The 103,611-nt window shown below is 39.1% G+C and overlaps 8 protein-coding genes across 11 annotated transcripts in view; 4 read left to right on the top strand and 4 right to left on the bottom strand.

Moving 5' to 3' along the window:
- The window catches only part of erg (ETS transcription factor ERG), a 30,992-nt gene extending 23,022 nt beyond the window's left edge, over nucleotides 1-7,970 (bottom strand). For both annotated transcript variants that reach the window (XM_048181411.1, XM_048181414.1), the window contains exon 1: nucleotides 7,798-7,970. The gene's annotated coding sequence lies outside the window, so the exon portion shown is untranslated. The remainder of the gene's footprint in view (nucleotides 1-7,797) is intronic.
- An 8,189-nt stretch (nucleotides 7,971-16,159) lies between these two features.
- ets2 (v-ets avian erythroblastosis virus E26 oncogene homolog 2) lies at nucleotides 16,160-24,110 on the top strand. Its single transcript, XM_048181410.1, has 10 exons — nucleotides 16,160-16,340; nucleotides 16,777-16,823; nucleotides 17,988-18,105; nucleotides 18,186-18,305; nucleotides 18,388-18,588; nucleotides 18,670-18,744; nucleotides 18,893-19,102; nucleotides 20,855-21,118; nucleotides 21,348-21,466; nucleotides 22,409-24,110. Exons 2-10 carry the CDS (start codon nucleotides 16,785-16,787, stop codon nucleotides 22,622-22,624), a joined length of 1,362 nt encoding a protein of 453 aa, XP_048037367.1. The 5' UTR covers nucleotides 16,160-16,340; nucleotides 16,777-16,784; the 3' UTR covers nucleotides 22,625-24,110.
- Nucleotides 24,111-34,196: 10,086 nt separating this feature from the next.
- Nucleotides 34,197-38,156, bottom strand: psmg1 (proteasome (prosome, macropain) assembly chaperone 1). Its single transcript, XM_048181406.1, has 7 exons — nucleotides 37,928-38,156; nucleotides 37,049-37,137; nucleotides 36,830-36,978; nucleotides 34,896-34,958; nucleotides 34,611-34,809; nucleotides 34,385-34,506; nucleotides 34,197-34,313 (listed from the first exon to the last, which is right to left on the bottom strand). Exons 1-7 carry the CDS (start codon nucleotides 38,050-38,052, stop codon nucleotides 34,236-34,238), a joined length of 825 nt encoding a protein of 274 aa, XP_048037363.1. The 5' UTR covers nucleotides 38,053-38,156; the 3' UTR covers nucleotides 34,197-34,235.
- Nucleotides 38,157-38,284: 128 nt separating this feature from the next.
- On the top strand, nucleotides 38,285-45,107 carry LOC125262576 (myelin protein zero-like protein 1). Of its 2 annotated transcripts, none has more exons than XM_048181409.1 (4): nucleotides 38,285-38,692; nucleotides 40,068-40,225; nucleotides 40,483-40,696; nucleotides 44,879-45,107. In XM_048181409.1, exons 1-4 carry the CDS (start codon nucleotides 38,632-38,634, stop codon nucleotides 44,908-44,910), a joined length of 465 nt encoding a protein of 154 aa, XP_048037366.1. In that variant the 5' UTR covers nucleotides 38,285-38,631; the 3' UTR covers nucleotides 44,911-45,107. The 2 variants fall into 2 exon arrangements, with proteins under 2 accessions (XP_048037366.1, XP_048037365.1); XM_048181408.1 differs by lacking the exon at nucleotides 44,879-45,107 and adding an exon at nucleotides 41,468-41,702 and having other exon boundaries at nucleotides 38,299-38,692.
- mpzl1l (myelin protein zero-like 1 like) lies at nucleotides 43,112-50,588 on the top strand. The gene is made up of 6 exons (XM_048181407.1): nucleotides 43,112-43,296; nucleotides 44,428-44,588; nucleotides 44,665-44,878; nucleotides 45,114-45,243; nucleotides 46,784-46,889; nucleotides 48,857-50,588. Exons 1-6 carry the CDS (start codon nucleotides 43,224-43,226, stop codon nucleotides 48,953-48,955), a joined length of 783 nt encoding a protein of 260 aa, XP_048037364.1. The 5' UTR covers nucleotides 43,112-43,223; the 3' UTR covers nucleotides 48,956-50,588.
- Nucleotides 50,589-54,942: 4,354 nt separating this feature from the next.
- Nucleotides 54,943-80,382, bottom strand: klhl35 (kelch-like family member 35). The gene is made up of 9 exons (XM_048181405.1): nucleotides 79,356-80,382; nucleotides 66,790-66,996; nucleotides 63,918-65,366; nucleotides 62,486-63,340; nucleotides 60,335-60,519; nucleotides 59,017-59,135; nucleotides 58,744-58,932; nucleotides 58,360-58,548; nucleotides 54,943-55,443 (listed from the first exon to the last, which is right to left on the bottom strand). The coding sequence occupies exons 4-9, from the start codon at nucleotides 63,328-63,330 to the stop codon at nucleotides 55,261-55,263; spliced, it is 1,710 nt and encodes a 569-aa protein (XP_048037362.1). The 5' UTR covers nucleotides 63,331-63,340; nucleotides 63,918-65,366; nucleotides 66,790-66,996; nucleotides 79,356-80,382; the 3' UTR covers nucleotides 54,943-55,260.
- Nucleotides 68,423-74,108, top strand: lrrc32 (leucine rich repeat containing 32). Its single transcript, XM_048181404.1, has 3 exons — nucleotides 68,423-68,467; nucleotides 69,511-69,601; nucleotides 71,346-74,108. The coding sequence occupies exons 2-3, from the start codon at nucleotides 69,515-69,517 to the stop codon at nucleotides 73,251-73,253; spliced, it is 1,995 nt and encodes a 664-aa protein (XP_048037361.1). The 5' UTR covers nucleotides 68,423-68,467; nucleotides 69,511-69,514; the 3' UTR covers nucleotides 73,254-74,108.
- A 10,884-nt stretch (nucleotides 80,383-91,266) lies between the features above and the next one.
- Nucleotides 91,267-103,611, bottom strand: part of emsy (EMSY transcriptional repressor, BRCA2 interacting) — a 17,643-nt gene continuing 5,298 nt past the window's right edge. The window contains exons 6-21 of one of the 2 annotated variants that reach the window (XM_048181402.1): nucleotides 103,383-103,558; nucleotides 102,920-103,075; nucleotides 102,563-102,825; nucleotides 102,249-102,474; nucleotides 100,535-100,750; nucleotides 100,310-100,459; nucleotides 100,060-100,233; nucleotides 99,840-99,976; nucleotides 99,591-99,767; nucleotides 99,312-99,507; nucleotides 98,233-98,397; nucleotides 97,998-98,153; nucleotides 96,660-96,802; nucleotides 95,774-96,172; nucleotides 94,162-94,512; nucleotides 91,267-91,711 (exon numbers count right to left, since the gene is read on the bottom strand). In XM_048181402.1, the coding sequence (XP_048037359.1) occupies nucleotides 91,523-91,711; nucleotides 94,162-94,512; nucleotides 95,774-96,172; nucleotides 96,660-96,802; nucleotides 97,998-98,153; nucleotides 98,233-98,397; nucleotides 99,312-99,507; nucleotides 99,591-99,767; nucleotides 99,840-99,976; nucleotides 100,060-100,233; nucleotides 100,310-100,459; nucleotides 100,535-100,750; nucleotides 102,249-102,474; nucleotides 102,563-102,825; nucleotides 102,920-103,075; nucleotides 103,383-103,558 (3,274 nt within the window). In that variant the 3' untranslated portion in view covers nucleotides 91,267-91,522. Of the gene's footprint in view, nucleotides 91,712-94,161; nucleotides 94,513-95,773; nucleotides 96,173-96,659; nucleotides 96,803-97,997; nucleotides 98,154-98,232; nucleotides 98,398-99,311; nucleotides 99,508-99,590; nucleotides 99,977-100,059; nucleotides 100,234-100,309; nucleotides 100,460-100,534; nucleotides 100,751-102,248; nucleotides 102,475-102,562; nucleotides 102,826-102,919; nucleotides 103,076-103,382; nucleotides 103,559-103,611 lie in introns of both variants that reach the window. The other variant, XM_048181400.1, reaches the window with a different exon arrangement.

Raw genomic sequence — 103,611 nt, 5'->3', positions numbered from 1 at the left:
AGTTTCAGTTAACTATAATAACTAATGTTTCACAAAATCGAATCACAAATAAAAAAATTAAAAATATTTCCTTTTTTTTGTCAGCAACACAACTCTGCGTGACATTCGTTAGTGGATCACAAGACACATTTGTTGATATTTCTGAAACGTTTCGAGCATCAAGACATGCAGATAAATCCACAAACAGCTGGACTCCTCCCACCGTCCACTCAAGCCAATCAGATTACGGCCACATTATTCTAGCTTCAAAAGATCATGTTTTATTTTATAATCAGTAATAATAACTTTCTACATTAGCTCAAATAGGAACAAGTGTAGGGTCCATAGTAAAAGATGTGTAAAAATTGGATTTTGTTAGATGTTAGACACCATACTTATATTTTTATTAGGGATGCACGACACATCAGCCACAATATCGGTATCGGCCTATATAGGTTGATTTTTAATGTTAATGTTATCGGCCTGATAAGAAAATTTGTCCGATATATTAAAGCCGATAAATAATGGATTATTTCCTTCAGCTGAGACACTTCAGATGCGCACTGATCATAATGATGGTTATGAAATATGATTGAAATCACTTCAAAACGGAAAATACAGTTGCAGCGCAAATCTGTCATTATTTTATAATGAGAACATTATAATCGTGTGTTTGGGACATGACTTATAATAGGGAGACTTTTGTTTTTGTAATCAGGCTCTCAGAAATGATATACAAATTTGGATTTAGATTTATCGGCCAATTTATCGGTTATCGGCTTTCAAAAATAAAGAATTATCGGTATTGGCCAAAATTTTCATATCGGTGCATCCATTATATTTACTTGTGTATTCGTTTAATTTTTTGCGAATCTCTACATTTATTTGTACAGAAATATGCTAATCTAACTCCCTCTGGTGATGTATGCTGCTCTTCTCCAATCATGTAGTAGTTTGCATAAACCCCGCCTCTTTCTTACAATCCGCATTCATTTTTAAGAGCCACACCCACATCTCAACATCCAATCGACAGGAGGTGCACAAAACCAAGCCCCGCCCTACATTATTTCTTTTGAACGCCACAATCAGTGTTGCCAAGTCTGCGGTTTTCCTTACTACTTTAACGCTGTTTCCGCGGGTTGAAGCGACCCCAAATAACATGATATTTAGCCCCTGGAATGTGAATTTTACCAGGGGAACCATGCCAAAAACGCGGATTTTACAACCCGGAACACAATTTATTACCCCCCGACCCCCCTGACCCCCAATTGGGTGGGTTTTGTTGTAAAAACCTGCCAACCCTGGCTATAATAAGGAAGTAAAGATCTGTCGTGGTCAGTGTTGGGGTCGGGGTCAGGGTGGGGGAAATAAAATGGGAATTTGGGGAAAAAATAAAAAAATAACCACTAGATATTGAGTCCCGCTCCACTTTGACCCCGGAGCGACGGATGGTCCCGCCCTGCGGCTCCTGAGCACGTGACGAGGCTCGCGGCCTGTAAAACACACACGCCTCAGCAGAGAGGGACTCTAAAATTAGTTTTCACTGCCTATAACAGCAGATTTACTGGCCGCTTTAATTGGCAGTCTGCAGCACGCGGACACAAAACAACAGCACTGGACGAGGACGGCTCGCGTGAACGCGCGCATTAATGCGCACACATGCTTTCAATCAGGCCGTGCTGCGCGCGCCAGCGCTCGGTTTACCGCTTCATTCCTGTCCTCCGCCGCGCGCGCCTGCAGCTCATTCCTGGCTTTATCCGGTAGCTGTTAGCATTCACATGTGTCAGGGTGTGTTCCACAGAAATGCACAACAACCAACACACAGAACGATCAAGAAATGATCCTGCATCATTCACTCCCAACACCAGACAAGTCACGCTTCATTTCCATAATGCTTTAGACAAAAACACATTTCACTAACATGCTATTTCTCAATGTTCTTTAAATGTTTTTTCTTGGTTATATGAACGTTAAGGGAACATTCCATTGTATCATTCTTCAAACATTATGGGAATGTTACTTTTGAATGTTCTGAAACAATTAGAAACATTTAAAAATGTTAGACAAATGTCCAACTGAAACGATTCAGAAATAAAATTATGTTTTGAGAACATTATTAATGACCAGATGACTTTGAACGAACATTCTTTTAATGTTACTGGAAGAACGTTTGTTCATAACGTTGAGAGAACCTTGCCAGAACGTTCCGTGTTAGCTGTGAAAGCAGCCTCACAGTAATAAACAGGAAATTAATAGAATCAATTATGCAAAATTCATCAGTTATGAAACAAATTCAGTTTCAGATTTTTGATACCAAATATCAAATATAGATTTTTATAAACACTTTTGAGAGCAAGTTAATGTGCCTCAACTTCACCATTTTCAGTGGATATTTGGTACTCAGAGAGTTATGATTTATGCATTTCTTTTTATAGAGGGAAACAATATATTTCTATCTTAAACATTACTCTTTAATAAATAGACATTCCTCTTTAAGTGTCATCTGTGTGCAAAGTGACCCACATTTGGTTTTCGATCACTGAAAATGAGTAAAATTCAACAATTTGAATATGGAGATTCTCATATCTATGGGACTGAACTATATAGTTTACTCAGCCTTATCTCCAATCTCCGGGATAATGAAATCAACAGGATTTCAAAAGATTTACACATTAAAAACACACTTTCTTAAAGAAGCCAAAGTCAGCATGCGCACTATTAAGAAGTGCTGCTTTTGACACTAGATCACAAATCTAAAAAGAGAAGGATATTGCTTTGAGTTCAAATATCTTGAACACTGTAGTAGTTAATGAAGAGATTCTAGATCACAAGTTCAATATGGAGTACAGGCTAGGATGCTTTTCACAACTTTGGAAAAGGAGTATTTATGCTACGCACACAGCTCTATATTTCCTCGCGCCCAGAAACCTACAAATTCACAAAACTAACAGAATGCATAGCTGACATTAAAAACTGGATGACAAGAAATTTCTTATTATTAAATTCAGAAAAAACTGATATCCTAATCTTTGGACCAAAAACTTCCTCACGAAAAAACCTTGAATACTCTCTAACACTTGACGGGTGCTCCATTAAATCTTCGTCCTCAGTTAGGAACTTGGGTGTGCTCTTCGATACCAATCTTTCATTTGAAAGTCATGTTTCTAGTATCTGTAAAACCGCCTTCTTCCATCTAAAAAATATATCTAAATTACGACATATGCTCTCAATGACAAATGCGGAACAGTTGGTTCATGCATTCATGACCTCAAGACTAGATTACTGTAACGCTCTACTGGGTGGTTGTTCTGCTCGGCTTTTAAACAGACTACAGTTGGTCCAAAATGCGGCAGCTAGAGTTCTTACTAGAACCAGAAAGTATGACCATATTAGCCCAGTTCAGTCAACATTACATTGGCTCCCTATTAAACATCGTATAGATTTTAAAAACCTACACTTATAAATTTGGTTTCTGACCACTGATAGTCCTTCACGTTTATTGTGATCTCAGAATTCAGGCCAGTTGATAATACCCAGAATATCAAAATCAACTGAAGGCGGCAGATCCTTTTCCTATTTAGCACCTAAACTCTGGAACAATCTTCCTAGCATTGTTCGGGAAGCAGACACACTCTGTCAGTTTAAATCTAGACTAAAAACACATCTCTTTGCTCTTGCATACACATAACACATTATCAATACATTAACATTTTTCAAATCCGTTAAAGGATTGTTACGCTGCAATAATTAGGTCGGCCGGAACCGAGAACATTTCCTATAACACTAGATATACCTGTACATCAGAATAAGAATGGCATCTACGCTAATATCTGTCTCTCTGCTTATCCTGAGGTTTTCCGGGTGCTGGATCCAGGCCGTATCCAGATCAGATGGAGAACCTGTGTCTGGACCTGACTACAACGTAGCCCAGGAGACAATGGGCCTACAGATCCAGTTCTGGCCGCATCTATAATTCAGATTTTTAAATCTCCGTATCCGCTTACATATATTTATATATAATCTATTTTTAATCTCTATAATAAAAATGTATAATTCAGATTTTGATCTCCATATCCATTTACATATATATATATATCTTCCAAGGGTTTTTTCCCTCCTAGGACTTTTTTCCCACTAGGGGGTTTTTCCACCCCTGGGAGTCAGCCGACATTGGCTTAATGTAGCACCATCATATGTTACATATTACCACGCTTGCTTGTACAGCTTATTTTTAACCACTTCCCTTTTTTCTGTGCTTCTAATATGTAAAGCTGCTTTGAAACAATTACAAATTGTAAAAGCGCTATATAAATAAATTTGACTTGACTTGATACTCCCTAAAGAGACTCAAACTGACCCTACAAGTCATTTTTACACCCCTGTAATTCGGCTCCAAATCGCAGGTGAAAATGGTCATTTTGACCCGTCATCTACAAAACATGGATTACTCAGTAAATATACATCTGTGACATTTAATATTTTGGCTTTCACCACTATTTGTGTTTGTCTTTCTACAGAAAAAACATTAACAAAATCTAAAATTTAACCCGGGGAAGATCCGAAATTTGGTTGATTTGAGACAGAATGAGCCAATAGTGTCATTATTCAGATCAAGTCAGTTCAGCTTTTGTTCTCATCTAATTCAATCAAATCGATAATATCACTGAATATTAAGTGTCTTTCAAAGCTCAACAAATCAAGACAAACGAAGCAGATATTATGAAGAACACTGAAGAATCAGGAGGACAAACTAACAAACCGATATGTGTTTACAGTAAACATTATCAATGGAATAAAAAAATTCACACAGTGAAAGTCAAAGCGCTCTAAAACAACTCTGGACTTTCAAAGAAATCAAATATCATACAGGTTAGGAACGACACGAGGGAGAGTAAATGATGACAGATGATCATTTTTATCCTTCATTATATCAGCAGTGTGTCAATAACCAACAGAACGAGGAATAATGATGTTAAATGTTAGAACTGACTGCAGAATAAAGATGATGTTTGTCATTATTAGCTCTGATGTATTTGATTTATTACTGTCAGTTTGTTGAGGTCCTCTCGTGACGTTCGATGCTCGAAGATGTTCTGCATGTAACAGAGACTCAAACTGAGCCCACAAGAGGAGCTTCACACACTCTTCATCTCTGAAGTCTTTCAGTCTTTCTACTTCAAAATGTCACATTAATTCAGTGTGTTACTTGCTAATTTCTGTGATTATCTGAGAAATTTACTAGCAGATTCTGAGAGCAAGTTGTTTGACAGTAAATCGTGAGATTCACTTCAAACTAAATAAAAACTGGTGGTTTTGCAGTTCCAATACATTGATATAATCAAGTAAAAAATGGAGGGAAAAAATAGGAAAATGGTCAAACAACCAACTTTAAAATTTTCAGACCACTTGAGACGGGCCCTATTATGTAGTCTACGGACGTCTCCTGGTTTATTGTGACAAAAACAGGTTTATAAGAACAAGACTGTGTCAGATGTGACGCTCAAACACAATCACGGCTCTTTGAGAGAAAATTGCAAACGAAAGCACGTTCGGTGATTCGTTTGCAAACGGCGTGAAGCCAAATACTGCAGCCGGCAAATCAGTCTCTGTGCGAGAGAATTATTCATATCACACGGAGAAAATATGGAGAGGAAATAGATCAAATATTTTATTTCAGCATCCTCCCTGTTTCAGATTAGCCTGATTTACAGACAAAGAGAGAGAGAGAGAGACAGACGCTCTGAATCTGCAGCTCCACGACTCATAAATCACACAGAATCAGCCACATCACCAATGAAACCATCTGATTCACTCCTGAGCCAATAAACGACGAGACTGAAATGATTCACTGCAGCTTTTCCTGCTCATTTATCCTCTAAACCACACCGAAATCAACCTCTGCTCACTCAAACCGCTCTGATATTATTGTTGTCCACTATGTTAAATATTATATTTCTAATAATGCTGCAGTGAGACTGACGCACACTCACACTTCACAGACGCCAGAAAAATATGGGAAATACCGAGACATAGTTCAGGACAAATGAACTTCACATTTCACACACTGAAGAGTGAACAACAACTGAACACACATTAGTTTCAGCAACACAGTGTGATTTTTTTGGAGTGACAAGGATCAAGTATAATTTTTTCAATTTCATTTTTTCAAGGGCACATTAAAAATTACAGTAAAGACGATTATAATGTTACACTCTAAAAAAATCCCAGTGATTGTGTTGTTTTGACCCAGCGGTTGGGTTAAATGTTTGACCCAACCTGCTGGCAGTTTTATTTAACCCAACTATTGTTTAAAAATGACTGTATGTCTGGATTAAAATGAACCCAAAATATGTTGGAAATTAAAAATCAGACACATAATTACTAGAGGCAACAATAATAATCAAAAGGTGAACATTTATTAATAAGCAATTTAAAAAATGTTTATTGTTTAATTATTATTCATTAAACTTATTAATAAATGTTAATTTCCAACATACTTTGGGTTCATTTTAAGCAAGCAATACAGTAATTTTTAAACAATAATTGAGTTAAATAAAACTGGGTTTGTCCATATTTAACCCAACTTGGGTTGTTCTTTTGAACTTTAGCGTTCTCAGATCGTTCTGGCAAGGTTCTCTCAACGTTATGAACAAACGTTCTCTTCCAGTAACGTTAATAGAACGTTTGTTCAGAGTTATCTGGTCTTTAATAATGCTCTCAAAACATTACTTACACAATTTATTTCTGAAATGTTTTAGTTGGACGTTTGTCTTACGTTTTTTAAATGTTGTTTCAGAACATTCAAAAGTAACGTTCCCATAATGTTTGAAGAATGATACAACGGAATGTTCCCTTAACGTTCATATAACCAAGAAAAAACGTTTTTGAAACATTTTAAAACTGGTCGTTCAGAGAAAATTCAGAAATAACAATTTTGCGAATTAATGGGAACGTCAGCATAATATAATTTAGTTTAGCTGGGAAGAATCCTGAAATAAAATGTATCAGTTTCCACAAAAATATGAACTGTTTCAACATTGATAATAATCATAAATGTTTCTTGAGCATCAAATCATCATATCAGAATGATTTCTGAAGGATCATGTGACACTGAAGACTGGAGTAATGATGCTGAAAATTCAGCTTTGATCACAGGAATAAATTACACTTTACTGTATATTCACATAGAAAACAGCTGATTTACACTGGAATAATATTTCACTGTATTTTTAATCAAATAAATGCAGCTTTGGAGACTCTTTCAGAAAGTTCCAGTCTGTTCCACACACTGTTACACACTCATCCTCCTCAGAAACACACACATCTGCTCCCTGAGGACTGAGTTCAGCTTCTGCTTTTTCCATCACTGGACAGACTGAGAGCTTCATTCATCCACTCACAGGTCATAATTCTGATATTAAGCCACATACTGAAGCGATATCTGTGTGTTCAGAGCATCACTTGACCCTTGACCTCCCTGACCTCAGGTCAGTGTTCAGGCTGTCATGATGCGTCAGTCTTTGTGCTTTCAGAGAGCTTTGGTTCAGTATTAATCCAGCAGACAGTCGCAGTCCTGAGACTTTCATTCACTCGTTTATCTTTAATAACGTCGTATCATCAATACAGTGACGTCACAGCGATTCATTTATCTTTTCTGATCTCGCCCAGACTCATAAACACACGCAAAAACACCAAATGAGACGTTTTTCAGAGGATTGTGAGCGGAGAAGTTTAGACTCGCGCACACAGGCTGAAGTTTGTTGACACGAACATCAGAACAATCATAATCCAGCACACTTAACCCCGTCAGGAACTCACCATGAGGATGAGGATGAGGATGAGGATCTCTCAGCATGTCATCGGCTGGGTTTAGTGGAGTTAGTGATGATAGTCTGAGCTGAAGCGCGTCTGGAGGGAACGGAGGCAGGCTGCGTGTCAAACTCTGCTCTGCTGCCTACACGGACAGCACGCGTCACGTGTTCGTACTACGTACTGAGTACTGCTGTCAGTCAAGCAGCGCGATTAGTTTGGAGACGCATACAATTTATTACTTTATTCGTTTAGATTTGTAAATCAATTTGGTTTATGTTTATGGAATTTTATAATTATAATATAGTATTATTATAATCTTATATTACAATATAATTTTATTATATTATTATAATATTATAATACATTTAAAATAAAATGTTCTATATTAAATATATAGGATTTTACGATATTATATATAATATATGGTATAATACTCATAACCATCCCAGCTAACAGGGAACATTCTGGCAAGGTTATGCACAAACATTCTTCCAGAAACGTTGATAGAACATTTATTTAAAGCTATCTCAAAACATTTGTGCAAAAATGTTATTTATACATCGCTAATGGAATGTTTTTACCTGGAATATTTTTGTTTGATGTTCATCTACATTTTTTAAATGTTACTACTTGTTTCAGAACATTCAGAGAATGCATAACCCAAATGGGAATGTTAGCAACACATACTTGGAACATAATTTTTGTTAGCTGGGATACTAGTATAATTGTATACCATTTTAAAAAGCTTTAAATCAGAACAGCTTGTACACTAAAAACCGCTGGGTTAAAAATAACCCAAGTTAGTTTAAAAATGGACAAACCAAGTGATCCAGCGATTTTTGATCCAGCATTTGGGTTGTTTTGATCCAGAGTTTTGGGTTGTTTTGATCCAGCGATTGGGTTGTTTTGATCCAGCGATTGGGTTGTTTTAACCCAGCATTTGGGTTGTTTTGACCCAGAGTTTTGGGTTGTTTTGATCCAGCGTTTGGGTTGTTTTGACCCAGCAACTGGGTTGTTTTAACACAGCGATTGGGTTGTTTTGATCCAGCTATTGGGTTGTTGTAGCCCAGCGATTAGGTTGTTTTAACCCAGCGATTGGGTTGTTTTAACCCAGCATTTGGGTTGTTTTGACCCAGAGTTTTGGGTTGTTTTGATCCAGCGATTGGGTTGTTTTGATCCAGCGATTAGATTGTTTTTATCCAGCGATTGGGTTGTTTTGATCCAGCGATTGGGTTGTTTTGATCCAGCGATTAGATTGTTTTTATCCAGCAATTGGGTTGTTTTAACCCAGCATTTGGGTTGTTTTGACCCAGAGTTTTGGGTTGTTTTGATCCAGCGATTGGGTTGTTTTGATCCAGCGATTAGATTGTTTTTATCCAGCGATTGGGTTGTTTTGATCCAGCGATTGGGTTGTTTTGATCCAGCGATTAGATTGTTTTTATCCAGCAATTGGGTTGTTTTAACCCAGCATTTGGGTTGTTTTGACCCAGAGTTTTGGGTTGTTTTGATCCAGCGATTGGGTTGTTTTGATCCAGCGATTAGATTGTTTTTATCCAGCGATTGGGTTGTTTTGATCCAGCGATTGGGTTGTTTTGATCCAGCGATTAGATTGTTTTATCCAGCAATTGGGTTGTTTTAACCCAGCATTTGGGTTGTTTTGACCCAGAGTTTTGGGTTGTTTTTATCCAGCAATTGGGTTGTTTTAACCCAGCATTTCGGTTGTTTTGACCCAGAGTTTTGGGTTGTTTTATCCAGCGATTAGGTTGTTTTAACCCAGCATTTGGGTTGTTTTGACCCAGAGTTTTGGGTTGTTTTTATCCAGCGATTAGGTTGTTTTAACCCAGCGATTGGGTTGTTTTAACCCAGCATTTGGGTTGTTTTGACCCAGAGTTTTGGGTTGTTTTGATCCAGCGATTGGGTTGTTTTGATCCAGCGATTAGATTGTTTTTATCCAGCGATTGGGTTGTTTTGATCCAGCGATTGGGTTGTTTTGATCCAGCGATTAGATTGTTTTTATCCAGCAATTGGGTTGTTTTAACCTAGCATTTGGGTTGTTTTGACCCAGAGTTTTGGGTTGTTTTGATCCAGCGATTGGGTTGTTTTGATCCAGCGATTAGATTGTTTTTATCCAGCGATTGGGTTGTTTTGATCCAGCGATTGGGTTGTTTTGATCCAGCGATTAGATTGTTTTTATCCAGCAATTGGGTTGTTTTAACCCAGCATTTGGGTTGTTTTGACCCAGAGTTTTGGGTTGTTTTGATCCAGCGATTGGGTTGTTTTGATCCAGCGATTAGATTGTTTTTATCCAGCTATTGGGTTGTATTAACCCAGCGTTTGGGTTGTTTTAACACAGCGATTGGGTTGTATTGATCCAGCTATTGGGTTGTATTAACCCAGCGTTTGGTTTATGATCCAGTGATTGGGTTGTTTTGACCCAGCGATTAGGTTGTTTTAACCCAGTGTTTGGGTTGTTTTGATCCAGCGATTGGGTTGTTTTAACCCAGTGTTTGGGTTGTTTTGATCCAGCGATTGGGTTGTTTTAACCCAGCATTTGGGTTGTTTTGACCCAGAGTTTTGGGTTGTTTTGATCCAGCGATTGGGTTGTTTTGATCCAGCGATTAGATTGTTTTTATCCAGCGATTGGGTTGTTTTGATCCAGCGATTGGGTTGTTTTGATCCAGCGATTAGATTGTTTTTATCCAGCAATTGGGTTGTTTTAACCCAGCATTTGGGTTGTTTTGACCCAGAGTTTTGGGTTGTTTTGATCCAGCGATTAGGTTGTTTTGATCCAGCGATTAGATTGTTTTTATCCAGCGATTGGGTTGTTTTGATCCAGCGATTGGGTTGTTTTGATCCAGCGATTAGATTGTTTTTATCCAGCAATTGGGTTGTTTTAACCCAGCATTTGGGTTGTTTTGACCCAGAGTTTTGGGTTGTTTTTATCCAGCAATTGGGTTGTTTTAACCCAGCATTTCGGTTGTTTTGACCCAGAGTTTTGGGTTGTTTTTATCCAGCGATTAGGTTGTTTTAACCCAGCATTTGGGTTGTTTTGACCCAGAGTTTTGGGTTGTTTTTATCCAGCGATTAGGTTGTTTTAACCCAGCGATTGGGTTGTTTTAACCCAGCATTTGGGTTGTTTTGACCCAGAGTTTTGGGTTGTTTTGATCCAGCGATTGGGTTGTTTTGATCCAGCGATTGACCCAGATTGTTTTTATCCAGCGATTGGGTTGTTTTGATCCAGCGATTGGGTTGTTTTGATCCAGCGATTAGATTGTTTTTATCCAGCAATTGGGTTGTTTTAACCCAGCATTTGGGTTGTTTTGACCCAGAGTTTTGGGTTGTTTTGATCCAGCGATTGGGTTGTTTTGATCCAGCGATTAGATTGTTTTTATCCAGCGATTGGGTTGTTTTGATCCAGCGATTGGGTTGTTTTGATCCAGCGATTAGATTGTTTTTATCCAGCAATTGGGTTGTTTTAACCCAGCATTTGGGTTGTTTTGACCCAGAGTTTTGGGTTGTTTTGATCCAGCGATTGGGTTGTTTTGATCCAGCGATTAGATTGTTTTTATCCAGCTATTGGGTTGTATTAACCCAGCGTTTGGGTTGTTTTAACACAGCGATTGGGTTGTATTGATCCAGCTATTGGGTTGTATTAACCCAGCGTTTGGTTTATGATCCAGTGATTGGGTTGTTTTGACCCAGCGATTAGGTTGTTTTTGTTTTTTGATCCAGCGATTGGGTTGTTTTAACTCAGTGTTTGGGTTGTTTTGATCCAGCGATTGGGTTGTTTTAACCCAGCGATTGGGTTGTTTTGATCCAGCGATTGGGTTGTTTTAACCCAGTGTTTGGGTTGTTTTAACCCAGCGATTGGGTTAAATGTTTGCCCAACCTGCTGGGTAGTTTAATTTAACTCAACTATTGTTTAAAAAATTACTGTATTTCTTTGCTTAAAATGAACCCAAAGTATATTGGAAATTAACATTTTTTAGAGTGTATATTATATTTACAAGCTCACATGCGGTTTGAACGCAGATACTGTACTGGTGTGAAATGACAAATCTAACACAGATTTACCTGAGATGGACAGTGACGTGATGAGAAGTTTACAGAGAAACTGGTGAGAGTGAAGAGTGTTTTATCATGTGTACAGCAGCAGCGTCACGTGTGTGTTCGGGTCAGTTTATGGCTCTTGTGTCGAGGGTGTAGCTCCTTGCGCTGTTTTCAGTGAAAGCGCAGTTATTTTAGCTCCAGACATGTTTACATTTCTGTGGTCGAGTCTCTAACTTTCCTCTTTCCCTCTTTTTTCTGCTTCTCTCATTTCAGAGTCCCCAAACTACCAGACATTCCTGCAGTCTGCCAGAAACACAGAGACATGAGAGAAGAGGAATAATATAGAGGAGAGAGTATGTGTGTGTGTGTGTGTGTGTGTGTGTGTGTGTGTGTGTGTGTGTGTGTGTGTGTGTGTGTGTGTGTGAGGCCTCAAGTGAAGTTTCATATTTCACTGCCTAATTACACATGAAAAATAGTCACTTTATATGTTTAGTGTTTCAATAACTCTGGGTGTGGAGAGACTGTGAATAGATGACTGTTCACAACGAGACACACACACACACACACACACACACACACACACACACACACACACTGTCCGCTGTGTAACCCTCCATACATCACGATTATAATTCTGCTTTGTTTCTTCTTCTCTTTTTTTATATTTGCATTTGTTACTAACCCTAACCCTTATTGTCATTTTGTTGTTGTTTTAAAAAAAAAGGTATTTTAGTTTTTCCCTCATTAGAGAATAACAATTAAAATGTTTAAAGTTTGTCATTAAACTGAAGATGCACGTGTCTTTTCTTCTCTATTGTGTCGTATATCCGAGTGAAACGCTTCGCAAACAAGAACAAATGTAGGGCGGGGCTTGATTTTGTCTGTGTGGAATTGATTGGATGATTGTGGTTTGCTATTGGTGGATCTCATGTGAGTGACAGGTTGCCCCGCCCTCATCATCAGAGAAGAGAAGAGATGCTGCAAGAGGAAGATATTCTGATTCAAGATTACCAGAACATGAATTCAACACAATAATGATGATGTGCAGCGATAAATCATTAATAATAAACTGCAGTATTCCATAAATAAATTTAAGGGTTAGGGAATTGTTAATTTTGATTTCATGACTTCAAAGAGAACAGCAGTGAGCTGAAGTTGATGTGTGTCTGAGGGCAGATCAGATGTTCTCCAGCAGGTGGCGTAACAGACACACAGTTGAACTCGATCAGACACTGAAGATCAGATGAGCTTCAGACAGTCATGATCACTCAGAGTGACAGAACCAACAAAATCATCCTAGAACCAAAGACTGTAGAATAACACTTAAAAGGGACTTTAGAACTCAAACATTCACTGATGTTCAGCACACAACACGTGTTTTTGCAGTTTGTTTGTTTGTTTGTTTGTTTGTTGTTCTCTCTCTCCTTGACCTCTTCAGGCGTTATGCATATGAATATGAGCACCTAACGAACATGCAGTGTCCATGGATACCTGTGATTAGAGAAAAAGATTCTGCTCGTCATAACAACATTCACATTCAAAGGACTTTATTGGTGAGAGCAAGAAAAGGTTACTTGTGTGTGTGTGTGTGTGTGTGGAGAGTGTTTTCACACATGGACACGAGACGAAGGCCACGGGTTGCTAAGCAACAGTCAATGCGATGGAAAGCAGGACACTGTGAGAAGTTGATCTTCAGATATCAGTGATACTGGCTTCACTGCGGCAAAACAACAACAAACACATATTCCTGCGAGGAATCAGATCATGCGTGACCTCTGGAGGATCATCAGCCTGATGATGATGTCATTTAACAAACACACACTTTGAGATCTGAACTAAAACTGACATTTTTCAGTTTGAGGGAAGCTTCTCGCTTTTCCCAAAGCAGCAGGTATCCTCGTTCTTTTATGTAGCCTAAATTTTACATTTTTATCCCAACGGTTGGGTTTGTCCATATTTGACCCAAATATTGAGTGTAGAACATATTTTGTTAGCATGCACTACAGTGTAAATTACACATTTTCATATTTAAAGTCATAAAGTCAATATTTGCAGTTTAGCAGACATCATAATCATTCCATGTCATTGATATTTATGGAATATACATGCAAGTCTGACAGATTTTAATAGAATAACTTGTTTAGAAGAGTCTGACAGATTCGATCAGTAAACCATGTGCTTTTAGTTAAATTCTATAGAATTCAATTCTAAAATGCTGGGTTGAAAATGGACGAACCCAGAGATTGGGTAGTTTTACTAAACTCGACTATTTTTTAAAAATTACTATATGGCTGGCTTAAAATGAACCAATTTACCCAGAGTTCATGATTTGTTCTTGCATTCTTTTGTCGTGCTGTAAATGAATGTTGTTTATGAGTCATGAAGATGACAAACACTCGCTGTCCTTCAGAATGTCAAATATCTCTGCAGGATCTGTGCTTGAGATTTATTAAACTACGAGAGCTGTCCGGTGTTCATGAGCGTTCACACTTAAAAATAAAGAGTGTTTTCACAGTGATATCACAGAGGAACCATTCTGGGTTCCCCAAAGAACCTTTCAGAGATCATTTGGGCTCCATTTTTCTTCTTGATAATCTAAAGAATCTTTTGTGCGATGGAAAGAGTCCATGGATGTTCTTCATCGATGCCAATCAGAAGCAGTGATTGTCATCATTCTCAGGAGGTTTGAGAAGACAATAGCAGGAGATCATCTGCGATCACACTGAATAATTAGTGCGTGTGGGAGGAACTGCCGGTAAACGCTGAACGAGATGAAGGTGTGATTCCTGCTGTTCTTGCACACTTACACAAAACCTGTCTGTCTCGTCTGTCTCTGTTCTCTTATATGCAAATAAACAGAGTAAAGGCCCGTTCGCACCAAGAACCATAAACTATAACGATAACTATATTAGCGTCCATATCGTTCTGTTTATTCTCAGTTTTGTCGTCTGTCGCTTTAAATGCTCGAGCTCAATAAAGAAGGCTGGATTCTGATTGGCTGTCAATGTTTTTATCATTCATCTGCTGAAAAAAATTGTTTTGAAAGTGATTCCAGGGATATTGTTATCGCTGGAATGATTTTTAAGAAATATCTAAAATATGGAGAATTTTCATTTTGGGTGAACTTTCCCTTTAAGTCATCTGTGATATTATTAGTTTATGTGTAAGCTTCGACAGTCCCTGCAGTGCTCTGTAGTTTTAGTTATTGTAATTTTACTGTTGTTCTGTAAAATAAAATGATTATTATTAAATACAGTACAATTGTACTGTAGTATTACTATATTTAAAGGGTTAGTTCACCCAAAAATGAAAATAATGTCATTAATTACTCACCCTCATGTCGTTCCACACCCGTAAGACCTTCATTCATCTTCGGAACGCAAATTGAGATATTTTTGATGAAATCCGATGGCTCAGTGAGGCCTGAGCAATGACATTTCCTCTCTCAAGATCCATTAATGTACTAAAAACATATTTAAATCAGTTCATGTGAGTACAGTGGTTCAATATTAATATTATAAAGCGATGAGAATATTTTTGGTGCGTCAAAAAAACTAAATAACGACTTATATAGTGATGGCCGATTTCAAAACACTGCTTCAGGAAGCTTCGGAGCGTTATGAATCTTTTGTGTCGAATCAGTGGTTCGGAGCGCCAAAGTCACGTGATTTCAGCCGTTTGACACGTGATCCGAACCGCCGATTCGACACAAAAGATTCATAACGCTCCGAAGCTTCCTGAAGCAGTGTTTTGAAATCGGCCATCACTAAATAAGTCGTTATTTTGTTTTTTTGGTGCACCAAAAATATTCTCGTGGCTTTATAATATTAATATTGAACCACTGTACTCACATGACCTGATTTAAATATGTTTTTAGTACATTAATGGATCTTGAGAGAGGAAATGTAATTGTTGGCTATGCAGGCCTCACTGAGCCATCGGATTTCATCAAAAATATCTCAATTTGTGTTCCGAAGATGAACGAAGGTCTGACGAAGGGTGAGTAATAAGAACAGAATTTTAATTTCTGGCTGAACTAACCCTTTAATGATTCGTTTAATCTTTACACTTTATTAATAATAATATTAGTAAAATTGCATTTTTTTATAAGCAACATCGCAACTTGATTTAGTTTTCCAGCTCGTTCTCCCTGTTTTTAATGAAATACTGCACGTACAGATAATATCACAGAATTTATCATAAAGTCATAAAGTTAGTTGTGGACACTACAGCACTGCTCCTGTGCGCGCGCCCTTTCGGTCCCTCCCATCATCATCATCCGTGAGCGCGCGCGCTGAACTCGCTCATAAACGCTGAAGATTCACTCGCGCGCACAGTCGAGACTCAACCCAAACGCGCTCACATATATATCTGTATCTGTATAACACGACACTGACGAGCGATATATCAGGACTGTAATCGATCGATCAGAGGAATAAAAGAAACTGCAGCACATCCACACCGGATTCAGTTCATCTATTTCTGCGAGAATTCAACAGGTTAGTAGCATTAAACTGATTCATACGACAATATTTTCAATATCAGACATTAACACGATTGACAGACAGCAGTTTGATTCTATTATTATGATTATGATTCTATATGTCTGTTCTATTTATAATCTTTATGTATGTATTTTGATTCTGCAGTTGTGATGTGAAACAGACATGAATAATCTGACTTAGATCAAGCACTGTAGTGTGTTATATAATGAATCACATTCTACACTGATCGATCATCAGTGAGTCATGAATCATGAATCATTCACGTTCGACTCGTGGGAAACTTTTTATCCAGTTTCACTTCTGATCAGACATTAATATAGTTAAACTTTAAAACTAACGCAATTTGATTTTAAGTTAGATCTCTGGAAGAATAAGCTAATGATGATAATAATAATAATAATTGATCATGAATATGTTCTTGTTTTCTCAGTGTGCAGCATGGAGCCTATTCTAACTGGATTCAGAAACACGCTGAAGGTGAGAGCAGTATATATATTGATACATTATATTATTATTATATGTCAGATGTTACACTCTATCACACACACATCTGCGATCAGATCCGCGCCGGGTCTGTGCTGCCATCTGATTGGTCGACAGAAGGGCTGCTGTAAAGTCATTGGAGGTCAGCTCGGGCTCGCCCACGCAACTCAGGCTGGCACGGAACAGGAAGGCCATATATGGTCGTGCGCTCCTACTGGTGGAGCGGGTCTCACAGGCAGATAATTAGCTGTAGTGATGATGTCATGCGTAAAAGGGCGTGTCCTCTGGGTTTTTCCTGCCTGTGCCGGTCTGAACTCAATAATAAAGAGTTTCACTGGCTGAAGTTTATAGGGGTGTGTGTGTGTGTGTGTGTGTGTGTGTGTGTGTGTGTGTGAGAGTGAGAGAGATATCATCTTTTAACCTCTTCACCCTCTTTTTAAGCATAGATTATAAATGCTTTGGAGTACTAACCTAAGATTGTTCTCTTTTAAAAGACGACACTATTGCAGAAGTGAAAGCACTTAAAAATGAAAGTGTAAATAAGTTATAGAAGTTTAATAGTTTAAGTTTACTGTAAAGCAAAATTACTGAACTAAACATTTTATATTTAATACAAAAATATATTTTTTTACAAAATAATTTGGCCTCAAGAAAATCAAAGCCACGTCTAACCAAGCAGTGCTCCAAATTTGAAGTTGAAGTAACAAGTAAAGTAACGTATTACAAGTAACGTGCATTACGCAATCAGATCACTTTTGAAGTAACGAGTAAAATAACTCATAAGTAACATGTATTGCGTAATCAGATTACTTTTTGAAGTAAAGAGTAAAGTTCAAGAAACTGAACTAAACATTTTATATTTTATACAAAAAGATTTTCTTTAAAAAATAATTTAAATGAAAATCAAAGCCACACGTCTAACCAAGTTGTGTTCCAAATTTGAAGTTGATATCACAAAAATTGAGGTTCCTGTGAAGGTTTTTCAGGTGCTTTACTGGTGAAATGTTTTTGATGCATTCTCCTGTCACGCATGAATACCTTTGATTCAAGAATATGAGGGATTATGAATTTAAAACAATAATGCTAAATCATTTAGAATAAGAACTGTCGATTTGGTGACTTTAGCAGGCTAAAAAACAACTTGTTTTGCTTTCTCAGCGTCAGGCAGCGTTCGAGATGTATGAAGACCCCATGTCTCTGTTCTCGAGCGTCTATCCGGTAGAGGAGGAGCAGGCGGCGCAGGAGGTCCCGTCCGGCCTGGACTGCTTCTCTCAGGGTAAATAACAAGCATTACTGGCCAACATGTCCTGTAACTTCACAACAGATCTCCAATGGTCTCGTGTGTGTGTGTTTCAGATGCTGGCGTGTGTTCGGTGCCTCTGCTGACGCCCTGCAGTAAAGCCGTGGTGAGTCAGGCGCTGAAGGACAGCTTTAACGGCTTCTCTAAGGTCCAGCGCATCTGTGGCATCTCCAACAGTGAGTCTCCATCCTTCTCCTGAACACTGATGATGTGTTTGTTTTGAAGATGAACGTGTTTGTAATCATCTCTGTCCTGTAGACCCCCGTAAGTGGACCAAGCAGCATGTGTCGCAGTGGCTGTTCTGGGCGTCCGGAGAGTTCAGTCTGACCAACATCAACTTCTTTAAGTTCGACATGAGCGGACAGGAGCTGTGCGACCTGGGAAAGGACGGATTCCTGGATCTGGCTCCAGATTTCGTGGGCGATATTCTGTGGGAACACCTGGAGCAGATGATGAGAGGTAACGGAGCGTTCTCGTCGCAGACATTTAGATTCGATGTAATGCACGAGCTGATGTTTGATTCGATGTGCTCTTCTGCAGCTTGTCAGGAGGGAGACGAGGTTAAAGTCTTGAGTCGGCCGTCTGAGTGCGGCTGGACGAGCAGCAGCTCCAGCAGTAAGTGTTACGTTCACTGCATTTGTATGTCAGTCAGTATGTTATAATGCACTGATTTCCGTCACTCTGAATGAATCTTCAACACCGATCTTGTAATCAGACTACAGTGTGATGTGTGTTTGCTGACGGTGTGTGTTTGTGTCTGAAGGTCTCAGTCTGGAGGAATGTACTTTGAAGGTTCCTGATAATCGCAGCAGTCTCCTCCGAGAGCTCTTCGAGATTTCTGATGATTCGGCCCTGTTGGCATCTGGTCAGGAGCTCTCCATGTATTCCAAACCTCAGCTCAGCACCGTCAGCGTCAGCTATATGAGTCAGGAGTCCTCCGGCGCTAAAGCTGCTCAGCGTCTCAATACAAAAGGTCAGATATCACACATCTGTTGTCATCAGTGTTGGGGATAACGCATTACAAGTAAGGTGTAAGACTGTTTAGAAAAGTAATAAGTGAAGTAACGCCTTATAAGCAACGTGCATTACATAATCAGATTACTTTTTTGAAGTAACGAGTAACGCCTTACAAGCAACGTGCATTACGTAATCGGATTACTTTTTTGAAGTATCGAGTAAAGTAACGGCTTACAAGTAATGTGCATTGCGTAATCGGATTACTTTTTTGAAGTAACGAGTAAAGTAACGGCTTACGAGTAACGTGCATTGTGTAATCGGATTACTTTTTTGAAGTATCGAGTAAAGTAACGGCTTACGAGTAACGTGCATTGTGTAATCGGATTACTTTTTTGAAGTATCGAGTAAAGTAACGGCTTACGAGTAACGTGCATTGTGTAATCGGATTACTTTTTTGAAGTATCGAGTAAAGTAACGGCTTACGAGTAACGTGCATTACGTAATCGGATTACTTTTTTGAAGTATCGAGTAAAGTAACGGCTTACAAGTAACGTGCATTACGTAATCGGATTACTTTTTTGAAGTATCGAGTAAAGTAACGGCTTACGAGTAACGTGCATTACGTAATCGGATTACTTTTTTGAAGTATCGAGTAAAGTAACGGCTTACGAGTAACGTGCATTACGTAATCGGATTACTTTTTTGAAGTATCGAGTAAAGTAACGTCTTACGAGTAACGTGCATTACGTAATCGGATTACTTTTTTGAAGTATCGAGTAAAGTAACGTCTTACGAGTAACGTGCATTACGTAATCGGATTACTTTTTTGAAGTATCGAGTAAAGTAACGGCTTACGAGTAACGTGCATTACGTAATCGGATTACTTTTTTGAAGTATCGAGTAAAGTAACGTCTTACGAGTAACGTGCATTACGTAATCAGATTACTTTTTTTAAGTAACGAGTAACGGCTTACAACTAACGTGCATTACGTAATCTGATTACTATTTTGAAGTATCGAGTAAAGTAACGGCTTACGAGTAACGTGCATTACGTAATCGGATTACTTTTTTGAAGTATCGAGTAAAGTAACGGTTTACGAGTAACGTACATTACGTAATCAGATTACTTTTTTTAAGTAACGAGTAACGCCTTACAACTAACGTGCATTACGTAATCGGATTACTTTTTTGAAGTATCGAGTAAAGTAACGGCTTACGAGTAACGTGCATTGCCTAATCGGATTACTTTTTTGAAGTATCGAGTAAAGTAGCGGCTTACGAGTAACGTGCATTGCGTAATCGGATTACTTTTTTGAAGTATCGAGTAAAGTAGCGGCTTACGAGTAACGTGCATTGCCTAATCGGATTACTTTTTTGAAGTATCGAGTAAAGTAACAGCTTACAAGTAACATGCATTACGTAATAAGATTAATCTTTTGAAGTAACGAGTAAAGTTCAATAAAGAACTGTACAGTAGGTATATAATCGTTATATAGTGTGTTATATAGGCCGTTCGTTAAACAATTGCAAAAAAGAACTTCTCAGTAAAAAAAAAACACCTGCAAGAGATTGAGTCTCGTCCAGGTGAGGAAAAAGTAACACATTACTTTACATAAAAAGTAACTTAAGTAACATAATTAGTTACTTTTTTAGGGAGTAACACAATATTGTAAGGCATTACTTTTAAAGTAACTTTCCCAACGCTGGTCGTCACAGCGAGTTGATGCATAGAGTGTGTGTAGTAACCAAACGCTCGTTTTCTCTACAGTCTCATCACGTGAGCAGACGTCGGTGGAGAGCCTGGAGAACGCGGAGGGCTCCGAGTGCGTCCTGCGCTCCTGGGGAAGCCATTCGTCCCTTGCTGACGCCCAGCGCGTCCCGTCCTACGACAGCTTTGAGGAGGAGTTCGGAGCGGCTCCGCTGGGTCTGAGCAAACAGGGACTGTCCTTCAAAGACTACGTTCAGGAGAGGAACGAGCCGCTGGAGCAGGGCAAACCCGTCATCCCCGCCGCGGTGCTCGCTGGATTCACCGGTGTGTTTCATTAGTACAGCTGATTCTGACTAACAGTCCCACAGTTGCAATGTTTGTGTAAAGCAATACCTAATTTAAACTAACACATAATAGTAGGTGACATTTTCATGGGAGAAAATTTGAAGTCATTTAAAGTCACCATACTCACAACATCACAATAGGGAAGGAAAGACTATTGAGACTTCCGTTTCATGCCGACTTTAACCTGCGTGTCATTGATGCTCAACAGGAAGTGGCCCCATTCAGCTGTGGCAGTTCCTTCTGGAGCTGTTGACCGATACGAACTGTCAGAGCATCATCAGCTGGACGGGCGACGGCTGGGAGTTCAAACTCACCGACCCCGACGAGGTGAGTCATTTTACAAATATGATAAACTCCATCCTAACATTTAAAAGGCAGTTATGATAGTATTATGAATGCGTACAAAATTTAGTTTTTATTGCATTTTTTTCTACTCACTGTAACATTGTACTGTTAGATGTATTTTAACAAATTATTTTAATCAAATGTACTAATTTATTATTTATTTAAGTACAATGTTATTTATTTTAATCTTTTCTTATTAATAATTTTAATATAATTTTTTATTTTTATTTTAATCAAATTCTATTTATTTAGTTTTACGAAATGTATTTATTTAAATACATAATTTTAATTTATTCAAATGTATTACTTTATTACTTATTTACTTTAATAAAATAAATGTAATCTAATACATTAATTTATTATTTATTTATTTATTTAAGTATTTATATTTTTAATCTTTTGAAGGGTTTAGGGTTATTTTAATTTTAATCAAATTTAATTAATTTTAAACATTTTATTTATTTAGTTGCACTGCTTTTCTTATTATGTTTTTTTTTTAGCTTGATCAAATTAGTGTCTTTCAAACTGTTTATTTTAATCTATGTTTTTATATATTAATTTATTTAAATAGAATTTTATTTCTTTGTTTTAGTCAATTATTTTTAATCTAATGCATTAATTTATTTTCTTATTTTTATTTTCATTTTAATCAAGTTTAATTTTTTTAGTTTGATCAACTTAATTTATTTCAATCAAATTTTATTTATTTAAATAGAATTACATTTTTTTGTTTTAGTCAATTATTTTTCTAATCTAATGCATTAATTTATTATTTATTTGAATATTTTTTTTTTTAAATTACATTTAATAATTTATTTTAATCTTATTTTTACATTTTTGCCCTGAACCCCAGTGTGAAAACCCCTATAAAAGATCTCTTTTCTGAAACTCATGTTCTGACGAAACCCGTGCTGTGATCCTCAGGTGGCCCGTCGCTGGGGAAAGAGGAAGAACAAGCCGAAGATGAACTACGAGAAGCTGAGTCGAGGCCTGCGCTACTACTACGACAAGAACATCATCCACAAGACGTCGGGGAAGCGTTACGTCTACCGCTTCGTCTGCGACCTGCAGAATCTGCTGGGCTACACGGTGGAGGAGCTGCACAGCATGCTGGGAGTCCAGCCGGACACCGAGGACTGAAGCGAGAGCCGAACCCTCTGAAGTCGCGGTGCAGACCTCTCTGAAGGTCTCTGTTTGTGTTGAACGGCCGTAGCGTTGAGCGTCTCTCGCTGCGGTTCTTCAGTCTGCGGTCAGCTGAGAACACTTTCCTCTGGATCTGATCATTTGACTCTGCGTTCTCTGAACCAGGTGATTCCTGTAATAATGTAGATTAACGAAGAGGCGCGAGCCGGAAGCCTTGGACACTGAGAGAGTTTATTTTCTGATGTAAGGACACGGCCGGGATTGCCTTATCCGAGATGTTCCTGTGTTTGAGAATCAGCGCTTTATTATTGAGAACAGGTTTGAAATCGCATCAGGTCGCCTTTCAGAAGGAGAGAGCATTATTAACAATCACTCTGAACTTTGATTTTGCTTTGATTTATATATCAGATATTGATCCTGGATCTGCTTCTGTTTTTCCTCATATTCCTGTATATTTTGTGAGCGTTTCAGTAGAAACGATTGTACATGAGATGATGTGATGTTTATTTATTTGAGAATATAGCTGGTCTATGGAGGTGTAATTATGGACTGTTTTCGCTCAGGCCAAAGGGACGTGGAGATTTGACGTCTGAATGTTTACGTTTGTTTACCAAAGTTAAGGAATCTCAGCACGGTAAACTGCATGTTATCTGGTGCAGAACACAAAGCCGCTGTAATCGTCAGTGAATGTTTGCTTTCGTTTCGCACAGCGATGAATGTCTCGTTCTGTTCTCACGCCACTTTCCGGATCAGGACGACTGTTGGTCTGTAAATTTATGCTGTACATTTATCTGCGTTACTGTAGACCCAGCTGACAAAAAATAAGGTCTGAGAACGTTTTTCTAACGTTATGAAAACGTTATTTCTCTCAACATTCAAAACGTCTATTTTTTAAATGTTTTAAAAACGTTTTTTTTTGTTTATGTGAGCATTAAGGGAACATTTAAGATAACGCTGAATGCACGTTCTATTAACGTTACTGGAAGAACGTTTGTTTAACTCTGAAAGAACCTTGCCAGAACGTTCCCTGTTCTCTGGGGAGATGATTATTATTCTCATAATTTATACAGAATTAATGTGATGATTCATCACTGCATCTGTAAGTGTTTATATGTGTGTATTTGATTGTTTTTCTATATACAGTTGCTCTTCAGAGCAGGATTATTTACAGATGATCTACAAACGAGAGATTTATTAATAAGCTGAAGTGTTTCTAGGGAGGATCGTCTGAATCATTCAGTCTTGATTATCAAACTTTTATTAGTCAAACCAGTGATATTTGTGCCTCTGATTTACACCGGTGGAAACATGTTCACCAGGAATGTGTGTGTGTGTGTGTGTGTGTGTGTGTGTGTGTGTGTGTGTGTGTGTGTGTGTGTGTCTGACTCATGAGAATCTGTCCAGACGTGTATCTTTATGTCATTAACACACTGAACGGTTTAATATCTCTGTGAAACACAACAAATAAATTCTTGTTAAATGATGTGACGTGTGGAGCCGTTTTCTCTCTGAGATGTTTGACTGATTAAACGAGATTAGATCAGCAGTTCTCAACCTTTTTCACTCCAAGGCACAACATTATTCAATCAGTACATATAATCCCAAGTGAATATGTAAATAATTCCCACCCAAGGCATTATAAGGGGCGGGGCCTGGTTGAGTTAGTAAACTGGTCAGGGGCGGGACACTTCCCAAACACCAATCACAACACACTGCTCCAGCCGACCAATCAGAGCACATTGTGCTTTTCAGAAGGAGGGGCTTCATAGAGACAGGAACTAAACAGAGCGTTACTGACAGACTGGGAAGAGAGGAGCTGCAACAATGGAGAATATGAGGAGAATAATCAACCTGTTCTAGTAGAGCCCAAAAACAAGACTTTGTAAATGGGGATAATATTTTTGCAGTTAAATCTTGATTTTTAGCTTATTTTAAAGTCTGGTTTTGTTTTATTTTCAGTCGTTTTAAGTCATCTTGAGACGGCTGCATTAGAAAAGCACAGAAGCTTCTCGTTCAGTGTGTTTAACCCGCAGCTCTCAGACATTAAACACACACAGCTGAGTCAACACTCAATCGATGCTCTCGATACACAGCATTCGACCGTCACACACACGCTTCACTGATGCTGAGTGTGTGTGTGTTAAAGGATTAGTTCACTTTCAAATGAAAATTACCTCAAGTTTTATCCACCCTCCATCCATCATAAACGTGCATTTGTGTAAGAAAAATATCCATATTTAACAAGTTATGAAGTCAAATATCGAGCTTCCACCAGACCTTCTTCCGTATTCAGTGTACGAAAAAAAAAAAAAACTGGCGTCGCGTCAGTTAAGCTTTTTCCATAAGTTGAATAGGGAAGGTGCAGGACGTAACGGCGAGAGTTTTTCACTTTCTTCTAAGTTGAATACGGAAGACGGTCTGGATATTTCGGTTGAATACGGAAGAAGCTAGATATTTTACTTCATAACTTGTTAAATATGGATATTTTTCTTACACAAACGCATCACTTCGCTTCAGAAGGCCTTTATTAACCCCCGGAGCCGTGTGGAGCACGTTTATGATGGATGGAGACTCTTTCTTCAGCTCGTACTCGTTGATCCCGTTCACTGCCATTATAACGCTCGGATGCGTCAGGATATTTATTAATATAACTCAGATTGTGTTCATCAGAAAGAAGAAAGTCATATACACATAAGATGGCTCGAGGGTGAGTAAAGCTTGGGGTAATTTTCATTTGAAAGTGAACTAATCCTTCAATGTGTGCTGCAAACATCACCACAGAAACATCATGAGAGATGATTATCAGCATACAAACACAGAACGAAACTGATTTATCTGTTCAGTAACCAGTTTTGCAGCATTTTTAACTAACTAAATCTAATGATGAAACAGCTAAAAACACCTCATGCATAAGCACTTCACTAAACAACCATATATTTAATATAATTCTAATATAAACATACTATCATTTGTATATTATAATTATACTATACAATATATTTTACATATATTTATTTAAATATATTTATTTGAGGGTTTTTTTTTTTCATTAAAAAAACCCTCAAATAAATATTGGACACATTCTGTAGATGTATAACTGAATAACGAGCTTTTCACAGTGCTCATGATATATCCGGGGTTAACAATTAATCATAATACATTCCTAAACCCTGAATTGCATATTTGCGATGTCAGTGCCATTGATTGGACGAACACAGCACGTGACCTGTTTACACAAAAGATCTAGCATTGCGCGTCCTCGTATTATAATTTATATATATTATAAAGTTTTTAGATTATCAGGTTTTTCCTGAATGGACTTTTCGGACCATAAAGGTAAGAATAAAACTCTTTACTCTAATTGATGTGTTTTCCATCATCGCCATTTTACATTTTCTCTCAAACACTGAAGCGATCATCGTTCATTCGGTGTTTCCGTGACTGTTCGTGAATATCAGCAGGGTTTCATAACCCCGGGTAAAAAGTGGTGCTAACTAGATCTGGGCACTGGCACAAATCGATACCAATTAATTTGGATATATATCAGGTACATACATGTCAATTTAATTTTCTCAAAGGAAAAAAAATGTTAAAACAACTGATTTGTATAGGAACATAATAATAACAATAACGTTATAATAATAACTTTTTAATAATTGTTTTATCAAAACCCTGCTCTCTCGAGTTGACTCAAATTTATTGAATGGCTTTTCTGAGGTAAATGTGACGTCACGTGACATCGTTCTCAAGCTGTTTTATTGACGTATTTCTGCGGTTGAAACAATGATTGATCGATTACATGAGACATGAATCTGTTCAGTAAGTTGTTCTTTATGTTTCAACATTCCTTTTGACGTTTATTCATGTTTGTTTACTGTAACTAGTAGTGAAGAGCTGAGCCGCTTGAACTGAGGCCATCTGTCGCCACACAATAAAGAGCGCCAAACTGAGAATCGAGGGAAATCGATATTTTAAACCGGGATTTTAAATTACAAGTGTGAAACGTTTCACCTGGGGTAAAAAAGCGCGATTCAGAACGACGATAACCCGGGGCTGAAAGCCCTTATGAACGTGAGGCATTATAGTTTTAAACTCACACACGGTAAACGGCTCATAAACGTTCCTCTCATGGACGGTAATCGTTCATCAGTGTGCTCGTGCTGTCTGTCTCTCTTTCTCCATATGAATTCCGTGAATCCCTCCGTCTGCAAGCCGTTAAACGCGCGTGACTGTCCGCGAAACGTCCATTAAACACAGGACAGGCCTTAAAGAGACAGTTCACCCAAAAATGATCATTCTGACGTCATGTACTCACCCTCATGTCGTTCCAAACCTGTATGACTTTATTTCTTTTGTTCAACAGAAAAGAAGATATTTTGAAAAATGTCTGTATTTTATTTCATTTTCTCCCCCATACAATGAAATTTCTGTTTCTACAGGTGCTGGTCATATTAGAATATTGTGAAAAAGTTCATCTTTTTTATTGTAAATTATTTTTAAAAATGAAACTTTCATATATTCTAGATTCCCTACATGTAAAGTAAAACATTTCAAAAGTTTTTTTTATTTTTTTTTTTTTTTTTATTTTGATGATTAGAGCGCACAGCTCATGAAAGTCCAAAATCCAGTATCTCAAAATATTAGAATATTTCCTAAGATCAATCAAAAAATGGATTTTCAAAACAGAAAAGTTCAAGTTCTTTAAAGTATGTTCATTTGTACACTCAATACTTGGTCGGCAGCACATATTACAGCAAATGACTTGCTCCTAGCACAAATTACAGCATCAGTGAAGTGTGGCATGGAAGTGATCAGCCTGTGGCACTGCTGAGGCACTATTGAGCCTTCAGATCATCTGTATATTGTTGGATCGACTGTTTCTCATCTTTCTCTTGAAAATATCCCATAGATTCAGGGGTCAGGCATGTTGGCTGGCCAATAAAACACAGTAATATCATGGTCAGCAAACCACTTGGAAGTGTTTTTTGCACTGTGGGCAGGTGCTAAAGTCCTGCTGGAAAAGGAAATCAGCATCTCCATAAAGCTTGTCAGCAGATGGAAGCATAAAGTGCTCCAAAATCTCCTGGAAGATGGCTGCATTGACTTTGCACTTGATAAAACACAATGGATCAACACCAGCAGACGTCACGGCCCCCCAAATCATTACTGACTTCAGAAACTTCACACTAGACTTCAAGCAGCTTGGATTCTGTGCCTCTCCAGTCTTCCTTCAGACTCTGGGACCATGATTTCAACATGAAATGCAAAATTTACTTTTATCTGAAAAGAGGACTTTCGACCACTGTTCACTGTCCAGTTCTTTTTCTCCTTAGCCCAGGTAAGATGCTTCTGACGTTGTTTCTGTTTCAGAAGTGGCTTGGTAGTCCTTTTCCTGAAGATGTCTGAGTGTGGTGGGTCTTGATGCGCTGACTCCGGCTTCATTTGACTCATTGTGAAGCTCTCCCAAGTGTTTGAATCGGCTTTACTTGACAGTATTCTCAAGCTTGTGGTCATCCCTGTTTCTTGTGCACCTTTGCCTACCCAATTTCTTCCTTCTAGTCAACTTTGCATTTAATATGCTTTGATACATCACTCTGTAAACAGCCAAACATTCATTAATGACCTTCTGTGACTTACTCTCTTTGTGGAGGGTGTCAATGATTGTCTCCTGGACCATTGCCATGTCAGCAATCTTCCCCATTAATGTGGTTTCAAAGAACAAGAGATACCCAGAATTTATACTGTAGGGATGGTCATTTAATGAAACTCAAATGTAAATATTCTAATATTTTGAGATACTGGATTTTGGACTTTCATTAGCTGCACGCTCTAATCAACAAATTAAAAAAAAAACTTTTGAAATGTTTTACTTTACATGTAGGGAATCTAGTATAAATGAAAGTTTCATTTTATTAAATAATTTACAATAAAAAAAATGAACTTTTTCACGATATTCTAATTATATGACCAGCACCTGTATATAAAGTCATACAGGTTTGGAACGATATGATAAATGTTGTAGCCATTTAAGAAAACGTATTTAGTTTATATTTTTGTTTCAGTATTATAATATTATTATGTTGTTGGTTTAAATTAATCCATGTTAATTAAGAAGGAAAATAGCATAAATTGGATACGTCAAATAGGGCGTGGAAATGGATTGAATTCAATATGTCGGGAGATGTGGAGTGGGTCAGGGATGATTTTTGACCACTTTTGTAGTATTTCGTTTTATATCTTAATTTCAATCAATGTTTTATAAATCAACTATTTTGGATTTAAATAAATAAGAAGAAAAACAAGCAACACCTGGTGGAATGAAGCGCGTAACCATCATGCTTCTGCGGCCTAGAGAAAAAGCCGAAACTATAACAGAATGTCTATTATTGGGTGAAGTGAACCGTTTAATAATCAACTGTAAAGTCAGACAGCTGTCTACTGTACTCTCGTTCATCAGAGTGACTCACGGGTGATTCTGAGAAGTTCTCATTGTGGTTGTGGTTATAAATGTATATGAGTGTTGTTTGGAGAAGCCCAGCAGACACACACACACACACACACACACACACTTTTCCCTGCAATGTAATAAAGGCCTGTAGTTAAAGCGGCCTGACGTCACGCTGCCATGGAAACCGAGCTGCGTTTCATTAAAACACTGAAGCGAGTCCCTGCGAGACTCTATTTCTTTATTCTTTATTTCACACAGAAGATCATTATTACAGAGAATCAGACATCAGCTGCTGAAACATCAGAGAAAAAACAAGATTTTTATGTTTTCATAAGCAGCGTTTGTGCAAAACTCATGACCATGATGCATAATTATGTTTACAGTATTTCAAAAGCATTATTACACAACAAAGTAATGACCAGAAAAAGAAGTATAGGCTACAGTATAACAATAAAAAATACTATTATATAGTATTTTAATTTTAGTTAAAGTTTTAGTAATTTTGTTGTGTATTTTTTGTCATTTTTATTAGATTTTTTTAAAAATGTTTTTATTTCACTTTTAGTTATTTTAGTACATCAAGGTAAGCTTAATGAGAAATGTTGCCTTTGCTACAAGCTGAAATAACAAATCATATAAAAACTGTTGTTTGCAACAACAGTGTGTTTCAGTGTATATACTATAATTATTATAGTTTTGTGCACGACTTGCTATTTCGTTCTCTGGATTTGCTAAATCGCGCGCACGACTTGCTATTTCGTTCTCTGGATTTGCTAAATCGCGCGCACGACTTGCTATTTCGTTCTCTGGATTTGCTAAATCGCGTGCACGACTTGCTATTTCGTTCTCTGGATTTGCTAAATCGCGCGCACGACTTGCTATTTCGTTCCCTTGATTTGCTAAATCGCGTGCATGACTTGCTATTTCGTTCTCTGGATTTGCTAAATCGCGTGCACGACTTGCTATTTCGTTCTCTGGATTTGCTAAATCGCGTGCACTACTTGCTATTTCGTTCTCTGGATTTGCTAAATCGCGTGCATGACTTGCTATTTCGTTCTCTGGATTTGCTAAATCGCGTGCACTACTTGCTATTTCGTTCTCTGGATTTGCTAAATCGCGCGCACTACTTGCTATTTCGTTCTCTGGATTTGCTAAATCGCGTGCACTACTTGCTATTTCGTTCTCTGGATTTGCTAAATCGCGTGCACGACTTGCTATTTCGTTCTCTGGATTTGCTAAATCGCGTGCACGACTTGCTATTTCGTTCTCTGGATTTGCTAAATCGCGTGCACGACTTGCTATTTCGTTCTCTGGATTTGCTAAATCGCGCGCACGACTTGCTATTTCGTTCTCTGGATTTGCTAAATCGCGTGCACGACTTGCTATTTCGTTCTCTGGATTTGCTAAATCGTGCGCACGACTTGCTATTTCGTTCCCTTGATTTGCTAAATCGCGCGCACGACTTGCTATTTCGTTCTCTGGATTTGCTAAATCGCGCGCACGACTTGCTATTTCGTTCTCTGGATTTGCTAAATCGCGCGCACGACTTGCTATTTCGTTCTCTGGATTTGCTAAATCGCGCGCACGACTTGCTATTTCGTTCTCTGGATTTGCTAAATCGCGCGCACTACTTGCTATTTCGTTCTCTGGATTTGCTAAATCGCGCGCACTACTTGCTATTTCGTTCTCTGGATTTGCTAAATCGCGCGCACTACTTGCTATTTCGTTCTCTGGATTTGCTAAATCGCGTGCACTACTTGCTATTTCGTTCTCTGGATTTGCTAAATCGCGTGCAATACTTGCTATTTCGTTCTCTGGATTTGCTAAATCGCGCGCACGACTTACTATTTCGTTCCCTCGTTTTGCTAAATCGCGCGCACGACTTACTATTTCGTTCCCTCGTTTTGCTAAATTGTGCGCACGACTTACTATTTCGTTCCCTCGTTTTGCTAAATCGTGCGCTCGACTTACTATTTCGTTCCCTCGTTTTGCTAAATTGTGTGCTTGACTTACTATTTTGTTCCCTCGATTTGATAAATTATGCGCACGCCGGGGCGTAGTTTGTGGGGGGGGGGGAGGTAACCCCCCCAATGTTCAAATCCATCAGTTACAACCCCCCCAATGTTGAAACCGAATCTACGCCCTTGTGCACACGACTTGCTATTTCGTTCCTTTGATTTGCTAAAGCGTGTGCACGATTTACTTTTTTTCTTGCACGTCATGTGCAGGACTCTTTAAATATATATATATATATATATATATATATATATATATATATATATATATATATATATATATATTTATACAAATGTTAGCAATGTTATACAAAATGTTTATACAAATGCACACATATTAGACATGTTGCGATTGACCGATTTGACAGCACAAATATATATCTATCAAGGTATAGACTGAATCAGTTCATGCATTCCCCAGGAATCAAACCCATGATCCGGCGTTGCGAGCACATCTCTGTTGTTTGATCTCGCAGCTGCTGCCTCAGTCAGACTCACACATGAGCAGTAATGTGTCGACAGGCCGATCCTCTCACAGGTATCTGAATACGCCTCCGCTAAACACCCACACACACATTATCAGCACGTCTGATCGCAGCGCCGGACCTGCTGAACGAGCCTGAGACAAAAACACAGCAAATGATTGACAGCGCTGGATTGTTTGTGTTTCTTGGGAAATGTCTTACTGGAGCGTCACTTACCGTCAGTTCGGTTAGAGGAGGAGTCAAGGCGCTCCTTCACAACAGACACACACACACACACACAAACACACACACACACACACATTCCTAACCCTGAGATCTTCACATAAACAGATTTACATGTTAGAGTCAGTCAATGTTAGTTTCTAATCACCCTGTCGCTGAGATCTGATCTCAGAGCAGTTTATGTCTGTAAGACAGGAATGTAGTTGCAGAGATCATGTTATATTCACAGGACGGCCTTGAAGACGCTTCAACTTCCTCTGTTCAGATACAACAGTGAAACTATGAAAACCACAGCACTGTTGCTTGGAGAACATTTGCGCAATCTGAGACACATGCGAGTTTCCCGCGGGGGGTTTATTGCGCCGGGCGTGTTGAAACGGCTGCAGAGGATCATGGATGTTCAGTGTGGTCAGACTGACGCATGTGAAGAAGAACACGCTAACTGATTCAATCAGGATTCAGGCAGATATAAATGAAGTCGTCATACGCTGATTTGCAGGCTGTTTGTGTTAATTATTTATCTGTGAGATAATGTTAATGTAAACACAGACACACACACACACACACACACACACCTGCGTTTATGAGCCTTTATGACATTCAGCAGAACTCATTAAATTAGCAAACACGGGCCTCTGACTTCCTGTACAGACGCTCAGCAGGGTTTTACCTATTAAGGTTAGAGGCAGTAACTAATGAGTGTGTGAGTGAGAGGCATCAGCGCAGGGAATTCCCCAACACACACACACACACACTCTGTGCTTGCTAAGTCAGCCGTAATTATCACTCTTGCTCAAACTTCCTGAGGCAATTAAAATAGATGTTCTTCAGGTAGATATAAATGAACTTTAACTTATTCAGATCCTTCCTAACAGATGCTCCACCAAACTTCACAATAATGCTCGTCTGTGACTCTTTTGGCCACTAAACAACCACCCAGAACACGAATAAACGTGTTTCTAGTTATGCCAAGCCCTAAAATATTTAACGGGCTAGATATTGGGATTACTGATTCTGATCCTTAATGTCGTGGTCTTGGGATGGAGTCGTTGGGAACGCTGATCTGGGGTCACACAGGTGAATCAGAACATGATCAGACTCATGAATCAGTGTGTGTTCAGGGTGGCGTCACATAATCGAGCGTTGGTTCATGATGATGGTTGTGGAACTCTGGAATTCCTCTTTCGGGTCTGAACATGCTGACACACGCGGATCTGTGTTAGCAGAAGTGTGTGTGTGTGTGTGTGTGTGAGTTCATTAGCAGCATCGCACGACGTGGGAAGACCTGCGATCTTTGACACGGACACACTGTGAGATTCGCACCTTCACTGTGAAACATCTCACTGAATACTGACACACACACACACACACACACACTCATTCATCAGGACAGATGAAGAGCTGAAGGATCGTCACACAGTCAGATTCACTGTAATTGATGCTTAATAATGTCTTCATGATGGAATTGTGGGAATATTTAAATGGATTTAGTTGTAACATTATATCTGATAATCTATGGAAGTTTTTTTTCAAAATTATAATAAAATACTACTGAAATAAATTCTCATAAGAAACAACAAACTGAAATATGAATATAATAAAATAATTTTTATAATTATATTTTTAATAATTTATTAGTTTAATGCACTTCATGTATTTCAAAAAAAGCTATATATTTTCTTTATCTTTGTATTTTGTACAAAATAATCATTTCTATGTGATAAACAGGTTATGTCAAAAGTAATCAGATTTATTGATTGATTATCTGATTGTGATTATTCGATCCAATCACAATTATTTGTGATGACTACAATACTTGTGCAGTTTAAATTCTCTTGCATATCATATTAGAACAATTTAAAGAAATATGAGTAATTTCTCAAATAAGAAATGACCATTTCCTCTCTCAAGATCCATTAATGTACTCATAACGCTCCGAAGCTTCCTGAAGCAGTGTTTTGAAATCGGCCATCACTAAATAAGTCGTTATTTTGTTTTTTTGGCGCACCAAAAATATTCTCGTCACTTTATAATATTAATATTGAACCACTGTACTCACATGATCTGATTTAAATATGTTTTTAGTACATTTAATGGATCTTGAGAGAGGAAATGTCATTGCTCAGGCCTCACTGAGCCATCGGATTTCATCAAAAATATCTTAATTTGTGTTCTGAAGATGAACGAAGGTCTTACGGGTGTGGAACGACATGAGGGAGAGTAATTAATGACATTATTTTCATTTTTGGGTGAACTATCCCTTTAATATAATAAACTCTCCGAGCATCTGCATCAGTTTCAGTTTTATAAGTTAATGACGCAGTTGCAGTTTCTGTAATGGATGGTTTTGGCGCCACCAGGTGTCCAATCTCAGAATAACTCTCTCATCACACCAGCAGTAAAAACATCACATCTTTATTGTGTTCCAGATGAAGAGCTCATGTGTAGAGGTTACTCTGAACCTCACTGACGCGTGTGAACTTCTGCAGAACTTCTGCTCCGGGACTCTGATTCAGCTGGAATTGAGAGAGAAAGAGATTCAGTCATGTGACCCGACTCAGTGAAGCTCAGAGAACGTCACGCTCACCTTCAGAATCGCGCTGACCGCCGCTCCATACGCCTGCATGGTGAGAGAGTCCGGCTGAAGGACGTCACTGAAGCACTGATAGAGGACGGCCGGGATCTGCTGCACCTGACAGTGGCTCAGCACTGCGCACACACACACACACACACACACACACACACACACACACACACACACGTCAGCATCACACACACACATCAAACGTCTCAGTGTTTCAGAGCTGCAGTACCTGCTGCCGCCAGTCCACAGCTGATGTTGGGCGGCTCCAGCGGCGGACAGGCGACGGGACCCGTGTGAACGCTGGTCTTCAGGCAGCGCAGGAAGGGTGTGCTGCTCCCACTCAGGTAGTCTGATGTTTTATATTCGGCCGCAGAGCAGTCGGAGAGAACGGTCACGCTCAGACCTCTCGCCTGAACGCAGCCGAACACCTGCACACACACACACACACACACACACACATTAGTGGCATGTTCTATCACATGTACAGAGCTCAGTGTGTGTGTTAGCGCTTCACCTTCTCTGTCCACTGGAACAGCTGATCTTCAGCGACGTAACAGGAGCACTGGCATATCAGCACCTGCACACACACACACATGCGCTGATTCTGTTCTTCAGTGTGAACACACACTAGACCAGCGTCTCACGCATCACACCGCCTTATAAAAAAGTAGTTAAAAGCGCATCTCTAAAATCACTTCCTGTGTAAAGCGTCCGGACGTCGGGGTCAGTCGTTCAGAAGTAATCTGATTTCGGCTATCGGATCGGATCAAATCTTGATTGGGATGTTCAAAAGGAAAAAAGGATTCTGAAATCAGATTAAATCACAAAATCCGATCTTGGTTTTGATCTGGATCAAATCATCAGCATGTGTTCATCAGATTGGGAAACCTTTGATCCAAAAATCTGGATTAAACCGATCCCATCAGAAGGGTGGATTTCAGGAACAAAAATGTAATAAAACTTTAAACTGGTCAAAAATATATATCATCATCAGGAAATATACATACACATTTTATTTTGCTCTTGATTAGTTTAACTGTGAAAGTAATACATTAGAAGTGGACATTAGGCTTTTAGTAAATATCTGTAAAGTAAAAAAGATTTTGATGCCAAAAAAATATGTAAATATCAAACAAAAATAATATATTTTATTCAAAGTGTTTTTTATGTTTGTAAACTACATTGGCACAATCATGAGAGATGAACCCGTCTAAAGTGTGAGCGAACGCAGCTCTCGTAATCCAGATTTGGTCATCTGAAAGAGTGTGAATCCGGATCAGGGTGATCCAATCCAATTTTGCTTTGAAAAAAACGGCACAAAAGAAAAATGGATTTACCGGATCCTGGATAGCAAAACACGGCATTTCCAAATCCAGATCAAACCGATTACATGTGAACTGGATTAGGTGATCAGATTACAAAAATTAAGTACTTGTTTAAAATGCTCAAAATAAGATTAGTTCCTTTTTTATTGATTACATATTATTTACAAAGAAAATTATTCATAAATTATTCTTTTACTTTACTTTCTTTACACTGACATGCAGGAAAACTAAATATATTTTATTAAGTGTTTTTTATTTTTGAAAACATTTTATTTAAAGCATCTCAAATTTCACAAAACTAACAACAGTAATAATAAACTCCCATCCGCCAGCTGAGTACAGTAAAAAAATTAATAAATGATAATAATATTTATTTTTTTTAATAAATAATAAATCTGTTTGTGTTTAAAGCACTTCATGTATTTTAAAAAATGCAATATTTTCTTTATCTTTGTATTTTGTACAAAATAATCATTAAAATCTATGTGATGAACGGGTTATCAAAAGTAATCTAAAAGTAATCAGATTTATTGATTGATCATCTGATCGCGATTATTTGAGATGACTATAATAATAGTGCAGTTTAAATTATCTTATTAATAATTAATGAAATATGAGTAATTTTCACAGCATTAAAGTAAATCATATGGACCTTTTTTATTATAAAAGTTGTTACTATATTATATACTATATTATAATAGGCGTATACTCAGTTTTAACTGTTCCTCATTTGTAAGTCGCTTTGGATAAAAGAATCTGCTAAATGAATAAATGTAAATTTAAAGGGTTAATTTAGTTAGTTTTATTGTAAGTTGGATAGGGAAGGTGAAGGACGTAATGTAAGTGTTTTGAACTGCGAGAGTTTTACACTTTCTTCATAACTTGAATACAGAAGAAGCTAGATATTTGACTTCATAACTTGTTAAATATGGATATTTTTCTTACACAATCGCATCGCTGCGCTTCAGAAGGCCTTTATTAACCCCGGAGCACGTTTATGATGGATGGAGACTCTTTCTTCAGCTCATACTCTCCTTCACTGCCATTATAACACTCGGATCGTCAGGATATTTATTAATATATCTCAGAAGAAGAAACAGACGGACGGACGGAGGCTCCTCACCTGCTTCTGCCGGTACAGGACGCAGGACGGCTCTCCAGGGGCCGGAGCCGTGTCTGTCCGGCTGGATCCGCGGCTCCGCTCGTTCCACAGGGAAACCCAGCCGACGGCCGGCCAGCCTCCGGAGCTCAACACATACGCAGAGATGAAGCCTGGGAAAACAGGAGAGATCCTCAAACACGGGTTCTGCAGGATCTACAGCTGAAGCGTGACGTTTCTCACCGGTGGCGTTTGGACCCACAGCGATGATCAGATCCGAACACGGCAGAGACCCGCCGTCCGTCTGCGAGAGCCACCGGACATCCACTGACCTGCAGACACACGACGAGCGTCACTGAGACGTGTCATTCATGCTTTTCTAAAGAGTCAAAATCACATCATACTAAGGCATTTTATGATAGAAAGTTGTAATTATGACATAGAAAAGTCATATTTATCTCATAATTTAAAAACCTTTTAATGTCATAATGATGAATTAATACTGTCATAACTTTGACTATCACATAATTTTAACTTTTTGTGTCGTAAATAAGATATAAAAACCTATTCCCACCACATAAGAATAAAAAACATTATTTTGTAAATCATTATTATGACTTAAAAAGTAGAAAATGGCATACTAAGATGAAATCAAGACAAAATGTTGAAATTATGACATGAAAAGTTGTAGTTATGACATAGAAAGTCTTTTTATCTCAGAACTATGAAGTGGAAATTGACATGCTGAGACAAAATTATGACAAAAAGTTGTTACAACCTCATAATTCAAACATTTTATTGTCGTTTTCGACTTTTTGTGTCATAATTAAGATATAATCGATCATAAAGAAACCCATATTAAGATAAACATTATTAACATGGTGATTTTCTGTAAAGTTGCAGTGAACAGCGCGCGTTCATTGATCTGACACGTGATCGATACATATAAATAAGTTTATTCACGATAGTTTCTGACAGAAACACATGCAGCCGAACTGAAACCGAAACGATCGTGTTTTCATTTAGTCTCTTATAAATCTGATGAAGTAAAACTTTAACTAAAATGTTACAGACTGACACGGTTTATTACATTATGAATGTTAAATATAATAAATGATTCACCTCTTTTCCTCTATTTCCCGTCGGATCTGTTCATCTTCCTCGTTTTCATTCGTCATATCATCTTCCTCATCCTCTTCAACAGCTCTCGAGTACACCGACAAAACTTCGCCGAAAAACGTCGCCATTTTAGTGGATTTATAAGATTAATTCATGAATTAAGACTCAAACCTGCTGTGTAACCATGGATGCTACACCGGAAGTAGCGACTGCAGTTTGACGACAAAAGACTTTTATTTTGTTTTCAGTTCTTTTATGGGGGATTTTTTTTACTTTTTTTTTATTTGTGTTTTTTTTTTTTTTTACATTTTTTATGTAATATATACAGTTGAAATATTTATAATAAATAATTTGTGTACATTCATTATCAACAGAATACACACAAAAAGTTCATTTTTACGACTAAAAGAAAGAAAGAAAGCACAACTGCTAACAACAGAAAAATAAATAAAAATAGGATGGAAAAATAACGTGGGTAAAAAAAAAAAAGAATTTATAGACATCAATAATAGTATTAAAGAAGTTTTTAAATTTAAGGTTTTGAAACTGAAGTGTGAATACGTGTGAAACTGAACTTAATAAAGTTCTGTATGTTTTGACTATCACACTGTGGGGGGGTTAAAACCTTCAGCACCCCCCATATAATTCATTTCTCACTCCAAACCAAACCCGAAGGTTGGCAGTCCTGCTTTTATTGAATCTAAAGGATGGAATTGATTTCCACACACAGTTCTGTTTCATTGTGGTTCTCTGTGTTTATTATCGCGGGTAAGTTCGGTTTGATTGATATGAAGAACATCTTGTTTTTTATTAATTTAATGTTCTGAAGCAGGTCAGTGTGTGTTTGATGTGTTTCTCAGGTCAGGAAGTTTAGCTCGTATTGTTCTGTTAGCACATTAGCCTCCCTCGTTATTACATTATATCATTTACTCACGAAAACGTTCCTCTGATCAATTAATAACTCGCAAATAAATTTAATAATGTGTTCTTGTAATTTTAAACATTTTAGGGTTAATTTAATCAACCTGAATAATTAGCTTGATTTTCTTTTAATAAACCGAACAAAGATTCTGCATTTGATTTAATTATTAATTGTTTTATTTCATGTATTTTAATGAGCCGGTGGTGTAAATCCTTAAATAATAGTCTGTTTTATAGCGTCCTTTATATCTGGGTTTAAAGTTAAACTTTTAAGTAAAATATACTGGGGCGATTATCGCTTAAACGATTATGAAATCACAAAACTGCGATTATTTGTTTATGCGCAGCTTCTCAATGAAGTACGGCACCAAATACTAATCCATCTGAAAGCACTGCGAGTTTGAGTTGCTTATAATATAAAAGCAACACGCGTCAAACATCTTTCCAGACATTTATTAACATCTTGTCCAACAAAAGAAACGTTCAATAACATGTTTTACTCTAAACTCACTTCAGTTGAACGTTTTCTGTGAGATGATGTGGCCACAGAATAAGACCGTCGTGTGTTTATTACTCATGTTTAATTAATCAAAGTGTTTCAATCTTTTGTTATGATGCGTGTTTTCTTCTTCTGCAGCAGGGCATATTTTGAGTTTCTGCGCAAGAGCGCCCTCTGGCGTTCAGATGGAGAAGCATCTGTTCACAGAGCCGTAAAGCTCTGACAAGCTGCGCATTGAATAATCGCAGCCTTTGCCAAATCGCGTGCAATTTTATCGCGATAACTCGCGCAGCCCTAAAATATACCATGGTAATACAATGGTATTGTTTGAAGAAGTGATGCCTGTATTACTATAATCATTCAGTGACATGTTACATAAATATAATATAGCATGTATGTAGGGCTGAGCATTGACACAAATTTAACGATTCAATTTTCTCATGAAAAATAAATTGTTAAAATAAACAACTGGTTTGTATACAAACATATAAACTACACATAAGGCACTAATAACATTATAATACATTTTTAAAGACATAATAATGTTCCTACTCCAATTCGGTTGTTGAAATCTAAACATTTACAATAATTTTTAACAGTTAAAATATTTTTAACCCTGCCCCAATAGCATGTAGTAATAAAAGAATTAAAATAGAGTAGTTTTACTGTAGCATACAGTACTTTATGTGGATGGAGACTGACCGGCGTGTGACTGTGTTTCAGGCGTGTCGGCGATAGACGTGTTCACTCCAGCCGAGGCGTTTGTGGAGAACGGGACCACAGCGACTCTGACCTGTAGTTTTAAGTCTAAAGAGGTGGTCAGTAGTTCGGCGTCGGTGATATGGTCTTTCCTGCCGGAGGGAGACACGCAGCCCACTTCAGTAAGAGTCTTTTCCTCTATAAGGCTGCGTTCACACTGTCAGTCCAAATCCCATTATTTGTGTATCCGATTGGAGTCTGGTTTAAAATGATTTTCTGTCCACATTGTGTGTATCACAACTGTTCAGATCCGATTTTGCTGTTCACACTTGCTAAATCTGATTAGATATGCACAAAAATGGGATTTGGACTGACAGTCTGAATGTAGCCTATTAATATCAGACATCACATGATCATCATGGATGTTCATCTTCCACAGATCTTCTATCACTCCGGCGGGAAGTCTTTTCCGGGCACGCTCCCGCAGTTTAAGTCCCGTGTGGAATGGGCCGGAGACATGAACAAGAAGGACGCGTCGATCCGTGTGATCCAGATGCAGTTCAGGGACAACGGGACGTTCAGCTGCGACGTGAAGAATCCTCCGGACATCACCGGGCAGATGTCCATCACTAAAGTCAGAGTGGTCATGAAAGGTGAGCGGATGGACATCGCCATTTAAAATATGATATATAAGGGGCGGGAATCTTTTGGAATCTCGTGATTCGATTCAGAACAATTCTTGGGGGTCATGATTCGATTCTAAATCAAATTTCGATTTGATATATGCATAGATTTGATTTTGGATTTGATTCTTTGAATTTTATTTTTTTTATATATATTTTAACTCTATTTATAATGAAAAAAAAAATAAAATAAATGAAATTATTAATTTAATTTATTTGATTAGTTATATAACTCTCTAAATAAAAAACTCTCTCACTTGTCCAGGTGCTGCGCTGCTCTCGCAGTTGACTGCCACCGCCTGCTCCGACAATATCATGTTAATGAGAAACATTTATAAAATCAAATTTTTTAAATTTGTGAATCGATTCAAATCATGGGGATATAATAGCGATTCATTTGTGAATCGATTTTTTCCCCCACCCCTAAAAAATATCAAAATATGCTTACTTGAAGAGCTACACAATTTTGGTAAAAATGTTGTGATTATATATCAGTTTATATTTTGACGGAAAACCACAGGAGCCTTTAAACTCGGCATGAAAGGGAAGTTGCGCTTGTCTTTTCTTCCCTATTGTGATAAATAAGAGTGAAACAAGAACAAATGAAGGGGGGACTTGATTTTGTCTTTGGGGAACTGATTGGATGGTTGTGGTTTGCTATTGGAAATAAAACATTTTGCTTAAATTTGATCTGTGTACTGAATAAAAGAGTTTGTCCTAATTGATCAGTTTCGATTACAGAATCACTGAAGGAAGATCTGCAGTCTCACATGGAATCACTCACACCGAGGCTCGTTTCTGTAATGAAGCGGATCTGGACCTGTATAAATGAAGCATTCGGAGAGTGAAGATCGACTGGAGTCCCTTCTTGAATCCACTGCCGCTTCAATGTATATTCTCTCAGTGATTTATAATCAAGTTATTAATCAATATCTATCCTTCAAAATATTAAATGATTTTTGAATGACTTCTTCAAGCTTATGTTAAAGCATTTACTTTATTTTTCATATTCATTCACCAGAGAATAATTACAAATATTGTCTGAAACTTGCTGAGAGAAAGTATATCTAATCAGTGTTTTGGGAAAGTTTCCTGGTCAGAGCCAGAGCTCGGCCAAATCCAACCTTGAAGAAGCTGTGTGTGTGTGTGTGTGTGTGTGTGTGTGTGTGTGTGTGTGTGTGTGTGTGTGTGTGTTTCTGGCACTCTTTTGTCTCAACGTCCGACATTCTGTGAACATCTGGAACGCAGCGGAGGTGAAATGATCATCTGATAAGACAACTGGAGCCTAGAAACTCAAATTAGTGAGTCACTTTGTGCCTTAAACCGGGATTTGACTGACATCCTGATAATCAATGGAGATGTTCTTCTGACTAACAGCTCGTATGTGGAAATTTATCAGAATCATTCAACCTCCCATAATGACAGAGCTCGGTGACCTGTGTGAGAGTATAATTGTTGTTTTCCGAATGTACGGCAGAGCGGCCTACAAACTGTTGAAGCTGACTTCTTCTGATGAAACTGCAAACTATTTTTCAGTAAAAACATTTTCAGTTGATTTCATCTCTGACTCCTGGTCTTTATTCATCATATCTGGTCCTTGGGTCTTAACTGTAAATTCCCCTACACCCTGCGATCCCGACCCTTCTCAAGTGTTCCAGACATCTTCAGCTGGGAAACACGAACAAGGAGAACAAGTCTCATTTTATTAAAATCACTCGATATGAGGCCGTGATGCACAAATTAAACTGCAGATATGGTGAATTCAGTGCATTTTTCCATTCAGCCTCAACTCTCGCTTTAACGCGGTAAATTAACATAAGTCAGAGCATTACTATTGACCCAGTGTAAGTAAATAAATATTTTTAATAACATATAAAGTGACAGAATATCTTTACTTAGGGCATTCGTAAAGAAAGTTTGCCTCTTTCCAAATGTAAACGCGTGATAATAATATTGCCCATGTGTTTAAATAAACATGATTAAACACACACCAAAGCGGTACGAAACTAACGCATGCGCTTAACACGTTTTGACCTTATTGGCCTTCCATATTCCATAAAGCGGGCGTTATAATTCTGCTGCTGTTGTGACACTATTAATGTTACACAGCGGGTTTGAGTCGCAGGAATTAATCTCACAAATCCTCTAATATGGCAACATAATAATAATAATATCAATGAAATATGTTAAACCTGAGAAAAACAATTGAATAGACACTTCAATAGACTGCATCAACCGAGGTCATAATAAAGCCAATATATTCAAATCTTTGATATCGCAAACATTAAAATACTGTGTATCCAAGTATCTGATCTGAGATCAGCAGTACATTACATTCGGTACATTAGAGCTGATCTGAGACCAGCAGAGTTTGTTCGGTACATGAGAGCTGACGTCACTGAGTCTGATCTGAGATCAGCGGGAAACTCTGTCGGTCTGATGCTGTAAACAAACACTGCGGCTCCGGTACTCGGGCGATATTGATGAAATCTAAAGGATGGAAATAAGGCTTCTGATTTCCACACACAGTTATGTTTCGTTGTGTTTCTCTGCGCTGTTTATTACCGCGGGTAAGTTCGGTTTGATTCTCTGAGGCGTTTTGACGTCATCTGTGAGCGTTAGCGGAGCTCGTGCTAACCTGCTAGCTTCAGTTAGCCTTATGAATTATGTGCTGATTTTATATTTATATCACATGAAGTGAGCTTATAAAGTACAGCTCTTGTGTTGTAATAATTTAATGTTCTGAAGCAGGTCGTTTAAATTCATCCAGTGTGTGTTTGATGTGTTTCTCAGGTCAGGAAGTTTAGCTCGTATTGTTCTGTTAGCACATTAGCCTCCCTCATTATTACATTATATCATATTTACTCACGAAAACGTTCCTCTGATCAATTAATAACTCGCAAATAAATTTAATCATGTGCTCTTTTAATTTGAAATGTTTTAAAGTTAATTTAATCAAACCTGAATAATCAGCTTGAGTTTCCTTTTAATAAACTGAACAATAAAGACTCAAATCATAAATCTGAATTAATTATTAATTGTTTTATTATTATGGATTCACAAGCTTGCGATTCAATTCCGATTTCGATTCATTCGGATATAAAAAATAAATTGATAAATTAACAACTGATTTGTATACAAACATATAATATTATAATAACTTTTTAATGACATAATTATGTTCCTACTCCAATTCGGTTGTTGAAATCTAAACATTTAAAGTAATTTTTAACAATTAAAACATTTTTAACCCAGCCCTAATAGCATGTAATCGTGTAATTAACCCTTATCTTGTGATATCCTGTTTATATGTTAGTGTAGAAAAAAATAAATCACACTCAGGGTCTTTAAGGGTCTCCAGGCAACAGAATGTAATTTTGTAACAAAATAATTGTTTTTTAAAACACAAATATAATTTTACTCTGTTTATTAATGTTTTTACTCCACATTTGTGCAGTTTTTGGAGGATTGATCATATTTTTTAAATTTATATAAATAAATAAATAAATATTTTTTTAAACAAAAACAGCTTTTTATGTAAAATTCACTTTATAAAAGACCCACATTTCTGACTTTCATTCATGGGGGTAACATGGATAATTTGACATGGTTTAGTGTGAGATTTTTGTCCATCTTTTGGAAAATGCAGCTGAAGCACATGTGTGTGGATGGAGACTGACCGGCGTGTGACTGTGTTTCAGGCGTGTCGGCGATAGACGTGTTCACTCCAGCCGAGGCGTTTGTGGAGAACGGGACCACAGCGACTCTATCCTGTAGTTTTAAGTCTAAAGAGGTGGTCAGTAGTTCGGCGTCGGTGACGTGGGCTTTCCTGCCGGAGGGAGACACGGGACAGCCCACTTCAGTAAGAGTCTTTTCATCTATAACATATGTATGATATCAGACATCACATGATCATCATGGATGTTCATCTTCCACAGATATTCTATTACTCCGGCGGGAAGTCTTTTCCGGGCACGCTCCCGCAGTTTAAGTCCCGTGTGGAATGGGCCGGAGACATGAACAAGAAGGACGCGTCGATCCGCGTGATCCAGATGCAGTTCAAGGACAACGGGACGTTCAGCTGCGACGTGAAGAATCCTCCGGACATCACCGGGCAGATGTCCATCACTAAAGTCAGAGTGGTCATGAAAGGTGAGCGGAACATTTTGTCTTTGGGGAATTGATTGGATGGTTGTGGTTTGCTATTGGTGGATCTCATGTGAGTGACAGGTTGCCCCGCCCTCGTCATCAGAGAAGAGAAGAGATGCTGCAAGAGGAAGATATTCTGATTCAAGATTACCAGAACATGGATTTAACACAATAATGATGATTTATGCAATGTTTTTTCGGATCAGTCGCGGCACTGACGGTCTTCCTCTGTGTTCAGAGTCTCTTCCTCAGACCAGCACGGCGGTGATCGTGGGCGGCGTGATCGGAGCCGTGATCGGCATCATCATCATCTCTGTGGTCACGTACCTGATCATCCGGCGACAGGAGCCCAGTCACGACTACGAAGGGTACGTGTGTTCATGATCGCTGGTGGTTGTGGGTTAACCGGGTAATGCATGGAGCATGACGTCTGGACTAAACTGAGTTGACGCTAAAGCAGATTCTAGTCGAATGGTGTGTGTCGGACTGATCGCAGTTGAACCGCTCCACGTCAGACGAACCTCACTAACCTCTCGACTCATATTTCACACCTAAATCACAAATGATGTGCTGCATAAAGACAATTAAATTCAACTAAGGAAAGTAAAAAAGGTTTGGTAAGTTTCATTTGTTACCATCAGTTATAAAGATTATTTACTAATCTTACTTAAAGGGTTAGTTCACCCAAAAATGAGTTTCTGTCATTAATGTCGTTCCACACCCGTAAGACCTTCGTTCATCTTCAGAACACAAATTAAGATATTTTTGATGAAATCTGAGAGGTATATGACTCTTTCAAGGTCCAGAAAGGTACTAAAGACATCGTTAAAACAGTCATGTGACTGCAGTGCTTCAACCTCAATGTTATGAAGAGACGAGAATACTTTTTGTGCGCAAAAACAAAACAAAAATAACCACTTTATTCAACAATCTCTTCTGTGTCATTCTCATACGTTGTTTACGTCCAGCGCTTCCAGGTTCATCGTCAGAACGGCGACTCATTATTGGTCATGCGTCGTGCTGATCACATGACCAGCTTTGGCCAATACTGATCCGGCGTTCGGACGTAAACACGGAAGCTTCACTGCGTCACCTGCGTAAGATAATGACAGAAGAGAAGAGATCGTTGAATAAAGTGGTTATTTTTGTTTTGTTTTTGCGCACAAAAAGTATTCTCGTCTCTTCATAACATTAAGGTTGAACCACTGCAGTCACATGACTGTTTTTGCGATGTCTTTAGTACCTTTCTGGACCTTGAAAGTGTTGATTATATTGCCGTCTATGGACGAGTCTCTCGGATTTCATCAAAAATATCTTAATTTGTGTTCTGAAGAGGTCTTACGGGTGTGGAACGACATTAATGACAGAAATCTCATTTTTGGGTGAACTAACCCTTTAAGATCAGTGTCTGCATTTACTAATACAATATTAAAATTGTTATTAAAATATCTGTTCTGTTGATTTTATTTAATGAACCTGAGCTAACATGAACTAACACTGAACAGATGTGATTTTATAATAGTGTAAGAAATGTATTACCCGTTGATAATTAATGCATTAACTGATGTTAACTAATGGGACCGTACTGTAAAGTAATATTAAACATAATTTTCCTCAAAATCTCAGGATTTCTGCTGATTTTTCCATCAGCTTTATTTCAATACAGTTCATTTCAAAGCAGCTTCACAGCAATAAACCTCATCAGATATGACAACAGTCATGATTTGTGTGTGAAATACGAGGCGCGTCTGCGGTGTTGTGTGTGTCATTAACCCCGCCTGTCCGTCATCTCATCTGGGTGTGTTTGGATCAGAGCAGCTGGTGTGTTGTGGCGTTTGTATCATATTGCTTGTGTCATCTGTCATCTCATTTGTGTTTGCGTCCATCTCTCTGTGCGTGTGTGTGTAGCTGCACCTCGTTAGAGAGTGTGAGCTCACAGAACACTCGGGTGGGGAAGAAGGCGGAGTCGAGTAACGACAACTCCCGGTGCTCCAGCCCCTCCGCCCCCGTACAGGTACGACACGCTCACTGTGAGAGTGTGTGTGTGACTGTGAGTGTGTGTGTGTGTGTGTGTGTGTGTGTGTGTGTGTGTGTGTGACTGTGAGTGTGTGTGTGAAAGTGTGTGTGTGTGTGTGTGACAGTGAGTGTGAGTGTGAGTGTGTGTGTTTCATCTAGGGCTGGACGATTAGTCGAAAAGTAATCGAAACCCAAATTCAGAACCTCTAATTGACGTAATTTTCCCATGTTGGTTATTTCGTTTTTTTTTAATCCAGTTAATACTTTCCCCTTAAAAACATACCCCCGTGTGTGTAGTCATGTGACTCCACTCTGTCCAGTCAGCGGCATGGAAGCAACACAGAGGCGAGTCGACACACACAGACAGCGCTCCAGCGGTGAAGCTTCACTAAACTTTGTCAGTTGTGTGATTTAAGGCTGGCCAGTTTAGACATTTAAGTGATTTTAGACCATCAGATGTGTATTAATATATTGAGCTACTGCACTGATGCATTGTGGGACAGGAAGACTCATCCAGACAGTAGCTGCACATCACGTGAAGATGGCGCGCGCAGAAACTCCTGTGATTTGATGTGATGAAACTTATTTTTTTCTACTTTTGAAACACTATTTTCAACCCACAGCTTCACAATTAACAGACGATTAATTCACACGCATTCGCTGTGAGAGCAAAAACAAAACAAAATAATCGTTCATTAATCAGAATCGAGGTATAAAAGGTTCAGTTAGTCGAGATGTAGATGTTGGTATCGTCCAGCCCTAGTTTCATCAGATGATCCTGTTTAAATGAGCAGTTTCTTCACCCTCGTGTGTTTCTCCTGTGGAGCGTCTGCACCGTCACAGCACAGCTGATGCTGATTTAAGAAATGTATTTAGATATCACTTATAGTACATCTGAACCCATAGTGCACTACAAGTGGTAACTAAATATAATTTTTAAATACAGAGATAGTATATTAAAAGCACATTTAAGTTCATATTTCATAATAGCACAGTTGAGGACACTTACATGTTCTTAAGATGATCTTAATTAGTACTAAAGAAGAATTGTTCGTATATTAAGTCCAAAATTAGTGCATGAAAATAGAGCACTTTAAGTACATTATAGAAGTGTACTTGTTTTCACCTGGGCATATTCCAGGATTCATCAGGCTCAAACTGTGAAAGAATTGTCGGGAGGATGATTTTTCTCGCATGAATCCGCACAGATTCATTGTAAGTCTTTGGGATGTGCTGGAGGAGACGTCACAGAGTGCTCACCTCTCACACTGTCAATACAAGATCTTGAGCAAAAACTGAAGGAAATAAATGTTGATGTTATATCCAGTCATAGACAGCGATGTTTTTTGGCCAGGCAGTGTGTATTGGCTGATATTTGTAGTTTTTCAGTTTGAAGCAGGACTTTTATTTTGCTCATTCTCCGTCTTCATTAGTTCACTGTCTCTGTTAAAGGAAGGAAGTGTACGTTAATGTGAGTCGAGAGTGCATTAACTAATACAAGTTTTAATAATGCATTAGTAAATGCTGAAATGAACATTAAATATAAGATTAATAAATGTTTTAGAAGTATTTTCCATTCATAGATCAACTAATGAATCCTCGTTGTGAAGTGTTAAACATTATTAGTGATAGAAGTTTTATTTTATTGTGCAACAGTAATATATTTATCGATTTTAGTTGTTACTTTTTTAAATATAATACACAAAATATAATTATTATTTTTTCATTATAGTTGTAGTATTTTCATAATAAATGAGAAAAACCGGTTTTCCTTGTTTATCTGATCTCATCCCAGATAAATCTCCCATGAGAAGCGGCTCATTCCACTGTTTGTGTGGTTCATATTTCAGCTGGATTAAACGTTTAAATGACGTCAGATAAACGTGTCACGTGTCTCGTGTGTCCCAGCAGCCTGTGTGTTTCTTCCCTCTCTCACGCCGTCTCTCTCTCTGATTGGTCGATCAGGGGCCGGTGATTTACGCTCAGCTCGATCACTCCGGCAGCAAGAACTCGTCCTTCCACAAGATGGAGCCGGTGGTTTACGCAGACATCCGGAAGAACTAGAACGATCAGACTGATCCTGATCAGTGGGTTAGTACTGGACTGATGATTCCTGACGTCACGTGACCAGAGACTCTTTCTTCAGTGTGTGTGTGTGTGTGTCAGTGTCTCCTGTGAGTTTCTACAGTAAAATAACGAGGATGTAGATGATGAATCCCACCACAAACCAAACTAATTAGATTCTGTGGCATCGTTGTCAGCGCCGGCCCTCATTAACACTCGTTAGATTCTCATTACTGTAGTACAGTATACTTGTTTTACTGTCGTGCAATGCTTATTCAATGCATTTAAATCAACATAAACACTACAGTGATTAAATATGATGCTTTGCATTATGAGATTATTAGTTGTGCAGGTGAAAATGTGCTTATTTTACATTGTTGACTGTTCAATTATTTTTGTAAGTTTTATTTTATTTTCAAATTAAAGGTCAAGCTTCGTTTTTTTGTTTTTTGCACATTTCACCACAAAATCAAGCAAACAAATGATCATTTGCATAGAGAAAATGAAGCCTTTCTTTAGGACCATAAACTGATTTGTGACATTATTTTAATTAAGAAATCCTCTCATGACTGCATTATAGTAAAAATATTACTGTAAATGTTTTATTTTAAAATATCATGATGTATAAATACTTAAATTGCCATTTAAGTAATATATTTTGAGAGCAATGGCAGAAAATGTGCTTATTTTACAATTATTATCGATTTGAATTTCTATTTCACCACGAAAACAAACTTTCCGTCGAGAAAACATTTTTTTTTTTTTGCGAGCAGAATTCCATGATTTTACATTACATTAAAAATATTAGTGTAATAGTTTTATTTTTTTATAAACTCTGTGGTATGTTATTTTTGCAGTATGTTATTATTTTCGATACGAATGGTCCCAAAGATAAGCGTCGTTTTTGGCTGGTTGTGTGGTGTGATTGACAGCTGCGTTTGCATGTAACTGACGTACTGACATCAGGGAGCATGATGGGTAATTGTCACATAAACACTCCAGAAGCTGCCGAACAGAGGTAGTGTGCATGTGTGAGCGGTTAGACTAGTTAGCTTGTTAACGTGACCGCACTAATGTAGAAACGCCTTCAGTGTTAGTGTAGTGATCTAGCGTGTGTACAGCGCCTCAAACACTCCGCACTCATTCCACTTTCATGTCTTACGGTTTTTAAACTTCTTCTTATGTGCATTTCGTGTGTCATAACTGAAGTTTTGTTTTTAATTGTGACAGTTCTGACACTTTTGAGCACTATTGAGCGTTAACCAAAATCTGCCACGACTGACGGATCATTCCTTAAGTTTCCGATGCTGGAGTCGTTTCCATGTGTGTTTTTTTTTGTTGAATAGATGATTATTTTTTTTATTTGAGAACTGCAGACATTCCATTCCTGTCGGTACTTGTCTGATTTTGTACTGCGGCTGCAAATCCTGCACTGTTTCTGTTTCTGACTCTGACTGCAGCACTATTGTGTCACATGATCACATGTTAACTGGAACACTGTGGATAAGAGTGCCTTCATCAACTAACTCTTTCACACTTCCTCGTTTTATTGGCCTTTTGTATATGAAAACAGCTGTATCTGTTTAATTTTATACATGCATATATATATAAATATATCAAACCGAATGAAAAAGTCTGTTTTGTGTGTTTGTGTACGTGTGCACCAGTCATGTGATTCTTTCAGTCATCGGAGTAAGGATTTAATCACAGTGAGATGTTAACGTCACACAAGCTGAACGCTTCACTTTACATGCATACATCATTCTTTCAAGCAGACATATTTATTTGTGTGAATTAAATATAGATTCATCTTTATTAGAGCTATTAAAGTTATTCAGTCAAGAGCATTGACAGATTTTCTCTTTCTTTTGTTGTTTGGTCAACATTAATGATGGACAGCAGCAGGTTTATTAGGCTGCTGTCACTTTAAGAGCAAATGCACGGATCTAATACACTGATACGCGTCCGATTACTGTTTACATTCACTTAAAACATAACCGACTGTGTGTGTGACGTTTATGGACATTTTGACAATTTTGTGCATATTTGCCCATTCAAGCACAAAAAGACGTGAAAGAGAACTGATGTCTGAGAGGCGGACTGAATTCAGCTTTTTCAGATTCGTCATATATCTGCTATTCTCTTTCTCCCAGACATTTACATTTTTGAACGTTTTATGAGACATGCAACAAGTCTATGCTAACTTATGTCCCACCGAGTGGATCAGCATGTTATAATTCTACAGCGCAGGACTCCATCACTTCCCAAATCCCTCCCTAACATTTTCCTCTCATTTTTATTCATTGACGAAAATGTTGATTGATTTCAGTCATAGTTTCATTTTGTCAGACAAAATGTCGTTGATGAAAATTGACAAATTATTCATCAATGAAATTGACACTGCTAAAAATGTCTTAATTTCAGTGTTTTCAACCGTACTGTAAATATACTGCATTATATTATATGTTACAACTTGAAACGGCTTTCATGTCCATTTTCCAACTAGGAAACTCTGACTAGGGATTTACAACTAGGAAACTCAGACTAGAAAACTCCGACTAGGCAACTCCGACTAGGAAAACGACTTGACATGTTCATGTCCATTTTCCAACTAGGAATCTCTGACTAGGAAACTCCAACTAGGAAACTCCAACTAGGAATTTCCAACTAGGAAACTCCATCTAGGAAACTCCGACTAGGGATTTACGACTAGGAGACTCTGACTAGGAATGCGACTTGACATGTTCATGTCTATTTTCAGACTAGGAAACTCCGACTAGGAAACTCTGACTAGGAATGCAACTTGATATGTTCATGTCCATTTTCCAACTAGGAAACTCCGACTAGGAAACTCTGACTAGGAAACTCTGACTAGGAATGCGACTTGACATGTTCATGTCCATTTTCGGACTAGGAAACTCCAACTAGGAAACTCAGACTAGGAAACTCCAACTAGGAAATTCCGACTTGGAAACTCCGACTAGGAAACTCTGACTAGGAAACTCCGACTAGGAAAACGACTTGACATGTTCATGTCCATTTTACAACTAGGAATTTCCAACTAGGAAACTCCGACTAAGAATGCGACTTGACATGTTCATGTCCATTTTCCAACTAGGAATCTCTGACTAGGAAACTCCATCTAGGAAACTCCGACTAGGGATTTACGACTAGGAGACTCTGACTAGGAATGCGACTTGACGTGTTCATGTCCATTTTCGGACTAGGAAACTCCGACTTGACATGTTCATGTCTATTTTCAGACTAGGAAACTCCGACTAGGAATGTGACTTGACATGTTCATGTCCATTTTCCGACTAGGAAACTCCAACTAGGAAACTCCGACTAAGAATGCAACTTGATATGTTCATGTCCATTTTCCGACTAGGAAACTCCGACTAGGGATTTACGACTAGGAGACTGACTAGGAATGCGACTTGACGTGTTCATGTCCATTTTCGGACTAGGAAACTCCGACTTGACATGTTCATGTCTATTTTCGGACTAGGAAACTCCGACTAGGAAACTCCGACTTGACATGTTCATGTCCATTTTCGGACTAGGAAACTCCAACTAGGCAACTCCGACTAGGGATTTACGACCAGGAGACTCTGACTAGGAATACGACTTGACGTCCATTTTCCAACTAGGAAATTCTGACTAGGAAAATGATAAAATTAGCACCCTAAAAATGCGATGCCTTCTTTACCGCTGTTTTTGACGCATGGACGTCATCCGTGTTCGTCACAAGCACACTTTGGTCAGAGTGGCATAGATGCCGTTAATGTGTTGAAGTGTGTTTTCAGAAAGAACAGGAATCATGGAGGACACCACGTTTATTCTGGCCTATTCATTGGGAAAATCTTGTTAAAGCCAAAATGATATTTGGCGTCTCATTTTTGACAACCATATAAACATTCACTGCGCTATCTAGATAGTTTGCTGACGATTCTGGAATTTCGGTCAAATACAGTCTATTTTCACAGTGTATAAAACATACAGTACGCTTCAAATGATTATTCATTTATGTAAGTTATTTCTGTTAAATTATCTATTTTAACATCAAGACAAGGTGGTTTCCTCCCAACTCGGAAACTCGGGCATCAAGAATATCTCAGAGTTTCCCTTTAGAAAATATGACTTGAAAAGAAAACAATGGACCAAAAAACTGTCAGAATGTATAGGACTAGAAAGACTAACTTATATTGCCAAAGGGAAACTAAAAGAATTTGTAAAACTTTGGGAACCTTATATGAACATTATATCTGGGAACTAAAAATATTAAGAAGTGTACTGTATTGCAAGTGTGCAAGTATGTGAGTGAATGAGTGTGGGTATGTTCACCTGTTCTTATGTGTTATATGGTCTTTTTGTCTTTTGAAAAAACTAAAAAAAAAAAATTTCAATAAAAATATTGGGAAAAAAGAAAAGAAAATATGACTTGACTTGTTCTATACCGACTATAAATTTCTGACTAGGAAACTGGTATTTAGGATAATTACGACAGCACATGAAGGCAGCATGAAGCGCATCACTAGTATTGTGTTTACATCAGGTAAAGTTTAATCGCAGTGTCGGCTAAATCTCATTATAACCTCATTATGAGGGAGCATCATGTAAACGTGAAGGGTTACTAGGAAATAATTTGTGTCATTTGGGAAAAAACTCTTCATCTGAATTTGGATACAGCCGGAAATGTTCCGGGTCTGATAGAAGAATGTTTTTGTTAGAAATGACCCTTCAGATCTTTAGTTTAAATGTTTCTATATCAGATGCTTTACATGGAATCTCTTGATTCTTCAGAGCTTTTAAAGAAACACGAACACAACAATCAAATATGACAACCATTCGCACGCGATACATGGATCAGTTCCCTTCACCTTCAGTGTAGAAGTGAACAATGTTATCTGGAGTTACTTTGAACTGGACTAGATGTGATTTCATGACATTAAACAAATTACAGCCACTTGAATCTCCTTCTGCAGAACGATGGTAATCTGAGTCGCCGCATTCTTCACGGACTGTAAAAACAATCATTACAGAGTTTACTCGCTTCAGGGGAAGAATTTACAATGTCAAGAATGTGTGTTTAGTCTTTCTCTGGAAACGTTCATCACGGGTCTCTGACTGGACACGAGTTCATTCACGGCTGGCGCTGTAAAAAATTAATGTAGATGAATAAAAAATAGTTTCAACCTCTTTGAGATAAAGCATTTACTTTCAAGTTAAAATTATTACAGTAATTTAACAAAACAATCTTATGTTCACAGTTTGGTTATTTCAGTTAATTTTATTTCAAGTAATGCTTTTTTGATGGTTTTAGTTTCAGTTTTAGTTGTTTATTCTCCCGTTTAAAAAGGAAGAAGAATTCAGTGGAAGAATTTGCATGCCTAGAATGTCGTCACATATTTACATATTTCTCTGGAAACTTTCATCACGGGTCTGTTCGAGTTCTTTGCTTTACAGCAGGAATTTGATCTATAAGTTAAGAAAAAGAAAAATTTCAGTCATTTAAAATGGTTTAGTTATTTCAGATGCGGTCACATCATGTCGTAATTACTGTATTTACGAGATTACAACAGGCAAAAAGTTGAACAGTTGAACGTTCTCATGAACGCTGAATTTTCGGAGAGTTACGACTTGTACCACCTGACCGCCGCATATTCATTTTGCCGTTTTTCAGTTGCCATAAAAGCTCTGAATTGAACGTATCGAGGTCTGCTCGTAATTACGACATGGTGTGAATGCAACGTTTCATTTTTCAGTGTTTTATTTTTTACATTTGCATGATTTAATTATTAGCTTTTTTGACGTCACGAACCCCAGGTGAGGAAACAGGAACCAAAACCATTGTTCACAAACTGACAAAATGATAAATATTTTCAAATATTTAAAGCATCTGCATTTATCGATCTCATGTGATGATGACAGATGACGAGTGTCATCATTTTCAAAAGCAGTTTGAGACAGTAAAAACTCAAGCAACATAAAATGATACATACTTTATTTAAACACGTATAACTTTACAAACACAAAGAGGTTAAAAACATTCACAGTTTTTCAATTTCACATTGGGATTTCCAGCAGTGAGCGACACAAACCAGAACCTGATAACAGTGTTGTTTTTTGCTTGCGATTCCACCAACATTTCATCAGATTACAGTTTATAACCAACAATATGACTGTTAAATTCATGTGCGTTCCAGAGATTTTCATGATTGCCAGTCGAGCGCAGTGGATCGGATCATGTCATGATCTAGTTGAACTAGATGCCTCAGTTATAGTCCATGAAGAGCGTGTGTTCGTCAGAGTCGCTGCAGAACGGTCACACAGCCGTGATAACTCAGGCAGCGCGACAGCGGCTTCTCCTCCGTCAGTCTGCCGCTCACTGGATCAAACGCCCAGATCTGATCGACGGCAGCGGAAGACTCGTTCCGACCACCGACGACATAAACCTTCCCGTCGCACGCGGTCAGTCCGCAGCCCTCCTGAAACACACACACACACACGGGTCAGTAACATGTCTCATACATGCAGTGAGAGACGTGCTGACTGTACTATAACAACATAAACATGATCAAAGTTGTACATAATATTATGGAGTATGATGTGAAATCTCAGTCTTTCAAAATAAATGTCACCTTTAATTCTATGGAAGGGTCATTCCTACAGTTTGGTGGATTTTGTGTCCCCAGAAAACGTTAATCAGCTTTCATGTCACATGGGTTTCCAAGCATAGATATTCCCCAATTAACACAAATGACCTAAGAATACTTTTTGAAGCACTTGACAGGCAAATTCGAATGTGCCCGATCAGAACTTCACTTAGAAATGTATACTAACCTGTATTTCAAAATTAGCAATTTTGAGTCGTAGTATATACGTTTACTTAGTCTTTTTGACAATAAAAAAATTTTTATTAGTTCGTTTATTGGACTCCAGTCCACCCTGTTACACTGGTGCTACTTGCCCTTTAAAATCTTAAGATTGCCCTAAATCACATGACTTTATAGAATGTTCATTCATCATAAACCTAAATCAATCCTAAACTTTTTGTCAAATTTTTTTTAAGACTTATAGTGAATCTAATAAAGCGTGTTAGCATCTAACATGTCCACCCTGTTGTGTCAATTTATATATCTATTAATATTCTTCCTAAATGTTAATCTTCTGCAACCATGTCGTTCTTTCCAAGCTAGTGATGGGCTTCATACGCTTAAACATCCACTCTGTTACACTTATATGTCATGTAACAGGGTGGACCAATTCAAGATTGTTAAAGTGAAATTTTAAATATTAGGTCAGGATTATTAGGTTATACTGGCCTGAGCTTAACCAGTGTGTTTTTATGATTAACAGACATTTTCTCTCTTTGACAAGACAAAAAAAAAAATAAAAAAAATTGAATTTTAATATTATTTTAAACAAACTTGCTCAGCCCAAAATGCACCAAACTGTAGGAATGAAAAAAATGGACTACGGAACAAAAACATAAATTAAAAATAAACTTTTTTCTTCATGTTATATCTTGTAATTGTGAGAAATAAAGTCTGAATTGTGAGATTAAAAAGTAGCCATTTTTTTAATTGTCATAAATGTGTAAAACCTTTTTATTAGTTTGTCTCTCAAACTCCAGTCCACCCTGTTACACTGGCGCTACTTGCCCTTTAAAATCTTAAACATATGTCCTAAATCACATGACTTTATAGAAGGTTCATTCATCATAAACCTAAATTAATCCTAAACTTTTCTCTATTCTTCTTATTTTTTTAGAGGACTTATAGTGACTAATAAAGTATAACATATCCACCCTGTTATGTCAATTTATACTGGACATCAAAATGTTTGTTTTTTTGAAAACAGATTTTATATATCTATTAAAATTCTTCCTAAATGATAATCTTCTGCAACCATGTTGTTCTTTCCTAGCTAGTAATGGAGCTTAAACTGTCCGCCCTGTTACACTTTGCATTGTAAATATTGTAACAGGATGGACAAATTCTATTGAATGTTAGTGTGAAATTTTTAAATATTTTTCCACCCTGTTAGACTGCTGCTACTTGCCCTTTAAAATATTAAGCGTATTCCCTAAATCACATGACTTGCTAGAAGTGACCTCATTTCATTGGAGGGAAAGCAACTCTGGGAACAAAGTAAGTGTCAATCATAAACTTTTGTCTATTTTACTTATTTTTTAAGAAGATTTACAGTGACTCTAATAGCATAAAGCATAACACGTCCACCCTGTTGTGTCAGCTTATCCTGGACATGAAAATGTTTGTTTATTTTTTTTAAAATAGATTTGATATATCTATTAAAATTCATTCCTAGCTAGTAAAGGGCTTCATAAGCTTAAACCGTCCACCCTGTTACACTTTGCATTGTAAATATTGTAACAGGATGGACAAATTCTATTGAATGTTAGTGTGAAATTTTTAAATATTTTTCCACCCTGTTAGACTGCTGCTACTTGCCCTTTAAAATATTAAGCGTATTCCCTAAATCACATGACTTGCTAGAAGTGACCTCATTTCATTGGAGGGAAAGCAACTCTGGGAACAAAGTAAGTGTCAATCATAAACTTTTGTCTATTTTACTTATTTTTTAAGAAGATTTACAGTGACTCTAATAGCATAAAGCATAACACGTCCACCCTGTTGTGTCAGCTTATCCTGGACATGAAAATGTTTGTTTATTTTTTTTAAAATAGATTTGATATATCTATTAAAATTCATTCCTAGCTAGTAAAGGGCTTCATAAGCTTAAACCGTCCACCCTGTTACACTTTGCATTGTAAATATTGTAACAGGATGGACAAATTCTATTGAATGTTAGTGTGAAATTTTTAAATATTTTTCCACCCTGTTAGACTGCTGCTACTTGCCCTTTAAAATATTAAGCGTATTCCCTAAATCACATGACTTGCTAGAAGTGACCTCATTTCATTGGAGGGAAAGCAACTCTGGGAACAAAGTAAGTGTCAATCATAAACTTTTGTCTATTTTACTTATTTTTTAAGAAGATTTACAGTGACTCTAATAGCATAAAGCATAACACGTCCACCCTGTTGTGTCAGCTTATCCTGGACATGAAAATGTTTGTTTATTTTTTTTAAAATAGATTTGATATATCTATTAAAATTCATTCCTAGCTAGTAAAGGGCTTCATAAGCTTAAACCGTCCACCCTGTTACACTTTGCATTGTAAATATTGTAACAGGGTGGACAAATTCTATTGAATGTTAGTGTGAAATTTTACATATTTGATCAGGATTATTAACCAGTGTGTCTGACTGACAGACATTTTCTCAAACCTGTTCAGTCCAAAATGCACCAAACCGTAGGAACGACCCGGAAGCTTGTATCCACCACAGAATATAAAAATCGAGTGTGTGTTCTGCTCACCAGTTTGATGGGCAGCGCCGCAGCTGAACTCCAGCAGTCTTTCTTGGGCGAGTAACAGAAGATCTGATCCAGCAATCCTCCGGTCACGTAGATGCATCCGTTGAGTGTGACGGCGTTGATGGAGCGCTGAGAGAACGGACAGTTCGCCACATACGACCATCTGTTCATCACCGGGTCATAACACTGCACCTGTGACAGTACTGCGATTAATACTTCATGCATGGGGTTCAAAAGACACTTCGTATCAGATGAGAACAAAACTTGATCTGAATAATGACTCTGTTGTCTTTTGGAGCTTCTTATAGATGAATAGAACTTTAGATATTGAACTAAACTGAATCAACAAGAGTCGCTCACGTTCTAACCGGTTTGGGTTCGTCTCACCTGGTTCGTGTTGGCGTGTTCGCTCACGGCTCCTCCGATGACGTAGAGTTTCCCGGCGCAGCTGCTCAGAGCGGCAGAACTCACGGGCATCAGCAGGTCGGAGACGCTCGTCCAGGTGTTCTCATGCGGACTGTAACACTCCACGCTGGACAGACGCTCACGGCCGTTATACCCGCCGATCACGTACAGCTACAAACACACACACACACACATGAACATCTGCTGTCGCTCAGTCAAATGAGCATCTTGTGTTTGGTACTGAAAGAGCCTCACCTTCCCACACATGGACACCATCTTATGCCTCCATCTGCCTTTGTTCAGCCCGCGGACACGGACCCACTGATTGAGCTGCGTCATGTAGCGCCACACGTCTGCGCTGTTCAGCTGCCCGCCTGCAAACACACGCCACGCGTCACGCTTCATCTCACAAACCTTCTGACAGACGGACAATATGCTCTGCAACAGTTAATAACTTAATGACACGTTCGCATGTTCACGGTTCTCCTCGTGATGTGCAAGATAGATCAAATATTGAACTGCTCAACGGGTTGAAGGTCCAAATGTCAGTTTCAGTGCAGCTTCAAAGAGCTCTACATGATCCCAGACGAGGAATAAGAGTCTCATCTAGAGAAACCATCGGCCATTTTCTAAAAATAATTAAATTATATACTTTTTAACCACAAATGCTCGTCTTGCACTGCTCTGTGATGCTCCACGCATGACGTAATCATGTTGGAAAGGTCACGTGTGACGTAGGCTGAAGTACCGATCCAGTGTTTACAAAGTGAACGTCAAACGACCTTTACAAAAAAATGATGTCGGACGATTTTGAAGTTGGAGGAGAAAATGAGATGGAGTTTTTCATCCTACAGCGGTACTTCAGTCTACGTCACGCGTGACCTTTCCAACATGATTACGTCATGCGTGGAGCATCACAGAGCAGTGCAAGACAAGCATTTGTGGTTAAAAAGTATATAATTTAATTATTTTTAGAAAATGTCCGATGGTTTCTCTAGATAAGACTCTTATTCCTCGTCTGGGATCATGTAGAGCTCTTTGAAGCTGCACTGAAATTATATTATATTATATTATATTATATTATATATTAAACCATGCAGTAAATGGTTCAATAAAAATAATGCATCAAATTACTCAAAAAGGTTTTCAGTTTGACACTCATTTGAATGAATTTCACAGAAGATTGAAGAGGACAATAAAACGTTAGAAATGATGCAAATGTGAATGTAAATAAAGGACCTGGCGCACATTATTTTATCAAATGCAGTGTGTGTGTGTGTGTGTATATATATTTATACACACACACTGGACTAAACTCAGTAAATGGTGCATGGCAAACGCGTGACAATGATGTTTTGGGTGAACTAACAGAAGGCCGTGATGACACGAGAGATCACAATCACACATGTTTGTTTACAGATCCGACCCCTGATAGGACTCTCTGGAATCACGTGTCAAAACATTCCACTCTGATGCTGGAGCTGATAGAGTAACAGCGAAGACGGACCTGATTACAGCTGCAGGATGGAGAACGTGAGGACATTAGAAGCGTAATGGACATCTGTGATGATACCTGATAAATAAATGTCGTTCTGAAGTTCACAGGCTGCAAACTCAGATTTGGAGTATCCGGGCAGAACGTTGGCTTGGAGCCATTCTCCTGATGCCAGACTCAACTTCTCCATGAAGGACAGTCTGGGGAAACCGTTCTTATCACAGCCTCCGATCACGAAGATCATCTCGGCCCAGCCAGAGCTCCTGAAAACACACATAATAATTCAGTGATGTGGGTTTAAACGACACTTCATATCCAGTGATATGATTGACTGCATCATGAGAACAACCTGATCTGATCTGATCTGAATAACGACACTGTTATCATCTGTAGAGCTGCTTTAGTTTGTTTCATAACTGATGTATGGAAGCTATGGAACCAGTTATTGCAACTTTATATCTCGCAAAAGTCAGAATTGCAAGCTTACATGAACTGAATTGAATCAAGTGAATAATGACATTATACAGCAAAAATCATGTTCTTCCTCAGTATTTTTGTCTTATATAGTGATGGCCGATTTCAAAACACTGCTTCAGGAAGCTTCGGAGCGTTATGAATCTTTTGTGTCGAATCATGATTCGGATCGCGTGTCAAACTGCTGAAATCACGTGACTTTGGCGCTCCGAATCATGATTCGACACAAAAGATTCATAACGCTCCGAAGCTTCCTGAAGCAGTGTTTTGAAATCGGTCATCACTAAATAAGTCGTTATTTTGTTTTTTTGGTGCACCAAAAATATTCTCGTGGCTTTATAATATTAATATTGAACCACTGTACTCACATGAACTGATTTAAATATGTTTTTAGTACATTAATGGATCTTGAGAGAGGAAATGTCATTGCTCAGGCCTCACTGAGCCATCGGATTTCATCAAAAATATCTTAATTTGTGTTCTGATTAATGAAGGTCTTACGGGTGTGGAACGGCATGAGGGAGAGTAATTAATGACATTATTTTCATTTTTGAGTGAACTAACCCTTTAATATAGTATATATGCATGTACAGTACAGTCCAAAAGTTTGGAACCACTAAGATTTTTAATGTTTTTAAAAGAAGTTTCATCTGCTCACCAAGGCTACATTTATTTAATTAAAAATACAGTAAAAACAGTAACATTGTGAAATATTATTACAATTTAAAATAACTGTTTTCTATTTGAATATATTTGACAAAGTAATTTATTCCTGTGATCAAAGCTGAATTTTCAGCATCATTACTCCAGTCTTCAGTGTCACATGATCCTTCAGAAATCATTCTAATATGCTGATCTGCTGCTCAAGAAACATTTATGATTATTTTCAATGTTGAAAACAGTTTTTTTTTCAGGATTCCTTGATGAATAGAAAGTTCAAAAGAACAGCATTTATCTGAAATACAAAGCTTCTGTAGCATTATACACTACCGTTCAAAAGTTTGGGGTCAGTAAGAATTTTTATTTTTATTTTTTTGAAAAGAAATTAAAGAAATGAATACTTTTATTCAGCAAGGATGCATTAAATCAATCAAAAGTGGCAGTGAAGACATTTATAATGTTACAAAAGATTAGATTTCAGATAAACACTGTTCTTTTGAACTTTCTATTCATCAAATAATCCTGAAAAAAAATATTGTACACAAATATTTTGTACAATTGTACACATTAAATGTTTCTTGAGCAGCAGATCAGCATATTAGAATGATTTCTGAAGGATCATGTGACACTGAAGACTGGAGTAATGATGCTGAAAATTCAGCTTTGATCACAGGAATAAATTACTTTGTCAAATATATTCAAATAGAAAACAGTTAATTTAAATTGTAATAATATTTCACAATATTACTGTTTTTTACTGTATTTTTAATTAAATAAATGTAGCCTTGGTGAGCAGACGAAACTTCTTTTAAAAACATTAAACATCTTAGTGGTTCCAAACTTTTGGACTGTACTGTATATTTGACTTAATGTTTCAGAAAACAAGAATTAATATCTTAAGTTATATTGCTTCTCATGTAAATGTATCTTTACTGTGTGTTCAGTGACAAAAATACTTTGTATACAGTGTATTGTCTTCTACAGAGCTGCTACTGAACTCGCTTCATAATTGATGAACTTTGTTTCCCTGTTCATCACAGCGAAGCCGCTTTGAAACCGTATAAAGAACGTGTGAATAACGCTAGCTGGACTCACCGGCGGGGTCTGGTGCGCTCCGACTGCACCTCTCGTCCGTACGCGTGATACACGCGCGCCTCCTGCAGCAGCGGCCTGATCTCCCTGCAGTCCAGCACCAGCTCGTCGGCCTCCAGCGTGCCGGCGAAGAACGCCGGATCCAGCAGAGGGAGACGCAGCTTCTCCAGCAGCTCCCGCAGAGCCGCTTTCCTCTCGGCCGGCCGGTGCTGGACCCAGCGGAGCACGGCCGTCACCAGAACCTCCTCGCTCACCTGCAGCCGCTCGCAGGCCAGCAGCTCCAGCACCCGCTCCTTCTGCAGGCCGAGGAACTCGTCGTGCTGCAGCACCTGCTGGAAGTCGCGGTACAGCAGCGTCTGGCACTGCTCCTGCAGCGGCTGCAGGAAGTACGAGCTGGCGAAGTCCATGAGGCCGAGGCAGTTGGAGTGGCAGACGCGCTCCTGCAGGAACTGCACGCACGCTCTGGAAAGCACGGACACTTCCAGAAGGTCGGCGGCCTGGAAGAGGCTCTCCACGTTCTCCTCGTCCAGCTTCAGCCGGCCCTCGTACATGAAGTCCAGCAGCTGATCCATGGCCTTCCCGGAGATCCCCTGCAGCTTGATCACCGTCTGCCGGCTCTCCTGGAAGCGGCTGCTGAACATGGAGCGGAAGTACTGGCTGCTGGCGCAGAGCGAGGCGCGGTGACACGGGAACTCGCAGCCGTCCACCTGCAGCACCACGTCCGTGAAGGTGCCGCTGCGTCTGTAGGCGTTCAGCACCTGCAGGATGTGTTCGGCGTGACACGAGCCCGAGCAGAAGCCGACCTTTGACCTGCTGTCTATCAGCTCGCCGTTACTGCCGAAGCCCATTCTGAGACGACTGTCGGAGCAAACGCACCTGTTAGACGCTTTGTGTCTTATATTTCAGACTCAAATGATTATTAAAGTTATATTTAATTAAAGTTCTTCCTCAGTGTTTCTGTCTTGTTTTGCATCATAAACATTCTTAAATCAAGATACATTTACTGGAGAAGCTAAATTATTGAAGATATTAAGAATTGTGTTATGAAAAATGCAGAAAAATAATCTTAATTCAAAGGAAAAACAATATTTTTCTGAAAAGAAATTGCACAAACTCACTTCATTTTTCATTAAACAAGACTTCATATCTTGTCATTTTGCTTCTCCAGTAAATGCTTTAAGAATGTTTATGATGCAAAACAAGAAACACTGAGGAAGAACGTCATTTTCTTGTGCAGTTTTTATTCATTTTTATTTTAGTTTTTTTTAGTACACTTTAATACAGTTTGCACTCAGAAATTGCACAAATAATCACAATTAACTTTGAATCAAAGGTGAAAAATAGTATAATATATAAACTTAAAAGATACATTTTTACAGTGTATATAAAGTTAAACTGAATTCAGATGATTAGAATTATTTCTATCGTTTCTCACCTGAATGAATGAAGCTTGGTGAGTTTCTTCAGTCAGATCAGCATGAAGTCTGAGCGCAGCTTCACCTGTCACACATATTTATACCTGTGGGGGCGGAGCTTAAGCAGCTCATCTACATAAAGGAAACTGACGTCTTCCTATTCCCATTAAACCAACTTCCCTTCCCTGTTCTCTAGTAGTGCCTCACTGTAAACAAGTGCTGCCGCATTCTGATGTCAGATAAAACCGTCAGCTGTTTATGGTCAAGTTTTGATAGTTTATTGTAGAATTCATAATCATCATCTATAACTGTTATAATGTGGACTTTTGTAAAACAGGCCTGTTTCGAGGTCATTTATAACACATGAGCAGGTGTTTCTTTATCTTCATGAAATCTTCAGTTTCATTATCAGTCCAGGTTGGTTGAGATATTCACATCATAAAACAAACAAATGCCACTCTAAAGCAGGAAATGATCCGACTGTGTTTTCGACAGCGATATTCTGATGATTAAAGCTTCTAGACATTAAAATGTCACATAAAAAGTGAATTAAAAACATGACGTTGTTGTGTTCCTGTTCTGCAATTTTACCACAGAAATTTGATGCTAATAAGAAAAATCAAAATGATCAATTCATAATTATCAGATAAAAAGTCTTAATTCATAATGACAAAAGTCATAACATTAAAATGTCAAAATTATGATATAAAATGTCAAAATTATGAGATGTCATGATTATTATGACATACTTTCGACTTTTTAAGTCATTAGGTTAAAGAAATTCAGAATTTTTTTTATCTTGTATGCAAAATTCTTCATTCGTGGCTTAAATCTCCTAAGCTTTCCTCTTTTTCTTGCTGAATTTAACTCCTTTATTTTATCCCTCAGACTTATAAATAACAAAAAAGCGCAAAATTTTTGATGCATTATGATGATTTATTTAAAGATGTGATTTAACCTAATTATTGTGCTTTTCTTTATTATTTCATGTATGAAAATTCAGGATATTTTTTTCCGTTCTTTTAATGTAACGTTAGGCTATATAATGTACCACACTTTATTTCCCTGATCCTGTATGTATGTTCAAATTTTGCAATTAAAAAAAACCTTTTTAAGTCATTATTTCGACTTTTAATGACTTAGTAATATCATCGTTACTACTTTTTAAGTCATAATAATGATTTACAAAAGCGCGATTTTTCATATGTGGTGAAAATCGTCTTCTATACTTCCTAATTAAAGAGAACTTCCTGCAGCCGGACATCATTTACTTTATATCCTGCAGAAAAGTCTGGAAAGCGTCAAATGTTTCTACTTTTGCAGCGAGGAGAGTGTAGCCAATCACAGACATGTCCGTTGATCTTTAAAACGCAATGGCCAATCAGAGGCGTTTACGTTAGAATCATCTTACCGCTCAAATCCTCTCAGAGTTTTGTTCAGTCGCGGACTCTCGAACCCTCTCATTGTAACTAAGGAAAGTGTAAATAAATAAGAGATTTATTGAACAGTGTCATTATAACAAAACTTGTGAAATCTCAAACGAGTGACAGTTTTTAGGGGATCGCATTTTCGCGCTTTCAGAATTTGAATAAAAGCTTGTTTTTTAGAGGATCAACGGTCACTTGTTCAGTTTCGGAAGTGACATCCACATTTAAACGCGGGATTCTCTCCAAACTGAAGTGATTGACAGTCATAACCAATGAATGGACCGAACAGAAATATGTCAAAATAATGTATTAAGCAATGTAAATGCAGACTAGCACAAACATATTCGAATTTTAATTCAATTCAATTCAATTCACATTTATTTGTATAGCGCTTTTCACGATACATCATTTCAAAGCAGCTTTACAGAAAATGCATGTTAACATCACAATTTAAAGAATGCAGTTAGCAAATAATGTAATAATTTAGGCAATTAATTTACAATCACTGTTAGCAGTTTAACTGAACGTAGAAGCAATGAGTTCCTGAAAAATGAATTACATTAACAATAATTAGGATATAGAAATTGTGTAATGTGCATGTTCAATTCAATTCAATTGAAGAAAATTGCAGAAAAGCAAATGGAGAATAATTAGCGTAGCTGCTGTTCATACCTTTAAGCAAAGATAGTCATGTGCAATTGATCTGATATGAGATGCATTATGTGAACGCTTGGCTAAAGAGATGCGTCTTTAATCTAGATTTAAACTGGGTGAGCGAGTCTGAGCCCCGAACTTTATCAGGAAGACTATTCCAGAGTTTCGGAGCCAAATGTGCAAACGCTCTCCCTCCTTTGGTGGACTTAGCTATCCTAGGTACAACCAGAAGTCCAGAGTTTAGTGATCTTAAAGAGCGTGAAGGATTGTAGGGCGATAGAAGATCGGTTAAGTACACAGGAGCTAAACCATTTAGAGCCTTATAGGTCATTAGCAATACTTTATAATCAATACGGAACTTAATGGGTAACCAGTGTAGAGATGGTAAATCTTATTTTTTAACATTGGTAAAACTAATAACTCTTAAACAATCTCGTGTAAATCTCTCACTGTAGGGTTAGGGTTAGCTGTGTTCCTGTGACGGTGGTGATCAGGAGCCATTCTTACATGTAGGCTAATGTTATGAAATGTCCACTAGATGGAGACGAACGCCGTCTGTGTGAACGGCATCATTAGCATCTGTTAACATAAACAAGGCATCTTGGTTTTAACTAGTTTTGTCCATCGAGTGATTTGCATCATAAGTGTTTTATTTATCTACTTGTGAACACTTCATGACACTATGTGGGACTTTATCATTACCTGCACTACATCCTTATATATGTTTATTGTGTATTGTTTATATTGTCCTTTATTGTGTGTTACTTTATATGCCCTTTTACCCGTCGTTTTTTTAATGTGTGTTTCTCACCTGTAGATGGCGCTCTGGTCCAAGTGGTACTCACTGCAGAGCCAACTCCAGCTCCACCTCTCTGGATGTCTAATAGGTGGAGGGATAGAGTTGTGGGTGGAGTTATGGTGTGGTTGGATATTATCTCAACCCATAAATTACATTGGCTCCTCCTCGCTGGAGGTCCTTAAGCTCCGCCCATTCGCTCTGCAGTCAGCAGCCTCTCCTCTGGTGTGGAATAAGAGATAAAGATGCGTCATTAGCCTGACATTTCCTAAAAAGGTTAACCTAAACAGCTAAGAAAAAGGAAATTTGTCAGAATGGACAAAATAAGAATTTCATTGTAGCTACTGAAGTAGGCCTAAATATCGTGAATCTTGAAAAAAAAAAGAAAGAAAAAAAGCGCGTTCACTGACAGCGAGTGGCGCGACCCGACAAACCAACAATTAATGCGTTTTTTCCTCATATTTTTTTTAAAATTTGACTTAGTCTGCCATTAGCAAAATATTAACTATTTTTTATGTGTTCTGTTGACAATGGTTGTATTATTGTTCTACACAACTGCATATTATAAACATGCCAACTCTGTTTCTTTCTCTTTTTTTGCAATAGCCTGTTGTTTATTTATAAATCAGCGTTGCTGGTTTCTTCTTTGACTCGACAGAAGACCAACTAAACGGGAAAAACGGAAATAAAAACCAAAAGTAAAGCGCTTGAGGAAAGAAAGAGCACGAGTTTTCCCGCGGGAGTCAGGGCGGGAATCCCTGAAGATGCGGCGGGAACAGACGGCCATGTATACAACACAAACAGACGAAGCGATTTCTTTCAATTACACGGTTTATTTTAAACGCTGTTAACGTGATATTCGGTACTTATATGATTTCTACAGCGCTTCATACACAGGTGAAAAAATACTATAGTGGTTTTGAACCATACTATAGTGAATTAATTTGTTGTGGTAATTCTATAATTGCTGTGGTAACATAATAGTAATATAACCAAATTACTTTACCCAATACTGTGCTAAGTTTTCGACAACTATAGGGTATGTTATACTACAGTTTACTGTAGTAAAATAAAAGTATACTACAGTATTTATTACAGTTTATCAGTTCACTACTACAGTATGCTGAAGGATTTATTAACAAAGTGTTGTAAATACTATAATTTATACAGTATACTACAATTTACTATAGTATAGTTCAAAAACACTATTTTTTGACAGATCGTTTCTTTAGATAAAAACGAAAATAACAGAATCAATGATGCAAAGTTCATCAGATATGAGACAAAACTAGCTTCTTTCATTATGCAAAACACAAATTAGAAAGGAAAACTGAAATAAACGGCAAACCCATTCATCCTAAAAACAAATTAAGCAAAACACAGACTGACTAACCGATTACACGATAATGAGGAGGTTGTGGAAAGTGTTCGTATGAGGTGCATGTTGATTTACTACGAATTTACGTAAGGAACCAAAGTGTTTTAGGAACAGAGAGAGAGAGAGAGAGAGAGAGAGAGAGAGAGAGGGGGGGACAGAGAGGGAGGAGAGGTCAGATCTGTCCAATCCTAACCAGGCTCAAAGGAAAAAACAAAGAGTATTTGCAGGATATTCTCACAGGATGAAGAGACACTGAGGAGAGCAGCATGAGACTGACAGCAGCAGAGAACAGCACTGGACAAGCACACTACTGAGGTAACACACTACTGACACACACTACTGAGACACACACTACTGACACACACTACTGAGACACACACTACTGACACACACTATTGAGACACACACTACTGAGGTGACACACCTAACCACACAAGAGCTGCTCTTTCATGATTGAACTTTACACAGTTATTGAACTGAATAATGACATTAGACTGCAAAACATGATGTTCTTCCTCTGAGTTTCTGTCTTGTTTTACATCATAAACGTTCTTAAATCAAGATAGATTTACTAGAGAAGCAAAATGACTGAAGATATTAATGAAAAATGCATTAAAATGAAGTGAGTTTGTGCTTAAATATCTGACAGTGGAGTCAGAAAAATAATCATCTTGTTTTTCTTTTGAGTTGATATTATTTTTCAGATGATCTTGTTTTAAGCATAAACTCACTTCATTCTAATGCATTTTTCATGAAAACAAAACTTAATATCTTGCCAGTAAATGCATCTTGATTTAAGAATGTTTAGATATTTGAACACTTGAGTAAGAACATGATTTTTTTGCAGTGTGGAGCCACTTTATGTCTGAAATTGAACTTGTTTCATAATTGCTGAACTTTTCACAGTTATTGAACTGAATTGATCTGAATGGTATATCTAAATCATAACTGATAAATTCACATCACCGATTCTGTTCATCACTGTGAAACGTCTCGAGAATCAGACTAATGTTTCGGATGTTTTCTGATCTTGCGGTGTGTCTCGTCATTGATTTGTGCAGGATGAGTAATCACTGTTCTGAAACATCATCATCCTCTGATATATTTAACACTCAATGTGGAAACGGTGATTAACCTTTAATATTTCTGCTGTTCTCAACACGTGGGCGTTTCTGTTCAACTCAAATAATGTGCAGAAACTAGATCATGTTTGAGACAGTGACACATCTGTTGACATAAAAAGGTTTCCACTTCATCGGACATCATAGGAGTTAAAAACAGAAGCTGTGACGTGACGTGTCTCAGTGTGATGTCATGGCCGTCTGTCCTCATTCACTGCTTCATCTGTGTCTGTGCAGCATCATGGGGTCGCGTCTCTGGATTCTGATGCTCGTGGTCCATCAGGTCTCGCCGTTCAGACTCCTGGCAGAAGCTTCGCCCTGTCGAGTGGTGAGTTACCGTGTCTCCGTGATTGAGGAGTTGTGAATTATAAACAGACTGTGTTCAGTGCATCTGTTTCAGTATCTCTGACTGAACTAATTACTGAGGATTTTCTATGCAAAGATATCGATCAGTTGCTGTAGGAGGCTTGATCTGTAGGACAGAAAAACACTAGTGAGATCTCAGATTGACTGTATTTACTTGTTTTCCAGTAGAAATATCTAAACATACTTAAAGGGTTAGTTCACCCAAAAATGAAATTTCTGTCATTAATTACTCACCCTCATGTCGTTCCACACCCGTAAGACCTTCGTTCATCTTCAGAACACAAATTAAGATATTTTTGATGAAATCTGAGTTTTTTTTTTATCATCAATAAATGAAATTACTACATTCAAAGGTCCAGAAAGTAGTAAAAACAAAGTTAAAACAGTCATGTGACTGCAGTGGTTCAATTTTAATGTTAGGAAGAGACGAGAATACTTTTTGTGCGCAAAAACAAAATTAAAATAACTTTATTCAACAATTTTTCTCTGTCCGTCTGTTACGCTGTTGGCGCAGTGCTGCTTTTCCATGTTTTCCGTGTCCTGTGTCCGCATCACACGCGTGCGTCAGCTGATAATGTGATCAGGCGTCGGCCAATAATGAGCCAGCGTTCGGACGTAGAACCTGGAAACGCTGCAACGAAAATAGCGTAACAGTTGAATGTTGAATCAAGTGGTTATTTTTGTTTTGTTTTTGCGCACAAAAAGTATTCTCGTCTCTTCATAACATTAAGGTTAAACCACTGCAGTCACATGACTGTTTTAACCATGTCTTTAGTACCTTTCTGGACCTTGAAAGTGTTTATTATATTGCCGTCTATTGAGGATAAAAGAAAAAACTAATGTCTTAATTTGTGTTCTGAAGACAAAATTTCATTTTTGGGTGATCTAACCCTTTAAATTAAACAACTAGTCTTGCAATCTGAAAAATGCATCGAAATGAAGTGAGTTTGTGCTTAAAACAAGATCAAATATCTGCTGATGTGGTCAGAAAAATAAGATTAATAATAAGATTATTTTTCTGACCACATTGGCAGATATTTGATCTTGTTTCAAGCTCAAACTCACTTCATTCTCATGCATTTTTCATTAATATCTTCAGTCATTTTGCTTCTCCAGTGAATGTATCTTGATTTAAGAATGTTTAGATGTTTGTGCTGGAAAACAAGACAGAAATACTGAGGAAGAACATTTAATGAGAATCATTTTATAGCTCTACATGACAACTAGTGACTCGCTTGTTTACTCACGCTCCATTGTATTAAATATATAATTGTGCACTCATGAGCTGTCAGCAAAGACAAAATGAGTCATATTAGGGAGAAAAATCCAAGACTTCCGTCTTATAAGATCATACCAGATTAGTGAGTTCAGGATGACTGTGTTCGGAGCAGGAAACTGTGTGATTGGACATCAGTGAGGAAGCTGTGTAGGACGAAACACATCAGCGCTCCATTACGTCTCCATGCTCTCTGGCGGAAATGTAGTGCTAGAGTCAGAGACGAGGGAAAATCCTGAAACAGTGTCCTCGGCTAACGGCTTGTAGATGGAGCACAGATAGTGTGTCTGCTTTCAGTCATATGTCATGCTAAAAACTGGTCCATTGTGTTGAAATATTCCAGGAAACTGTCGTATGATGTCATGAGTAATGCACGCCAACTTGTGGTGGATTAACATTGACTAATAGCATCCTCTCTTGTCGCTCTCAGCTCCAGGATGACGTCGACTGCAGCAGTCTGAACTTCAGACGGATCCCGACGCAACTTCCGGCCGTCATCCGCCGGCTCGACCTGTCTCAGAACCTCCTGCAGAACCTCACGGAGCAAGAGCTTCCGGCGTCCTACTCCAGCATCCGGCATCTGGACCTTCATGGCAACAAGATCCAGTTCATCCAGCCGGGACTCTTCCAAGACACGAGCCGCCTGGAGGTGCTGGATCTGTCGGAAAACTCGCTGGATCTTTACGCAGCTCTGAAAACACACGTGGGCCCGCTCACGTCCGTGCGGCGTCTGGATTTGTCAGGAAACGGCCTGTTTACGGATATGAGTGATTACTTCCTGAGCGACGCCCCGGTACTTGCCAACCTCTCCTTAGATGGGAACAGCATCACTAAAATAGGCAGACACACATTCAACGGATCTCAGGCTCTGACAAAGATCGACCTACACAACAACGTCATCATTGAGATCGAAGAAGGCGCGTTCGAGTCCTTGACGGGACTCTCCGAACTCGACTTGTCCATGAACTCCATTTCGTGCATCACGGACTTTAACCTCGTTCAGCTCAAAACGCTGAACTTGAGCAAAAACAGCCTGACGAACTTCCAGGCCGACGAGTCGGATCAGGAGTTTGAGCTTCTGTATCTGGACCTGAGGGAAAACAAAATCCTCTACTTCCCCGTCCTCCCCCTGAGGAACAAACTCATATACCTGGACTTGTCCAGAAACCTCTTGAGGAGCGTAAACTGCTCGGGTCCGTTAGAAGAGCTGGAGAACCTGAAGGATGGCGGGTATCTGTTGACCGATCACGACAAACCCCTTTCCCTTTGCGCCAATCAGAGGCACCAGGATCTTCCCAGCTTGCTCTACTTGGACTTGAGCTACAACCAGCTCAAAGCTCTTCCGTCCTCGTTCTTCAGCAGTATGATGGCTCTGGAGAGCCTAAACGTCAGTAATAACTGTTTAGGGAGCTTCAGCGTGGAGGGTCTGAACTCTTTGAAGACTCTGGACATCAGCTCCAACAACCTCCAGAACCTTTCCTTCGGAGGGAACGCGCTGGCCGCGTTGGAGGTTCTTCACTTGGAGGGCAACGCTCTCCAAACTTTAGACGCCGACAGTTTCGCGAGGCTCCCCAGCATCCGGAGCCTTCACCTTCAGCAGAACCAGCTCAGCGTTTGTTCTCCTCGGGAAGGTCCAACTGGCAGCTGTGTCCAACTCTCCTCTATCCCAACCCTGAGGTATCTGTACCTCTCTGAGAACGGGCTGTTGTCGCTTCCGCCGGGGTCGTTCCAAGGCAGCCCGCTGCTCATCCTGGATCTCTCCCAGAATCCCGGCGTGGACGTCGTCCCGTCATCCCTCTCAGGTCTGGAGTCGTCTCTCTGCCATCTTTCCCTGAGAGGAAACCAGCTGCAATCCCTATCCATCGACTTCAGCCTCTTCCGGAACCTGAAGTCCTTGGATCTGTCGGTGAACCGGCTCACGGGCGTCTCTCTGTGGAGCGGAGATTCCTCCGTGGAGTCCTTGAACCTGCAGAACAACAGTTTGGTGATGCTCGCGTCCGACGCCGTCGTCGCTCTGCAGAAAACGCTCCGAACTTTATACGTGGGCTCAAACCCGCTGAGCTGCTGCAGAAACACGCACCTCCTCGCGCTGCTCCAGCAGAACAGACTCTACGTGCCGGACATCTCCAGCGCCACCTGCTGGATCACCAGAGACTCGGAGAGCGTGGAGGTCGGCGTGAGCTCGGTGCAGGCGGAGCACTGCGAGTCGGCGGACGGGAAAGTGTTGTGGATAAGCGTGATCGTGGTGCTGGCGCTGGGACTGGCGCTGGTGTTGATCGTCACATTAAAGCACTGTCACTCGAAGAGGCATGGATTCAACAGAGGCATCAAAGCGTGAATCTAAAGAAGGAAAAGAAACCAAAGCGCTCTCACCTGACTGTGGTGCCGCATGCATGACACTGGGTTTCAGTATGCGATGCGTGGGTGAAATCAGCCTGATCGCCATCACAAATGCACGAAACTCTTGCGTTCAAAACCACGTCCCTCAAACTATCTAGCATTTCTACAGGAGATCCTGGGCAGTAACACTACACTTTCTGATGTATAATGCATGCACTTTACTGACTGTGATTTGTGACTATTGGAGTGAAATGTACCTGTGAAATGTTTGCATATTGCAAAACCGACTTTGAATGCAAAACACGATTGTAGGAGTGTAGTGTTGTGCATCAGCCGGAGGAATTTCATCATACAGAGGAAGTGTTTTTACTGGGACACCTGCAGCCGAGCGCCGCTTTCCTGTTGTTGAGCTCAGTTTCCTATCCTGGCGTTGATGATTTATTCATTCAAACTGGTGTTTGACAAGTTTAGCTCTGCACACAAACCGGCCGCGATGTTTGTTTGGTCTTTTTTTAGATATTTCCAGCCTGGTGCAGGAATAAGTTTGACCCTGGTGTTTATATCAGGTGTTGGATAAAGATAGACAGGAAATCCCTGTCACATCATCGCCGCAGATATTATTGGCACGGCAACGAAAGGAGCTTCCTCCTATCGGTTTGAGTCACGGCCGCCGGCGTCACGCCCCCTTCTGCTTTCCAGCTACACATGACATGACCAAACCCGCAGCAGTCACACACACGTCATGTATGAGCCGCCACTACTATATGAAGGAACTGTCACCACAATGTTTGTATAATGAACTACTGTGTAAATCTATTTATGGAGTATTTTCCTAAATAAAAGGTCTCTGTTACGTGTCGTCTGCGGTTTGTTCCTCAACATTACCATATTGGGTTGACGTCATCGTCATCAATACCAAAGTAGTTTGCATGTTCAGCTTAAAAAGGAAATGGCTTTTCCGCTGACATCACTTTTAGGTTGCGCAAACTACTTAATAATATTAGACAACAGTCAAATTTTTATTTAGTCATTGTTTTAAGAATCTCACATGTGGTGTGGACCGCAAACATGATGTTCTTCCTCAATATTTCTGTGTTGTTTTCCAGTAGAAATATCTAAACATTCTTAAATCAAGAGACGCTTACTGGTAGAGAGGAAATCCCTGTCTGTGATTGCAGATATGAAGTCTGGTTTAAAATGCTTTTGTGCTTAAAACATGAGAACACTTGGCAGATTTAGTTTTTAATTATGCACATTTTTAATTATTTTACATTCTTAATATCTTCAGTCATTTCGCTGCTGAAGTAAATGTCTAGATTTAAGAATAAATGAGCTCATTAAAGCTGCATGAATGATCAATATTCAGAACAGTGGATACATTCTAATTAGAGGCACACGGTGTCGGCTGGCAGAGGGACTCCAGCACACAATGCCATCAGGCCTGTTCAAACAGGAAGTAGCGCTACAGGAAATGAGCCGCACACAAACATGGAACACCAAGTTCCCAAAGACCCGCTGATGTTTGTTTGACTGCAGTTTCCCACTGTTTTCAGCTCTAAAAGGGGTCCAGCTATATATATATAGTAAAAAATATTTTCATGATTTGTTATCACAACATTTTTTCTTTTGTCATATCAACTTAAATAACTAATGTTGTTCATATAACATAATATTTTGAGTTTCTGTTAAAGGTTTAGTTCACACAAAAATTTATTACTCACCCTCATGACCTTCATTAATCTTAGGAAAGCAAATTAAGATATTTTTGATGAAATCTGATGGCTCAGTGAGGTCCATACTTGAGTAAAAGTTTTAAAGTATGTGATATTTTTTGTACTCAAGTACGAAAAGTATTTTTTTTATATTAAATGTACTTAAGTATTGAAAGTAAAAGTACAAGTAAATGTAAAATACAAAATGAGCAAAAAATATAATTAAAAATTGTTCTATACACAGTTTGAGCAGCAAGATTATGTTCAGTTTTAACTCTTTCTTACATGTTGTTTGTGTGAATTAAAAAATGGCTAAATGTTTATTGTAATTTTTAAATATAAAAAATACTAATATTAATTATACATTGATCGTTCATGTTAATTCATAGTGCACTATAACTAATGTAAGAGACAACTTTAAAATGTAAAAGTTGAAATTAACAATGATCAATACTTTTATTAACCTTTTAATGTACAAACAGACTCTTATTGTAAAGTGTTTCCATTTCATAACAGTCATGCTTAAAACTTACCATCTTTACACACAAAGGCAGAGCATGGGTCTATTATATACACTTTCACACATTATTCGCCTCTATTTTTAGAAAACTTGATGATGATCTAATCAAAATATGTGTTAGTGCCGATAAAAAGAACTGAAATCGAATACATTTCTGATTTACGTCTCTGTCGCTGCATGATGATAATACAGTTTAAATATGCAACGTCGCTGGATAACGAATGCATAACAGCAAACAAATGCATATAAACTGATGCAAATGGATGGAAACAATCGTGACATTGAACAGTTTTTGTCACATTGTTTTACCGCTTGATGTTAGCATCCTCTCAGCATCTAACTAATTACTTTATAATGATATGAAAACATGCACTGTAGTGTACACTGTATAACATACCATTTTATTGAAGTGTCCCGCTCTGTACATCACGCAGCCTCACATCACGTGTCAAAACAAACTCTACGAGGCATCAGTAATTGTTTTTATTTCGCCTCTAGAGGTCGCTCCAGCAACGGACGCAACCCAGGAAATGAAATCAACCGCGGTTGTGCGAGCACTTGCTTGCAGTCTGTGTTCTTCCGACTTTATTTTGTATTAAGTAACGAAAATGCTTTGGGAAAATGTATCGGAGTAAAAGTATACATTTTATTTAGGAAATGTAGTGGAGTAAAAGACTCAAGTAAAGTACAGATTCTCCCAAAAAATACTTAAGTACTGTAACTAAGTATTATTACTTTGTTACATTACACCACTGATTATACCAATCGCCTTCATTGACTTAAATTGTTAATTTCAATGAACTCAAAGATTTAAGGTAACTTACTTTTTTAAGTTAAACCAACAATTGTTTTTTACAGTGATATATACACTAGTGGGCAAACATTTAAAAAAAAAAAAATTTTTCAAAGAGTCTCTTCTGCTCACTAAAGCTGCATTTATTTGATCAAAAATACAGTAAAAATTGTGAAATATTATTCCAGTGTAAATCAGCCGTTTTCTATGTGAATATATAGTAAAGTGTAATTTATTCCTGTGATCAAAGCTGAATTTTCAGCATCATTACTCCAGTCTTCAGTGTCACATGATCCTTCAGAAATCATTCTAATATGATGATTTGATGCTCAAGAAACATTTATGATTATTATCAATGTTGAAAACAGTTCATATTTTTGTGGAAACCGTGATGCATTTTATTTGTTCAGGATTCTTTTGATGAATAGAAAGTTCAAAAGAAACAGAATCTTTTGTAACATTATAAATGTCTCTGACCTCACAGCTGAACGGGTGTTTTCTGTGTAAACGCCTCTTCATGTGTGTAATGACTAACAGCGCTTTGCTGTGGCTTTTCTAATATAATTTTATCCTTCAATAAAGCTGCGGCACCAACAATCAGGAATAATACCATCCATCCGTCTTCCTCCTCACCGTGACCCCAAGGGTCAGCTTCACTGATACGGTCACGTGATGACGTCACGGTGATGTCATCACAGATTTTTGAACGTTACTGTACGTTTTAGCAGTACAATGAGCCGCTTGTCTGCGAGATCAACACAGTGTGATTCCCCTGACGTGACCGCGCCGAACGATCATGTGTTTCTCTGTATCAGGTTCTGTTTGTGTACGAGCCGCAGAGGGGCAATTATGCATTTATAATAGCAGCAGAGTTATTTATATAATTACTGTAAATCCTGCCGTTATGATGTGTAGGACATTCTTGTTTTTACATGAACCTGTAATTACCAGAGACGAGAAAAGTGTCACGTGATTGAAGAGCGTCTTTGTCTCAGTGGAATCTCTGAAACAATAGCAGTCTTCATCATCATCATCATCATCCTCACCGCTTCAATGAAGCATCTGTGTCGATCAGAACCGCCCCTGTCAGGAATGAGGAAAGGACTCATTCCCTCAAACCAGTTCGGCACAACTTCTGCCCTATGAAAGATGGCGCATGGTGGCCTGGTCTGATGAATCACGTTTTCTTCTACATCACGTGGACGGCCGGGTGCGTGTGCGTCTCTTACCTGGGGAACACATGGCACCAGGATGCACTATGGGAAGAAGGCGAGCTGGCGGAGGCAGTGTGATGCTTTGGGCAATGTTCTGCTGGGAAACCTTGGGTCCTGCCATCCATGTGGATGTTACTGTGACACGTACCACCTACCTAAGCATTGTTGAGACCATTAACAGCCTTTCATGGAAACGGTATTCCCTGGTGGCTGTGGCTCTTTCAGCAGGATAATGTGCAAAAATGGTTCAGGAATGGCTTGAGGAGCACAACAACGAGTTTGAGGTGTTGACTTGACCTTCAAATTCCCCAGATCTCAATCCAATCAAACATCTGTGGGATGTGCTGAACAAACAAGTCCGATCCATGGAGGATCCACCTCACAACTTACAGGACTTAAAGGATCTCCAGAGTTAAATCAACTCTGCTCAGAGTACATATGATTAATCTCTAAATAGTGTTAAAATAACACTAAAGCAGAGTTAAAGCTAATGAGATAATTGAGCAATTAAGTGATGATTGTGCATTAGTGATGAACACCTGCTGTTAACAAGCAGAATCACCGAAGAAAAGAGAAACACAAGAACTAGTCAAGTCACCTTTATTTATATAGCACTTTTTACAATGCAGATTGTGTCAAAGCAGCTTTACAGTGATAACTGGTGCATAATTTTTGCTGCACAGTCAATGCAGGCAGATCAAAGCACTGTTGAATATCAAATGTCAAGTGTCCCCGACTAAGCAAGCCAAAGGCGACAACTGACTTTAGTCACAGCCTTATTAATTGCTTAATTATCTTATTAACTCTAAGGATTTTACTGAGCAGCAACACAATATTAGGAAGGTGGTCATGCCTGATCGGTGTATATTTCGGACTCATATTACTATAACTGGGAGAAAGTGAAGCACGTAAATCGCCTGAGGAATCACGTAGAGTTCTGGTGCGTCCACATCATGTCGGCATTACCATGATTATGAGATTTCGACTTGTAAAAAGCACACACACACATATAATGACATCAGCATTAGTTCATCTGTGCATCAAAGAGCTGGAGTGAAATCAAAGGAATTCTGACTGAAATTAGCAACAGATGGAAACAGACGGAAACTAATCAAACATCTCCAGACGGGACAATCTCACGGGGCGTAAACAAATCATTCCACTTATTTTTGTTTGTCCATCGGAAATGTGTATGACTGTCCCGTCCTGATCACTGTCTGGATCACACACACACACACACACACACACACACAAACACACGTCTTCATAACTCAACACGGATGACAGGAGCACATTCCGTGTTCATCACGCTTTGTCATGCTAAAGGAAACTCTGTAAGCAGACCAGCGGATATTCGAGCCCGATAATTAAAGAAGAATGAAAAGAGCGAGAGTCTTTCATAGTCGTGCTTCACACTCAGACGCTCCTCACGGCCGCGTTCCCGAATTTCACTGCTTTGTGCGTCTGCTTCACCCCGCAGCCCTGAAACTCTCATTCTGTAAACATGAACAAAGAGCTGCGCTCGACTTACTGAACCCGACCCGCTTACATAAGCCCAGCGTCCGCTCTCAGACCTGTTTGTTGTCGCTCTGTGTGTGTGTTTGTTTTTGATTATCAAGTGTTTTTAAGGAGCCACACTGGAAAAAAATGTTCTTTCTCAGTGTTTTCCAGCACAAATATTTAAACATTCTTAAATCAAGATACATTTGCTGGAGAAGAGAAGAGAAGAGAAGAGAAGAGAAGAGAAGAGAAGAGAAGAGAAGAGAAGAGAAGAGAAGAGAAGAGAAGATCTGCCAAATATTCTTGTTTTCCCTTTCAATTAAGATAAAGTAATAAATCTCAGGTGCGCTTCAGAAAGTACCTCGGGTTTTACTGGAGTTTTACTTTGGAGTTCAATTTCAGGAACATCCGCTCCAGGTTTTTAGCTTTTCCCGTTACCTGCTCCCTGGAGAAACACTAAATGTTCCTGGAAAGAGAAAGAAAACAGACCAGAAAAGAGATAAATCACACATGAACTGAAACACACAAACCGTAAAACTGGAGTTCCCCCAAAAGGCAGTTAATATTTAGTGATATTATTGATTTGACTATCAGATAATGACTTTTTAGAGCTGCTTTACAGCTGAATTCGTCTAATATCTGATGAAGTTTGCGTCATTCATTCAGTTTATTGCTGCTTTGAATCAGTCTGTACTGAAATGACTTGAATCGACTGAATTTCAGCGTCTGTTCAAAGTCTTATAATGACAGTCGACGCGTGTCAGTGATAATTCAGTGATGGCGTGTCAGTTTTCCATCACATTAAACTCAATTTCCGCTTAGGTTTTGCTTCCGACTTTTTCGATCTGAATTGCCAGTTTCTTTCCACAGCGTCTGGATTTTCTTCATCAGCTAAAAATTCTCCAGAAGAGTTTGATAGTGAGGGACTTTCTCATGACTTTCATCACATTATCAGTCAAACCTTCGTTCCACAACAGGGGCACATGTGTGTGTGTGTGTGTGTGTGTGTGTGTGTGTGTGTGTGTGTGTGTAACTGAACATGAGGTTCCTCTCAAACGGCTCCAGCAGCACAACTGGTGTCAATTAGCAGACTTTCATTTATGTCTCACTCATGACGAGCTCCACCCTCCAAAACATCATGTTCTTAGTGTTTTTGTCTCGTTTTCCTACACATTCATCTATTCATCCTTAAAACAAGACATTTCCACTTGAGAAGCAAAACGTCAGAAGAATTTACGTGTTGATTTCAGAGAAATCAAAGAGTTTTGTCAATTTTATGCTTGAAGGGGTGGTTGATTATGATTTAACTTTTTTGACTTTAGTTAGTGTGTAATGTTGCTGTTTGATCATAAACAACATCTGTGAAGTTACGACACTCAAAGTTCAACGCAAAGAGAGATATTTTCTTTTACAGAAATTGCAACAAACGGCTGGTAGGGACTACAACGAGTTTCTTCACAGATTTGTGACATCACAAACCCTAAATTTACATAAACCCCGCCCCCGAGAACACACAACAAAGGGGGCGGGGCCATGTTGGGCTGCTTTAGAGAAGAGGAAGAGTTGTTGTAGTCGAGTGTTGTTGTCATGCCGTCATTTTACGCCGGACTGCTTCACAAACGAGGGTCAATTCAACACAAAAGATGAACATGACGGCACATGCTAGTGGATGAGTTGAATCAACTCCACAGCAACTACATCAATTTATCCACTAACCATTCAGAAACGTCTAAAAGTTGCAACTTCTTCCTGAGTCTCTCCATCAGTGTCGACTCCGGTTTGAACAATGTAAGGCTGAACACTTTCGTCATTTTGGCTGCGTGAGATTCTCCAGCTTTGTTGTTGTTGAGCTGTTAAAGCTCCACCCTCTTCTGGAAAGCGGAGCTCATTTGCATTTAAAGGGACACACACAAAAACTGTGTGTTTTTGCTCACACCCAAATAGGGGCAAATTTGACAAGCTATAATAAATGATCTGTGGGGGATTTTGAACTGAAACTTCACACACACATTCTGGAGACACCAGAGACTGATATTACATCTTGTATAAAGGGCATGTTAAAAAACAAGAAGAAAAAAGATTTGTTTTAGGCAAAAACATCATAAAACTGTCAAATTCCTCTGAAATTAAGACATAAAATCTTGTATCATTTTGGTTCTCAAGTAAATATATCTTGTTTTATGGACGTTGTTCAGATATTTGTTCTGGATTTTTTTGCGGTGTGTTTGAACAGCTGGTCTTCATTAACTAACCTTCACTAACCCAGTGACCGGCGCTCAGTTTCAGGGCGTTTCATAGGGAGAGAGTGTGTTACGTCAGCGTGAACGAGTGAAAGCGGAGTGTGTTTACTGTAATTCACTCACATTCCCTCACATGTTGTGAAGCGACAACAAAAGCTTTTCTGTCGATCTGCCAGTTTCTCATGACTTTCAGTCCCTGATGAGTGAGACGAGAGACGAACAGAGTTTAATTACACATGTGGGAATAACTGATAGTGGCCTCATCTCCTCCCAAACTCACTCATTCCCATATATGGATGAAACGCAGAAACGCGGCTCATGTCTGAGAACACGCTGCTGTTGAAGCTCCCAGAAGAGACTTCTAACATGATTTTAAATTGAATTTCAATAAAGTACAACAGACTGAACACAGTCTAAAGCCAGAGAACATGATGATTATAGAAACAGGTTTAAAGATTCACATTTAGATACTGCCATATTAACCGAGTGAGGAATAACCCCGATATATCTGAATCTGTCGTTCAAGAATCACAAAGTGTATGATATTTAGTGGAAATGTAAATCAAACAAAACGGAGAAATTAAATTGCCATCCCTTTAGGTTTAACGAGGTCCTCAAGCATGTTCCACACAGGAAGGAGCCGTCATGCGTGTCGTGAGCGCGAGCGAGAGAGAGAGAGAGAGGGAGGCACAGGAAGTTCCTGCAGTCAGTAAATTGTAAACAGACGCTGGGCTTCATGAGCTGGACTGAGTCACACTGAACGGCTCTTTGTGAGTAAAGTCTCACTTTCTGGAGGTCAGACAGGTCACGGATGAACCACTTTCCCCTTCCTGACAGTATTAAAACAGCCCTGTGATATCTCTATGATGAAGCAGCGCATGACCTCTGACCTCTCCGCCTGCATCTGCTGCTCCTCCCGTCTGTCCGTGAGGAAAGTGGAGACATCTCTAACATCTCTCTCTGATCTGAATCACCTCCACTCCTGAAAACATCACAGTGTTCACGGTTAACCTTCTAAAGAAACCTACCATTCATAACTGGAGCGCTGTGGGGTTACCGGGGTGTTGCTATGGTGGCCAGGATGATGCTATGGTTACCAGAGAGTTGCTATGTGGATTCCAAGGTCTTGCTATGGTTGCCAGAGTGATGTGTTTGCCGGGGAGTTGCTATGTGGTTGCTAGGGTGTTGCTATGGTTACTAGGGAGTTGCTATGCGGTTGCCAGGGTTTTGCTGTGGTTACAAGGGTGATGCTGTCATTACCAGTGTGTTGCTATTTGTTTGCCAGGGTGTTGCTATGAGGATGCCAGGGTTTTGTTATGTTACCAAGGTGTTGCTATGTGTTTGCCAGGGCTTTGCTTTGCGTACCAGGGAGTTGCAATTAGGTTATTATCGACTTGATTGCACTGACACTATTGGATGAAAACTGAACTGAGCTGATCATGACATCAGTTATCTACAGAGCTACTTTATAGTTAAACTGAACTCATTTCATAATTGATGAACTTTACCCAGTTTTTGAACCGAGCTGAATCAGCACTGAACTGAATTCAGCAGAACAATGACACGTCTTATTTTCAGAGCTGCTTTACAGCAGAATTCTGTTTGCATCACTGAATTAAGCTGCTTTGAAACAATCTGTATTGTATGACTTGATTGCCAGGTTTTTGTTACCGTTACCAGGGAGTTGCTATGTGGTTGTCAGGGTCTTGCTATGATTACTAGCTATGTGGTTGCCAGGTTCTTGCTGTGGTTACCAGGGAGTTGCTATGTGGTTGTCAGGGTCTTGCTATGATTACCAGGGTGTTGCTATGAGGTTGCCATGATGATGCTATGGTTACCAGGGTGTTACTATGGTTACAAGCGATTTGCTACCTGTTTATTTGCTCCCTGGTTAGCAGGGTGTTACTATGGTTGCCAGGATTTTGCTATGGTTACCAGGGATTTGCTCCCTGGTTGCCAGAGTGTTACTATGGTTGCCAGGATTTTGCTATGGTTACCAGGGATTTGCTCCCTGGTTGCCAGGGTGTTACTATGGTTGCCAGGGTTTTGCTATGGTTACCAGGGATTTGCTATCTGGTTGCCAGAGTGTTACTATGGTTGCCAGGGTTTTGCTATGGTTACCAGGGATTTGCTCCCTGGTTGCCAGAGTGTTACTATGGTTGCCAGGATTTTGCTATGGTTACCAGGGATTTGCTCCCTGGTTGCCAGGGTTGTTACCCCTGGTTGCCAGAGTGTTACTATGTGTGTTACTATGTACTATGTTACTATGTGAGTGTGCCAGAGTGTTACTATGGTTGCCAGGATTTTGCTATGGTTACCAGGGATTTGCTCCCTGGTTGCCAGGGTGTTACTATGGTTGCCAGGATTTTGCTATGGTTACCAGGGATTTGCTCCCTGGTTGCCAGGGTGTTACTATGGTTGCCAGGATTTTGCTATGGTTACCAGGGATTTGCTACCTGGTTGCCAGAGTGTTGCTATGGTTACCAGGGAGTTTCTATCTGGTTGCCAGGGTGTTGCTTTGGGTACCAAGGTATTGCAATTAGGTTATTATCGACTTGATTGCACTGACACTATTGGATGAAAACTGAACTGAGCTGATGATTACATCACTGTTATCTCCAGAGCTACTTTATAGTTAAACTGAACTCATTTCATAACTGATGAACTTTACCCAGTTTTTGAACCGAGCTGAATCAGCACTGAACTGAATTCAGCAGAACAATGACACGTCTTATTTTCAGAGCTGCTTTACAGCAGAATTCTGTTTGCATCACTGAATTTTCATGTTTATTACAGTAAAGCTGCTTTGAAACAATTTGTATTGTATAGTCGGCTATATAAATTAAAGGTAATTAGACTTGATTGCCAGGTTTTTGTTACCGTTACCAGGGAGTTGCTATGTGGTTGTCAGGGTCTTGCAGTGGTTACTAAGGTGTTGCTACGTAGTTGGTAATTGCTCGTGATGTTCCTCATTTGTACATCATTTTGGATAAATCGTCTGCTAAATGAATAACTGTAACTGCTGAGATGTTCGGTGTGGTTGTTAGGTTCGTGTTCGTCTAATGAGTCTGTGAGAATCACCGCCGCAGGACTAGTCATGTGATTAAACCATTTGTCGGATCTTCGCTGGCTGACATCAGTGTGAAAGTGCTTTTCATGTTTAGGCCATGAATCTTTCTGTTCTTCTGAAGCGTCTGTAATGAGAAACAAACCATCTGATCTACAAACCATAAAACAACATCTGGAGGAAAACCATCAGCTGGCTTCAATGTTCTGATGTTCTTCACACAAACAAACAAATCATAAAGCCGCTCGACACACGGACAATAAAACACACACATTATACAGCCGTTAAAAGACGTGAAGTTTCTCTCCGCAATTACAAACATCGCGAGTCCCGATGATCCTCAAACCCACAGACACTTTCATCGCAGCACATGTCCCGCATTAGAGAGGAATCTCAGCTTTGATCTCTGACGAATAACACACACACACACGTGTGTGGTCTCAGGGTTTCCTCCCTCACACACAAACACACACTCTGCATATTTCTGACATCAGACCAACAACAAGATTCCAGACAGAATCGCTCCAGCAGTTTGGCTCGAGACGAGGCGAGCTCTATAAATACAGTGTGTTTGACGCAGAGAAGAATCTGTTGATATAAACACCGAACACACTCACGTCTCCGTTTAGTCTGAACGAATGAAACACATGATCTCTGCTGAATCAGACTGATGCTTCTGCTGTAGGATTTCTCAGGGTTTTCATTGGACACACCGAGAGCATCACTAGAGCAAACGATAAGACACGACATCAGCAGCTCTCAACCTCAAAACATCTTCAAGCATTAGTTCACCCAAAAATGAAAATAATGTCATTAATTACTCTCCCTCATGTCGTTCCACACCCGTAAGACCTTCGTTCATCTTCAGAACACAAATTAAGATATTTTTGATGAAATCCGATGGCTCAGTGAGGCCTGAGCAATGACATTTCCTCTCTCAAGATCCATTAATGTACTAAAAACATATTTAAATCAGTTCATGTGAGTACAGTGGTTCAATATTAATATTATAAAGCCACGAGAATATTTTTGGTGCGCCAAAAAAACTAAATAACGACTTATTTAGTGATGGTCGATTTCAAAACACTGCTTCAGGAAGCTTCGGAGCGTTATGAATCTTTTGTGTCGAATCATGATTCGGATCGCGTGTCAAACTGCTGAAATCACGTGACTTTGGCGCTCCGAACCGCTGATTCGACACGCTGATTCATAACACTCCGAAGCTGTAAGTGTTTTGAAATCGACCATCACTATATAAGTCCTTATTTAGTTTTTTTGGTGCACCAAAAATATTCTCGTGGCTTTATAATATTAATATTGAACCACTGTACTCACATGAACTGATTTAAATATGTTTTTAGTACATTAATGGATCTTGAGAGAGGAAATGTCATTGCTCAGGCCTCACTGAGCCATCGGATTTCATCAAAAATATCTTAATTTGTGTTCTGAAGATGAACAAAGGTCTTACGGGTGTGGAACGACATGAGGGTGAACTAACCCTTTTAATTCAGCATTAAACTGAAGTTGCACTAGTCTTTTCTTCTCTATTGTGCCGTATATCCGAGTGAAACGCTTCGCAAACAAGAACAAATGTGGGCGGGGCTTGATTTTATCTGTGGGGAATTGATTGGATGATTGTGGTTTGCTATTGGTGGATCTCATGTGAGTGACAGGTTGCCCCGCCCTCATCATCAGAGAAGAGAAGATATTCTGATTCAAGATTACCAGAACATGAATTTAACACAATAATGATGATCATTTATAATAAACTCTGCAATAGTCTATAAAAATACAAAAGGTCAATTTTGATTTAAAATAAAATGCTTAAATAAATTTGCAAAACATTAAACTGACATCAAAATTTTCACACCTGCCCGCTCCAAGCAGGACTCGAACCCGTCCGCATGCGAGTCGCTCTAACGAGGAGCTAAAGGCCGAGTCTCTACTGTCAGTCAGTCTGTCTCGTCTCGTCTTCAGATGTTATTTTGAGGGCCCTTCAGTGCACACTAGTTCCTCAAGGGCACATTCTGGTACTTTTGGAGGAAAGATGATAGTTTCTGTGGAACGAGCCGCTCATATCTGACATTCACAGACTGTCTGAAACATCCCACATCATCGTCACACACACGTCCTGTTCGCTATCTTTGTAGGGACTCTCCATAGGCGTAATGGTTTTTATACTGTACATTCTGTCGCCCTACACTACCCCTACTCACAGAAAACATTCTGCATTTTTACATTTTCAACAACAATAACAACAACAATCTGTTTGATTTCTATGCGGGTTTCCTCATGGGGAATTAAAAATGTCCCCACAAAGGTCAAAATTTACTGGTATTACTATATTTGTGGGGACGTTTGGTCCTGATAACAGGGGATACCATGACCACACACACACACACACACACCTTACAGTGAGTTTTACTCTCAGAATGATTCGTTCCATCAGATGAACCGAATGAGTCACACGTCTAAATTCATCTTCAATAACATGAGAATATTGAGGCCTTTTCTGACCATATTTGCACAAGTGATAAAATGTCATGTACCATCTTTAGTAACGGGGACATCATGTGACATCAGTTTCCTCCGTGTCATGAGATGAGGCAGAAGCTGTGAGCTCGAGGGGCTGATGGGTATTTTATGGAGGCTATAAATTAATTAATTCATATATAGTTCACATACAGTACAGTCCAAAAGTTTGGAACCACTAAGATTTTTAATGTTTTAAAAGAAGTTTCGTCTGCTCACCAAGGCTACATTTATTTAATTAAAAATACAGTAAAAAACAGTAATATTGTGAAATATTATTACAATTTAAAATAACTGTTTTCTATTTGAATATATTTGACAAAGTAATTTATTCCTGTGATGCAAAGCTGAATTTTCAGCATCATTACTCCAGTCTTCAGTGTCACATGATCCTTCAGAAATCATTCTAATATGCTGATCTGCTGCTCAAGAAACATTTATGATTATTTTCAATGTTGAAAACAGTTTTTTTTTCAGGATTCCTTGATGAATAGAAAGTTCAAAAGAACAGCATTTATCTGAAATACAAAGCTTCTGTAGCATTATACACTACCGTTCAAAAGTTTGGGGTCAGTAAGAATTTTTATTTTTATTTTTTTGAAAAGAAATTAAAGAAATGAATACTTTTATTCAGCAAGGATGCATTAAATCAATCAAAAGTGGCAGTAAAGACATTTATAATGTTACAAAAGATTAGATTTCAGATAAACACTGTTTTTTGAACTTTCTATTCATCAAATAATCCTGAAAAAAAATATTGTACACAAATATTTTGTACAATTGTACAAATTAAATGTTTCTTGAGCAGCAGATCAGCATATTAGAATGATTTCTGAAGGATCATGTGACACTGAAGACTGGAGTAATGATGCTGAAAATCACAGGAATAAATTACTTTGTCAAATATATTCAAATAGAAAACAGTTAATTTAAATTGTAATAATATTTCACAATATTACTGTTTTTTTACTGTATTTTTAATTAAATAAATGTAGCCTTGGTGAGCAGACGAAACTTCTTTTAAAAACATTAAAAATCTTAGTGGTTCCAAACTTTTGGACTGTACTGTATATATATATATATATATATATATATATATATATCTTCATGGAACCATCAAAGAGAGTGTGTGACCACTGGTCATTTTAGCAACATAAATAATAAAGTTTTCTCAAACAGTAACTGTATTTATGCAGAAATCAGAAGAACGCTCATTTTATAATCACTGAAGTTCTCTTCTTGTTATTCTGAAGAATATGGCTTTCGGATCTCTGCTGCTCACTTATTTATTGTAATTCATTATAATATTTAGTAAAGACAGAAATGATACTTCGACACCGGAGCGTTGCGGAGTCCGGACGGCACGATCCGACTGGATGACGCGAGTCTCGCAGCTGCAAACGAAACAAGAAACAAGTGACAGTGGGAGGAAGTACAGAGAAGGAATGAATGAATGAATGAATGAATGAATGAAAACACGCACCTGTCTGTGACGGTCCAGCTCACGGTCACGACTCAACAGATCCAGCGCTCAACAGGAGTGACACCGCATTCAGTGCGGATTCTGCTGAAAACCAGATTATAGATGCCGAACGCACATACGATCTCAGTTCTTCTACTCCAAAAGTTCACATTTGATTTAAAGAGTCACTAGATCCATCTTAAGAGGGCTTGATAAGATGTTTCGATCTGTGCAGTTCTGTGTCATAAATGCAGATTACATGATATGATGTGTGAACAATTCAAGACTGTAAAATCTTTCAATAAAAATTATGATTTTTAACCACAAATGCTCGTCTTGCACTGCTCTGAGATGCGCCACGCATGACGTAATCATGTTGGAAAGGTCAAAAACTCAAACTAACTTCAAAATCGTCAGACATCGATGTTTTTTGCTTTGTAAACACTGGATCGGTACTTCCGCCTACGTCACGCGTGACCTTTCCAACATGATTACGTCATGCGTGGCGCATCACAGAGCAGTGCAAGACCAGCATTTGTGGTTAAAATGCATATAATGTTTATTTTTTATTAGAAAATGGTCAATGGTTTCTCTAGATGAGACTCTTATTCCTCGTCTGGGATCATGTAGAGCTCTTTGAAGCTGCACTGAAACTGACATTTGGACCTTCAACCTGTTGAACCCCAGTGAAGTCCACTATATGGAGAAAAATCCTGGAATGTTTTCCTTCATTTCTTTTCCACTGAAGAAAGAAAGACATGAACATCTTGGATGACATGGAGGAGAGTAAATTATCAGCAAACTTTAATTCTGAAGTGAACTAATCCTTTAATGGGATCAAAACGCTGTTGGAACATAAACTGATTGTTCTCCAGCGCAGCGAGGAAACAAACTCACAGCTGTTTTATTTCCTCAGGACAGCCGAAGGGCAAATATCAGCGCAGATGCGCATCTCAGAGCGTGTGGAGATTCTTTCAGGAGGAACATAAATACACAAACTCAGAGCGTCCAAAGCAAACAGTCGCGAGACGGACTCCAGCTGGACGAGGGAATCGTTCACACACTCTCTAAGAGCGGCGACGGACACACATGGATCTGATCAGACTCCTTCACGAGCCGAACCTGCTTGAACTCGTTCAGGGGCGTTTCCTTCTGCTTTCAGACGGATCTTTATTGAACGCGTCACGCAGCTCGAGCGTTCATCTCAATGTGACTCGGGACGGGTCCCGCATCAGTCCTCAACAGACGCCGCTGGAAGATTGTCACCTTTACGACTTCTTCAAACTCTGCGCTTCCCCTTCAGACGCCAGCTATAATTAGCAGCTCTCTAAAGGCCGATGAAGGTCATCTTCAGGGGTTTTCCAAGTGTCAGATCAGCTGACGATGAAACTGAAAGTCCTCCATCTGGTGGATCCCAGACACTATTTGCATTAAACATAAATAAAGGCCTTATTTATAGGCCTTAAACACACACACACACACACACACACACACACACACATGAGGTCAGAGGGGAACTTGTGCTGATGATGTCATCACCAATTAAAGCACATCAAATATTCAGTGTTCAGATTCTATTAGAATAGAATTATCTTTACTGTCATTACTCACACGAACAGCTGCATTAAACATGAGCAACACTCATAATATCTATATATAATTTTAGTTTTAGTGTTTAGTTTGTGTGTTTTTGTCATTTGCATTATTTATTTATTTATAAAAATGTCTATTTGGTTTTTATTCATTTGTATTTCAGTTTAAGTCAAATTAAAACTATATTAACAATGAGAAATGTTGACTTTGCAACTAGATAAAATAAAATAAAATGATGTATTTTGTTTAAAGTAACATTGATTTTAGTTAACTATAAACAATAAACAAACAACACACATATTTGTCATTATTATTATAAGAATATACTGCTCATTTAATCAGAATTAACACTCTTTAAATATTTAATAATGCTAATGATTTGATTAATGTGAACTTTAAATACTTTTATAATAAATATATCAGATTTAATGATTAAATTAAATGTTAGTAATCAAAAAGCATGTGAAATCGAGAAACGTATACAATTTAACAACAGTTTATTAAATAAATACACATTTATTTTTCCCAAATTCCGTGTTTTCCATTACAATTTTTCTGGATACTATTTTAATGGTTTAATCAGATTTTAACAATAATAAAAAGTCAAAAACTACATTGATTACTAATCGTTTTACAATTTGTCCAGAAATTCTGTGTTTATTTCTGGATTTATGATTTAATACAAAAGCATTATCATCAGAAATGGTGGTTACATAACTACATCAGATGATGTCACTCTGTTTATCCTCTTTAAATGCAGGACGGATTCTGATTGGCCGTCAGCGTTTGTGCGGTTCATCAGTCCAGCGATCTCGTCCCTCATTAATGCTTCTGTTCTCGTCCTTGCCGTGAGCGACGCTTCAGCGATCCAGGTCACATGGAGACTCAAACCCTCGCTCCGCCCGGAACAACAAACAAACACATTACGCAACTCGCCGATTACTTCTGGGAAACGCAATTAGTGTAATGAGCGCTTACATAAGGGCCGCTTTTCTGACTCGGCGCGGAGGAGAGGAGAGGAGGGCAAACGCCGAGAGCATGAATGAATGAATCCCGGCGGAAGACTCCTCGATCCCAGCGGAAGAGCAGGAAAGTCCCGGCTGAGAGAATGACATCCAGCTCACGGTCACAGCTGGAATCCACCCAGAATCACCGGCGCGCGCACAAAACCCCCTCGCCCCGCGGTCACACCCACACGCTCGTTTGTTTCCATCACAATAAGGGAAGTCGCCGGGATAATGACACTGGTACTTTCCGCACACACATCTGAGGCTCAGAGTCAGGTGGGCGTGCGATGTGTGAACGCACCTGTCGCCACGCCCCACACAGCCTCACCTGTGCAAACACGCGCACAATAACACAGAGGCACGGCGGGTTTTGTAGTAAAGTTTATGGAGTTAAAATGCTTACGGTACATGAGAGAGAGAGAGAGAGAGAGCACGAGATGAGTAACGCTATTTACACCAATCACAGAGTCCTAATGGTTCCAGTCCATCAGCTCTACTTAAAACTATAAATTAAGTAGAAGTCAACACAAACATGGTTCTCGCTGCTTCGCTCTACAGCACAAACTCACTCAATGTTTCTCTATACAGCACAACTTCCTCTTCCAGTCGTGATCCGCTGCGGCTTCACTGCGATTGGTCGGCCGCGGGGCTGGCCGCCGCCCCCTCGTCGTTGCTGCTGTCCACTTCCTGCTCCATGGCGGCCTCCTCGTCCAGGCGCTGGCTGGTGTAGTCGCTGATCTCCAGGAAGCCGCTGGGCTCCACCACCACATTCGACTGGCTGGAGTCGGGCATGATGGAGTACTGCGGGATCACCTGACCGGAAACACAAGCGCACACGTCAATGATGATGACTTTCAATTATACTGTAAAATTGCTCATTTCATGCCATTAATACAATATTTTAAAACGTTTTTTCTACATTCATTTGGAGATTCAATGCAATAATATGTATTACAATTAGGCCTGTCAAATTATTAAAATTTTTACATGACGAGGCGATTAATTAACCGAATTAATTGCAAATTACCCCCAAAAGATCATTTAAAGTCATTATTGTGTTATCACAATGTAAAGTTATAACTGATGTCTCTAAGCTATCAATGTCAACATTTATTAGGCTTTAAAAAAAATTACTTTTAATTTAAGTGACCTTAAAACAATCTTCACACAACAGGAAGGAAATATACAGAAATTGAATAAAGTTGTCAAACACTTTACAGTCTTCACTGCATTAATTGTAAATTAAATATAGATTAATCCTTATTAAAGCTACACTTTTCTCTGTTGTTCTTTGATTAATATTAATGACAGCAGCTGGTTTATTAGGCTGCTGTCACTTTAAGAGCTCACGTCTCATTTCCTCACAACTCTTTAAGTTCATTTGAGACGTTATTTAACTCATTAAAGATGAAGATACTCGACAAAATGGACATTTTGTCATAATTCTGTGTGTTATTGTTCGTTTAAGCGCGAAAGAGAACTGATATATGTGTCACATGACATGACATTCACAGACAGCACGTTCTCGTTTGGATGATTTAAAAGCATTTGTGTGCATAAGAGCGTGATCATATAATGTAACGCTAGTCAAACTACGACGGAAAAAACAAATGTTGCGTTAATTGCATTAAATATTTTTAATGCATTAAACTGAAAAATTAAATGCATGCGTTAATGCACTAATTCTGACAGCACTATATATATATATATATATGAAGAGTTTGGTTCCAAAACGCAATAACTCCATTTTGATTATTTTGAGTAAAAAGGTGTTTTCTTTACCAAAAAATTGGCAAGATGAAAACCCCTATTTTCTGTTTCAAACTTTCACATAGCATCTTTTGGATATAAAAACATTAAAAATTCAAATCTACATTTTGATTTTAAAAAGTTTATTATAAAAACGTATTATTTTTTTCCCAAAATGCAATTAATCCATCAATATAAAAGTTATTTTTCAAATTGAAAATACACAACAAAGTAAGTTGATTCACATATATGACAGAGTCTAAACTTTGCCAATATTTATCTTATATTCAGCCATTTTACTAAAAATACATTCAGCCGTCGCTCCAATGGTCATCTTGTTAATGTTATGAATTTTTTGTCATTACCGATTAAAGAGCATCTGGCGCCACCGCACGGTTAAATAAACACATTTGCCGAGTACATTGGTATTAAAAACGGCTTTTGTAAAAGGCTTTAATGTTTACAGTGTGTGGAATGGTGCGCTGTGATTGGTGGAGAGCGGATATATCGCGTTCTGCAGAAAAAGGAGACTGGCGTTTGTCGCGTTTTGGGAAGAAAGGGAGAAAACATTACAGAATAACACGACAGATATCTCATTTTGCGCAAAATTAATAAATGACTTTTCAATACCGACCAGATACAATACTGATTTTGGCGGAAACTCAATTTTTTGAAAATGGCGTTTATCGCGTTTTGGAACTAAACTCTTCATATATATATATATATATATATATATATATATATATATATATATTAGGGCTGCAACAATTAATCGCAATTAATCGTTTGCAAAATAAAAGTCTGAGTTTACGTAATATGTGTGTGTTCTGTGTATAATAATTATGTATATATAAATACACACATACAGGTATAAAGTGTAGAAATATATGCATGTATTATAAATATATATTTATATATATTTTATATTACATATAAACAAATATTTTATATATAAATATAAAATGTTTCTTAAATCTATACATGAATGTGTGTGACGATTAATTGTGATTATATATATATATATAAAAACATTTATGTTAGATGTGATTAATCGATTTACAGCCCTAAATAAAATTCTAAATAAGAAACTAAAACTGTCTTAATGAGTAATTCATTGAGTCATTCATTCATTTGATTCATTCAAACAGCTGATTCATTCAGGAATGAAGTAAATGGGTCTCTTTGTGAATGAGTCATTGAATCATTGATTCACCCAATTAATTCGTTGAATCATTCAGAAACACTGCTGTGTTTGGAGACACAACAGTTCTGCTCTGCCTTTATAGGTCATATTTTCATTGGCAAAATTGCACAAAAACAGACAATAATGTGTTTAAAAATAACACAATATTAACTTTATTAAACTGGACTTTATTGTAAATAATCAGTATCACATTTGCACTCCTGCCCACTAGCTTAAAGGCTAAATCATTCCGAATGAACTCCAGAATGAATTCATTTGCTGATTGGGTGTGGTGTGTGAGTGTGTGTTGAGGAGGAAGAGCGCGGCGCACCTGTATGATGTCCAGCTCTTTGCTCTTGACGCGGCTGAAGGCCCCGTGCGCCAGCGTCTGTTTGGAGCTGCTGATGAGCGAGGAGGCGGGCGGGGCTTTGGTCAGCGGGCCGCAGTCGCTGGACGAGTCCACCACCATGGGCTCGGCGCCGGGGTCGATCTCCGCCTCCATCATGGAGATCTTCAGGATGTCGGAGACGGACGGTTTCTCCGCCGCAGGAGCGCTGGAGCTGGACTCCGGCTGGAGCTTGACGGACGCCTCGCCGCTGCTGGACACGGGCGGACACTGGTGATGGCTGCCGAACGTGATCTTGGTGACGGTGGCGCCCTGCGTTATGATTGGCTGCTGCACCTGAGACGCACACAGAGAGAACCAGAACTATAACGTAAAGTTAATCAAACAATCATTCTGACTGACAGAACTGAGAAGTCCAACAGCACAGAGGAACGACGTCACTGGAGTCACGATAAAAACACCGACAGCCAATCAGAATCCATCCTGCTTTAGAGAGCTCCAGCATTTAAAGAGTCACACACAAAACTGAGAATAAACAGAATGTGTGACGCCGATGTAGTTATAAACACCATTTCTGATAATAAATTTGTATTAAATCATAAATCCAGAAAAATTAAAAACAGAATTTAAACATTTAACAGGCCCTATTATTGTAAAACAATTTAATAAATTATTTAATTAATTATAATTGTAGTTTTCAGCTTTTTTTATTATTAAAATTTAATTAAACCATTAAAATGGAATCCAGAAAAATTACAATGGAAAACACGGAATTTGGTATTTTTTTTGTTGTTAAATTTTTAATAAATTGTTGTTAAATTGTTTAGGTTTCTCAATTTCAATTAATTAGACATGCTTTTGATTATTAACATTTAATTTAACCATTAAATCAGACTCCAGAAAACCTAAAATTAAATAAATAAATAATAACAGAAACAGAAAAATTTAAATGAAAAAAAAAAAAAAAAAAAGGAATCCAGAAAAATTTAAATTAAAATAAAAAAATAAATAATAATAATAATAATAATAATAATAATAATAATAATAATAATAACAGAAAATTAAATAATAAAAAAAGGAATCCAGAAAAATTAAAATGGAAAAAACAAAATAATACAGAAAAAAAGCAGAATTTGACTGTAAAAATAAGGTTGTTAAACCTTTCTCATTTCTCGTTAAAATGTTTCTCGATTTAAATTAAATAGACATGCTTTTTGATTATTAAAATTTAATTTAACCATAAAAATCAGTCCAGAAAAATTAAATTGAAAAAAAAAAAAAGGATAAAATATAAAACCATAATTTGAGAACAAATAAAACGGTTTTATAGAGTCGTAAAAATGTTTTTTTTTGTTAAACTTTTAATAAATCGTTAAATTGTACGAGTTTCTCAATTTCAATGAATTAGACATGCTTTTTGACTAACAAACATTCAATTTAACCATTAAATCCCCCCCAAAAATTGAAAAATAAATAGAAAAATAAATAAATAAATAAAATGGCATTTGGAAAGGTTTTTATTTGAAGTAATTATTTTGGCTCAAAGGAGTTCAGCTGGTGAACAGATCAGCAGATGAGGAACACTGACCACACGCACCTGACCACTGCAGCCGGCCGTCTTCCCCACGGGGTGATGCGCCTGCAGCGGCGGCGGCTGCGACAGCTGCGTGTGTGTGTTGGGCCGGTTGTGTGAGGTGGGCGCCTGCTGCAGCCGGGGCAGCTGCGGTGTGTGCGGAGGGTTGGAGGAGGCGGGCGGCGCCGCGGGCGGAGGGCCAGCAGAGGGCGACGCGGACGCTCTCTGTACGGAGGGTCTGGCCGACACCGACACCGGCTCCGCTCTCTTAGAGGAAGTGGGCGTCTCGGACGGGCCGGCCGCAGGCTTGCTGAGGTGCTGCTGGGAGGAGCGGTAGAACAGACCCGTCTGAGGGTCCAAAGTGTCGCCCTCGAACTCGCCCTCCTCCACCAGCATCTGCTCCTGCAGCGGCTTCCCCTCCACCTGCACACACACACACACACACACACACACACACACACACACACACACACACACACACACACACACACACACACATCAGTTCAGTCCATCTGACAGCAGGATCTGCTTCAGACAGTGTAATATGGCAAGAATCATAATCACGATTAGTCTTTTTAAATGTTTATTACACAAATAACATTCAAAACTACTGATAAACTACAAAACATCAATTTCTATACACAATTCATTAAGTACACTCCACATTATGCTAATACTGTCACTTTAAGAGCTAATGACGTGTGTTTGTGTTGTGTTTAAGATAATATTCACCATTTTAATGTGTTTTTGTGTCTATATGAGCGTTATATTTCACACATATATCACATTAATCTAATAACACTACTGCTGCAGCCTGCGCTCGCAACGTCAAGGTCATGGGTTCGATTCAAATGCAGTCGCAGTGACACAAACACATGTTGACTCAGAGTCATGTGACTGCGGTTGTGACCTGTTGTGCGGCGGCTCCAGGCGCGGCGGTGCTGCTCTTGGCTGTAGGCGGCGCCGCTGGTGGCGGACAGGAAGTGGACTGATTCTGGCTGCTGGACGCAGTGACCTCTCCTCCAATCACAGCTTTACACACTTTACCTGAAACTGCAGGACAACAAGTGCGTAAAATCAAATTAATAATAGTTTAATAGCCATAACGTGATTCCTGCTTTTCCATCTCCAAATTTAAGACCTCTTAAAATAATTAAAGTCCTCCATTATGATATTCTAAAGGTTAATAATGTTGTTTTGGCGTCTCCTACAGCAGGTTTACATGCATTCAAGGTCAAAAACACGTTAATTTCCTCATAATATCAGCATCAGCTCTTTCCTCTCAGTGTCTGAAACGCTTCGATCAAGGATTCGCTCTCTCTAAACCCCGCCTTTCTGAGAGCTGCTCTGCTCTGATTGGTCAGAAACCAAACGCTCATTATCATATCTGAATCACAGTTTCACCGTATCAATCTCATCACAGTGGATTTGATTTGGCAGCAGAAAACAGCGTCTTCTCGACATGAACAACACGAACCAAACTCTTCCAGTCTCTGATACAACTGCAGTGATTGAGGGCGGGGCAAAGAGACGCTGTTCAGCCAATCAAGACCAGAGGCGGGCATTATGTAAATGAGTTACACTATTACATAGGTTCAGCAGGAAGTGAGACTGAATTACTGATGACTCGTTTCAGAATCACTTCTTTTTTTTATCTGCACTTTGACCTTTGAAACTCTGAAGACCTTTTACATTCACAAACAGCTGACAGGAAATATCTGAAAAAGCATAATAGGGCACTTTAAGACATTTTATGACCTTAAATTCAATCAAACTGAATTTAAGACTTCTTTTTAAGGACCCAGAGTGGAGATGTGGACACTTTAGAGCATTAGTTCACTTCTGAATTAAAGTTTCCTGATAATTTACTCTCCTCCGTGTCATCCAAGATGTTCGTGTTCTTCTTTCTTCAGTGGAAAGGTGAAGGTTTCTGAGGAAAACATTCCAGGATTTTTCTCCATATAGTGGACTTCACTGGGGTTCAACGGGTTGAAGGTCCAAATGTCAGTTTCAGTGCAGCTTCAAAGAGCTCTACATGATCCCAGACGAGGAATAAGAGTCTCATCTAGAGAAACCACCTTCAACCCGCTGAACCCCAGTGAAATCCTGGAATGTTTTCCTTCATTTCCTTTTCCAAGACATGAACATCTTGGATGACATGGAGGAGAGTAAATTATCAGGAAACTGAAGTGAACTAATCCTTTGAATGACTTTCTGATCTGAGCTAGTCATCAGATGTTGATGTTACCGATAGGGATGTATTCAGTGACTGTGTCCGTCTCTCCGGCGGTCTGACCCGACGGCTCCGGCGACTGTCTCCTCTCCGCGGCCGCTGGAATCGGCACGGCCATCTGACTCAGGTCGATGGTGTGCTGTCGTGGTTTGGCGTCGCTCTTCTCCTTCACTGTAATGTGACACACACACACACAGGTTAACAAAGCAGGAAGGTGACAGAAAACAGGTCACATGGGTCAGACACGCACCGCTGGTCTGCTGCAGCTCCAGCAGTGCTTTGATGGTGGATGTGGCCGACTGAGACTCTCCTGTCACGTCCTGGTAAATGATGGTGGGACTCGCTTCCACTGCAACTTCCTGCTCGGTCCAGTCCTGCCCTCTGGAGGTGATGACGTGCACGACCGGCTGAGAGTCTGGATCAGAGAGAACATCCTTACAGACGTAATAGCGACAGATAATTTCTTCCATATTATGACATTAAAGGGTTAGTTCACCCAAAAATTTAAATAATGTTATTAATTACTCACCCTCATGTCGTTCCACACCCGTAAGACCTTCGTTCATCTTCGGAACACAAATTAAGATATTTTTGATGAAATCCGATGGCTCAGTGAGGCCTGAGCAATGACATTTCCTCTCTCAAGATCCATTAATGTACTAAAAACATATTTAAATCAGTTCTTGTGAGTACAGTGGTTCAATATTAATATTATAAAGCCACGAAAATATTTTTGGTGCGCCAAAAAAACAAAATAACAACTTATTTAGTGATGGCCGATTTCAAAACACTGCTTCAGGAAGCTTCGGAGCGTTATGAATCTTTTGTGTCGAATCATGATTCGGATCGCGTGTCAAACTGCAGAAATCACGTGACTTTGGCGCTCCGAATCATGATTCGACACTCTGATTCATAACGCTCCGAAGCTTCCTGAAGCAGTGTTTTGAAATCGGCCATCACTAAATAAGTCGTTATTTTGTTTTTTTGGTGCACCAAAAATATTCTCGTCACTTTATAATATTAATATTGAACCACTGTACTCACATGACCTGATTTAAATATGTTTTTAGTACATTAATGGATCTTGAGAGAGGAAATGTCATTGCTCAGGCCTCACGGAGCCATCGGATTTCATCAAAAATATCTTAATTTGTGTTCTGAAGATGAACGAAGGTCTTACGGGTGTGGAACGACATGAGGGAGAGTAATTAATGACATTATTTTCATTTTTGGGTGAACTAACCCTTTAAACTTTAAATAAAAAATGACTGAATCGTTTGTGTTCACACTGAAGCCCATCAGCACGTGTGTGATGTCGTGTTTGCTGACCGTGAGTGCTGTCGGACGGCACCGGGCTGCCCTCCGTAAACGAGGCCGAGTCGTCCTTGAGCGCCCCCTCCTGAGCGGAGCCGGCGGCAGATTCAGCGCTGCGAGAGACCTGCTGCAGCGTCTCGCTGACCAGCTGACGGGCCTGTTCGCTCACCACCGCCGTCTGAAACGCCATGGGCTTGGGCTTGATCAGCACCTGTGACACAAACACAGACGGTGTAAGAGATCGGGTGCGATGTGACGCTTAGAAATCGATGAGAAGTGCTGCCTATCGTTGACCTGTGTTTTCCCCTGCTGTCCGTAGACGATCTTAGTGGGGATGATCTTGGTGGCGGTGGTCGGCTGGACGCCCGCGCCGAGGCTCTTGGGCTGCGTCACGATCATTTTGGTGATGGGCCGTGAGGCGGTGATGATGGCGGGCTTGGCTCCGGACACCGCCTGCAGGCTCTTCTCTCCCTGAAACACACACAGCATCGTCAGCGGCGCATCGTCACCCCCACGCGTCACGTGAGGGTCATGTGACCTCACCCCTGCGTTCAGCAGCGTCGTGACCACGTTCTTCCCCGGCAGACCCTGGATGGTGGTTCCTTTGCCGGTGGTTTTCTGCACCACGATCACGTTGGGTTTAGACGTCATGGGGATGGTGGTGATCTTAGTGGTGGTTCCTGTGACGGCAGAACATCAGAACGACACGTAAATAAATATATCTCAGCATCACAGCGTCAGTCTCAGGTTCGGCTCCTCTTACCCGACACCATGTTGCTGGTGATGATCTTCCCTCCCAGCGTGGCGAGAGACTTGGGCACGACCGTGATGATGCTGCCGCTCGTGGTCTTGACGTAGGTGGCTCCGGCGGGGGAAGTGGCCACGCGAGCGCCGATGGCGGGGCTGACGGACGGCCGTGTGTACGTGGCCTGAGTGCCTGTAAAACACGAGTCGAGCGGTCAATGATGCGCGGCGCGAGCGGATCGTCCTGAGGCCTGACGGCGGCGGCGTACCTGTGGGATTGGACACCAGTTTGGTGGTCATGATGGCTCCGTTGCTGCTGACCACCATGATGGGGGCGGAGCTACTGCTGGGCAGCGCGGCACCGGAGGGCTTGGGTAAGATCTTACTGGGCTGCATCTGCTGCGTGATGATCTTCACACCTGCACACACACGACATGCTCGTTACTGCGAATACAACTAAAGTTCAGCAGCCCTGCACTGTCACATGCTCTCACCGGACTCCTGTTTGATCTGAATGGTGGGTTTGGCCCCGGGGGCCGCGCCGGCGCTCTGAGAGGAGATGGACGCCTGCAGGGCTTTAGGAGACGCGGACTGAACCGCCGACTGCTGCTGCGCTTTGGGAATCTGCAGGATCTGAGACGGAGAGCCGACCAGAGCCTTCGGTGACGGCAGACGGGTGGAGGCCACCTTCACTGCGGTGGACGACCCACCTGACCACAACACACATGTGAAAAACCAACATACACACCAGTGTTCATTTTGACAGCAAATTTTGATTTAGTTTCAGTCATCGGAAATTGTTTTAGTTTTAGTCGACTAAATCTAATTTAGTTATTGTAATTGTAATGCATTAAGCATTTCTAATCCAATACACTGATAGATCTGATATTCCCCAAACGGTTTATGTTCACCCAACTGTACTTTGCTCGCCAAAGCGGACGGTTTTTGACCGTTCAAGTGCAAAAAGACACGAAAGAGCAAAATTCAGTCCTTTTCAGGGATTGACGCACTTATCATTGAGGTACTATTATAGTTTTTGTTTAAAATTTTTATTAGATTTGATTTTTTATTTGTAATTGTAATTTTAGGTAAAAGTTTTAGTAATTTTTTGTGTTTGTCTTTTAGTTTTTGCTTTTAAATGTCTATAAGTTTTTATTTCTGTTTATTTTAATACCTCAGGTTAAGCTAAAGCTTAGAAACTAGATGAAATAAGAAGTTTACATTTTTTATATATTTATTTTTTTATTTCAGTTTATTTCAAGTAATGAAGATTTCTTTGGTTTTAGGTTTAGTTAACTATAATAACCCTTATACTTGTAAAATATATTGAATAATGTGTCAAATAATGTTCTTAGTCTTTCCTTCCTGTGACAGAAAGTACAGTAGTTTACTATGAATTAAATATAAATTAAATTAAATACAGTTTATTGTGTAAACAAAATAACAATAATGATCAGGAAAAAATAATAATTATAAACCATTCAGAAATACACCGTGACTCTTATTCTGAAATGTCTGCAGCTGCTCATGAGGGGGATAAATATGCATTCTTACAACCGTCTAAAACATGCTACCATATAAACATTGTCATAATCCATCAACATTAGATTATAAAGCAATCGATTGACATAAATGTGCGCTAGGGCTGTTCAACGATAACCGTTGTTATCATGTACAAAATAAGAGTCTGTGTTTACATAATATATGTGTGTTTATTTTAAATATATAAAAATAAAAATATATTTATACATACATGCTTATATTTCTTAAATATATACATGTATGTGTGTGTATTTATATATACATAATAATTATACACAAAACAAACACGCATATATTACGTAAACATTATTTTGTACATGATAACCACGGTTATCGTTGAACAGCCCTAATGTGCATGTTCATTAATTGCGCAGCAGTCTGGTGGGCGAGCCTGTAGAGGGCGCAACAGCGCCGCCTGTGCCGCGGTTAGATCAGCACGTTACACTTCAAATGTGCGCATCTTCCACAGGACAGCAATCCTGACTGGATATCTTCCCAAATCGTCCCTCTCTTTCCTTTTCGTCTCGTTTTTATTCGTTGACGAAAATTAGAGTAGATTTCAGTCATAGTTTTAGTCATTCAAAACGCATTTTTATTTTGTCATCGTCTCGTTTTTGTCCGTGAAAAAATGTTAATTAACACTGACACACACACACACACACTGACCCTGTGCGATGGTTGACATCACCACTGACGGGGTGGAGGACACCACGGTCGTCACGGCGACAGGACTGGGCCCCGGGGCCGCGCTGGAAATCACCATGGTCTGTTTCTGATTGGACGCCGTGAGCGCCGCGCTCGACACCAGCTTAGACACGGCCGCGTAGTTGTGAGACTTGGACAAGATGTTTGGCACGAAGTTGGAGCTGGGAGACGTGGTGACGATTATCACCTGCAGCACACACACACACACGACACTGTTAGAAATACAAACATCTTAATGACAGCTTCAAGCGCAGGATTGTGGGAAGACGGCTGACCTTCTGCGTGGTGGTGTTGGTGGTCTGGGTGGAGGGTTTGGTGAAGGTGATCTTCACTGGAGACATGTGCGGCGGGAGCGAGTTGGCGATGCTCTGCATCAGGTTGCTCATCTTCGGGCTGCCGCTCACAGGGACCGTGATGGTTTTGGAAATGGTGGGTGTGGCCACTTTAGGCACCTCCTTCAGCAGAACGGGGGAGGAGCTTGAAGAGTTGGTCCTCCGTCTCTTACGAGGTTTCTCGTCCTCATCGGAGCAGCTCACGCCTGAGAAAGAGCAAGAATGAGAAGTAACACACTGTGTGTGTGTGTGTGTGTGTGTGTGAGTGTGAGTGTGTGTGTGTGAGTGTGAGTGACGTACTCTTGACGTAGACCGTACTCCCGCTGGGCAGCACCACCACGTTGGAGGCGGGACTGGCGGGTCGAGGGGATTTGACGGCCGCTGCTGCGCTGCTGCTGGGAGCGGAGGCGCTGGGAGGGGTGGAGCTCGTGCTGGTGTACGAGTAACACACAACCACTGCAACACACACACACACACACACACATCTGAACTTTTCTACAGCGCTTCATACAGCACAGATTGTTAAATACAGTCATTAACAGGATCAATGATGCAAACTTCATCAAATATGAAAAGAAAACATGTAAAGCAGCTCTAAATGACACGTGTCAATATTCAGATCAATTCAGTTCAATGTTGATTGATGTTGCCAAATTCATCAATTATGAAACTTATACAATTTAAGATGTTTACAGTAATATTGGCCTTTGAAATGTAACAGCAGTATTGACACTGGCGAGCGGATCGCGGTCAGACGCTTCACCTTCTTTGTTGGCGGTTTCGGCGGGCAGCAGCAGCGAGGCGTTCTGGTGGGCCGTAGCGTTAGCCACTGCATTAGCCGTCACCGTGAAGGCCGTCTGAGGAACCAGTCTGGGCATGAGAGGAACCAGCCGACGGCCCTCGATCGACCACTCAGACGAGCTGTTCGGCCCCGACATGCTGCGCAAACACAACAACACAACAACACTGGTCAGAGATAAACACGAGGGCTC

Source organism: Megalobrama amblycephala, linkage group LG2 (assembly GCF_018812025.1).
Source record: "Megalobrama amblycephala isolate DHTTF-2021 linkage group LG2, ASM1881202v1, whole genome shotgun sequence".
Taxonomy (NCBI): Eukaryota; Metazoa; Chordata; class Actinopteri; order Cypriniformes; family Xenocyprididae; genus Megalobrama; species Megalobrama amblycephala.
This window is presented reverse-complemented; position numbering and strand designations above follow the sequence as displayed.

What these genes read in the sequence shown, in the direction of transcription:
- klhl35 (XM_048181405.1), bottom strand. Translation starts at nt 63,330, where the DNA reads ATGGGCTTCGGCAGTAACGGCGAGCTGATAGACAGCAGGTCAAAGGTC. An exon ending in GAGCGCACCAGACCCCGCCG is followed by an intron (nt 60,520 to 62,485) that starts GTGAGTCCAGCT and finishes GTGTGTTTTCAG; the next exon opens with GAGCTCTGGCTGGGCCGAGA. An exon ending in AACACGCCAACACGAACCAG is followed by an intron (nt 58,549 to 58,743) that starts GTGAGACGAACC and finishes GTACTGTCACAG; the next exon opens with GTGCAGTGTTATGACCCGGT.
- lrrc32 (XM_048181404.1), top strand. Translation starts at nt 69,515, where the DNA reads ATGGGGTCGCGTCTCTGGATTCTGATGCTCGTGGTCCATCAGGTCTCG. An exon ending in AAGCTTCGCCCTGTCGAGTG is followed by an intron (nt 69,602 to 71,345) that starts GTGAGTTACCGT and finishes TGTCGCTCTCAG; the next exon opens with CTCCAGGATGACGTCGACTG.
- LOC125262576 (XM_048181408.1), top strand. Translation starts at nt 38,632, where the DNA reads ATGGAATTGATTTCCACACACAGTTCTGTTTCATTGTGGTTCTCTGTG. An exon ending in CTCTGTGTTTATTATCGCGG is followed by an intron (nt 38,693 to 40,067) that starts GTAAGTTCGGTT and finishes ACTGTGTTTCAG; the next exon opens with GCGTGTCGGCGATAGACGTG. An exon ending in GAGACACGCAGCCCACTTCA is followed by an intron (nt 40,226 to 40,482) that starts GTAAGAGTCTTT and finishes CATCTTCCACAG; the next exon opens with ATCTTCTATCACTCCGGCGG.
- psmg1 (XM_048181406.1), bottom strand. Translation starts at nt 38,052, where the DNA reads ATGGCGACGTTTTTCGGCGAAGTTTTGTCGGTGTACTCGAGAGCTGTT. An exon ending in TGTTCCAGTGGACAGAGAAG is followed by an intron (nt 34,810 to 34,895) that starts GTGAAGCGCTAA and finishes GTGTGTGTGCAG; the next exon opens with GTGTTCGGCTGCGTTCAGGC. An exon ending in CGGTCAGCGCGATTCTGAAG is followed by an intron (nt 34,314 to 34,384) that starts GTGAGCGTGACG and finishes TCTCAATTCCAG; the next exon opens with CTGAATCAGAGTCCCGGAGC.
- mpzl1l (XM_048181407.1), top strand. Translation starts at nt 43,224, where the DNA reads ATGGAAATAAGGCTTCTGATTTCCACACACAGTTATGTTTCGTTGTGT. An exon ending in ACACGGGACAGCCCACTTCA is followed by an intron (nt 44,589 to 44,664) that starts GTAAGAGTCTTT and finishes CATCTTCCACAG; the next exon opens with ATATTCTATTACTCCGGCGG. An exon ending in AGTCAGAGTGGTCATGAAAG is followed by an intron (nt 44,879 to 45,113) that starts GTGAGCGGAACA and finishes CTCTGTGTTCAG; the next exon opens with AGTCTCTTCCTCAGACCAGC.
- ets2 (XM_048181410.1), top strand. Translation starts at nt 16,785, where the DNA reads ATGGAGCCTATTCTAACTGGATTCAGAAACACGCTGAAG. An exon ending in GATTCAGAAACACGCTGAAG is followed by an intron (nt 16,824 to 17,987) that starts GTGAGAGCAGTA and finishes TTGCTTTCTCAG; the next exon opens with CGTCAGGCAGCGTTCGAGAT. An exon ending in TCAGCGTCTCAATACAAAAG is followed by an intron (nt 19,103 to 20,854) that starts GTCAGATATCAC and finishes TTTTCTCTACAG; the next exon opens with TCTCATCACGTGAGCAGACG.